General features: G+C 45.7%; 1 protein-coding gene and 1 pseudogene across 6 annotated transcripts; one reads left to right on the top strand and one right to left on the bottom strand.

The window, feature by feature from the left end:
* Positions 1–39437: 39437 nt before the first annotated feature.
* NKAIN1 (sodium/potassium transporting ATPase interacting 1) lies at positions 39438–119583 on the bottom strand. 6 transcript variants are annotated; one of them, XM_007534178.3, is made up of 7 exons: positions 119129–119583; positions 50324–50461; positions 45593–45673; positions 42722–42919; positions 42134–42194; positions 41536–41617; positions 39438–41401 (listed from the first exon to the last, which is right to left on the bottom strand). In XM_007534178.3, the coding sequence occupies exons 1-7, from the start codon at positions 119180–119182 to the stop codon at positions 41392–41394; spliced, it is 624 nt and encodes a 207-aa protein (XP_007534240.2). In that variant the 5' UTR covers positions 119183–119583; the 3' UTR covers positions 39438–41391. The 6 variants fall into 6 exon arrangements, with proteins under 6 accessions (XP_007534240.2, XP_060061709.1, XP_060061711.1 ...); XM_060205726.1 differs by having other exon boundaries at positions 42722–42964; XM_060205728.1 differs by lacking the exon at positions 50324–50461.
* Positions 119584–132304: 12721 nt separating this feature from the next.
* On the top strand, positions 132305–132892 carry LOC103123519 (large ribosomal subunit protein uL11-like; annotated as a pseudogene).
* Positions 132893–142491: the final 9599 nt, after the last annotated feature.

A 142491-nucleotide genomic window follows, 5' to 3' on the forward strand; every position in this document is an offset into this window, starting at 1 on the left:
TGTAAAACTTTGTGAGAACTATGGTGGTTATCTTTGGGAGGTTGGAGGGTAAGAATACAGAACTTTTGTGGTGGGTGTGATGTGGAACTATACATTGTAATCTTACAGTCTTGTAAAACACAATTAATCATACACAGAGAACTGATCAGATGCTAACAACACAAAACCTGAGAAGATGATAGACTCCTGTCTAGAAAACACCATCATACTCTCTGGCTGGGGCTCAGGGTTTATAACAGGTGATGGGTCAGTGGGGGAGAAGGGATCCAATTATTTTGTTGTCTGTTGAGCTAGAAGGAGTCTTATAATATGGAATAAATCACTGAAGCTTTATGGTCTATAAACTTTTCCTTTTAATGTATTTATTTATTTGATAGGACAGAAATTGAGAGGGAAGGGATAAAGAGAGAGAGAAAGAGAAACAGAAAGAGACACAGTACCCACTCATGAAGCTTTCTCCTTACAGATAGAGACTGATCGCTTGAACCCAGCTCTGGCTTATGGTGGTACCGGGGGACTGAATATTTGACCTTCAAGTCTCAGGCATAGAAGCCTACTTTTTTAAACCATCTCCTCAGCCTACTCAATCCCTTTTCTCAGACACTTGGGTGACTGATTCCTGATTGATATGTGGAGAGCAAGATGAAATCAGCAGTTTGCTTGCCTATAGTGTCACACAGGTGCAAGGCTCTGGGTACATTTATTATTTTTTTTACCACAGCACTGCTCAGTTGTGGTTTATAGTGGTGCTGGGGATTGAATCCGGCAGCTGGAAGCCTCAGGCATGAAAATCTTTTGACATAACCTTTATGCTATTTCCAAATAAACCCGTAATTTTTTAAAATAAAAATTTGTTATAAAGTACTAAACTGGGGCAGGCAGTGGTGCACCTAGTTAAGTGCACACATTACGGTGCACAAGGACCCAGGTTCAAGTCCCTGGTCCCCACCTGTAGAAGGAAAGCTTCATGAGTGGTGAAATGGGGCTGCAGGTGACTCTCTCCCTCTTTATCTCCCCAACTCCTCTCAATTTCTGTCTCTATCCAGTGATAAATAAATAATTTTTTAAAATTATTTTTTTAATATTTATTTTCTTTTGTTTTTGCCCTTGTTGTTTTATTATTGTTGTAGTTATTACTACTGTTGTTATTGATGTCAACCTTGTTGGATAGGACTGAAAGAAATGGAGAGAGGAGGGGAAGACAAGGGGAGAGAAAGATAGACACCTGCAGACCTACTTCACCACTTGTGAAGTGACTTCCTTGCAGGTGGGGAGTCGGGGGTTTGAACTGGGATCCTTATGCCAGTCATTGCGCTTTGTGACATGTGCGTTACTGCCCAACTCCCTTAAATAAAAATATTTTAAAAAATAATAAAGTACTGGAAGTCAAGCAGTAGCGCAGCAGGTTAAGTGCACGTGGCACAAAGCACAAAGCATATGGATCCCAGTTCAAGCTCTCAGCTCCCCACCTGCAGGGAGTCACTTCACAGGCAGTGAAGTAGGTCTGCAGGTTTTTTGTTTTTTTTATTTATTCCCTTTTGTTGCCTTTGTTGTTTTATTGTTGTAGTTATTGTTGTTGTTGTTGTTGTTGTTGGATAGGACAGAGAGAAATGGAGAGAGGAGGGGAAAACAGAGAAGGGAGAGAAAGATAGACACCTGCAGACCTGCTTCATCACTTATGAAGCAACTCCCCTGCAAGTGGGGAGCCAGGGCTCGAACCAGGATCCTTAACGCCGGTCCTTGTGCTTTGTGCCACCTGCGCTTAACCCGCTGTGTTACAGCCCGACTCCCTAGGTCTACAGGTTTTTATCTTTCTCTCCCTCTTTCTGTCTTCCCCTTCTCTTTCCATTTCTCTCTGTCCTACCCAACAATGACGACATCAATAACAACAACAATAATAGCTACAAAAATAAAAAAACAAGGGCAACAAAAAAGGGAATAAATAAATAAATAAATATTTTTAAAAGTATTAAACTATATGAGCCATCAGTAGACTCTAAACATTCCTTATTGTTAAATCACGACACAACCAAATTTCAGTAGAAAAAAATTAAAATAATACTAAGAGGGACTGCGTCGTGGCACACCTGACAGAGCGCGTACATTATGATGCAAAAGGACTCACTCCAAGTCTTTAGTCCCTACTTACAGGGGGGAAGCTTCAGGAGTGGTAAAGCAGTGCTGTAAGTCTGTAATTATTGCTCTTTCTTTCTTTCTTTCTTTCTTTTTTTATCAGAGCACTACTCAGTTACTGGTTTATGGTGGTGCAGGGAATTGAACCTGGAATTTTGGAGCCTCAGGCATGAAAGTCTCTTTGCAAAATCATTACGCTATCTACTCCTGCACCAGGCATCTCTCTCTCTCTCTCTTTCTTTCTCCTTTTCTACCTGCCTCTTCTCTATCGAGTTCTCTCTGTCTTTATCAAAAAGAAAGACAAGAAAAAGAAAAAAAAAGAGAGAGAGAGAAGAAAATAGGAAAATAATGATCACCAGAAGCTGTGGACACTTCATGCAGACACCAAGTCCTAGCAACAGTTCTGGTGGAAATAAAAGAAAAGAAAAAAGAAAAACCACAATAAGTAAGTGATATGTGGCCTGGCCTGGAGATAGTCCACAGGCAGAGTACATACCTTACCATGCATGAGGCCCCAGGTTTGAATCCCAGCACCACTGGGGAAACTCCATAATAGTGGAGTAGTGATGAGATGTCTCTCTCTCTTTATCTCTCTCTCTTTAAATAAAAAAAAAAGAAGAAGAAAATATTGAGCTGGGAAGTTATTCACTGTTAGTGTTCAAGCATAAGACCCTAAGTTCATTCCCTGGAGCTGCATAAAGAAAAAATGAAATGAGCTCCAGAGGCTGACTGAGAGTAGTGCTAGATGCACTAGGGTAAATAGCAATGAGGCAACACGTGAACAAGTAAAAGCTGAGTCTTCCAGAACAGAAGAAAGATAGGAGTCTTTAGATCAAAAGTGCCCAAGTACTGAGCAGCTTCAGTAAAAATAAGTCATCAAACACATCAGAATGATAGTAGGGTGACTTCTGAAAGGACTGGCATCAGCGTGTGCTCAAAGCAGATTTTAGACTTAGCTACACTGCATACATTTTTTATAAGGGGACTGGGATCTGGATGTTTCAGATGCATTGAGTAACTAATTTTAAAAGAATCTTATCAGAGATTTACACACTGAACTGCTAACTGAGAAACCCAACAGTCAGAAGCAGGGAAGAGGTCTTCAGTGAGAAGCCACTTGAGTCACCCCAAAGGGTATCTGCTCTTGGAGATGCCAATGGGTGGGGGAGGACATAGAGCCACAGAAAAGTGCACTGTGAAAACTCCTTAACTGGGTCAGGCCAAGCACACATGGTATAATGTGCGAGGACCTGGGTTCAAGTTCCCAGCCTCCACTTGCAGGGGGAAGCTTCCTAGGTGGTGAAACAGTGCTGCAGATGTCTCTCTTTCTCTTCTCTTTCACTCCCCTCTCGATTTCTGTCTCTATCCAAAAAAAAAAAAAAAAATACACAAATAAAAATATAAAAAGGAGTTGAGAGGTAGCGCAGCGGGTTAAGCACAGGTGGCACAAAGCACTGGGATAGGAATAAGGATCTCAGTTCCAGCCCCCAGATCCCCACCTGCAGAGGATTCGCTTCACAAATGAAGCAGGTCTGCAGATGTCTGTCTTTCTCTCCCCCTCTCTGTCTTCCCCTCCTCTCTCCATTTCTCTCTGTCCTATCCAACAACGATGACATCAATAACAATAATAACTACAACAATAAAAAACAACAAGAACAACAAAAGGGAATAAATAAATAAATATTATATATATATATATATATATATATATATATATATGATGTAAGGAAGAATGGAATAAAGAAAGAAAAGTGAAGAGGAAGAGAAAGAAATAAAACTACCCAACACAGGGCTAAGAGACAGCACAGGGGCTAGGGCATATGCCTTTGTATGTCTTGCTATGCTGTTGACTGAGATTAGAAATCAAGCACTACATGGGAGGTGCCTTGGCACTGGGGGAAATTTGGTAGTGTTCTCTCTCTCTCTCTCTCCATCTGAATAAAAAAGTTAGCATAGGAGTGGTAAATTCATACATACGCCCTGGACACCTGACTCTGTTAAAAAACAAAACAAGCAGGAGTCGGGCGGTAGTGTAGCAGGTTAAGCGCACGTGGTGCAAAGCGCAAGGACCAGAGTTAAGGACCCCGGTTTGAGCCACCTCTTCCCACCTACAGGGGAGTCGCTTCACAGGCAGTGAAGCAGGTCTGCAGGTGTCTATCTTTATCTCCCTATCTCTGTCTTTCTCTCCTCTCTCCATTTCTCTCTGTCCTATCCAACAACGAATGACATCAACAACAACAATAATAACTACAACAAGGCTACAATAACAAGGGCAACAAAAAGGGGAAAAACGGTCTCCAGGAGCAGTGGATTCATGGTACAGGCATTGAACCCCAGCAGTAACCCTGGAGGCAAAAAAAAAAAAAAAAAGCACAACATCTAAAATCAACGGAGTTGGACTTGGATGTTGGCACACTGGATTGGGCAGCCACATTAAAATGCAAAAGGACCTGGCTTCAAGCCCCTAGTCCCCACCTGCAGAGGGGAAGTGTGAAGCAGTACAGCAGTAGAGCAGGTACCTTTCTTCCTTCTCTGTTCCTCTCTATCTTTCTATTTCTGCCAGTAAAAGAAAGAAAAGTGGGGAGGGGGCCCCATAAATAAGTGGAAACATTAACTGTTAGCAATAACAGTTCTTTTCATGGTAGACATGATAATGACAGGTGTTTAACAAGTAGCAGCTGATCTCAGTCTCACCACACCACTCCAGGGCACATGAAGCATCCCCTGTGCAAGTCCTCTTTTTTTTTTAATTTATTTTATTTTACATTTATTTATTTTCCCTTTTGTTGTCTTTGTTTTTATTTTTATTGTAGTTATTGTTGTTGTGGATGATGGCATCATTGTTAGATAGGACAGAGAGAAATGGAGAGAGGAGAGGAAGACAGAGAGGGGGAGAGAAAGACAGACACCTGCAGACCTGTTTGTGAATCGACTCCCCTGCAGGTGGGGAGCTGAGGGCTCTAATTGGGATCCTTACTGGGTCCTTGTGCTTCATGCCATGTGCACTTAATCTGCTGTGCTATCGCCCGACTCCCTGTGCAAGTGCTCTTAAGTGGTGGCCATGGGCTCCAACCTCAAAGCTGAGGGTTCCAACCTGGTTCTCACACATAGCAGTCAGTCCAAGGTGGTGAAGCTCCAGTAAAGACAAAGAAAATTTCATGGGAACAATAAATAAGTAAAGTGTGTGCAGTTTGCAATATTTATCTAGAAATGGACAATGACCTTTTAAATTACTTTTTTAAACCAGGTTTTCTTCAGAAAGAAACCACTTGGAAGTCTACTCAATGTCTTGAAGAAAAAAGGTGGAGCTCTTTGGTTGGGATAGGAATGAGATAGTCTACATATGGCATGGTTTTATTTCTGTCTTCATTAAACTCTAGACTAAGGTTTCATTTGATGTCTCTGGTAGTTAACAGCAATAATATAGTTTTACTAAGCCAGATTTTCTGTGAGTCCCTGAGAATTCACATATGGACACTTAACTGCCTCCCTTTAGAGAACCCCTGTCCTTTCATGCCTGAGGTAACAAAGGTCCTGGGTTCTATCCCCAGTGCCACCAGAAGGCTGAGCTGAGCAATGCTATGATGAAAGTATCAATAGTAGTAAATAAACACACACACACACACACCAGAGAGCCCCTGATCCAATGTGTATATAGGGGGTCAGGGTCAGGAGATGGCCACCAGGTAAGGGCACACACATAGTCATGTGGGAATGCCTAGATTTGAGTCCCTGGACACCACATAAGAGCACTTGCATGGAGAAAGTTTCATGTGCACTGGTGTGGTACTGTGATATCTCTAAAGAAAAGGAGAGGGGCTGGGCAGTAGCTCAGCGGGTTAAGTGCACATGCCGCAAAGTACAAAGACCAGCATACAGATCCCAGTTCGAGTCCCTAGCTCCCCACCTGCAGGGGGTCACTTTGCAGTTGGTGAAGTGTCAGGAAATTCTGAGGATGTGGTAGGGCCTGGCAGGGTTTGACCTGAGGAGTGCGTCTATCCTGTCAGTCTCTCTACCAAGAGGTTAAGCAAGGAGGGACAGGAGTCACCCCAAAGGTTTGCCCCATTTATCAGACTCCCTGCCTCACAAAGCACCCCGCATTCCTGATACTATGGCCACTAGATAAAAAGAAAGGAGGAGATGTCGGAAAATTGTGAGGAGGCTCACAAAGCACCCTGCATTTTTTCTGCCTCCAGGAGCCTGGCATTCCTTAAAACATTAAGCCAGCTCCCCCTGCTCCACCCTGCATTCCTAATACTACGGCCTATCTACATAATCATTGTTTTGCCTGAAAGATCCCCACCCATTCATTCCTTTGATCTATCTTCTTTCTACCCTCAAGACCCTCCCTGCCTCCAGGATATTATTAATCCCACCAGTTAAAACCCTCAAAACAGTTGCTAAGGAAGTTCCTACCTTTCCAACCCCTTTTGCCTTTCTCCACCCCTTTCTAGCCATTTCCATTTCCAACTTTCCACTTCCGGGTCTGCCCTTTAAAAGCCTTGGCTCTCTGATCAATAAAGATTTGCATTGCCTCGCAGCCACATGTTTAGTTCCTGAGTCATCTCCCTCATGTCGCTGAGTGAGTAGCAGCCCAGGCTAGCTCGGGTAGAATTCTCTCCAACCCAGAGAGTACACGCCCCGGAAGAAGCACCCCCACACTAGCCCAGCAGTGAAGCAGGTCTGAAGGTGTCTGTCTTTCTCTTCCCCTCTCTGTCTTCCCCTCCCCTCTCCATTTCTTTCTGTCTTATCCAACAACAATGACATCAATAACAACAACAATAATAAATACAACAATACAACAAGGGCAACAAAAGGGAATAAAAACAAACAAACGAATGAATGAATGAATATAAAAAAGAAAAAGAGAGGGGGTTGGGCAGTGGCTCACTGGTTTAAGTGCACATAGTATGAAGTGCAAGAACCCAAGCAAGGATCCCGGTTTAAGCCCCCAGCTGCCCAACTGCAGAGGGGGTCACTTCACAAGCAGTGAAGCAGGTCTGCAGCTGTCTATCTTTCTATCCCTCCCTCTCTATCTATCTACCCTTCCCTCTCAATTTCTCTCTGTCCTATTGAAAAAAAAAGGCTGCCAGAAGCAGTGGATTCATGGGGCCAGCACCAAGCCCCATCAACTGGAGGTAAAAACAAAAAAAAAAAGTAAAGAAAAAGAAAAGGAGAGAGAGGCTCTTGGAAGTGGTAAAATTGTGTAGGCACTAAACCCCAACAATAACCCTAGTAGAGAAGACCCCCTCCCCCCAAAATAAGTGTAACAGACACGCATATAGAGAATGCTAAGGTTTCATGACACTGAAATGAGCAGGGGAAGAGGCAATAGTAGGGGAGTGTCTTTTTAGTTGCTCCAAATCCAAACTCCATTCCAACTACTTTAAACTACAGTCATGGGAGGGTTTGCCGTTTTATCAGAGTTGCATGTTCTGACTTCCTAGGGCATGGCAGGAGGCCCTGGGTCCAGAAGTCAACCAAGCCATTTCTCAGTCTGCAGCTGCTCTCTGGAGTCAGCCAGGCATGAAAGCCTTTTGCATAACTATTATGCTGTCTCCCCTGCCAAAGAGCAAGCTTTAAAGGTTAAGTCAGAGCATGCACTCTTCTGTTCTACACTTCCCATTCACAAGTTCCTGCAGACCTCCAACTTTAGCTCCTGCTCCCTCTCCTCTGCCCACCTTACTTCTGCCAGGTACTCTCCCCGTAAGGACCTCTGCTCTTACTGTTCTCTCTCCCAGGAGTGTTCTCCCTCCAGGAATCACATGACTTGCTTCATCTCTTCTTGAGATTGTTACCAATTATGATTTTAGTGAAGACTTCCCCAGACACCTCAACTAACATTTCTACTTTATTTTATTTTCTAAAATTTTTAAAAGATGTATTTAATTTATTAATGAAAGCAAGAGAGTAAGAAAACCAACACATCACTCTGGCACATGCAATGCCCGCGATGAAACTCAGGGCCTCATGCTTGAGAGTCCAGTGCTTAATCCACTGAACTACCTCTTAGGCCACTCTTCTTTTTTAAGATTTATGTATTGTCCCGATTCGAGCTCCCCAGCTCCCCACCTGCAGGAGAGTCGCTTCACAGGCGGTGAAGCAGGTCTGCAGGTGTCTTTCTCTCCCCCTCTCTGTCTTCCTCTCCTTTCTCCATTTCTCTCTGTCCTATCCAACAATGATGACATCAATAACAACAACAATAATAATTACAGCAATAAAAAAAACAACAAGGGCAACAAAAGGGAATAAATAAATATTTTTTTAAAAGATTTATGTATTGGGGCTGGGTGGTGGTTCTCTCAGTAGAGCATACATGTTACAGTGCAGATGGACCCAGGTTCAAGTCCCCCATCCCCACCTGCAAGGTAGGAAGCTGCACAGGTAGTGAAGTAAGGCTGCAGGTGTCTCCCTCTCATTCTCTCTCCCTCTCTCTCTTTCCCTACTTATCCCCTCCCATCACAATTTCTGTCTCTATCAAAAAATAAATACATATGTTTATAATAAAGACAGAGACCAGAGCACCACTTAATTCTGTCACAGTTGGGCCTGGGGCTCAAATCTATGCCAACACACACACACACACACACAAACACACACACACGTCCTGTGCTACACCCACTGAGTCACTTCCTGAACCATGAACTACCATTTCAACACTTCCCCTCTCCTGCTTTGCTACCTCCATTCTACTTCTTCATTTATTCTCTTTCCTCCTTGGTTCCTCTCACCATCTCACCATCTCCTTTTATATACATATCACTTTTAAAATATTTTATTTATCCTTTTTTTGATAAGATGGAGAGAAATTGAGAGAGAAGGGGGAGAGAAGGAGAGATACAGAAAGACACCTGCAGTACTTGCTTCACTGCTAGTGAAGCTTCCCCCCTGCAGTGGGGGCTTGCAAATGGCAACATGTGCACTTAACCCCATTAGACATCACCCAGCACCACTATTTTTTTCCTTACTTATCTTGTTTATTCTCTCTCCCCAGATAACATGTACCATCTTTTTGTTTTGATGACTCACTGATGTATCCCTCGAACACAAACTAGCGCTAGACACACTGTTGTTGCTCAATACATATTAACTAAAGGACAGTAAGTCTGTTTACCTCTTTTTTAATTTAATTTTTTATTTATAAAAAGGAAACTGACTAAACCATAGGATAAGAGGGGTACAACTTAACACAATTCCCACCACCAGAACTCTGTATCCCATTCCCTCCCTGATAACTTTACTATTTTTTAACCTTCTGGGAGTATGGGTCCAAGGGCATTATGGGATACAGAAGGTGGAAGGCCTGGCTTCTGTAATTGCTTCCCCACTGAACATGGGCGCTGACAGGTCGATCCATACTCCCAGCCTGTCTTTCTCTTTCCCTAGTGGGGAAGGGCTCTGGGGAAGCTGAGCTTCAGGACACATTGGTGGGGTTGTCTGTCCAGGGAAGTCTGATCGGTGTCATGCTAGCATCTGAAATCTGGTGGTTGACAAGAGAGTTAACATACAAAGCCAAACAAATTGTTGACCAATCATGGACCTAAAGGCTGGAATAGTGCAGATGAAGAGTTGGGGGGCCCTCCATTTTGCAGTTAGCTAATAGGCATGTTTTAGTTATATTCCAAAGGGCCTATGGCTATACTAATGTGGTGGGGGTTTTTTTGCCTAAACTTGAAAACTGATATGCCAGTGGATCCTACTTATTGTCTGGGGAGGTGGTGTCATGGCTGGCAGAAGGACCAGGAAGCTGGATCAGGGAAGAGGGTAGCTCCCAAATATGGGAAAGGTGTATAAATATTGTTGACTGTAAACCCCATTGATTTGATGTGATCTGGGGCCCATATTCAGCTTAGGAGCTTATGTGACCTCTGCATCCCTGTAGATCTGAGCTCACATTCTGTGGTCATAAGTAGGAACATTCCAAGCTGCCCCAATATCAGGACCCATCTTCCTCAGGTGTAGCATAGAGTATGTTGTCCAGCCTACCTTCGGAGGATGGAACATTCTCTACCATTGTTGATCCAAGTTGAGGGCAAGGTCCTATGGGGGCCCACAAAGGGGTCTATTGTGTTGTTCCTGCTAGGAATGACTGATAACAATGGAAATAGGAATTTATTCGAGGTCTAGGACTATCATGTCTGTTTGGGAATCTCAGGACTCCCTAACTAGGGGCCCAGCTCATGGGGTGGCCTGATAGTGACTAGATAGTAATCCTTTAAGTATGCCAGTCTCTTGCCATTATTCAGCTTTTGCAGTCCTTGCTTTGATAAGGTTAGCTTTGGAGTGAGTGAGAGAACTAGAATAGGAAGTAAGCGAGGAGAGTATCTAAGTCTAAGTAGACACTATTTCATTATGAACTTTATACTGACTCACTACAGACTACTGTGTATTTTTGCTTTCAGGTGTATATTTTGCCCTAATTTATGGATACATGTGAACATATGCTCTATCTTACGGGACCTGGTCTATATCTAGGTTTTGGGATTTTGTTAGGAAGTGAACCTCCTGGAATGGAATTTGAGAATACTATGAAAGGAAAGGTCTCTCCTGAGTAATGAGGGTGAAGGGTTGACATTCCATGCCTGATGTCTCTGGACACAGTCTGAAGTGAAGCATGCTGAGGTGGTACTCATTGCGTTGATTAGGTTGGGATCGGTGGATGCATTATCATTTGATATGAATTGAGAGAAGAATGCAGGAAAGTGACCCCATCCTAGAGGTTCCAGGACTGGGGAAAATATAGGCTCTATAGAGGAAGCAGGAGGTTCCTCCTGTCTTAGGGTTTAAGAAGACAATAGATAGTTATTGCTATAATCACATTATTTGGCAGTTGGGTTAACTTTGAAATATCCCTTTGTTAGGATTTGCTGTATCATACACAACATCACCATAATTTATGTCCTTTGACATTATTTGTATATAGCAGTGTCACCGGTTGCTTCTGTTCTCCCTGGTCTAAGCTTTTAAGAGAGTCAACATATCAAAGACAGCCTATGTATTTAAAAGACTCAGTCTGTGATATAAAAAGTTTTAGACATTCAATCAATTTTCCCTGTTGTTGTGCGTGGGCCGTGGAGATGAGAGAGAGGGGGTCCGGAGCAAAGAGGAAACACAAATCTTTATTTGCACTGGCACCTCAGAGTTGGGTGCTAGAGAAGCAGGTTGGGCCACGTGGAGGTAGCAAAAATGGCCGCCTCACGCAGTAACCTTTCCTGCATCTGAACACCGGAGTGAAGCGCTGGCAAGAGAGCGAGGTGCGGAAAACGAAGGGTTTTTATAGGAGTAGCTTTCGGGAGAATGGGAAGGGGGAGGAGTAACCATAGCACTCCAGGATAGGATGATAACTCTCGTGAGAATGGGAGGGGGGAGGAGTAACCAAAGCACTCCAAATATCTCGGGGATATAGACAATGTCCTGAGGGCATAACATGGTGGAACAGGCACTCCCAGAATGTCCCAACTCTCACGGGAACTAGTAGCCTGAGGGGAAAAACATGGCAGATGTGAATGCATCTGCACAACTTCCCAGCATTTCCCCTCTCATATTAATTAAATAGTGATTTATATGACTACAAATTGATAGGAGTGTACATAAACACCATTCCCACCACCAAAAGACTGTGTCCCTTCCCCCTCACCCTCCCTTCCCCTTCTCCTTCCCCACCCTGTGAAGCTGAACATCCACCCTCACCCTCAACCCAGGGTTTTTACTTTGGTACCCCACTCCAAGTCTGTTTACCTCTTTTCTCTCTGTAGTTCTTCCTTCCCTCCTTCCAATTCTCTCTCTCCCTCCCCCCCCCTCACACTTTTTGCCTCTAGAGTTATTGCTGGGGCTTGGTGCCTGCACTGCAAATCCACTGCTTCTGGAGGTCATTTTTCCCATTTTGTTGCCCTTACTATTATTGTTACCATTGCTGTTGTTGTTGGACAGGACAGAGAAATTGAGAGAGGAAGGGAAGACAGAGAGAAGGAGAGAAATATAGACACCTGCAGACCTGCTTCACCACTTGTGAAGTGACACCCCTGCAGGTGGGGAACCAGGAGCTCAAACCGAGATCCTCACGCAGGTCCTTGAGCTTTCCTGCCATGTGTGCCTAACCTGCTGTACAACTGCCCAGCCCCGTCTCTCTCTTCTTTAAACATTTTATTTATTTATTCATAAAGCAGGTAGGAGGAGAGAGAGGGAAAGTACCAGACACCACTCTGGTACATGTGCTGCTGGGGATTGAACTCAAGACCTCACATTTGAGATTCCAATGCTTTATGCACTGCACCACCTCCCAGACCACATCTCTTCCCACCTCTCCTTTTCTTTTGTTCATTGCCAGGGCTTCACCATTCTGGGATGATTTTTTTTCAGAGACAGAGAGAGAGAAAGGGAGAGGGAGAGGAAGAGGGAGAGAGAGTGGAAGAGAATCAGAGAGGGAGGTAGACAGAAAGAGTGGAGGCTGGGCTCAAACCTGGTCATATACATGCCAAAGTAGCACATTGTCTAAGTAAGCTATTTGCTGGTTTTCTCTCTCTCTCTCTCTGTTTCTTTCTTTTTTAATATTTATTTATTCCCTTTTGTTGCCATTGTTGTTTTATTGTTGTTGTTATTGATATCATCATTGTTGGACAGGAGAGAGAAATGGAGAGAGGAGGAGGGAAAGACAGAGGGGGGAGAGAAAGATAGATACTGCAGCCTGCTTCATTGCTTGTGAGGTGACCCCCTTGCAGGTGGGGAGCCAGGGGTTCAAGCCAGGATCCTTATGCCCGTCCTTGCGCTTTGTGCCTCCTGCGCTTAACCAGCTCTGTTACCGCCCGACTCCTGGTCCTTACTTTTAAACTAAGTATTTTATTAATGGCCTAATAGTGATTTACAAGATTATAAACTAATAGTGGTATAATTCCACACCATACCCACTACTGAAGTTCTGCCTCCCCTACCCACCCTCAATTCTCTCAAAATTTTAGAGACAGGTTTGCTACTTTTTTTTTTTCCGCCAGGGTTATTGCTGGGGCTTGGTGCCTGCACTACAAATCCACTACTCCTGGAGGCCATTTTTCCCATTTTGTGACCCTTGTTGTTGTTATTATTGTTGCCATTGCTGTTGTTGTTGGATAAAACAGAGAGAAATTGAGAGAGGAGGGGAAGAAAGAGAGGGGGAGAGAGAAAGACACCTGTAGACCTGCTTCATTGCCTGTGAAGCAAACCCCCCCCCCTTACAGGTGGGAAGCCCAGGGCTTGAACTGGGGTCCTTATACCAGTCCTTGTACTTCTCACAGTTTGCTACTTTTTTTTTCCAGAGCACTGCTCAGCTCTGGCTTCTGGTAGTGTGGGGGATTGAACCTGGGACCTCAGAGCCTGAGAGTTTGTTTTCATAACCATTATGCTGTCTCTCCCTCCCACTACTTTTTTTTTGCTAATTCATATGCCTCATGTATCTACATTCCAGTAGTTGTCATTTGCCTGTTTACTTACTTCACTAAGCATAATCACTTCCAGTTCCATCTATCATCTATTCCCTCCTCCTTTTTTTTTTTTTGTTTATAAATATGTTTCCTTGTTTGTTTTTGTTCAGAGTCACCAGGGTTGTCACTGTGACTTGGTGTTGATGCATGTCTCCACTACTTGTGGCAGTCATTTTCTTTCTTTTTTTTTTCTTTCTCCTCCTCTTTTTTTTTTTTTTTTTTTTTTTTTTTAGTACAGAGTGAAAGACATAGAGAGAAAAAGGTGGAGAGAGAAAGAGGGAGGCCAAACCACTGTTCCACTGCTCCTAAAGCTTCTCCCCTGCAGGTACTCCTATATGGTGGTGCAGGCCTTGAACCCAAGTCCTCTCACACGACAGTGTGAGTGTGTGCACTCTATTAGAGTGAACCACTTGCCAGTCTCCATGTGCTTTCCAGTCCCCAAGCTGGTCTGTGGTGCTGTGGTTAGTCCCCACCTCCCACATCTTCTTCACACACAGATGATGTGTCCATACTAATTATGGGGGCAGGGGTAGACAGCATAATGGTTATGCAAAGAAGCAAAAGACTCTCATGCCTGAGGCTTCCAAGTTCCAGTTCAACTCCCACTCCTGCACCACCACCACCATAAAACCAGAGCTGAGCAGCATTCAGAGGGAAAATAAAAATAAAAACAATAACTTCACCTTCCTTGACGAAACAGATTCAAGAGTGATCATGGGACCCAGTTGTCCAATAGAAAGCCAGAAGGCTTTATTAGAGGGTTTCTCAAAACTGTTTTTTCCTAAGAGAGAGGCAAAGAATGGGAAAAGCTCCCCTGGGTACTGTGATGACTGGGTGTGAGTGCTGGAACTGCAGTTCTAACTTTTTTTTTAAAAGCTTTTTAAAAGTTGGATAGAAGGGGATTGGGCGGTGGCGCAGCGGGTTAAGCGCATGTGGCGCAAAGCGCAGGGACCGGCGTAAGGATCCCGGTTCGAGCCCCCGGCTCCCCACCTGCAGGGGAGTCGCTTCACAGGCGGTGAAGCAGGTCTGCAGGTGTCTATCTTTCTCTTCCCTTCTCTGTCTTCCCCTCCTCTCTTCATTTCTCTCTGTCCTATCCAACAACGAATTGCGTCAACAAGGGCAATAATAATGACCACAACGAAGCTACAACAAGGGCAACAAAAGGGGGGAAAAAATGGCCTCCAGGAGCGGTGGATTCATGGTGCAGGCACCGAGCCCAGCAATAACCCTGGAGGAGGAAAAAAAAAAATTGGATAGAGACAGAAACTGAGAGAGGGAGGGAGAGAGAGAGAGAGAGAGAAGATGGCACATTGGACTCTCAAGCAGAAAGTCCTGAGTTCAATCCCTGGCAGCACATGTACCAAAATGTCTGGCTTTTTCTTTCTTTTTCTATCTTTCTCATAAATAAATAAAATTAAAGAGAGAGAGAGAGAGACCTACAGCCCTGCTTCACTACTAGTAAAGCTTTTCCCCCATGCAAGTGGGGACCAGGGGCTTGGACCCTGGTCCTTGCACACTGTATTAAAAAAGAAGAAAAGAAAACAGAAAGGAATACAAGAATGAAGTAGATGTTGATGCTGGCAAAAAGAGTACAGATTCTGCAGTGACTATCTGTTGTAATGGTGCAGATTTTTCTGAAGATTAATAAGTTTTAATAAATTGAAAAAATATTTATTTACAAAAGAGAACCAGAAGGGACTAGGTGGTAGCACACTGGGTCAAATACATAAAGTACGTAGCACAAGGACCCACGCAAAGATTCAAGTTCAAGCCCCTGCTCCCCACCTGCAGGGGTTTGCTTCACAGGCAGTGAAGCAGGTCTGTGTGAGTCTTCTTCACCTCCCTGTCTTCCCCCCCTCTCTCGATTTCTCACTGTCCTATCCAACAACAACAACAACAACAATGGCAACAATAACAACAAGGGCAACAACAAGGACAACAAAATGGGGAAAAAGGCCTCTAGGAGTAATGGATTCATAGTGTAGGCACCCAGCCCCAGTGATAACCCTGTCGGCTAATAATAATAATAATAAAAAGAAAGAAAGAACCAGGGCATCACCCTGACATATATTCACTGTCAACTCACTGTCTCATGTACACAAATCCAGCACTGTATCCCTTACACCGCCTCTTGGGCTAAGTCTTTTTTTTCCCCAAAAAATTCTTTAACATTAAAATGTGGGGCTGGATGGTGGTGCTTCCCAAGTGCAGGGATACATAACCATGTGCAAGGATGCAGGGTTGAAGGCTTCCCACCCTGCCTCCCCACCTGCAAGGGGAAACTTCAGGTACAGTCTGTCTTTCTTTCTCTCCTTCTGCATTTCCCCTCCACTCTCATTTTCTCTCTTTCCAAATAAAGCAGATAGAAAGTGGGGGGCGGGGGAAGGCCTCCTGGATTGGTGGGTTCATAATGCCTGCCCAAGGCCCAACAGTAAACCTTGTGACAATAAGAAAATCAAAATGTGGGGAGTCGGGCTGTAGCGCAGCGGGTTAAGCGCAGGTGGCGCAAAGCACAAGGACTGGCGTAAGGATCCCGATTCAAACCCCGGCTCCCCACCTGCAGGGGCGTCGCTTCACAGGCGGTGAAGCAGGTCTGCAGGTGTCTGTCTTTCTCTCCTCCTCTCTGTCTTCCCCTCCTCTCTCCATTTCTCTCTGTCCTATCCAACAACGACGGCAACAACAATAATAACTACAACAATAAGACAACAAGGGCAACAAAAGGGAATAAATAAATAAAATAAATATTTAAAAAAAAAAAAGAAAATCAAAATGTGAGGGCCAGGAAGACAACACAGTGATTGTTCATAAGACTTACATACCTGGTGTCCCAGAGGTCCCAGATTTAATCCCTAGGACCAACATAAACAAGAGCTCAGCAGTACTCTGACCTCACTTATCAAAATAAATCTTTTTTAAAAATTAAAATGTGAAGCAAACACAAGAAGGTCATGAATGGACCACTACAATGCGGTGAGCTAACAGCAGAAGACTATACTCCAAGAAGTGGTCCAAGAGGCGGCACATTTGGATGGGGCATTAGATTCTCAAGCAAGCATCAGGTCCCGAGTTAATCCTTAACAACACATGTCAGAGCAACACTCTGCTTCTCTCTTTTCTCCTCCCCCTCCTCTTTTTTGCTCATATAATTAGATATAATAAAAAAGAATTTTATTCATTTTATTGGTGGGGTTGTTTACAGCACAGTACAGTACAGTTGTTAATACATGAATACGATTTTTCATTTCCCTGTGACTTTTTATTTTTAATTATTTATAAATATTTTATTTATTTAGTCAGTAGAGACAGAGAGAAATTTAGAGGGGAGAGGAAGAGACAGAGAGACACCTGCAGGCCTGCTTCACCACTTGTGAAGCTTTCCTTCTGCTTTTCCTTCTGGGGACCAGGAGTCTGAACCTGGGTCCTTGCACACTGTAATGTGTGCACTCAAACAGGTGCACCACAATCTGCCTCCCCCCCCAGGACTGATTCTCTCTCTTCCCATTTTTTTCACTTGCCAGTGGTATTTCCTTTATAAAAATCCACCCTTGGGGGTCAGGCGGTAGCACAGTGGGTTAAGCACACATAGTGCAAAGCACAAGGACCAGCATAAGGATCCCAGTTCTAGGCCCAGCTCCCCACCTGCAGGGGAGTTGCTTCACAAGCGGTGAAGCAGGTCTGCAGGTGTCTCTCTTTCTCTCTCCCTCTCTGTCTTCCCCTCCTCTCTCCATTTCTCTCTGTCCTATCCAACAACAGCGACATCCACAACAACAACAACAAAAACCAACAAGGGCAACAAAAGGGAAAATAAATAATAATTAAAAAAATTTTTTAAATAAATAAATAAATAAAACCCACCCTTGTGGCTTGTTCCCTAGTGTCACTCATACCTAGCTTTTCCAGGTTGCCAGCCTCTCAATTTCCAGTAGGAAGAAAAGGCTTCTCTGGCCCAACAATTTGAACAAAAATCCATACTGGCTTTCATTGGCCAAAATTGCTCTCTGGGCACAACTCTGAACCAATCACTGTTGCCCAGTAGCCAACCTGCTCTGGTGAGTTAAAATGAGGCCCATGCTCACAAAAGAATGAGGGAATACAGGCAGCATCACAGAGAGGAAAATGAGGTGCTCTTACCAAAAAGGGTGAAGCAATGCTGGGCAACAAAAATAACAGAAGCCTATTTTGTGTTTATGCATTGCTTAACACATAAGAAAAGCTTGGGTTGGGGAGTCAATCTACACTGTGTCCGGAAATTGTTAAGCCAGTTCCCCCTGCTCCACCCTGCATTCCTGATACTATGGCCTATCTATGTAATCATTGTTTTGCCCCAGCACTGGAATCTTGCATGTGCCACCCACAACCTTGATCTGTTATGTCTTAATCAGATATATAACATTCACTAGAATGACTAACATGTGACCTAGGTAGTGGTGCAGTGGATAAAGTATTGGACTCTGAAGTTCTATCAGGTGCAACACTGCCTGTCCCCATAAATACGTTCCCTTTTTCAGAGCTGTATTTTATTTTAATGAGAGTGATACAAAGAGAAAGAGATGCCAGAGTACTGCTCAACTCTGGTTTATGGTGATACTGGGGACTGAACCTGGGACCACAGAGCTTCAGATATGAAGCAACTACCTATAGAAATGTGCCTCAAAAAGACTGAGCTTGGAGTCTCTAACATGACTTTGTGTGGGGTGGGGTGTATAACTAGGGACTGGAGAATAGGGCTGAACTCAACTCTAGTAGTTGGTATGTGAATCTGGATATAAGAGTCTCAGGGAGTCATCTTCATCCACTTCTTGATAGCTGTAGCCCTTGTTAAAACGGAGGGGTGTGTGTGTGTGTGTGTGTGTGTGTGTGTGTGTGTGTGTGTATGTGTGTGGGAGAGAGAGAGAGAGAGAAAGAGAGAGATTGATTCAGTGGCCTTCTGGTCCACCCCCACCTTCACCAAAATAAAGTGGCTTATGGCACAGTGGATGGACCTTGAAGATTGAAGTCCTGGAACTGATTTCTGGCATCATATTTGCCAAAACACTGCACTGATCCCCCCCCTCCTTCTTTTTTTAGTTTATTATCTTTATTTATTTATTGGATAGAGACAGTCAGAAATTAAGAGGGAAGGGGAAGGTAGAGAGGGAGAGAGACAGAGAGACACCTGCAACACTGCTCCATCACTCACAAAGCTTTCTCCCTGCGGGGACTGGGGGCTTGAACCTGGGTCCTTGAGTATTGCAACACGTGCGATTGATCAACCAGGTGCGTCACTGCCCAACTGCCCAATCCCTGACTGATTGTTTCTCATAAGTAAATCTAAAAAAAAAAAAAAACTGTCATCCCACCAAAAAGGGAGGCTTGAGCAGAATGCACTAATCTTCAAATTGTGCAATACAAAAATCTTTCCTTTGTGCAAAGACTGATGTGCAGTTTGGCTGACTATGATGTGGAGTTGTAATCTTTTGCTTTGCATCACTATGACCCAGCAATTCTGTTAAAAGACACAGCAACTTAAGTCCACAAAAACATTTAAACATTTGTGTGTGGGAAAGGTATGGAATTATACCCGTTATCTTATAATTTGTAAATCACTAATAAAAAAAGATTTGTGTAAGAATGCTCATAGTTTAAAAACAGTTCTGGGGGGGCAGGTGGTGGTGCATCTGGTTGAGTGCACATGTTACAATCTGCAAGGACCCAGGTTTGAGCCTCCAGGCCCCACCTGCAGGGGGAAAGCTTTGCAAGTGGTGAAACAGGGCTTCAGGTGTCTCTCTGTCTCTCTCCCTCTCTGTCTTCCCCTACCCCCTCGATTTCTGACTGTCTCTATCTAATGAATAAAGATCATAAAAAAAAATTTTTTTAAAAAACCAGCTCCAGGGCAGGGGAGATAGCATAATGATTATGCAAGGAGACTTCATGCCGGAGGCTCCAAAGCCCCAGGTTCAATCTCCCACACCACCACAAGCCAGAGCTGATCAGTGCTCCGGAAAAAAACAAAACTTCAAACTGAAAACAACTGAAATGCCTACCAACAGAAAAATGGATAACACTTGGTATGGTTACATAATGAAATACATCAAAATGAGGAAACTAGCACACACTTGGTACCAATGAACTTCAAGAGATTCTGCTGAATAAAAGAAAGCAAACTCTAATGGCTAGGGGTATAGCATAATGGTTATGCAAAGAAACTTTCATGCCTGAGGATCTCAAGTCTCAGGTTCAATCCCCCACACCACCATAAGCCAGAGCTGAGCAGTGCTCTGGTAAAAAAAAAATAAAAAAAAACCTCCAGAGAACATATACTATATGCTGTCATTTATATGAAGTTCTCAGTCAGGCAAAACTTAGATCTAGGGTGCATGGATGGCTCTCTTTCTCATAACTAAATCTAAAAAAAAGAAAAAGAAGAATCCCAACAAAACAGAAGTAAGCAAACTGTAAGACTTATGAGAACTTTAGTGGTTATCTTTGGGAGGGTGGGATACAGAACTTTGGTGGTGGGTGTGGTGTGAAACTAGATATTGTAATCTTACCATCTTATAACGAACTATTAGTAACAATTTTTTTTTAATTGTCATTCCCAAAAGAAAGGAGGCTTGAGCAAGAGGTTGCCCGCGGTAGGTGGGACTCCTGGGGAAGGGCACTTTCTGTGGGGTGCTTTTGATGAGGTGTGAGTTACAGAGGTATTTTCATCTGTCCAAACTCCTGGAAGGTTAAGTTCTGTAGGTCCTGTTTCATCGAATGTAAATCATACGTCCATTTCAAAGAAAAAGTGATACTTCCAGAATGTGCAAGTAACTCCTGGAGGATGTGGGTATGTCAGTGAGCGCAGAAAGAGAATAAGAACCTGTTGATGAGTACAGAATGTCAGTGCAAAACGGGATGGGGCCGGGGGTGGGCCCAGTACTCACCCAGGGAAACCTTCCAAAGCCAAGCTGCTATGGTTCACTTTTTATTATGTATTTAATTATTTTTTAAGGTTTCTTTTTTTAAATTTTATTTTATTTCATTTATGGTAATGAGAAAGAGTAGATACAGAGGAAAAGATACAGAGAGACAGAGAGACTGAGACAGAGACACACTGCTCAGTTCTGGCTTATGGTGGGGCTGGGGACTGAACCTGGGACCTCAGAGCCTCAGGCTTGAAAGGCTTTTGCATAACCATTATGCTGTCTCCCCAGCCCCTTTTAAGGTTTCTTTTAAAAAATATTTATTTATTTTCCCTTTTGTTGTCCTTGTTTTTTATTGTTGTTGTTGTTATTAATGTCATTGTTGTTAGATAGGACAGAGAAAAATGGAGACAAGAGGGGAAGACAGAGAGGGGGAGACAGACACCTGCAGACCTGCTTCACCGCCTGTGAAGCGACTCCCCTGCAGGTGGGGAGCCGGGGGCTATGTATTTAGTTTAATCTAGCCTCACAGTGACCCTTCAATGCCAGCGTCTTGCCCCCCTTTAATTAGTGAGAAACTGGGGTTCAGGCAAAAGGACTTGCTCGAGGTCAACGAAAAGGTGGCAGATACTAGCTTTTAGGGCTCCATATCGGGTGTCAGTTTCCCGAAATACTACGCTAGCTAGTAACCGCAGACTCCCCAGGTCTGGAGGGCTGGAGCAGAGGAATGTTGCCTGACACAAAAGAGGGCCTGGCCGGTAGCACCTGCCCAGCACCCACTCCCATCCCATCCCACCTCCGGCGCCAGCCTCCAGGCCTCGCGAGGGAGGGGTGCTGCGGGGGCACCCAGAGCAGCTCCCTGCGCTGAGTCAGTAGCTCCCCAGCCACGCCCGCTCAGCTGCCGAACAAAGGGAATCGGGAGTCGGGGCTCCCTGGGGCGAGGAGGAGCTCAATCCCCGGCGAGGGTCGCCCCTCTCCAGAGGCTGTGGGGCCTGAATCTGAGGAGTCCTGGTGGGGAGGTGGGTCTGGAGTCTGGGGAGTTGGGGGGGGAGGGAGGCCCATTAGGGATTGACTGGGCAGGCCACAGGTGGGGAGTAATGTGGGGTGGGAACTGGAATTCACGTCCTCCAGGGGGTGAGCTTGTGGGCGTGGGTAGAGCCCCAGTTGTGGAGGGGGACTCAGTCTGGGGAGAAGGCGGAGATTGGCGGGATCCTGCGTGTGGAGTGGGATCAGACCTCATCTGGAGGGAGAAAAGAGGGCCCGGGAGGAGCCCCCCTGTCCCTCAAGCCAGGAGAGCATCTCTGAGAGAGGAGTTAGGGGCAGCCAGCTGGGTCCGAATGGACCCTGTGCAGGTCCGGGCTGTAAGTGCCTGAGCAGAGAGGAGAGAGCCGGAGTAGGGGGCGCCCGCTGCGGGTTGGAGGCTCGACTACCCTGCCGCCGGCTCCGCAGCTCCGCCTACTGCTTGCTGCTCGCCTGGCCCGAAAGCCACAGTACCTGCAGATCCAGGCTGAGTCCGGAGCAAGTCCTTCCCTTGCTTGGGACTTCTTCTTTCTCTCTCTCTCTCTCTTTCTTAATTAAAATTTTTGTATTTATTTATTTAATAAAGACAGCCAGAAATTGAGAGGGAAGAGGGTGATAGGGAGAGACAGAGAGAAAAACACCTGCAGCACTACTTCACCACTTTCAAAACTTTCCTCATGGGCGTGGGGACCAGAGGCTCAAGCCCGGGTCCTTGTGCATTTTGTAACATGTGCGCTCAACCAGGTGCACCACCACCAAGCCTAGCGTTGCCTTGCCTCTGCCCCTCCCCCTTTTCCCCCACCCCACCCCACCTCTCTCCCTTCCCTTCCCTTTCTTTCTTTTTTAATTTTAGATAGAGACAGAAAAATTTTGGAATTTCTATTTTGGATAGAAACAGAGGGTAGGGGGACGGGAGAGAGAGAGACACTTGGAGAGCTGCTTCACCACTCGTGAAACTTCCCCACTAGAGGTGGAGAGCAGGGGCTCCCCCAGGTCCTCGCTTATGGTGACATAGGCTCTCTACCAGATGCACCACCACCCAGTCCCCAGGACTTATTTTTTCTTCTATGAAGTGACAGTGACCAGTTGGAGTGTCGTGGAAGAGAAAGGTTTCATTGTCAACTAGCATGTATTAACACTAGCTCCGAAGAACTGTCAGTAGTCGTGCTAATAGTTCACACACGCACATTTACCCTACACAACATTCATAACATAGGTAGTACCCCCTCCATTTTAAAGGTTAAAAAAAATAGGTTCAGAAGAGCTTATGTGACATAGCCATGTTAACCCAGGAGCTGGGTGGTGGTGAACCTGGTTGAGCACACATGTTACCATACTCAAGGACATGAGTGCAAGCCCTCATTCCCCACCTGCAGGGGGAAAGTTTCACAAGTGATAAAGCAGTGCTAAAAGTGTCTCTCTCTCTCCCTATCTTCCACTTCCCTCTCCATTTCTCTCTGTCTCTATCAAACAAACATTTTAAAAGGAGAAGGATCTAAACCTGTGGTCTGACTTAGCATCTCTATGCTCTTCTGCATTCATAAGATCGTGAATGGTCATAAGTAGACAAGTAATTACTGCCCATTTGTTCACTCACTCATTCATCCAAAGACAAGCAAGCTACCTTGCTGGCCTCCAATTTTATTTATTGATCACTTACTTTGTGCTAGACCACATGCTGGTTGTAAGGAATACAGTGATACAATGAAGGGGCAGGGAGGTGGCGCACCTGGTTAAATACATGCATTACCATGCACGAGGATCTGGGCTCAAGCCTCCAACTCCCACCTGCAAGGGGAAAGCTTCAGAAAGCTTCTCAAGTGGTGAAGCAGTACTACAGGTCTCTCCCCTTCTCTATGTCCCCCTCCCACTCAATTTTTAAAAATTTTATCATCTTTGTTATTTGATAGACAGCCAGAAATCAAGAGGAAGGGGGATATAGAGGAGAGACATCTGCAGCACTGCTTCACCACTTAAGAAGCTTTCTCCCTGCAGGTGGGGACTGGGGGCTTGAACCTAGGACCTTGTGCATTGTAAATTGTAATGTGCTCAAGTAGGTGCACCACCATTTGGCCCCCTCCCTCTCACTTTCTATCAAATAAAATAAAGTTTAAAAAAATGAGATCTGAGTGGAGGTGGTATTTAAAAAATTAGGAACTCACTAACTTAGTTTCATGTCTTTCCTAGTGACTCTGAGTGGACGGAACAACTGAGATCCTAGTTTGGCATTTAAATATTTAGAACTGAATAATAACGAGTGAAAGTCACAATCTCAGAAGTAGCCCGTGGCTTGGCAAAACTGCAGTCAGGGCTTGTCATTCGTGTCCTACACTGGAAACGAACTAACATTATTCTGAATCTCCTGTGTTAAGTGCTTTGCAGATATTTTCATGGGTTATCATAGTAAGTCTTTGAAATATTATATCATTTTGTAGGAAAGAAAAATAAGGTGGGGGGCCAGGAAGTGGTGCACCTGGTTGAGCACACATTATAGTGCGCAAGGACCCGGGTTCAGGCCCCTGGCCCCCACCTGCAGGGGGAAAGTTTTGCAAGTGGTGAAGCAGGGCTGCAGGTGTCTCTCTGTCTCTCTCCCTCTCTATCTCCCCCTTCCCTCTCTATTTCTGGCTGTCTCTATCCAATAATAAAGATTTTTTTAAAATGAGAGGCTGGGAGTCGGGCTGTAGCACAGCGGGTTAAGCGCAGGTGGCACAAAGCACAAGGACCGGCATAAGGATCCTGGTTTGAGCCCCGGCTCCCCACCTGCAGGGGAGTTGTTTCACAGGCGGTGAAGCAGGTCTGCAGGTGTCTATCTTTCTCTCCTCCTCTCTATCTTCCCCTCCTCTCTCCATTTCTCTCTGTCCTATCCAACAATGACAACAACAATAATAACTACAACAATAAAACAACAAGGGCAAGAAAGAAGAAGAAAAAGAAAAAAGGAGGAGGAGGAGGAAGCTCAAGTTGAGTTTTACCCAAAGTTATCTTCATTCTCTGAAGAGATGCCTTTACTTAATTTCTTCTGTCTAGAGCAATGGCAGCCAGAAGCGATGCTCCCCTCAGTGACGGCTTAAATCTCTGAAGAGTTTGTTGTCACAAGTGGAAGTGAGAAGAGCCCTGGGGTGCTGCAAACCCCCTGCAGAGCACAGGACACCCCCCATAGCAGGGAGTTATTGGGGTCCCAATGGGAATAGTGCTTAGATTGGAATCTGCGCTAGAAAACTCCATGCCTTCCCCTCTCCTAGAATACCGCCCTGAGGCCCCATGTGGATAAGATGTGCTTCTTTTGGTGCAGCCAGAAGGTACCATCTGTCCAGCCAACAGGGTGTTGATTGTGCTGCCTTGGAAATCCTTAGAATTAACAGTACTGACTTGATATTCAGGAAATGCCTATTGAGGGTTGGGGAGACAACATAATGGTTATGCAAAAGATTTTCTTTTTTTAAATATTTATCCCCTTTTGTTGCCCTTGGTGTTTTATTAATTATTATTGTTGTTATTGATGTTGTTGTTGTTGGATAGGACAGAGAGAAATGGAGAGAGGAGGGAAGACAGAATGGGAGAGAAAGATAGACACCTGCAGACCTGCTTCACCACTTGTGAAGCAACTCCCCTGCAAGTGGGGAGCTGGAGGCTCAAACCCGTATCCTTATGCCGGTCCTTGCACTTTGCGCCACCTGCACTTAACCCACTGCGCTACCACCTGACTCCCATGCAAAAGATTTTCATGCCTAAAGTCCAGGATCCCAGTTTCAATCCCTAGCAACACTATAAGCTCTGGTAAAAAAAAAAAAAAATCATCCAATCAATCAAAATCCAGGAGGTGGCACAGTGGAGAAGGCATTGAATTCTCAAGCATGAGGTCCCAAGTTCAGTCCCCAGAGCACATGTACCAAAGTGGTGTCTAGTTCTTTCTCTCTTTCCTCCTTTCTCATTAATAAGTAAGTAAAATATTTTTTAAAATTATCTTTATCTACTGAATAAAGGGAGCCAGAAGTCAACAGGGAAGTGGGAGATAGGGAGAGAGACAGATACCTGCAGCTCGGCTTCACCACACCCCCTGCAGGTGGGGACCAGGGCTTGAACCTGGGTCCTTTTGCATGCATGGTTACACATGCGCTCAGCCAGGTACACCACCGCCCGGCCCCTAAATAAAATCTAAAAAAAAAAAAAAAAAGCACTGGAAAAATGTATCTTGGCACTTTAATGCAGAGCAGACATGTGGAGGCAGGAAGAGGCCATTGGGTCTGATTATAGGAAGGCCCCCTCTAGCAGCAGGCTTCTCCATAAATATTTGTTAAGTGTCTATTATGTCCTAGGCACTACTGTCATTGGACAGGTCAGAGCCTCTCCCCCAGTCTTCAAGTTTTGAGCTTTTGATCTAAAAGATCAAAGGATAGAATAGAGGGAAGGAGACTGATAGACTAATCCTTCTAAGCACCTATTTGAGTTCTTAAAAATAATAGTATTATAGCAACAACTAGTCTCTGTAGTGGTTTTAAGATACAACAATAATCAGAGTCTTTGCAGTGGTTTGAAAGTATGTCTGCATTTGCTGGGATAGTATAGTGGTTATGCAAAAAGACTTTTCATGCCTGAGGCTCCAATGTTGAAAGTTTAATCCCCAGCGCCACACTGTAAGCCAGAGCTGAGCGGTGCCCTGGTAAAAAAAAAAGAGAGAGAGAGAGAGAAAGAAAGGAGGGGAGTATATCTGCAAACTCTTTAACAATCTTCCCCTCAAAAGTAGAGACTGCACATAGTGCAAAGCAAAAGAATCCCAATTACACACACCAAAAAAAAAAAGGGTGGGGGGGCCAGGTGGCGGTGCACACATGTTGCAATGGGCAAGGATGAGTTTGAGCCCCCGGTCTCCACCTGCATGGGGAAAGCTTTACTAGTGGGGAAGCAGTGTGGCAGGTGTCTATCTGAATCTCTCCCTCTCTATCACCCCCTTCCCTCTCAATTTCTGGCTGTCTATCCAATAAATAAAGACAATAAAATTAAAAAAAAAAAAAAGAATCCCAGTTCAAGCCCCCAGCTTCCCACCTGCAGGGGGTTGCTTCGCAGTGAAGCAGGTCTGCAGGTGTCTTTCTCTCCCCCTCTGTCTCCCCCTCCTCTTCAATTTCTCTCTGTCCTATCCAACAACAGCAGTAGCAGCAACAATAACAGCAACAATGGAAAAAAGATGGCCGCCAGAAGCAGTAGATTTGTAGTGCAGGCACAGAGCCCCAGCAATAACCCGGGAGGCAAAAAAAAAAGTAAAGACCGGGGGTTGGGAGAGCACCTTGTAAAGCCCACACTTTGCCATGCACAAGGAACTAGATTTGAGTCCCTCATCACCACAGGGACCTAAAGGGAAAGCTTTGTGAGCAGTGAAGCAGAGCTGTGGTGTCTTTCCTCCTACTGTCTGGGAGTGGACTCTGTGACTCACTTCACTTCTTTTTCTTTTCTTTTTTTAAACATTTTTTATTATTTTCCCTTTTGTTGCCCTCGGTGTTTTATTGTTGATGTCATCATTGTTAGATAAGACAGAGAGAAATGGAGAGAGGAGAAGACAGAGAGGGGGAGAGAGAGACACCTGCAGACCTGCTACACGGTCTGTGAAGCGACTTCCCTGTAGGTGGGGAGCCGGGGGCTCTAAACGGGATCCTTATGCTGGTCCTTGCGTTTCTCGCCATGTGCACTTAACCCGCTGCGCTACCGTCTGACCCCCTTTTTAAAAATATTTTATTTATTCATGAAGATAGAAGAGAGAAAGAAAGAAACAGACATCACTCTGGTACATGTGCTGCTGGGGACTGAACTCTGGACCTCATGCTTAAGAATCCCATAGCTTATCCACTGCGGCACCTCCCGGACCACACTTCACTTTTCTTTCTTTTTTAAATTTAATCTCTTGTTACCCTTTTTTTGTTTTATTGTTGTAGTTGCTATTGTTATTGATGTCATTGTTGTATAGGACAGAGAGAAATGGAAATTGACGAGGGGAAGACAGAGAGGGGGAGAGAAAGACACCTGCAGACCTGCTTCACCGCTTGTGAGACAACTCCCCTGCAGGAGGGGAGCCAGGGGCTCGAACACGGGTCCTTGCGTTTTGTGCCACGTGCGCTTAACCCGCTGTGCTACAACTGGACTCCCTTTTTTTTTTTTTTTTTGTCTCCAGGGTTATCACTGGGGCTTGGTGCTTGCATTATGAATCCCCTGCTCATGGAGGTTATTTTTTTCCCTTTTGTTCCCCGTTACTTATTATTGTTCTTGTTGTCATTGCAGTCGTCGTTGTTGGACAGGACAGAGAGAAATGGAGAGAGGAAGGGAAGACAGAGGGGGAGAGAAAGATAGACACCTGCAGACCTCCCCCCTGCAAGTGGGGAGCCGGGGGCTCGAACCAGGATCCTTACACCAGTCCGTGTGCTTTGCACCATGTGTGTTTAAGCCACTGCGCTACCGCCTACCCCCCACTTTTTTTTTTAAAATTTATGAGGAACATACACACACAGAGAACCACAGCATCCAGCCCTTTGTAATCACTATGGCACATGCAATGCTGGTGATGGAACCTGGCATCTCACGCCAGAGTCCAACACTTTATCTACTGCACTACCTGCCATTCTTGACTCACTTCTAAGCTACAGAATTTGTGTGACTTCTGAAAGTAGGTCTTCCTCTTCTCTCATTACTTGCTCTGAGACTTGGCTAACCTTAGGGTGAGCCCATGCAAGCACAGGGCCACATAGAAAGGGACTGAGCCCTCTCACCAATATCCTTGCATTCAAGCTCTCTTGGGGGGTATCCTCTGAATCTTCACAGGCCTTCAGCCTTGACCTAGGTTCTAACTGCAAGTCACCAGAGACCTTGATCAGCACTACCCAGCTAAGCCATTCTCCAGTTTCTGACTGAAGTTTTACAGAAACCATGTAAAACAATGCTTGCCATTTTAAGCTGGTAGGTTGTGGGGTAATTATTATTCTCCTCCTAAGATATTTTTTATTTATGAGAGAGACAGGACCAGAGCATCACTCTGGCACATGCAATGCCAGGCAGTGAACTCTGGACTTCATACTTGCCCACTGCTATAGCCACTGTACTACTTCCCAAGCCAAGATCTTGATGTTCTTAATTTGAAAGTCCATTGAAATCCTGCCATTTCTTGCTTCCTTCACTACTGTCACTCTGATCTGACTGAGCCACTGGCATCACACCTAGTTCTTTTTGTTTTTTTGTCTCCAGGGTTATTGCTGGGGCTCGGTGCCTGCACTATGAACCCACAGCTCCTGGAGGCCATTTTCCCTGTTTTGTTGCCTTTGTTGTTGCCATTGCTACTGTTGGATAGAACAGAGAGAAATTGAGGTAGGAGGGGAAGACTGAGAGGGGAGGGAAAGATACCTGCAGACCTGCTTCACCACAGGTGAAACAACCCCCTGCAGGTGGGGAGCTGGGGCTCAAACTGGGATCCTTATGCCGGTCCTTGCGCTTCGCATCACGCGTGCTTCACTTGCTACACTACCAACAGGCCCCTTCCCTTCCATTCTTAATGAGTGAACTGCTCAGCTGTGGCTTCTTGTGGTGCTGGGGATCTAACCTGGGACCTCAGAGCCTCAGGCATGGAAGTCATTTGCATAACCATCTCTCTCTCTCCTTAATATATATATTTATTATTGGATAGACAGAGAGAAATTGAGGGGGGGAGACAGAGAATGAAAGAGACAGAGAGACATCTGTAGCTCTGCTTCACCACTTGTGAAGCTTTCCACCTGCAAGTGGGGACCAAGGGCTTGAACTTGGGTCCTATGTGCACTTAATCAGATGCACCACCACCTGGCCTTCCATAACCATTATCTCTCTGGCCCTTATCTACTTCATCTTGATGCCATTAGCCTCCCTAACTCAGCCCTTTACTTTCTTCTTTTTAAAATTTATTTAATTTTTACTAGAGCACTGCTCAGCCCTGGCTGATGATGGTGCAGGGGATTGAATCTGGGAACTTGGAGCTCAGACATGAATCTCTTCGCATAGCCACTATGCTATCTACCCCGACCCCAGCCTTCATTTTCTACAATGTATTTTCACATAGCACCCAAAGGGACTTTCCCCAGTTCTGTGCTCCAGTATTTCAGTACTTTCCCATCTCAGATGAATAGCTGGAGACCTTAAGATCTCTTCAAAGCTTATGATGTGGATAGTACACTGCTTTGCCATGTGTTCAACCCAAGTTTGAGCCTAGCTGCTCTTGACTGCATTGAAGGGAACCTCGATATAGTGCTACCACTCTGCCTCGGTCTCTAGCTTAAAACACAAACAAACAAAACCCTGAAATTGTAGCCTATATGCTCTTCTTTTGCTCCACAACACAGTTAATATGGCATTACTTTACTTATGCAAATTTCCTTTCAGTAGATTTCCTTTAGAACTGGGAGTTGTCTGTTTTATTCACTGCCATAATCCTGATTCTCGGCATACAAAAGGAACTTTAATTAGTACTCAGAGGACTTCAGATGCTTGAGTGTCTGTGAATTAAAACCTGATCTCAGCAGAGTCCAGAATTTTTTTTTTCATCAGTGTTGGGGTCTTGAACATGCACTTTTTCAGTTATGATCCAACTTTTTTCATGGTTTTTAAATTTAAATATATATCTCAAAATGCCTTAGTTTTATTCTTTTTTTAAAATATCTCCTTTGCCAGGTATTTATTTATTTATTTATAAGAGGGTGGTAGGAGGAGGAGTGAGGAGAGCATCACTCCATCACTCTGGCACATGGGATGCCAGGGTTGAACTTGAGAGTCCAACACTTTTTTAAAAAATATTTATTTCCTTTAGTTGCCCTTGTTGTTGTAGTTATTATTGTTGTTGTTGTTATCGATGTCATTGTTGTTGGATAGGACAGAGATAAATGGAGAGAAGAGGGGAAGACAAAGAGGGGGAGAGAAGATAGACACCTGCAGACCTGCTTCACCACTTGAAGCGACTCCCTTGCAGGTGGGGAGCCGGGGTCTTGAACCAGGATCCTTATGCTGGTCCTTGCGATTTGCACCACCTGCGCTTAACCCACTGCGCTACTGCCCGACTCCCTGAGAGTCCAGCACTTTATTAACTGAACCACCACCTGGGTCCAGTATATTTGTTTGTTTATGAGAGAGAAGAGAGAACCAGAACATAACTATGGTTATGTGTGGTGCTGAGGCTCAAACTCAGGACTTCATGCTTGTTAACGCAGTATTTTAGCCACTGAGCTACCTTCCAGGTTGTGTCCTTCCTTCTTTTTCACCAGAGCACTGCTCTGCTCCGGTTTATGGTGGTGCAGAGGATTGAACCTGGGACTTTGGAGTCTCAGGTATAAGAGTCTCTTTGTATGACCATTATGCTATCTACCCCCTTGTTGTCCTTCCCTCCCTTCTTTCTTCTCTTTCTCTCCTGTTGGGTAGTATGCCAGCTCCCCCTGGCTTCTGCTTAACCAAGCACCAGTATGCCTCTATAGGGATTGGGTTTGATCCCATTCAAAGCGGTCTATTTACATAAATCACTTTTACATTTACATAAAGCACCACACTCCCTCCAGGGCATTAGTGGTAGAATTCTTGCCTGCTCCACCCCCTCTCCTTGTCACACCCTGATCCTCTCCTTATCATACCCTGATTTTCACCAGTCACTTTTCTCTCCACCCTCTCTATGTCACATCCTGTTTCCACCCTACTTGGCAAGTATATATAAAGACAGCATTGTGAGTTTTAGGGTACTTTAGTTAAGCTTAGCTTGATATAGATTGCGCTGCGTCCTCCATGAATAAAGAGATACTGCCTACAGCTCAACCATGAGTCCCTGGTCATCTGTTACCTGCCCGTGAAGCCAGCCCGGCGAAAACAACACTCTCCCTTTCTTTCTCAGGAAAGAGAACCAGAGTACCATTCTGACACATATGCCAATGACTGAACTCTGGACTTCCTGCTTCCAAGTCCAATGCTTCATCCATTGCACACCATCAAAGCCACCTTTTATCATATATATATATATATATATATATATATTCTCTTCCTTTAAGAGAGACACCACAGCACTGGAGTTTTCCCTGGTGTCTTGGCACTATGTGGTGTTGAGGGTAGAGCCTGGGCCTCACACATGGCATGGCACAGACCTCACTAGATAAGTTATCTCTAGGCCTCTCACAAATCTGTATTTTACAAAGGCATCCCAAATACATTTGAAGTTGAGAGACCCTATGTCAGAATGTCAGCAGCACAGAAGCCTATGAATATCATATGAAGTCCAGCCCTCTCATTTCACTCAGGATATCACTGAGAAGAGGAGATGCCGTGGGTGGGAGGTTGGGATGAGAGAACAAGAAACAGAACTGAAGTATCAGGACACCCAGCACATAGTCCTCCAAGCTGCCAGAGTCTATTAAGGCTGATTTGGGGGCATACTGTTGGGGAATCACTTTCACTGGAACCAGGCTCAGGGCAGGGAGACAGCGTGCCTACACGGAGTACCCTCACCTTGCCCAAGTGATGAAGCTGAGGGAAAAGTAACTCAAGCTGGTCTCCAATTCCTAAGGAACCCTGCTGCTGCCCAAACTAACCTAGCAATGAAGTTATGTCACTGCTTCATTTTAAGAATTGACCACAACCTTTGAACTGACTATTCCATTGAGGGAAAAACTGCTGCAGCCCAAGAGGTGGTACAATGGCCAAGCACCCAAACTGCAAGCTTGAGGTTCCTGAAACTGATACTTGTCTGTGCCAGAGTGATGGTCTGGCTCTTTCTGTCTCACTAACACATGAATGAATAAATCTTAAAAAAAAATAATAATAAATAGTGCAGGAAGCCACCCCCTCAGGGACCTTGGTTTTGAGGAACAGGCTACTCCATCTTGTGTAAAATCTCCATTAACCATAAGCCTGCCTGACAGTACACAGGCAAGACCACCCCTCACCCACCTCCTAGATATGCTTACTTAACCTCTGCAGCTGCATTCCTTCCTGGGATAGCTCCACAATTAGCAGGACAGGTATGACCATAGATGGCAAGGAAAGAGCATTCCAAGGTTAGGTAACCATAGCAACCCCGTTTACTGGAGACCCTCCCCAACCTTAGCCATCCTTAAATACATGTGAAAAATTTTCAATAAACGAGACTTGATCAGACTCCTGTCTTTTCTCCATTTCTTGCGTCTCTTGTCCTACCCCATTCCCACTCCCCCTCCTAGGGTCTCCGTTTGACGACCCCTCGGGCCGGGCAAAATAGGGATTCGGGCAGTGGCACAGTGGGTTAAGCGCACGTGGCACAAAGCGTAAGGACCCGCATAAGGATCCCGGTTCAAGCCCCCAGCTCTCCATCTGCAGAGGAGTCGCTTCACAAGTGAAGCAGGTCTACAGGTGTCTATCTTTCTCTCCCCCCTCTGTCTTCCCCTCCTCTCTCCATTTCTGTCTGTCCTATCCAACAACAACACCATAAATAACCACAACAATGTTAAACAACAAGGGCAACAAAATGGGAAATAAATAAAATAAGTAAATAAAGAGGGGAGTCAGGAGGTAGTGCAGCAAGGTAAATGCAGGTGGTGCAAAGTGCAAGAACCGGTGTAAGGTTCAATCCCGGTTCGAGCCCCTGGCTCCCCACCTGCAGGGGAGTTGCTTCACAGGTCTGCAGGTGTCTTTCTCTCCCTTTCTCTGTCTTCCCCTCCTCTCTCCATTTCTCTCTGTCCTATCCAACAATGACGACATCAATAATAACAACAACAATAAAAAAACAAGGGCAACAAAAGGGAATAAATAAATATTAAAAAAAAAAAAAAAAGAAACTGCAAGGTCCAATTCCAGTGCCCCAGAGAAAACACCAATGTGTATAAAGCCAAGGAGATCAGTCTGCTTGTTAAAAAGTACCTTGGGGAACTCATATTTGATGAATTCTATTCTATTCTACTCCATGGCTTCAAAAATCACCTTGGACATGTTTGTGACTCAGCAGTTATTGCAAGATGGCCTGTCCTAAAATAGTGAAAATGTGCAGAGGTCACTGGGAGATGGCCCTAGGGTGGCAGGTCTTCCTGGGAAGACTAGCTTGTCTGGTTGCAGACACATGAATCTGAAGCAAGGTGTACCTGACTCCTCAGTTCATGATGGCCATTGTTCAACTGCTCTAACCCTCCCAGGCTCACACACAGAGCTTATGGTTACACACACATCTCTAAGAACACACACATCATGTACTGATACAGGAAAGTAAGAAATCTTAGGTGTTTTCCAGGCAACAAATGCTTCCTACCCTCCTCCTTTAACTCACCCTTTGGGTCTTTCTAGTTCTTTCTAAAGGCCAACTCTAATTGAGTGGCTTCAGCTCAAAAATCTTTTCAGTACTTCCCACTGCCACCACATCCCACTGAAGTGCCCAGATATAACATTCAGGGCTGCTGAGTATAGAATAAAGTTCAGGGGAGTCAGGTGGTAGCGCAGTGGGTTAGGCGCACATGGCACCAAGCGCAAGGACCGGCACAAGCTGGTTTGAGCCCCCAGCTCCCCACCTGCAGGGAGTCAACTTCACAAGCAGTAAACAAGTCTACAGGTGTCTATCTTTCTCTCCCCCTCTGTCTTCCCCATTGTCTATCTTTCTCTCCCCCTCTGTCTTCCCCTTTGTCTTCCTATTTTATTTTAATAAAATAAGGGCAACAAAAGGGAATAAATAAATATTTTAAAATATCTTAAAGAGAGAGAGAGGGAGAAAGAAAGAAAGAAGAGACTTATAATCTTGCCTCACCACTCATGAAGCTTTCCCCAGTAGGTGAGGACAGGGATCTTGAACTCAGGTCCCTGTGCATGGTAACATACACTCAACTAAGTATGCCACTGCCTGGCCTCAGAAAAAAGTAAATATTTAAAGAGAGAAATCGTAACACTAAAGCTTCCTCCAATTTGCTGGATGGTGCCTGAGCCTGGGTTGTACACATGGCAAAGCAGGTGAGCTATTTCGCCAGTCCATCCCTGTTTCTGTCACATAATTCTGAATTGTCATGATCTTCCTCCAGTAATGTAAGTGGGGGTGTCACCTCTTTTTTCAGAAGTTGAATGAAATTAGGATTTTTTTTTTTTAAGATTTTTTTTTTTTTTTTTTTTTACCAGAGCACTGTTCAGCTCTGACTTATGGTGGTGCAGGGGATTGAACCTGGGACTCTGGAGCCTCAGGCATGAGAGTCTGTTTGCATAACCATTATGCTATCTATCCTCCGCCCAATATTTTATTTATTAATGAGACTGATAGGTGGAGAGAGAATGAACCAGACATCACTCTGGTGCTGCTAGGAATTGAACTCAGGACTCCATGCTTGAGAGTACAGTGCTTTATCCACTGCACCATCTCCCAGACCATGAAATTGGGATTTTAATGTTATTTGGTGCCCTGAATTTTATTTATTTTTAAAATATTTTTAATATATTTATTTATTTTCCCTTTTGTTACCCTTGTTGTTTTTTATTGTTGTTGTAGTTACTGTTGTTGTTGTTGACGTCATCATTAGATAGGACAGAGAGAAATGGAGAGAGGAGGGGAAGACAGAGAGGGGGAGAGAAAGATAGACACCTGCAGACCTGCTTCACCGCCTGTGAAGCGACTCCCCTGCAGGTGGGAAGCTGGGGGCTCGAACTGGGATCTTTACGTCAGACCTTGCACTTTGTGCCACCTGCGCTTAAGCCGCTGTGCTACCGCCCGACTCCCTAAGATTTTATTATTAATGAGGAAGGCAGGAGGAGAGACAGAAAGAACTAGACGTCACTCTGGTACGTGTGCTTCTGGGAATTCAACTTGGGACATCATGCTTAAGAGTTCAATGCTTTATCCATTGCGCCACCTCCCAGACCTCCTTTCTCCTCTGTCTGTCTTCCCCTCCCCTCTCAGTTTCCCTCTGTGCTATCACTGAAGAAAAAAAAAAAAAAAGGCAAAAAATGATGATGGGGAGCAATGGATTTCTAGTGCAGGCACTAAGCCCCAGCAACAACCCTGATGACAATTTAAAAAAATTTTAAAAAAATATTTATTTATTTTCCCTTTTCTTGCCCTTGTTGTTTTTATTGTTGTAGTTATTATTATTGTTATTGATGTCATTGTAGTTGGATGGGACAGAGAGAAATGGAGAGAGGAGGGGAAGACAGAGAGGGGAAGAGAAAGATAGACACCTGCAGACCTGCTTCACTGCTTGTGAAATGATTCCCTTGCAGGTGGAGAGCCAGGGGATCGAAACCAGGATCCTGATGCCAGTCCTTGTGCTTAGTGCCACATGTGCTTAACCCACTGCGCTACCACCCGACTCCCCAACAATTTTTTTTTTAAATATATTATTAAATAGCCAGGGCTGAGTAGTACTCTGGCCAACAAATAGGCAAAGCTCCATTTGCACTTGGTCTCCTAAGTATGAAGCAGGTACTGCTTTGTTGTCTTGGCAATTTGCAGGAGTACTGGTCAGGTATTGAGACTGCTTAGTGCCAGGGACTCCATCTGGTGCCCAAGTACTGGTTTCTAAATGCCATGCTCCCTAGAGACACAGCTGGTTACAAGCCTGGGACAGAGAAGGTACAAGATAAGCCTGAAATATCCCGTAGTGCCAGAAAATATGCAAGTATTTAAAGGGGAGGGGAGCAAGAGACAAGATATCCCTGTAGAGTATGTGTCTTTTGTTCAGGGCCATGGGTTCAAGCCCCTGAACTACATGAGAATACTGGGAATAGAAGGAGGGAAGACGCTCCATGGATAGAGATGTGGTGCTTGGTATCTCTTCTCTCCTTCCTTCTCTCTCTCTTTTAATTTTTTTATTATATTTATTTATTGGATAGAGACAGCCAGAAATCAAGAGGGTAAAGGGGTGATAGAGTGCACATCAGGTAAAGGGAGAGAGGGTGCACATCAGGTTAAGCGCACTTGGCACAAAGCACAAGGACCAGTTAAGGATGGCAGTTTAGAGCCCCCGGCTCCCCACCTGCAGGGGGGGTCACTTCACAAGCGGTGAAGCAGATCTGTAGGTGTCTGTCTTTCTCACCCCCTCTCTATCTTCCTCTCCTCTCTTGATTCCTCTCTGTCCTATCCAACAACAACATCAGTAACAATAATAATAAACACAATGATTAAAAAAGGGCAACCAAAGGGAAAATATATAGAGAGACCTGCAACACGGCTTCATCACTTGTAAAACATTCCTCCTGCAGGTGTGGAGCAGGGGCTTGAACCTGGGTCCTTGCACATTGTAACATGTGTGTTTAACCAGGTGCACCACCACCCAACATCCCCCCTCTTACCTTTTTTTCTTTTTTAAAAAAAAATAGATTAGAGTCGGGTGGTAGCGCAGTGGGTTAAGCGCACATGGTGCAAAGCGCAAGGACCGGGTATAAGGATCCCGGTTCAAGCCCCCAGCCAGCTCCCCACATGCAGGTGGGTCACTTCACAGGCTGTGGAGCAGGTCTACAGGTGTCTATTTTTCCTCTCCTCCTGTCTTCCCCTCCTCTCTCCATTTCTCTCTGTCCTATCCAACGACGACGACGACATCAACAACAACAGCTACAACAACAATAAAAACAAGGGCAACAAAAAGGAAATAAATAAATAAATAAATATTAAAAAAATAGATCAGACAGTGAAAGGGAGGGAAAGAGAGAGGGAGAGAGAGGCGGGGGTAGATAGCATAGTGGTTATACAAAGAAACTCTCATGCCTGAGGCTCCAACGTCCCAGGTTCAATCCCCTGGACCACCATAAGACAGAATTGAGTAGTGCTCTGGTAAAAAAAAAAAAAAAAAAAAAAAGACGGGCGGGGGAGACAGACATCTGCTGCGCTTACTTCACTACTTGTAAAGCTTCCCCCCTGCAGGTGGGGACCTGGGGCTTAAACCTGGTTCCTTGCACATGGTAATGTGTGCACTTAACCAGGTGCACTGCCACCTGGCCCCACTTCCTTCTTTCTTTAAAATAAAAAATGAGGGTTGGAAAAACAGCTCATCTGGATAAAGAGCAGTTTTGCGTTGTGTACAACCCAAGTTCAAGCCTGGCCCCTACCACATTCTGCAGTCTCTCCCTTTCTCGCTCCCTCTTTGACTCTATCTCTATCTCAAAAAAAGTATCTGAGAGCTGTGAAGCTACAATGATATCAGAAAAAAGATGGTCAAAAAATTTTAATCACAAAAATTGTATTTATTTATTCATCTATTTATTTATGAGAGAAAGCCAGAGTAATAATGGTGGGGACCAGACTCAGAACCTCATGTCTGAAAGTTCATGCTTTATCTACTGGGACATCTCCTGGACGGCACTCTTTCCTTTTATCTGAAAAAGTAAGTCTGGAGTAGTACAGTCGCATGGCTATGACATGAACAAAAAAAGAAAGATAAGAGGGGGCTGGGTGGTAGCACACCCAATTAAGTGCACGTTACCATGCACATGGACCTGGGTTCAAACCCCCACCTCCCACCTGCAGGAAGCAGATATTCAGGTGTCTCTTTCTTTCCTTCTCTCTCTGTCTGCCCCTCCTCTCTCAATTTCTGCCTTATCCAACTAAAAAAAAAAAAAAAGGAAAAAAATGGCTGCTGGGAGTGGTGGATTGGTACTGCCAGCACTGAGCCCCAGGGATAACCCTAGTAGCAGGAAAAGGAAGGAAGAAAAGAGAAGAGGAGAGAGAAAGAATAAAGCAGGGGGTTAAGCACACATGGTGCAAAGCGCAAGGACTGGCGTAAGGATCCCAGTTCGAGCCCCCAGCTTCCCACCTGTAGGGGAGTCACTTCACAGGTGGTGAAGCAGGTCTGCAGGTGTCTTTCTCTCCCTGTCTTCCCTTCCTCTCTCCATTTCTGTCCTATCCAACAACGACAACAATAGTAACTACACTACAACAATAAAAACAACAAGAGGGAGTCGGGCTGTAGTGCAGTGGGCTAAGCGCAGGTGGCGCAAAGCACAAGGACTGGCATAAGGATCCCGGTTCGAACCCCGGCTCCCCACCTGCAGGGGAGTTGCTTCACAGGCGGTGAAGCAGGTCTGCAGGTGTCTATCTTTCTCCTCTCTGTCTTCCCCTCCCTCTCTCCATTTCTCTCTGTCCTATCCAATAACAACAACAATAATAACTACAACAATAAAAAAAAACAAGGGCAACAAAAGGGAATAAATAAATAAAATAAATATTAAAAAAAAAAAAAAAAAAAACAAGGAAGGAGTGGGGGGGGGGTGGTGCAGCAGGTTAAGCGCACGTGGCACAAAGCGCAGGGACCAGCTTAAGGATCCTGGTTCAAGCTCCCGGCTCCCCACCTGCAGGGGAGTCGCTTCACAGGCGGTGAAGCAGGTCTGCAGGTGTCTGTCTTTCTCTCCCCCTCTCTGTCTTCCCCTCCCCTCCTCTCTCCGTTTCTCTCTGTCCTATCCAACAATGAAGACAGACAATAACAATAAAACAACAAGGGCAACAAAAAGGGAATAAATATAAATATTTTTAAAAAAGACAAACAACAAGGGCAACAAAAGGGAACAAATAAATATTTTTTAAAAAAAGAATGAAGCAGGGAATGAATGGACTATACTGTCAGTTGTGGAGAAAGAAAAAAGTTATGTAATTTTAAAAGGCATCAACTATCTTTTGTAACATGTGAAAAAACAACTTTCTTTTGATACATGATAAATTTGATATAGCACAGGTGAAAAATTGGTAACCTAGACCTTTCTCAACTCCACTTATACCATGCAAGTATCTGTTACCTACTTACATAAATAAATAAAGTTGCCAGGTTTGGGACTGCACTGACTCAATCCCACCTCTGTGTTTTATGGGTGGGGAGAGAGGGAGAGTCAATGCTGCATGGCCAGTCAGAGAACAAGTCAGCCCCCCCCCCAGAATGTTTGATAAGGACAATGGTATTGACTCCCTGCCATGCTCACCCCCATGCATGCACCTCCCTTAAAAACAAATATCGTTTGCTCACAGGGCAGGAAAACAGGAAGATAGAGAAGAAAACAACATCTTTAATCAACCCACCTGCACAGAAACCAGGGGAACACTCCCTGCCTTGTCAGGTCCCTGCAAGAAGAGAAGCTGGTCCCCTTGCAAACACCATCTTATAAAAACAAAAGGCTTCAAAGCACCAGTGGCTAAACCCGTTGAGTAAAAAGGTGGTTGGGGGAAGTAGACATGAAGAGATGACAGCCAACTGGGGATGGGAGGAGAGGGCTGGAGGTGAGAATTGGCCCAATTGCAGGGTAGCAGTCTGAAGGGCACCATCTCTCTCTGGAGCTGTCCCTACTGGGATGACCCCCTGGAACCTCAGTGCCTACTGTGACAGGAAGAACTTGGGGGGGGGGGTGGCTTCTTGGAACAGCTCTAGAGATAAGCTAGTACAGTGGAGTCCTGGCTCGCATGTCTTGGCCTCAGAGAGTAGTGAATGCTAGATGGGAGTGTGTGAAGCAAAAGATGCAAACCCTCTGTGCTCCCCTTTAGCCCCTCAGTGCTTCCTTCTGTCCTTCCTAACTCAAGGCCACCACTATTCCACAAACAGGAAGCTGAGGCCTGACCATCCTGTCCTTCAACATACCAGACAGAGCACAGAGTACAGGGTCTTTAAGGAGTCTGCAGAAGGAGAGGAGGCGGGAAGAAAGGGCTTTCTTCTCATCTTGCTCTCAGGGAAGGGTGCTGGTCCTGTCTAACCCCATCATGAATCTATGCTCCCATCCTGCCTTTTCAGAGCTCCTCCTGGGCTTGCTAGAGGTTGTCTGTGGACACTGGAGAGAGAGGTCATAAATGCTGGTGGTCTGGAACACTGGTGACTGGGCAGCACTAACCAGCCCTCTTCTACACTGGAATTATAGATCTTCCAATGGATGGGTGGAGTCCTCAGGGGTTGGTGAGGTGCTGGGGGGGGGGGCAGGGTGGAAGGGGGCACTGGTACAGGAAGGAGACTCAGCCTCCAGGGCCTGGGAGGCAGTGGAATGATTGAGTTGTAGCCTCCCTTTTATTGGGAAGAGCTTGACAAGTTTGCCAAGAGTGGGTAGAAGATGAGTCTAGGAAGGCTTCTCTGTGGATCCAGTTGGACTCAGGGCTCTGGGCTCCGTCCATCTGGTTCCCAACAAGAGATTGGACATATTGCTTTAAGAGAGATATTGGCAAGGGGTGGGGATGATCTGTGAGTGTGGTGAAGATGGATTATAAAGTGTCCAAACTGGATGGCAACTTGGAAACACTGGGTTTTGAGAGTCTGAACTACAGAAAATCCACTGGTTCTAGGTCTGCATGCCCTCAAAGCCTGGATGTGTGACCTCCAGCAAATCACTGTAACATCTCTGGGCCTCAGTTTCCAGGGCTGCAAAAAAGGAGAATAACCCCAGCCCAGCACAGGGAATGGCAAGACTAGAAAGAATTTCATCTGCTAAGGGGTTGTTTTAATTATTGGAGATAGGGAAACTGAGGCCCAGAGAAGTCAAGAACCTTGCCAGATGTCACACAGATAGCCAGTGACAGAGCTGCGATTAGAACCCTGGACTCCTGTTCCTAGTTCAACTTGTCTTCCCCTAGGACTGGTGAGGATATTGTGAGATGGGGCGAGGGTCTGCCCTGAAGTTTCTCTCTGGACAGGGGGCAGAGTGCTGGGTGAAGGTGAAAGGGAGGCTGGAGAAGACAGAGAAGCCCCAGCTCAAGTCAAGGCTAAAATTTAAAAATAATAATAAAATAAAATAAAAACCCGAGATCCCCCTCCCCCGCCCCACCCTGCCCCACCCCTGAAGTCTGGGCTGCAAATGGACAGTCCAAATCCGCAGCAGGCCCACAGCTGGCCACTGTAGGCTGCAGCTGTTTGGTCCACGAGCCACAAGGGGACGCTCCTGCTCCTCTTGGTCTGATTCCTGCAGCCAGCTGTCCTGTCAGTTCAGCCTCTAGCAAGCGGTGCTAGGGTGGGCTGGTGCGAAAGTTACCCAGACCTGCAGGAAACAGTGGCAGATTAGGGAAGTGTACCCCTAAGTACAGGGGCAGAGAGATCTGGTGGCCCTGCCCCTTCCCTCCTTCCACCACTGCCAGAATCCTTCCCCCAACCCTGCTCAGAGGCGTGACCCACGTGTACAGAGGCTGCAGCTGTAGATGCGAAGTCTTCTGGGGCGCCTGGTATCCGTAGGAGTCGAAGCCACCGATGAAGTCAACTGCAGAAAGGGAAGTGATGCATGGTTAGGGGCAGGGCCATGTGGGGAAAGTTCTGGGAAGCTGGGTCCTAGAAAGGAAGAATCTGAAAGGCAGACCCCAGTTTTGGACCTCAGGAGTAGGAGATTTTCTGGGGGAACATGTCTCTGGGGGTCAGTAATGGACCAAGTTCCTAAGAGCTAGAGAACTTGGGAGGGGTGCGTGAGGATGAACGCAGATAGCTGGACATGTGTCACTGAGGGAACAAGACCTCTGTGACAAGAGACTGGGAATGTGACCGTGAGATGCAGGCAGTGAGTGAGGAGGCAGTCGGAGGGGCAGGCTCTAAAGGGTGATGCCGGTATGGGCACCTGTGTTTCAGTCTAGACAGCTGGATTATGTAGGTCCCATCCACTCACCCCTTCTGCCTCTCTTCTCCTCCTCCCCCTCCCTCCTGTCCCTGCCCCCTGTCCAGGTGCTGAAGGTTCCAGGTGGAGCACAGACAGACCTCCCCAAATCCCTAAGGGCTCTGCACTCACAGCTGTCCTCCTCCTCCAGGAAGACTTTGCTCACGTAGCAGGCGAACACGAAGCCGAATAGCTGGAGGAAGGAATGGGAGTCAGGATGGGAAAGAGGAAGGGGACACTCTTCTCCCATCCCATCTGCCCTGTCCACCCCACCCCAGCTAGAGAGACCGGGTGTACTGTGATGAAGGCAAATTCCCCACAACAACGAGCTAAATACTATTTTATTTATTTACTTATTTATTTACTTTTTGCCCTTGTTTTTTATTGTTGTTATAGTTGTTGTTGTTATTGATGTCGTTATTGGATAAGACAGAGAGAAATGGAGAGAGGAGGGGAAGACAGAGAGGGGAGAGAAAGACAGACACCTGCAGACCTGCTTCACCGCCTGTGAAGCAACTCCCCTGCAGGTGGGGAGCCGGGGGCTCGAACTGGGATCCTCACCCTGGTCCTTGAGCTTTGCGCCACATGCGCTTAACCCATTGCGCTACCGCTCAACGACATCAATAACAACAACAACCAGGATCTTTGCATGGGATCCTTGAGCTTCGTACTATGAGGTCGTTCCTTTTAAGAAACAGGTGGAAGTACAGGGAGACTCACAGCTAGGAAGATCTGCAGGGCACTGCTGAGCGCTTCAATGTAAGGATAGTCGAGCAGGCAGCCAGTGACAGAGATGACGTGATGGTCCTCCAGGGCCAGGCGGGAGTTGAGGACAGGAGTCACCAGGCAGCCCGGTCCATTCTCCATCCACCAGGAACGGTGCAGGGATGTGTTGAAGGTCATGATGAAGTCCCGGTCCTGGGGGCAGGGGGGCCTGGGATACTGAGCTGGGGGGAGGAGTTCCTCCCCAGGCCCCAGGAGACTTTATGTAAGGCCTACTTCACAACAGGCTGGTGTGATTTGTGAAGGGTATGGAGAGTCTAACTGCAAGTCTATACTTGGCCAGTAGGTGGTGCTTGGTGACCATGGAGGTTTTACTCTTCCATCAAGGATGGAAGGGAGAATGGAGACCAAGATTAATTTCCAGACCCACTTTGTGCCCTGTTTGGCTGATCCACTGCTCTCTGTGTGTGAGATCTTGGGGAAAACTTCTCTTTAATCTTTAGTCTCCCCATCTGAAACAAAGAAGGGGCTGGTCTTGATCAGAAGTTCTTAGGCACAGTGTGCACCTATATGTTCATCAGTCTATCTGCTCATGTGGTCAGTCAACAAGGACTCACAGAGTACTGACCAGGTGCCCAGCTCTGAGAAATGTGGGCTCCCGTTTCATCTCCTCAGTAAGCATATGAAGTTGGAGCTTTTTTTTTTTTTAACCAGAGCACTAATCAGCTCTGGTTTATGGTGATATAGGGGATTGAACCTGGAACTTTGGAGCCTCAGGCTTAACAGTCTGTTTGCATCACCTTTATGCTATCTACCCCTGCCCGAGAGCTGTTGTTTTCCACACTTATGGGGGAAGGAAACCGAAGCTCAGAGGTAAAGCCACTTGCCCAGGAAATGTTGCAGCTGGAGTTAAAATTAAGCAGGCTTGGGGCAGGGGTAGATAGCATAATGGTTATGCAGAGAGACTCTCAAGCCTGAGCCTCCAGAGTCCCAGGTTCAGTCTCCCCACCACCATAAACCAGAGCTGAGCAGTGCTCTGGCTTGAAAAAAAAAAAAAAAAAACTATGAATGAGGATGCTTAATGATTAATTTTTTGTTTCCCCACCTACTTCAGGTGTGTCCTCAGGGGCAGGGGTAGATAGCTTAATGGTTAAGCAAAGAGACCCAAGCCTGAGGCTCCCAAGTTCCAGCTTCCATGGCCCTCCCCCATCATCATAAACCAGAATTTAGCAGTGTTTTCTCTCTCAAAGCTTAAGATTATGCACTACAATTGCACAAGGATCTGGGTTTGAATCCCTGGCCCCCACCTGCAGGGGGGAAAGCTTTGCAAGTGGTGAAGCAGTACCTCAGGTGTCTCTCTGTCTCTCTCCCTCTCTAGCACCTCCTTCCCTCTCTATTTCTGGCTGTCTCTATGCAATAAATAAAATTTAAAAAGTGTAAAATTTCTGGAAAAAAAAATAAGCAAGTTTGGACTACAAAGTCAATGCTCTCAAGTCATGGACTTGGTTCCTTTACGTCTAACGATAAAAATTGTGACCTCAGGTGGGGGAAATAGCATAAAAGTTATGCAAAAGACTTTCTTTTGTATATTATTATTTTATTTTTATTTTATTATTACTTTTAATCAGAGAACTGTTCAGTTCTGACTTATGGTGGTGCTGAGGACTGAACCTGAGATCTCAGCGTCTCAGGTATAAAAGTCTTTTTGCGTGGCCTCGGTCTTGTCTGGGCCACCAGGTTTCAGATGCTACCATGATGCCAACTGGACTTCCCTGGGCAGATGACCTCACCAATGTCCTGGAGCCCCGCTTCCTCAGAGCCCTGCCCCACTAGGGAAAGAGAGAGACAGGCTAGGAGTATAGATGGACCTATGAACGCCCATGTTCAGTGGGAAAGCAATTACAGAAGCCAGATCTTCCACCTTCTGCACCCCATAATAACCCTGGGTCCACACTCCCATGGGGTTAAAGAATAGGAAAGCTATCAGAGGAGGAAATGGGATAAGGAGTTCTGGTGGTGGGAATTGTACCCCTCTAATCCTATGGTTCTGTCAGTGTTTCCATTTTAGAAATATATATTAAAATAAATAATTTTTTTAAAAAAGTCTTTTTTGCATAACCATTATGCTACCTCCTCAACCTGCAAAAGACTGGAAGCAATAAAAATTAATAATAAGCAACAAGGGCAACAAAAGGGGGAAAAAATAGCCTCCAGGAGCATTGGATTCATAGTGCAGGCACCGAGCCCCAACAATAATCCTGGAGGGAAAAAAATTAATAATAATAATTCTCCATGTTACCTGGTTCACTCAGTTACCCTTAAATAACTAGTCATTCTCTTAAAGAAAAACAAACAGGGTAGGGGTAGACAGCATAATGGTTATGTAAAGAGACTCTCCTGCCTGAGGATCCAAAGTCCCACACCACCATAAGCCAGAATTGAGCAGTGCTCTGGAAACACACACACACACACACACACCAAAAAAAAAAAAAAAAAAAAAAAAAACCACGGTGTCAAATATCCATGGTGTAAGCAGTACAAATCCCAAGATGTCTTCATGTCCCTTCTTCTAAACACCAATAGGCCTGACAGTAGTTCTCTACCATAACTTACTGCTGGCTTCCACTGAGCTTGTGGCCCACTGGTACCTGCCCATCTGCAAACATACACAGCCCTCCAGTCTCATCCTTTCCATCAAAAGATCAGGTCATCAATGAAAGTGTGGGGGTGAGGACAGGGAGCTAATGACGTGGGTGTGTTGAGTCAAAGTTCTTCACAAGCTACATCCCAGCCCCAGTTCACATGAGTAGCTTGAGGAATGGGAAAGATGGGGCTCTGCCCCCTGGCACTGCCAGGCCTGAGGCTTACCTGGGACAGTTGTCCAACCTCCAGGTAGAAGCAGATGATGAAGGCGTTCCAGCCAACCCAGAGCACCAGCCAGGCTGCGTACTGCGGAAAGCAGAAGTGGGGTAGAGTGGGCACACTGGTTACCGACATGGGGCATGTCGATAGAAACGAAGCTCAGGGAGTGAGGAACCCTTTTCAGGGGAGGAATTTTAACAGTGCACTCAAGAGAATACTTTTAAAGTTATAAGTCATTTTCACATCTACCCAGTCCTTACGAAAGCCCTGCAGAGAAGACATTGTATTTTTTTTTTCCCCAAAAAGTAACCCATTGGAGGCCTAGAGAGGAGGCTGAAGATGCCCAAAATCACACAGCTAAGGAAGAGATAGGGCTGGCATACAAACCCTGGGACAGCTAATTCTAGCCTCTCTGTAGAGAACAGCCCCCAGACAGGAACCTACCCTTGGCAAAGAGCTAGGGACTACATCACACCTGTACCCCAGGTCTATGCCTACAATTCTGCTACGGGGCTGGGCAATGCTTACTTACAATGAGTGATGCCAGGGACCTTTCTTTTTTTAAAAAAAAATTTTTATTTTATATTTATTTATTTTCCCTTTTGTTGCCCTTGTTTTTTATTGTTGTTGATGTCGTCGTTGTTAGATAGGACAGAGAGAAATGGAGAGAGATGGGGAAGACAGAGAGGGGGAGAGAAAGATAGACACCTGCAGACCTGCTTCACTGCCTGTGAAGCGACTCCCCTGCAGGTGGGGAACCAGGGGCTCACCGGGATCCTTATGCCGGTCCTTGTGCTTTGCGCCACATGCGCTTAACCTGCTGCGCTACCGACCGACTCCCACCAGGGACCTTTCTAAGAGCTAAAGTTAGACGGGAACTCACAGGGGAGAGCTTTGAGAGGGCTTCTGGAAGAACCTAGACATGGGGCGTGGGAGGCACAGAAGTGCAAGGAGGTTCAGGTGGCAGTGTGACATGTGTCATGCATGGTGTTGTCGTAGCCCTTCAGCTTTTCCATAGTCTGCCTACTGAAATGCCATTCCCCTCAAGAAAGGTGTATCAATTGCTCACTGTGGGAGAGCAGGGAGCAAGGTGGGTCTACCTGAAAGCAGGAGTTTTGGGGCTGAGAAATGGCATGATGGTATAGTGGCAAAGTGCCTGTCTTGTAAAGGCCCTGCCTGGGACTGGGATCTGAGTCCCAGCATCACATAAGAAAAGCAAAGCAAAAGGGTGAGCATGGCTGATGGAGTGCTATGAGTGTCCTCTCCTTGCTTCTTAAAAAATGCATAAAGGGGGGAGTCAGGCGGTAGCACAGCGGGTTAAGCGCACGTGGCGCAAAGTGCAAGGACTGGCATAAAGATCCCGGTTCGAGCCCCTGGTTCCCCACCTGTAGGGGAGTCACTTCACAGGTGGTGAAGTAGGACTGCAGGTGTCTATCTTTCTCTACCCCCCTCTATCTTCCCCTCCTCTCTCCATTTCTCTCTGTCCTATCCAACAACGATGACATGAACAACAATAATAGCTACAACAACAATAAAAACAAGGGCAACAAAAAGGAAATAAATAAATAAATATTTTTTAAAATGCATAAAGGGGCTGGGTGATGACATACCCGGTTGAGTACACACATTAATTATCATGCACTAGGACCCAGGCTTAAGTTCCTAATCCCCACTTGCAAGGGGGAAGCTTCACAAGAGGTGAAGAAGTGTTGCAGGTCTCTACTTTTCTCCCCCTTTCAATTCCTTTCTTTCCTAATATTTTTAGAGTGAGGAAGACAGCATAATGGTTCTGCAAACAGACTCTCATGCCTGAGGCTCCCAAGGTCCCAGGTTCAATTCCCCCACACCACCATAAGCCAGAGCTGAGCAGTGCTCTGGTAAAAAAAAAAAAAAAAAAAAAAAAAAATCAAGAATTATTTTAAAAATATATAATAGTATTAGGCTGAGGAGGAGGTTTAGACTTCTGGGGAGCACAAGCATGAGATCCTGAGTTTGATATCTGGCACTGCATAGAAGCAAACCAAAACTAGCCCAGGAGTTTAACAGAAAGCACCAATAATTAGCATTTGGAAAGAAAGGTCAGAGGGAGCTGAGACTTGTGAGACTGAGGCAGAGAAAGTTCTGATATAGTTGAAGCACACTAGTAACCTCAAGTCAAATGCCTGAGTTTTCACTTTACTTTTCTCTTGAGTGGTGTTGTCTCATAAATGCAAAGCATGTGATTTACCACAAAGGTACATGCTAGGCCCTAAATCACATTTGTTCCTATTTTGTTTTTTTTAAGTTATTTAATTAATTTTTTCAAATTTTTTATATTTATTTATTTTCCCTTTTGTTGCCCTTGGTTTTTTTTTTTATTGTTGTAGTTGTTATTGTTGTTATTGATGTCGTCATTGTTAGATAGGACAGAGAGAAATGGAGAGAGGAGGGGAAGACAGAGAGGGGGAGAGAAAGACAGACACCTGCAGACCTGCTTCACCACCTGTGAAACGACCCCCTGTAGATGGGAAGCCGGTGGGCTTGAACTGGGATCCTTTCGCTGCCAGTCCTTGCGCTTTGCACCACCTGCGCTTAACCTGCTGCGTTACCGCCTGACCCCCAAGTTATTTTTATATAGTTTATTTATGTATTGGGTAGAGACAGAGAGAAATCAGGAGGAAAGGGGAAGATGGAGAGAAAGAGAAAGACTTGGAGACTTGCAACACTGCTTTACTCCTTGTGAAGTTTTCTCCCTTCAGGTGGGGACAGATGTCTTGAACTTGGGTCCTTGCACATGGTAACACACGCACTCAACCAAGTGTGCCACCCCCAGTCCCCAAGTTTTTTTTTTTTTTAAACAGATGCACTGAGTCAGTCATGGAATAGCAACTACCCAGCACTGCACATGCCAGAGGGATGCTATGGTTCTTCCTCTCTGTGCCTACTCCTACCTCCATAAATAAATAAATCAATCTTAAGGAGGAGGAGGAGAAGGAGCAAGAGTAGAAAATGCACTTTAGACTGGAGAGATGTCAGAGCAGGTAGATCACAGGACTTACATGTGTAAGTCTTTGGATTCATATTCCAGATTGGAGTGGAGGGGGTAAGGGAGATAGCATAATGGTTATGTAAAGAGACTTTCAAGCCTGAGGCTCCAAGGTCCCAGGTCAATACCCCACACCACCATAAGCCAGAGCTAAACAGTGCTCTGACAGAAAAAAAAAAAAAAGACTGGAGTAAAAACAAGAGCAAAAAAAAAAAAAAAAAAAGACTGGAGTGGAGTTATTATGGCTTGCTTCTCTCATTTATTTTATTTATTTTACTGAGAGATAGGCAGAGTGTGTGTGTCTGTGTGTGTGCGTGTGCGAGAGAGAGAGAGAGAGAGAGAGAGACTAGAACACTGCTCAGCTCTAAGTTATTGTGGTGGTGGGAATTGAATCTGGGACCTCAGAGCTTTAGGCATGAGAGTCTTTTGCATAACTGCTGTGCTATCTCCCCAACCCTGCTTCTCTCACTTAAAAAAGAAAGAAAGAGGGGATGCAGCACAGCGGGTTAAGCGCACATGGCATGAAACTCGAGGACCAGCTTAAGGATCCCGGTTCGAGCCCCCAGCTCCCCACCTGCAGGGGAGTCGCTTCACAGGCAGTGAAGCAGGTCGGCAGATGTCTATCTTTCTCTCCCCTTCTCTGTCTCTCCCTCCTTTCTCCATTTCTCTCTGTCCTATCCAGCAACAACAACATCAATAACAACAACAGCAACAATAATAAACACAACAATGATAAAAATAACAAGGGCAACAAAAAAGGAAAACAAATAAATAAATAAAATATAATAGAAAGAAAGAAAGGAAGGAAGGAAGGAAGGAAGGAAGGAAGAAAGCAAGCAAGCAAGCAAGCAAGCAGGCAGGCAGGCAGGCAGAGAGAAACTAAGGAGAAATGGAGTGGATGATATAGTTTGCAATGAGCCAGTCAAACAGCTCACTCAGTGCACTGCTTGGGGCTGGGTGGTGGACCACCTGGTTAAGTGCATACATTACAGTGTGCAAGGACCAGAGGGAAAGCTTCCAAGTGGTGAAGCAGGGCTGTAGATCTCTCTCTCTCTCTCTCTCCCCCTATCTCTCCTCCCCTTTTAATTTCTCTGTTTCTTATTTTAATTTTATTTTTTAAAAATATTTTTAATATCTTTATTTGTTGGATAGAGACAGCCAGAAATCAAGAGGGGAGGGAGAGACAGAGACACCTACAGCCCTGCTTCACCACTCATAAAGCTTTCCCCTTGCAGGTGGGGACCGGGGACTTGAACCTGGGTCCTTGAGCATTGTAACATGTATGCTCAACCAGGTGCACCACCACCCAGCCCCAATTTCTCTGTTTCTATCCAATAATAAATAAATAAAAATTTTAAAAGAAGAATTAAAGAGAGAGAGAGAATGAAAGGGAGAGAGAGAGTAGAAGAAGGAAGGATAGAAGAAAGGAAGGAACTCAGCAACATGCTTGGCATATGGCAGTAGGCACTTACTAAATAGCGCATCTTGCTAGTATTTCATTTTTCCTAGTAAATTCTTTAGGAAAAACGCTAACCTTCTCTCTGTTGAGCAAAGAAGTTGGGATCTGGGCATCCACACCACTGGCCAGGCTGAAGCCAAAACAGATCAGATGTCTGGGGTCCTGGGGTGAAATGCAGTTCTGACTAAGGGAGCAGGGTAGGATGGGTAGGGGATGAGAAGAGGGGTTGAGGAAGGGGTAGAGTGAGTCATACCAGAATAAGGTACCGGGAGCGGTACTGCACAGTGCCAAAGATTCCCAGGATTACAGCCATGATGTGCAGGAAGTTGGCCAGAATTGGAGCCCATTGGTAGCCCAGGAAGTCAAAGATCTGGCGTTGCAATGCAGCCACCTGTGGAAAAGAGCAGACTGAGGTCGCAGGTCGCAGCACTCCCCACTAGGACAAGGTTTATTTATTTATTTATTTATTAGTTTAATCTTTTACCAGAGCACTCTTCAGCTCTGGCTTATGGTGGTGCAGGAAAGTGAACCTGGGACCTCGGAGTCTCAAGCATGAAAGTCTTTTTGCATGACCATTATGCTGTCTTCCCCATCTTTCTTAACCCTGTGGAACAGGCAGCTCTGGTCATTGTAGTGATGAGGCCCCAACAGCACAGGATGGTGTCCAAGCCTCTGAGCCATCAGAGTCCTCTAGCAGCACAGCATGGGAAGGAGCTGAGCCCTGATCATCATGAGCTAAGGGAAGATGGGCCCCAAGGTCTCCCCCTAGCATTTAGACCTCCCTGTGGGGCACTCAGCTATCAGAGGCAAGATTCAGACTACTCCCCCCAATCCCCTTAGCTCTGGCCCCAACCTGAGCCAGAGTGCCGGAGGGTTCAGTTCAGGAAAGCCTGTGGGCTTGAGTTGCCTCTTCCAAGGCTCCTTCTCTGGAGTGTGTGTTGGCCCGCAGGCTGCAGAGAAAGGGATTTTTCCCCCAAACCCTTTCTTTGAAAGTTGTAGTAGATGGCAAAATCAGCATCTAAATTATTGTGCTAGGTAGGGTTCTCCTCAGCTAACTCAGTGCTGGGTCATGTGACTTGTGCTGGTCAATTCGACATCAGGAAGCAGGACCTCAAGTAAAGGGTTTGGAGAATGCCAATGTACTGACTGACGCTCACGGCTCACCACTGGGAACACAGAGAATGCCCTGCAAAGGGACCAGCTGACCTGCTAGAGGACAAGAGTCCTCTAGCAGGAGGAAAGCTGAAGCCCTGCCACTGTCATACTCGTTAGGAAGTGCATTCTAGATCATCCAGATACATGCGCGCCAACTAGCAGCTGGCTGCAGACACTTGGCCCAGACCAGAACAGTCTCCCAGCAGACCCACAGAGCTGTGAGCCAGATACAATGGTGCTTTGAAGCCACTAGGTTTTGGAGTGATTTCTTACCCAGCAAGAGCTAACTGAGGTCTGGGGGATGGCTCAAAGTATTAGAGCACAGGACTTACACATTTGATGACCTGGAGGTCCCAAGTTAAATGCCCTTCACCACCAATATTAGAGTCGAGTGTTTCTCTGGTATTCCTCATAAAAATAAATAAGTTTTCTTTACAGTCATTATTTATTTGTTGTTTATTAATTTACTTATGAGAGAGGAAAGTGAGTTAGAGCATTACTCTGGCAAATGTCATGACAGGGCTCCAACCCAGGACCTTATGCTTGCAAGTCCAGTGCTCTTACCACTGTACTACTTCCAGGGCTGTAAAGTAGATAAATTGCATAAAAGAAAAAAGAGAAGAGGGGGTTGGGCGGTGGCGCAGTGGGTTAAGCGCATGTGGCGCAAAGCGCAGGGACCGGCGTAGGGATCCCGGTTGGAGCCCCCGGCTCCCCACCTGCAGGGGAGTCGCTTCACAGGCGGTGAAGCAGGTCTGCAGGTGTCTATCTTTCTCTCCCCTTCTCTGTCTTCCCCTCCTCTCTCCATTTCTCTCTGTCCTATCCAACAACGAATTGCGTCAACAATGGCAATAATAATAACCACAACGAAGCTACAACAAGGGGAACAAAAGGGGGGAAAATGGCCTCCAGGAGTGGTGGATTCATGGTGCAGGCACCGAGCCCAGCAATAACCCTGGAGGAGGAAAAAAAAAAAAAAAAAAAAGGGAGAGAGAAGAGGGAGTCGGGCGGTAGCGCAGTGGGTTAAGCACATGTGGCACGAAGCGCAGGGACCGGCGTAAGGATCCCGGTTTGAGCCCCCGGCTCCCCACCTGCAGGGGAGTCGCTTCACAGGTGGTGAAGCAGGTCTGCGGGTGTCTCTCTTTGTCTCCCCCTCTGCCTTCCCCTCCTCTTTCCATTTCTCTCTGTCCTAACGACAACAACAATAACTGCTACAACAATAAAAAAAACAAGGGCAACAAAAGGGAAAATAAAATAAATTTTAAAAAATTTAAAAAAGAGAGAGAGAGAAGAAGAAAAAAAGGGTGGTGGTGGTGGCAGCTGGCTAAGTGCATAGTACCATGAGCAAGGACTTGGGTTCAAGGTCCCGCTCCCCACCTTGCAAAGGGGACACTTCAAGTGCTGCAGATGTCTCTTTATCTCTCCTCTCAAATTCTCTGTCTTATCATATAAAGAGGGGAGGAAAAAAGGAAAAATGGCCATCAACAGGCCATTTTTCACCAATAGGCCGAAAACACTGTTTTACAGGCACCAAGTCCCAGAGATAACCCTAGTAGCAATTAAAAATATTAATTTCAACAAGGGCAACAAAAGGGAATAAATAAATAAATAATACTTTTTAAAAATTCCAATGTCAATTAGGATATTTAAAAATATTAATTTTGGGGTGGGAGAGAGAGCATAATTTATAGTTATGTAAAGAGACTCTCATGCCTGAGGCTTAATAAATTTTTTTAAATTTATCTTTATTTACTTATTGGATAGAGACAGCCAGAAATTGAGAGGGTAGGGGATACAGAGAGGGAGAGAGACAGAAACACATGCAACACTGCTTCACTACTTGCAGAGCTTTCCCCCTGCAGGTGGGGACCAGGGGCTTGAACCTGGGTCCTTGCTCACAGTAACATGTGTGCTCAAGCAGGTGCATCACCATCTGGCCCCCTACTTGAGGTTTGAAGTCCCAGGTTCAATCCCCTGCACCAGCATAAGCCAGAGCTGAGTAGTGCTCTGGTAAAATAAATAAATAAATAGGGAGCTGGGCGGTAGTGCACCAGGTTAAGTGCAGGTGGCGCAAAGCACAAGGACCAACGTAATGATCCCCGTTTGAGCCCCCAGCTCCCCACCTGCAGGGGAGTTGCTTCACAAGTGGTGAAGCAGGTCTGCAGGTGTCTATCTTTCTCTCCCCCTCTGTCTTCCCCTCCTCTCTCCATTTCACTCTGTCCTATCCAACAATGACGACATCAATAATAACAACAACAATAATAACAACAATAAAATAACAAGGGCAACAAAAGGGAATAAATAAATATTAAAAAAAAACTTAAAGAACACAGATTGGTATTGAGTGTCTGATTCTGGTGACAGAATCCATCTCCTTGTTCTGTAATATGTGTGCTTTACCAGGTAGTATGCCACCGCCTGGCCATATCCTTGTCTTTTAAACCATCTAATTTCTGCACTAGGGGTTTGCATTTATGACCCAGGTCTAAGCAAACAATCAGCACTTATGGTAGCGTGCTCAGGAATGAGTACTCACTCACCCTATGCCCTGCTCTTGAGAGTCACCCTGGCTGTGTGACGACAGAACAATTGGGACATGACATGCTCTCTGTCTGCCAAATGGATGTAGTGTCAGCTGGGGGCTATTGCTGGCGCTCTTCCCCACCTTGTGGGGACAGCGTGTCAAAGGAAGAAGGCCTAGCTAAGGGACAGACAGGGAGGAAAGCAAGGTGAACAAGCAAAGGGAGCATGTTGATGACAATGTTTTAGGGTCAAGCATCTGGCCATATTTGAAAGGAATTCTCTAAGGCCAGGGTGATGCTCTGGTTCTCTCTCTCAATAAATAAACCTCCAGAGGATCACTTGCACCCAAGAATCCTGTGCAATATGGAAGGGGACAGAGTCTGGCTGGGGTGGGAGAGAGAAAGTTCTGATAAAGTGGGGAGCTCCCTGAAGTCTTTCTCCTGGCAGGGAAATGGAGGCGATAGAGCGGATGCTGCCACACAGATGGCAAAGCTTGGGCTAAGTCCCAGAGAGCCGCAGTCCCAGCCCTGGCACCCACCCACCTGGCTCCGGCCTGCCTCTTATTAGCAACTTTCTTCCCAGGGACCTGCAGATTGGAAAGAGGTTTCCAAGTTCTTCACTCACAGGATACTTTCTGCCTTGGCAGCAAGGCAATGCTGAGATCATTATCTCCTTTTGAAGGAAGAGAGTACAAGGCTCACAGAGGGGCAGTGACTTGCCCAAGGTCACACAACAGGTTGGTGGCAGAACCAGGCAGCCGTTCTGCCTTTTGTTGTCTGCTGTCCCAGCCTGGCACCAACACATCATATTCCACAGCTGCACCAACTGGGAGGTAAGAGGTGAGGGTTCTGAGAATCTGCCACTGATTCCAGGGAGACCTTGGGCAGCCTCCTTCCCCTATGGCCTCTGGCTCTGATTACATACATAGAAGTCACGGGGTGAGGGAGATAGCAATAATGGTTAGGCAAAGAGAATCTTGTGTCTGAGCCTCCAAAGCCCCAGGTTCAATCTCCGTATCACCGTAAATCAGAGCTGAGCAGTGCTCTGGGGAAAAAGAAAAAAAATAATAAAAAAATAAAAATATCAATGTCCCAGGTTCAATCCCCTGCACCACCATAAGCCAAAACTGAACAGTGTACTGGTATAAATAAATAAATATAAATTTTTTTTAAAAATTGCAAGTGATGAAGCTGTGTTGCAGGTGTTGCAGGTCTCTCCCTATCACCCCCTTCCTTCTCAATTTCTGGCTGTCTCTATCCAATAAATAAAATAAAGATAATAAAATTTAAAAAATAATAAAAAAGTCATTGAACTTTTAAAGAACCCTTCTGATTTTTTTAAAAGATATTTTTAATTTTTATTTTTTTAATGAGAGAGAGGCCAGAGCATTGCTCAGCTCTGGTTTATGGTGGGACTGGAGACTGGACCTGTTATTGGCAACTTTCTGACTGAACCTGACTGACTGAACCTCTAAGCAGAGGCTTAGGCATTAAAATCTTTTGCAGGGAGTCGGGCAGTAGCACAGCAGGCTAGGCGCACATGGTGCAAAGCGCAAGGACCAGTTTAAAGATCCCAGTTCAAGACCCCGATTCCCCACCTGTAGGGGGGTCTCTTCACAAGCGGTGAAGCAAGTCTGCAGGTGTCTATCTTTCTCTCCCCCCTCTGTCTTCCCTTCCTCTCTCAATTTCTCTCTGTCCTGCACAACAATGACAGCAATAACAATAATAACAATCACAACAATGATAAAACAACAAGGGCAACAAAAGGGAACAAATAGCCTCCAGGAGCAGTGGATTCTTTTTTTTTAATTATTTATTATTTTTTAAATTATTTATTTTCCCTTTTGTTGCCCTTGTTGTTTAACATTGTTGTGGTTATTGATGTCGTTGTTATTGGATCGGACAGAGAGAAATGGAGAGAGGAGAAGAAGACAGAGAGGGGGATAGAAAGATAGACACCTGCAGACCTGCTTCAGCGCCTGTGAAGCGACTTCCCTGCAGGTGGGGAGCCGGGGGCTCGAACCAGGATCCTTAAGCTTTGCGCCACGTGCGCTTAACCCACTGCGCCACCGCCCAACTCCCGAGCAGTGGATTCTTGGTGCAGGCACCGAACCCCACCGATAACCCTAGAGGCAATAAATAAATAAATAAATAAATAAAAGCTTTTGCAGAACCATTATGCTGTCTCCCCAGCCCCAGAACCCTTCTGATTTTGACTCCAGTGGCTGCCAACCTTGGGGGAGAAACTCCCCAGACTGCTCCCCCTGCACAAAACTCCTACTTTAAAGTCCCATTCTTTCCACCCTGACTGCCAGGCCTCCAGGTGGCTTTGGGTCTGATCTGATGTTCTTGACACAGCAGGCACCTGGCGGTCACAATCAAAGGGCACACAAGGTTGTGACAGCTGCCCAGATGTAGCGCGTAGCTGTGGAGTAACCTTGCCTGGATATGCCCACCTTAAGCATGACATCAGCTCCACCCTCACCCTGGTTCCTGCTCAAAACTCTACTGTGTTCTCAAGGATCTCACTGATAGAGTGAGCAGCATGGAACAGTTATCCCCCCCCCCCCAAAGAAGTTCTGGAGTCACTAAAACTTGGGTTCAAGTCGCAGCTCTGCTGTGTGACCCTAAGGCCAGGCTCCTTCCCTCCTCTTCACTTGTTCCCTCAGTTATAAATAGGGAAGCTAATTCCTCCAGAGAGGTTGTAGAAAGGATATGGAGGCACTGTATAAACTAATAACCTAATCAATGGTGTTTAATTAGTAGAAGGCTTCAGTCAAAGGTCTGCTAGGATCTGGGTTACCCTTTTATTTCAGGCCAGTACCTGCCTCCAAGCAGCTTTAACAGTTACAGCTCTGGGAGCTGGGCGGTAGCTCAGCGGGCTAAGCATACATGGTGCGAAGCGTAAGGACTGGCGTAAAGATCACGGTTTGAGGCCCCGGCTCCCCACCTGCAGGGAGGTGCTTCACAGATGGTGAAGCAGGTCTGCAGGTGTCTATCTTTCTCTCCCCCTCTCTGCCTTCCCCTCCTCTTTCCATTTCTCTCTGTCCTATCCAACAACAACAGCAATAACAGCATCAATAATAACAATGACGATAACAAGGACAATAAAGGGGGGGGGAAACCATGTAAATAAACATAAATACAATGATAGAAATAAAATAAAATAAAATAAAACAGTTACAGCTCTATTTTCATTAATACTTCTTTGTCTTCAAGTCCTCCTTGGTTTTCAAAGTGAAGTGCAGCAAAAGCCCCTCTTTTTCTAGAAAGACTTCCCTGACTGGCCCAAAGGGATCTCTCATATCCATGAACACGGAGGACTGGCTGTGCCTGGTCCTCCCATCCAATGCTCCAGCCTCCCATCCAGCACCCACTCATTCATTCATCTCCACTCCATCCATGTCCTTTCACCCGTCTGGCATCTGCCATGTCCTTATCCATCCAGGGCGCAGGATGTACTTATTCACAGGTTTAACTTGTATCAGGCCCTCAGTTTGCACTGAGGTACAAAGTGAATAGGTGGTTGTTCCCTGCCCCCTTAGGAAGTCAGAGTGCAGAGGAGAAGAGAAATGGGACATTGGGCAGCTACAAGTAGCCAGAGCCCAAGGGAGCCATTGTTCCCTACAGTGGCTGCCCCATCTTGGCACAAACACCTCATATGGATAGATTTAAGGATTGTATTTATTAAGAGAGACCAGAGTTCTGTTTGCTCCAGCAAATGCAGTGCAGGGGATTGAATGTGGGGACTCATGCAATCTAGTCCTGTGCTCTACTTACTGAGTTACCTACCCTGCTACCAACTGGATTGATTTAAAAAATACTCTACCTTTAAGAATTTAGATTCTAGCAGGTACTGGCACATCTGGTTGAGCAAACCCATTACCATGTGCAAGGACCCAAGTTCTTTTTTATTTCATTTATTTTATTTATTTATTTTTTGCCTCCAGAATTATCACTGGGGCTTGGTGCCTGCAATACAAATCCACTGCTTTTTCCCCCATTTTGTTACCCTTGTTGTTGTTATTGTGGTTACTGCTGTTGTTGTTGGATAGGACAGAGAGAAACTGAGAGAAGAAGGGAAGACAGAAAGGGGGAGAGAAAGATAGACACCTGCAGACCTGCTTCACCACCTGTGAAGCGACCCCCCCCCTGCAGAAGCCGGGGGCTTGAACCAGGATCCTTATGACTTGTGCTTCACACCATGTGCGCTCAACTAGCTGCGCTACCGCCCAACTCCTAGGACCCAAGTTCTAACCCCCAGCCCCCACCTGCAGGGGAAAGCTTCACAAGTGGTGAAGCAGTGCTGTGGGTGTCTCTTGCTCTCACCCTCTCTATGTCCATCCAATAAATGAATAAGTAAGTAAATTATATTTTAAAATATAGATTCTGTGTTTGGTATATAATTTCAATTCTAAATCTTATGGGGGGAATATACCAGGAATCAAACTTGGCCCTCATATATGCAAAATATGCATTTTACCACAAATTTACATCGCTGGCCCTTAAAAAAGATTTTTTTATTACAATTCTAAATCAATGGGACTACAGAGATATCATAATGGTTATGCAAAAAGACTTTCATTCCTAAGGTATCAAAACTCACAAATCCAATCCCCTAGACCACCAAATGCTAGAACTGAGCAGAGCTCTGGTAAAAGTTAATTAGTTAACTAATTAATTCCAAGTCAATGAAAAATAAATAAAAACAGAATACCTTGCAACCTGGGAAGTTATGCTGTGCAAAGTGTGTTGGACTCTCAGGCACGAGGTCTTAATTTTAATTCCCAGCATTACATACGCCTGAGTGATCCTCTGGTTCTCTTTGCCCCCTCATAAATAAATAACATACAAATATTTTATTTTTATTTTTTTAATATTTATTTTATTTATTCCCTTTTGTTGCCCTTGTTGTTTTATTGTTGTAGTTATTATTGTTGTTGTCATTGTTGGATAGGACAGAGAGAAATGGAGAGAGGAGGGGAAGACAGAGAGGAGGAGAGAAAGATAGACACCTACAGACCTGCTTCACCGCCTGTGAAGCGACTCCCCTGCAGGTGGGGAGCCAGGGTTCGAACCAGGATCCTTATGCCGGTCCTTGTGCTTTGCGCCACCTGCGCTTAACCCGCTGCGCTACAGCCCGACTCCCACAAATATTTTTTAAAACTAGAATACCAAGTCAAATACCCCAGCACTTCTGCAGCAGTGATGTGCAGCTAATTAAGAAATAAAGAAAAATTATGCTTTTGTTCACTAATCCTTTCTTAAATAAAAAATTAAAAAAAAAAAAGAAATAAAGAAAAAAAGGGGGGGAAATCAGATCAGTTTGATCCAGTGCAAAAATAATCATCTGTACGCTGCAGTGAGTATAAATCATGACTGGCCTTGGAGTGTCTTTTTTCACTTTGATAGTAGGAACTGTGTGGAGACAACAACCTACTCTTTTGCAAAATTTCAAGTCCACATGCACAGGGGGGGGGCAAGGAGAACTTTGGGGATATTTTTATCTGCTCAGACTATAAGACAGAAGCTAGGTTCTTGAGTATCCAACCCTCCAATGTGCAGAAGCTCCTGTGGGTGAGTGGTATAGCCTCCTGCCTGGTCTCCTGATGTGGCTGCTCTGGGGCTGGGCAGTAGCATAGCGGGTTAAGCGCACATGGCGCAAAGCTCAAGGACTGTCATTAAGGATCCCTATTTGAGCCCCCGGCTCCCCACCTGCAGGGGGTTGCTTCACAAGCGGTGAGGCAGGTCTGCAGGTGTCTATCTTTCTCTCCCCCGGCTTCTCTTCCCCTCTTGATTTCTCTGTCCTATCCAACAACAATGACATCAATAACAATAACAACTACAACGATAAGCAACAAAAGGGGGGAAAATAGCCTCCAGGAGCAGCGGATTCATAGTGCAGGCACCAAGTCCCAGCAATAACAGTGGAGGCAAAAAATAAAATAAAGTAAAATAAATTAAAAAAGTGGCTGCTCACTGCTCCTGTAGAAGGCTTTTTCTTTTTTAATTTTTTAAAATGATCTTTATTCACTTATTGGATAGACAGCCTTAGAAGGGTGGAGGGGGTGACAGAGAGAGAGAGAGAGAGAGAGAGAGAGAGAGAGAGATAGACACCTGCAACACTGTTTCACCACTCACAAAGCTTTCCCCCTGCAGGTAGGGACGGGAGGCTTGAACCCAGGTCCTCGCACATTGTAACATGTGCTCAACCAGGTGCACCGCCACCCAGCCCGAGAGCTTTTTCTAAGATATAGATTTTGGGGCTGACAGATAGCTCACCCTTGTAGAGTGCATGCTCTACTGAATGTGAGGCCCTGGGTTCAAGCCTTAGCACCACAAGGGATTACCATAGACAGCACTGGGGGGAACTTTCTGAATGGTGGAGCAGTGCAGTTGGTATCTCCCTTCCCTTCTCTGACCTACCTTAGCTTCTCTTCTCACCAGAGCACTGTTCAACTGTAGTTACAGTGGTGTAGTTACAGTGGATTGAACCTGAGACCTTGTATCTTAGGCATGAAAGTCTTTTGCATAGCTATTCTGCTGTCTCCCTGGCCTTTCTTGCTCTCTCTTTTAAAAATATTTTTATTTATTTATTATTGGATAGATACAGACAGAAATTGAGATGGGAGGGGGAGATAGAGAGGGAGAGAGACAGAAAAAAAATCTACAGTCTTGCTTCACTGATTGTGAAGCTTTCCTCCTGCAGGTGGGGGACCAGGCACCACCTGGTTACTTTACTTTCTCTTTTTATTTTGTGTGTGTGTGTGTGTGTGTGTGTGTGTGTGTGTGTGTGTGTGTGTGTGTGTGTGTGTGTGTGTGTCTTTCTATCAAAAACAGAGACCAGAAAACTGGGTTGGAGAAGCTGCTCAATATGTACAAGACCCTGGGTTCACAACCCCCAATTACATGAAAATAAGTTAAACATGAATGTGGTTGAGTCACTGTTATTAGCACAAGCCAGAGAGCTTGGGCTTATGCCCATGGGACCCCAAACAAGTGAGCTAAGTCCCCTGCTCACACTGCTGTCTCACTGCCACCAGAAGGGCAAGTTCCACACTCCTGTCCAGCATGGTTTCCTACCTACATCTCTGCAAGGCTTTTAGTTCCCTTGTCCAGCCTCCCCCACACCAGCTCCTTCTCTGAAGGGCCTCCCACCCCTTACAAGTAGAACCCAAGAATGCTACTCCTTCCATAGTTCCTTCCTTCCTACCTCTCTCCTTTTCTCCCTCCTACCCCTGTAATTAAAAGCGGGTTACAAAGGCAGGGGTAGATAGCATAATGGTTATGCCAACAAACTCTCATGCCTGAGGCTCCCAAGTCCCAGGTTCAATTCCCTACCCCACCATAAGCCAGAGCTGAGCAGTGCTCTGCTAAAAGAAGAAATAGTGGGTTTTAAGACTGTAAGATCACAGGTCTACAATCTTCCTGAGTGAATCTATCTCTTTTCTCACCCCAGGGTCCTTAGGCCCAAAGGTGGAGCTGGCATCCTCTGTGGTATCTACAGTGTTGTAGAGCCCTGTGCCCGATGCTCAGACTCTGGATATACCACCCTCTTCTGCAGCTGGCCCCAACATCCATCAGCCTTTGGGGCTTCACTGTTCCTAGCAAACTTTTTAGAGATACTGGGGATGGTGTGGGGGGCTGGGGAAACAGCATAGTGGTTCTGCAAAGAGATTCTTCTGCCTGAGGTTCTGAGGTCCCAGGTTCAATCCCTAGCACCACCATAAGTCATAGCTGAACAGTGCTCTTTAATCTCTCTCTTTCCCTCTCTCTGTATCTTTCTGTATCTCTCATTAAAGTAAAATAAATAGATACATATTTTTAAAATCCTTTAAAAATCATGAGAGAGGCAGATTCTACAGCACTGAAGCTTCCCCCAGTGAAGTGACATGACGAAGCAGACACCCTCCCTAGTGAACTATCTTACCATCCCTTATTTTCTTTGAAAATGAGTTTTATCCTTGCATGATCGTAGTCAGCTTTGGCATCTGGGAGCCACCTCCCTAGTACCTAGGCTCTCAGTCTCTCAGACTCCTCTCCCTCCATCCCTCCTCATTCCCAGCCTCCAACTGGATGCTACCACCCATGATCTGTAACTGCTCTGCTTTTAAAGTGACCATAATGACAGCCCCACTTGGATCACTCAGCTTGTAAAGCTTTCCGACAGCCTTCTGGGTGAGCATCTAACGAGTCTGGTCTGCAGCCCCAGTGGCCCCCTAGATCTTTACATCACAGTGGCCCATTACAACCCCACAACCTGTCAGTTTGACACATTCCTCCTCAGACTTTTTGTCAGTTCTGCCGGGAAAAGTCCATCACCTGGAACACCTAATTCAGTTTTCTCAGAGTCTGCAGAGCAGCCATAGGGCTCTGGAGAAAGTTACCCTTTAGGGTAGATGGGGGTCCACCTAGACCCAGGTTTCAAGGAACTGCCAGTGCTGCCCTGCAACCTGACCAGGCACCTCTGGGGTGCTGGCTCTCCCATGACATTTAAGATTTCACAGCCCTCAGCCATTCGAGGATGATGACACCCATTCCCCCACCACTGCTAAGGAGCACTTGGTCTCCCTCTGCTCCTCTTAATATACTTGAAACACTTAGCCTGCTTCCACCCAATATCACCAGACCACTCATGGTCCCTTCTCCCTGTAAACCCAACCTCTCCTTCTGCCTGGATTCTGAATATGCTCAAGACTCTTCCATGAAGGAAAGCGAGAGCAGCTTAGAAGGTGGTACAGTGGCTAGCGCTCTGGACTTAAAAACACAGGATCCTCAGTTCAAATGTGCCAGAGTCATGCTCCGATTTCCTCTATCTTTAATACATATATTTTTAATGTTTTTAAACTTTTCTCAAACCTTTTTAAATTTTTAATGATAGAGGTACAGAGACAAAAAAACAAAAACAAACAAACAAACAAAAAACACAGAGCACTGCTCAGCTCTGGCTTCTGTTGGTGCTGGGGATTGAATGTGGGACCTCTGAGCCTTTGGCATGAAAGTCTTTTGCATAACCATTAGACTGTCTCCCCAGCCGTGTACATCTTTTAAATAGGTAAGGCAAAAGACAGCTGAGGGCATGGATTAGTGGACAGACCACACTCTTTGTAAACCTGAGGCCATGGGTTCAACGCCTGACACCACATATGGCTGGGGCATAACTCTGTTTCATTAAACAGATCGCACTCTGTCATTTCACGAACATCTCATAAAAACTGCAGCAAAGGTGGGCGCGAGGAATAACATTGCAAGACTGGCCAGCTCCTCATGGGGCGCGAGCACTTCCACACTACGATCATCATCTCTGGCATTATGCTATTCCACTGCAGAATACTGTGCCCCAGTATGGTTCCGTAGCCCCCATGTCCACTTGGTCGATTCCAAATTATATTCCTCCATGAGGATAATTTCTGGAACCATCCGTTCCACCCCGGTTCCATGGCTGCCAGTTCTTAGCAACATCGCCCCGCCAGATATTCGTCGGGATGCGGCATCATCTAAGTTCATTTCCCACGTCTACGCTAGACCGGACCTGCCAATATACGCGGATATCTTCGCCCACCCTGTCCAACGCTTGACGTCTCGTCACCCAATCTGGTCTCCTACGCCTACACTGAACTTCTCTGTACCAGACTCTTGGAAACAGAGTTGGCAGTCAGCTGAGGTAAAGAACAAACACCTCATCACAGACCCCTGCAAGCGTCAACCCGGCTTTGACCTAGCACGTTATGACTGGGCCCTCCTCAATCGCTATCGAACAGGCCATGGCCGGTGCGCCGCTATGTTCCATCGCCGGGGAGCCAGAGATGACTCGAACTGCCCCTGCGGCTCCAGACAGACTATGACCCACATAGTCAACTACTGGCCCCTCCCCAGATTCAAAGGAGGTCTCGAAACTTTACATCAGGCTCAACCTGACGCTGTTGACTGGCTACGGAAGAAGGGCAAACGCTAGAAGAAGAATTAAACAAATAAGAAGGAGCAGGGCAGAAGAGACAGCATAATGGTTATATAAAAGACTTTCATGCCTGAGGCTATGAAGTCCCACGTTCAATCCCTGGCACCACCAAAAGCCAGAGCTGAGCAGTGCTCTGGTTTTAATAAAAGAACACTTCAAACTCTCTAGCTGGAGTCTTATCTATCTCTAGGCTTTCATATCTCAAATTGTTTCTGAGTTTCTATGCCCTCTCTGCCCTTGCTCCTCTTCCCATTACAATTTAGCTTTCTGCTCAGCCACTGAAATTGTTTCTTGCTGGGTCACCAGCAATTTCCACATCGCTAGACCCAGCAAAGTGTTTCTGTTTCTATTTCCATTTATTTATATATTTACTTATTGGATAGAGACAGAGATATTGAGAGGGAAGGAGGAGACAGGGAGAGGAGAGACCCCTGCGGCACTGCTTTACTGCTCCTGAGTCTTTACCTCTGCAGGTGGGGACAAGTGGCTTGAACCTGGGTCCTTGTGCATGGTGACATGTGTGCTCTAGCAGGTGCACATCACCCAGCCCCAGTGTTTCTGTTTTCTGTCTCCCTTATCTCACCTGACCTCAACTACCCTCCATCCTGGTGACACTACTCTTCTCTGGCTTTTGCCTCACGACCCTTTCTGAAGGTAGGACAGCCCTCTCTTTAGGAACAGAATCTGGATCTGAATACAACTACCACTAGTTTTTTTTTTTTAAAGATTTTATTTATTTATTTATTCCCTTTTGTTGCCCTTGTTGTTTTATTGTTGTCGTTGTTGGATAGGACAGAGAGAAATGGAGGGTGGAGGGGAAGACAGGGGGGAGAGAAAGACAGACACCTGCAGACCTGCTTCACCGCCTGTGAAGAGACTCCCCTGCAGGTGGGGAGCTGGGGGCTCGAACCGGGATCTTTATGCCGGTCCTTGCGCTTTGCGCCACTTGCGCTTAACCCGCTGCGCTACCGCCTGACTCCCTACCACTAGTTTGTTTTTTTATTTTATTTTATTTATTTATTCCCTTTTGTTGCCCTTGTTTTTTTATTGTTGTAATTATTATTGTCGTCGTTGTTGGATAGGACAGAGAGAAACAGAGAGAGGAGGGGAAGACAGAGAGGGGGAGAGAAAGATAGACACCTGCAGACCTGCTTCACCGCCTGTGAAGCGACTCCCCTGCAGGTGGGGAGCCGGGGTTCGAACCGGGATCCTTATGCCGGTCCTTGTGCTTTGCGCCACCTGCGCTTAACCCGCTGTGCTACAGCCCGACTCCCCCCACTAGTTTTTTATACACCTTTACGCAAGTCTTTTAATCAACTAGTGCCTCAGTTTTCTAATCAACGAAATGGGTATGACCTATAATCGTTCCTTCATATGGCCATAGGGAGTCAGTATTACTTAAAATTAAATTCCAAGGTGATCCAGGGGGTGGCATAGTGGTTAAAAGCACTGAACTTAGAAGCATGAGGTACAGAGTTTGATCCCTGACACTGCATATGCCAGTGAGTTCTTATTTTCTCTCATTTATAAAAAAAACAAAGACAAACAAAAAATGTACTGCTCCTGAAGCCTGTTCTCTATAATGCAAGTATTCCTCTTCCCAGGATAGTAAACAAGTTTATTTAGACTGTGAATCTCACCATACTTCCTTCACAGATAGAAAAGTTGCTATGTACCATGGTAAAACAAATCTTAAATCCCGGTTGGAAACCACCCCCCCCCCCCCCGGGCTTCGATTCACAGGCAGTAGTCTATCTTTCTCTCTACCTGTCTTCCCCTCCTCTCTGGATTGCTCTCTGTCTGATCTAACAACAACAGCAATCATGACGACAACAACAACAAAATGGAGAAAATGGCTTCCAGGAGCAGTAGATTCGTAGTGCAGGCACTGAGCCCCAACGATAACACTGGAGGCAAAAATAAAATAAAAATAAATCCTGGGGCTAGAGAGATAGCTTACCATCTAGGATGTGTGCTTTGCCATGTATACAGCCTGAGTTTGAGCGCTGGCACCACCTGGGAGGTGCTATGGCACCAGAGGGAGCTCAATGCTATGGTGTTCTCTGTCTTCCTATCTGAATGACAAATAGGCCTAGAGTGGTGAAACTGCATAGTTTTCATAAAATCTATCAAATTCCATTGCAGACCTCCCACCTTAATTCTCCCCCCCACCCCGCCCCAATAGCATTTGCCACTAACATACTACCCCCCCCCCCTTACTACACGACTCTCTAACTAGAAGGCAAACTCCACAATGGCAGGAATGTTTGCCACTAAATTTGCAGCAATGAGCCTGGCACAGTGCAGGTGCTAAAAGCTGGACTCTTCCCACCCTTCCACCCCCCCACCAGTCTTCCTGGTCACTCCCCAGATTCTGAGTTAGCTCATCCGCTTTGTAGTCATGTCCGTGATTTTACTATAATCATTATAACCATTTTTTTTTTTTTTTAACCAGAGCATTGCTCAGCTCAGGCTTATAGTGGTGCAAGAAATTGATCCTGGGACCTGGGAGCCTCAAGCCTGAAAGTCTTTTGCATAACCATTATGCTGTCTTCCCCACTGACACCTTTTTTTTCTCCAGATTTATTTATTTACTTATGAGAGAGGAGAAGGAAAGAGAAGCAGAGTATCACATGCAATGTCAGGAACTGAACTCAGGGCTCCACGCTTAAGGCTTAAGACTCCAACGCCTTATTCACTGAACCAAATTTTCTGGTGCACCAGGTCCCAAGGTATGAAAACACTATATTCCCAGTCTTTTTCATGCTCCACCTGACCCAACAGACACATGTCCATGAAGCTTTGCTTCAGTAAGTAACTGTCATGTTTCAGCCTCCAGTCCCTTTACCACAACTACCCTCTGAACAGCTTATATGAACTTCACACACCCAAACCTGCTTCATTGCCAGTGTTTCAGGGCCCACATGTGAGCTCGAAGGCTAAACTCCAGGGGCTTCTTTGCCCCAGTGCCTAGCCTATGATTACATCTGGGCTCTCTGATCTGATTCTTTCCCATCTGGCTACTTTTCTCACTCCACATTCCTCTTTCACCTGGCCAACTGCTAGAGCCCCTCGCCACCCTCCACCTATGTCGTCTAACCCGAGCCTCCCTTCCTAGAGTCAAACCTCCAGGAGGCTCCCCTGCTGCCCCTCCCCCCTGTCCTCAACTCCCCACCCCCAGCCCCTGATTATTTATTTATCGGGTAGCTGCCAGCTGAGAGGGATGCCGTTGCCATGGGAACCTTCAGCCCCAAGTCAGGGCTGCCTCTGTTCTCAGTAGCATGCTCTTGTCTGTCTAGACTCCAACCCCAGGAGCCCAACACCAGGTGGGAGTGGGGGCGGGAGGGGCTAGGGATGAATAATGCAGATGGACCCACCCCAGACCCAGGAAGCTGGCTGGGGGAGAGCATAGAGAAGGGGGTTGGGTTTGAGGCCACAGAACCCATCAGACGCCTCTTGTGCCAGAGCCTTCGCCAGTCAATTCTGCAAGTTGATGACTTCCTTGGCCAGAATTTCATCCCTGTCGCCATAGGACTTAGATACAGATATCAGGCTGCCTGGGGAGTCTGAAGGGAGAGGGCCTTGAGGTTTCTGGAGAATGGTTTGTTCCATACTGGTCCTCTTCCTTTCACTGACTTTACTGAGAAGACCTCCCCATGTGGGGGTCAGGTAGACTCAAGTCCCACACTTGGGACATTTCCTGGCTCACTCACTGCCAAATTTTCCCTCTCTCTGAGACCATGTCCTCATCGGGAAAGGTTCCTGTGATTTCACACAGCATATGTTAAGCTTGCAGCCCAGTGCCTGGCACACGGCTGGTATTCAGTATATGGTGAAAGCCTTCCTGCTTCATCTCCACACTCAAGCTTCTCTTCTCCCAGTGGATTTTGAGGCAGCTGACAAAATTAAACTCGACTCAGCTCCTCATCCGTGAAATGAGGGAGTGGAACTGAAGCCACTGGCTGGCCGGAAGAGCCGCAAGGACCCCTGGAGACCCACTGGGCCAACCCCTTCATTAGAGAGGACAGCAGAGTGGGGGGGTGACTGGTCCAAGGGAAGAGTCTCCCCACTCTTCCTGAGTCCTGCTACCATGTCCAGGGTCCATCTGGGGTCCATACCATTTGAGCATAAGTGGAAATAAACACCTCATAAAAGAAGTATAATCATGGAGACCAGGCAGTCTTTGGCAGGGAAGATGGGCTTAGTAAGGACTCAGCTTACTGGACAAATATCCCTTGAGCACCTACTATGAGCCAGACCTTGGGTTAGGTGTAGCTCCAGCCTCAGAGCTCAAGACAGAAGCAGATACTGTGGTCCTCTGGGGGTTAAGGTAGGGGTTTCTCTGGAGTCTCCTGTTGTATGTAGTGACCTGTGAGGACTCCTTCCTTTCCCTGACCCCATGCATGCACACACATTTCTTTTCTTTCTTCCTTTTTTAAAAAATTATCTTTATTGGCTAGAGACAGCCAGAAATTGAGAGGAAAGGGGTAGAGAGGGAGACAGACAGAAAGATACCTGAAACCCTGCTTCACCTCTCATGAAGCTTTCCTTCTGCAAGTGGGGGCCGGGGACTTAAACCCAGGTCCTTGTGCATTGTAACATGTGCATTCAACTAGGTGTGCCACCACCTGGCCCCACATTTCTATTTTCCAGGGCTCCAGCAGCCTTCTGTCTCCACCTGAAAACTGGAAAGCGGCCAAAGCTATTGCTGTTAAGTGACAAAAGCAAGCTGCAGAACAACATGATCCCCTTTGTGTAAAAAAAGAAAAGCTAAAATAATAATAATAATTATTACCCACCCACCCTGAAATGTGTGATTGTACATGCAGAAGAGCCCGAGAAACACAAAAACAAATAAGTGTGAGAAACTCTCTAGAGAGTGGAAATGCTTCCAGGGAGACTTTCACTTTCCAATATATACACTTACGCAGTCACGACTTTTTTAAAAAATAAGTTATAAAAAAAAGTCTTTGAGTGGTCCGGGAGGTGGTGCAGTGGTAAAGCTTAGGACTCTCAAGCATGAAGTCCCGAGTTTGATCCCCGGCAGCACATATGCCAGAGTGATGTCTGGTTCTTTCTCTCTCCTCCTATCTTTCTCATAAATAAAAGAAAATCTTTAAAAAAAAAAGTCTTTGGACCAGTGGGGTGGGTACCTGCCTTACCATGCACACAGTCCAGGTTCAAACACTGGCTGAACACAGGGGCGTGTGCCACAGCCTCCTGTAAGCTTCAGTGCTCTGTTTTCTGAACAAACTGCCCTGGTAAAATCATGCATTCACAAGACCTTGGCAATGCCAACAAAACAGTGTCTTAAAATATTGATTCAGGGCGGGGAAGACAGCATAATGGTTATGCAAACAGACTCTCATGCCTGAGGCTCCTAAATCCCAGGTTCAATCCCCTGCACCACCATAAACCAGAGCTGAACAGTGCTCTGGTGTTTCTGTGTGTGTGTGTGTGTATGTGTCTGCATCTCTCTCAAAATAAATAAATTAATTAAATTAAAACACACACATACACACACGCACACACACACACACACAGATTCATGTGGCCCAGGAGGTGGCACACTGGGGAAAGTATTTATCTTATATGAATGAGGTCCTGAGTTCGATCCCTGGCAGTGCATGTGGCAGAATCATGCTCTGAGAACCAGCTCTCTCTCCTCCTCTCATACATAAATAAGTTAATTGCAGCCTGGGAGGTGGCTCTGTGGATAAAGCAATGAACTCTCAGGCATGAGGCCCCAGATTCAATCCCAAGCATTGCATGTGCCAGAATGATGCTCTGATTTTCTCTTTCTCCTCTCTCCTCCCCCTCCTTTTTAAAGAAGATTTTATTTATTTATGTGGTCTGGGAGGTGGTTCAGTGGATAAAGCGTTGGTCTCTCTCAGGCATGAGGTCCTGAGTTCAGTCCCCAGCAGCACATGTGCCAGAGTGACGGATGTCTGCTTCTTTCTCTCTCTCCTATCCCTCTCATTGACAAATAAATAAAATATAAAAAAAGATTTTATTTATTTATTAGTGAGAAAGATAGGAAGAGAGAGAGAAAATAAAAAATAGACATCACTCTGGTATATGTGCTGGCAGGGACTGAACTTGGGACCTCATGCTTAAGAGTCCAGTGCTTTATCCAGTGAGCCACCTCCTAGAACACACACACACACAAAAAAAATTAGGGGCCAGTCAGTGGCACACCTGGTTAAGCACACACACTGTAGTGCACAAGAACCCAGGTTCAAGCCCCTGGTCCCCATCTGCAGGGGGAAGGCTTCATGAGTGGTAAAGCAGGGCTGCAGATGTCTCTCTGTCTCTCTCCCTCTCCACCACCCCTCCCCTCTCAATTTCTGTCTGTCTCTATCCAACAGTAAATTAATAAAAATTATAAAAAATATTTATTTTGAATAGAAACAGAAATCAAAAGGGAAGGGGAGATAGAGAAGAGAGACAGAGAGACACCTGCAGACCTGCTGCACCACTTATGAAGCTTTCCCCCTATAGATGAGGACCAGGGGCTTGAACCTGTCTTTGTGCACTGTAATGTATGCACTTAACCAGTTGCACCACTGCCTGCCCCCCAATTCTCTCTTTATAAAATAAATAAATACTTTTTTAATGCTGATTTATCACTTAATCTTGCCAAAGAGCACAGAGAGGCTCAGAGGGTCTGAGTGCCTGCTTTGATGCAAATACGCTGTGAGACCCTGAGTAAATCTTCTCTGGGTGTCACTGTTCTTATTTGTACAGTGGGAGCCTAGGTAGCCCCAAACAGCCACTAGAGTAGGTATTGCTGCAGCCTGTCCATCTGTAGGGGGACTACTAGCCTTTGGCCTCTGTGAAGAGCCTAATAGCACTTAACCCAAAAGCCGGTTCTATCAGGCCCTGCCAAGCCTTTCCATGAGTTCTGCCTGGGTCCCCACAATCGTGATTCTTCCTGTCTCACTACACCCAGACCTAGCACACCTCCCCCTTCAGGATCTGCTAGCCCAGGGTACCCTCTCTCCAAGGCCCTTCTGTGACTGACTAGATATGAAGCCATCCCTTTAGAGAGGAGGCTCAGAACTGTCACTCATACACTCACTCAGACAGGAAGAGGCCAAACTGAGATCTGAGTCCTGTCTCTACACCCACCACTTCTCCTACCCAGCAGACATCTCTCCAAAGACTGTCAGGAGCAGGGAGGGGATAGAGTGGAGGTGGGGGTAGAAGCTTTGGTTTACAGACCTCTCATGAGTCACTCAGAGCAGCCTCCCATTGGCAGAGACGGAACAGTTAACATTTATTAATCTCCGATGAGTGCCAGACATTGCTCTGAGCACCTCACATCTGTTCACTCATTCATTCTGCAAATATTTCTTGAGTGCCTTTTGTGTGCTCAGTGCTGAGAACTCAGTGGTGAACAGAGAAAGTTTAACTCCTGTCCCCATGGGATGGCACTCAGGGCAGACACCAGGAGCATTTGCCCCGCCATGAGAAAAGGAGCAGGAGCTGGACCATTCTTTGCCATGAGAAAAAAAAAAAAACTGACCTCTCCCAACAGACCTCCAAACTGTAGACTAATTTACTGAGTACCTGTAATACATTATCTCTCATACTCATTCCAATATCTTTTTAAAAATATTATCTATTCATTAATAAAAGAGAGAAGAAAAAGAGGAGAGGAGGGTGGTCCAGGAGGTGGTCCAGTGAATAAAACATTAAACTCTCAAGCATGAGGTCCCAAGTTCAATTCCTGGCACTATATTTACCAGAGTGATGTCCTATTCTTTCTCTCTCTCCTCCTACCTTTCAAATAAATAAATAAGAAAGAGGAGGAGGAGGAGGAGGAGGGAAAATCAGAGTATCACTCTGGCACATGCAATGCCAAGGATCAAGCCAAAAACCTCATGCTTGAAAGTTCAGCGCTTTACCCACTGAGCCACCTCCCAGGCCACATAAGCACACTGTTATCTTTTTTTCCCCTTTCTCCAGAGCACTGCTCAGCTCAGGTTTATTGTGGTGTTGGGGAATAAACCTGGAAGCTTCAGTGCCTCAGGCATGAAAGGTTTTTTGCATAATCATGATGCTATCTCCGCAGCCCTCATATCAATACTCTAATCCCACTGCTACCAATGCAAGAGGAAATTGAGGCCCAGAGAAGTACAGAAGCTTGCCCTGGGGCACTTGGAGGAGTCAAGGCTCCAGTCAGCCTCTGGGGAGATAAGCCATCCCTTACCACATGATTTCTAGAGACTAAGTCAGCCAGCCCTCTCATTATCCCCTGGCATTTGGGGATCACACCCCTTAAAGCCCTGCCTGAGGGTGCCTTCTGCTCTACAGAGGTAAGCCCCCCCCTCCTTCCACACACTGGATTTGTTTTTCAAAGCCACACCCAGGCTAACATCAATCTGTCCTCACACCCTCCTGCTGTAGCCCAACCCTCTACTTTAGCTGGGCCTGGGGCAGCCAGAGAGCAGCTGGTCACTACCATCTTCATAATTAGCCCTCAGAGATCCAGCATAGAGCTGCTGGGAAGCCTGGGTCTGTCTCAGTGGGCTGTTCTGGCTTGCATTTGGTCCTGTCTGGAGGCTGGGGCTGGGGGTTGGCCTCTGTCTCTGAGGCAACTCCAAACCCTCATCCCAGTAACTGTTAACCCATCCCAGCTGGGGGCCTCCTCGGCAAATCTATCCCACTACTCCTAAGAGTTGGCAGGTCCATGAGAACAAGGATCCTGCTTGTGCTCCAATTAGCATACATCTACATTAATCTACATAAACCCTAGCCCAAGCAGCCCGGGGTGACAACAAGGTCATTCTAAAATCAAAGGGTCTCTTCACAGAGTGGGCCCTGTCTCCTCACACACCATCTGCTCCAAACCCCCAGGCGCTCAGTGGGAGGTGGTGTGGCAGTGCAGAGAAAGGCCTTTAGGTCTATAACTCTTGTGATGCTGCGGTCTTTGTAGAATGGAGACTAGGGGACTGAGAGGTCTTCTACATTCACTCCCAAGCTTACAGCTTGCCCTCACACCCTCCAACAATAACCAACCCCCCAAATCTCCTCTCCTAGAGCTCCTAGCTTTCTGCCCAAGGGGCCTGCCTGTGGGTCCAGAAAAGCCAGCAGGAGGCCCTTGGATCTGGGCTACTAGGCCTTCCAACCCTGATTCCCGAGTTCTGGCAGGAAGTGGGTTATCAAATGGGAGAAATGGGAGACTGCAGCTACAGCCTTTCATCCACACCACATCCTCTGGACTTTGCCCCTTGCAGGTGCACAGTCACTTGGCAGAAAGCATCTGGCATCCGGACCACCCACATTAGGACACCTTTTAGAAAGTAAAGAGAGGGAGCAGGGCAGAAGATACACTCTAGATTCAAACTGTTTGGGTTTGTCTTTCATATGAGCCTCAGTCTTCTCCATCTGGTGGTCACACTTCTGTAGTTCTGAGAATTAAATGAAATGATGTAGGTGTCCGACCGACCGAGTAAGCAGTCTACAAATGTTAACTATTATGACTAAAATATGGCGTGATTGTTATGCCATTATCTGTGTGGTAAGCACAAAATCTGACACCAGAAGAGCCAAGGCAGGGCTCAGAGAAGAGGGGATATTTAAGTCTGGCCTTAAACTGACAAGTAGGGAGACCCTGAGCACAAGCTAGATGCCCTTCAGAAAGGCGCATGATGAGTCCTGACACCTCCACATACGGGGCACAGCACAGTCATTACACTAGGGCACACAGAGGGGGCCACGTTCATTACTTACTGTTGGGAAAAAGCAAGCTGCAGAGTGGCTTGAGTAGGATTCCAGCTCCCTATGCACACATGCACACACACAAGACTCACCAAACTCTGAAGAATGGAATGGGGGGGGGGGGTTGAGAGTCCCTCACAGATGTCTCTTAGGTTTTTTACATTGGGGAGTAAAACTTTTACTAAAATAAATAAATAGTGGTCTGGGAGGTGGCTCAGTGGATAAAGCACTGTACTCTCAAGCATGCGGTCCTGAGTTCAATCCCCGGCAGCACATGTACCAGAGTGATGTCTGGTTCCTTTTCTCTCTCCTCCTGTCTTTCTCATTAATAAAATAAGTAAAATCTTTTAAAAAATAAATAAATAACAACAGATGTCTGGAAAGATAGCTGACTGGGCAGATTACCTGCACTGCCATGAGAGCTGCGTAGGCTCAAGTCCTGGTAGCACCTGGGATATTAGGGCACCAGAGCGCTGGTGCTGTGGTATCTCTCTCTCTCCTTGTCTCTTTGAATGGAGACACCTGATATGGAGGGAGACATGCAGCAGGGTCCCAGAGTAAAGGGACATGGAAAGGGGACGCTATAGGTAACACATTCTTGCTAGCAAGGATGGGCTACAGGTGGGTGAGCAGATCCACGCGGAGGCTTCCTTGGCACCCTGGAAGGTGAATCAAACCTGTGTAAGGCCCTAGATCTTTTAACTAATAAATAAACCAAAAAACAACAGAATTATTATTTTTTCTTTACCAGAGCACTTCTCAGCTCTGCCTCATTGTGGATCTGGGGCTTGAACCTGGGACCTTTGGTGCTTCAGGCATAAAAGGCTTTTTGCAAAGCCACTATGATATCTATCTCCTCAGCCCTAGAATGAAAATCTAATGAAGGATAAGTGAGCATGGGGGTGGGGGGAATGCCTAATAGTGTGGGAACCAATCGCTCCAGTTTGTCTGGTACTGTGTGAATTTCCTTGGGGTGTAGCACTTTGAAAGACTGAAACCCACAAATCCTGGACAAACTCAGAGAAGTTGGCTACACCTGATGTGGAGGGGTAGAGGGAGACATGCAGCAGGGTCCCAGAGTAAAAGGACATGGAAAGGGGACGCTACAGGTAACACATTCTTGCTAGCAAGGATGGGCTGCAGGAGGTGAGCAGGTGGATGCTGAGGCTTCCTTGGCAGGCTGAGGACAGGGCCCAGAACCCCTCTCCATGCCAGCTGTTCCACTCTCCTGGGAACCCTCTTACTGGCAGTGTCTACCCTATCTCTGTCCAAACTGTTCTGGGCTTCCCCAGTCCCATCCTCCAGATGCACACACCCCTAGTAGACCCTGGAGCTGGCAACAAAGGCTCGGGGAAAGGATTTCCTCCAAAGAGGAACACTTTTGACAGGGACAGAGGGGAAGGAGGCAAACTCTCCCAAGAGATGGTAGCTACAGGAAAATGGACATTCAGATAAATAAAAAGGTGATTAATCAGATTCCTCCATTAACTACGATGAATAACCCCATATAATTAAGCCTAAACTCATGGCAGAAAACTCCTTAATGGAGCAGGCACTTAGGGAGAATTAATTAGGGAGACATTGAGAATTTCAAGACTGGTTCTAAGAATGAGGAGGAGGGGCAGAGAGAGAAGGGAACAGGAAGGCTAGAAGGTTGACTGAAACAGTCCAGATAACAGCTGTCCAGCAGCAAGCAGACTAAGGCCAGAACTCAGTCATTCTCATCAAAGGCTCTGGAACTGACAGACCTGGGATGGAGTCTCAGTTCTGGGATCTGGGACGGTCAGTTTCTGAAGCCTCAGTTTCCTTATCTGTGAAATGGAACCACTACAATCAATACCTACCTCCTAGATTTGTATGGGGATTACATGAAGTAAAAAAGAGTAAAAGACTTTGTGTAGAGTAAATTGCCAATAAATTATCACTAATTGGGAAGGTTGCTTTCCCTCTCAGGATCTTGATTTCTCACTGGCAAAAGGAGACAATTTCCCTGTCTTCTCTACAAGGAAATTGGGAGATCAAATAAGATCACAACTATGAAAGAAATACCATAATGCATTACTTAAACTATGCAGTGCAGGTTGGGATATACTCAGTGGCAGAGTATGCACTTTTTTTTTTTTTAAGATTTTATTTATTTATTAATGAGAAGTGATAGGAGAAAGAGCCAGACATCACTCTGGTACATGTGCTGCTGGGGATTGAATTTGGGACCTCATGCTTGAGAGTCCAAAACCTTATCCACTGCACCACCTCCCAGACCACAAGTATGTACTTTTCATGTATGAGTTTCTTGGTTTGACTCTCAGCAACAAATAAGAAAACAAATAGTAAAGTGCTGCAGGAGGTGACTCAATGGCTAAAGCATTGGACTTGCAAGCATAAGGTCCCAAGTTAAATTCCCAGCACCATATATGCCAGAGTGGTGTTCTGGTTCACTCTGTCTCTCCCTCTCTTTTCTTTCTTTTTTTTTCTTTCCTTTTCTCTTTCTTTCTTTCTCTCTTTCTTTTTTTTTTCTTCTCCTTTCCTCTCCTCTCCTTTCTTTCTTTTTCCAGAGCACTGTTCAGCTCTGGTTTATGGTGGTGCGGGGGACTGAACCTGGGAATTTTGTTCCTCAGTCATGAGAGTCTCTTTATATAACTATTATGCTATCTACCCCTGCTCTCTCTCCCTTTCTCTCGCTAAATAATTTTAAAAAAATTTATATTTATTTATTTCTTTTCCCTTTTGTTGCTCTTGTTTTTTATTGTTGTTATAGTTCTTTTTGTTTTTGTTACTGATGTTGTCGTTGTTGGATAAGACAAGAGAGAAATGGAGAGAGGAGGGGAAGACAGAGAGGGGGAGAGAAAGATAGACACCTGCAGACCTGCTTCACCACTTGTGAAGTGATGCCCCTGCAAGTGGGGAGCTGGGGGCTTGAACCAGGATTTTTTTTTTTTTTTGCCTCCAGGGTCATTGCTGGGCCTCAGTGCCTGCACCATGAATCCACTGCTCCTGGAGGACATTTTTTCCCTTTTGTTACCCTGTTTGTTTTTTGTATGGTTGTTGTGGTTATTATTATTGTTGCTATTGATGTCATTGTTGTTGAATAGGACAGAGAGAAATGGAGAGAGGAGGGGAAGATAGAGAGGGGGAGAGAAATACAGACACCTGCAGACCTGCTTCACCACTTGTGAAGTGACACCCCTGCAGGTGGGGAGCCCGGGGCTTGAACCGGGATCCTTAACGCCAGTCCTTGTGCTTTGCACCACATGTGCTTAACCCGCTGTGCTACCACCCGACTCCATAAAAAAATTTTTTTAAGACTTTTTTTTTCTTCTTTATCAGAGCACTACTCAGTTATGGCATATGGTGGTGCCAGGGACTGAACCTAGGACTTTGGAGCCTCAGGCTTGAGAGTCTCTTTGCATAAACATTATTCTATCTACCATCCACCCCAATAAATAAATCTTTAAAAAATAATAATACCCGGGAGTCGGGCTGTAGCGCAGCGGGTTAAGCGCAGGTGGCGCGAAGCACAAGGACCGGCATAAGGATCCCGGTTCGAACCCCGGCTCCCCACCTGCAGGGGAGTCGCTTCACAGGCGGTGAAGCAGGTCTGCAGGTGTCTATCTTTCTCTCCTCCTCTCTGTCTTCCCCTTCTCTCTCCATTTCTCTCTGTCCTATCCAACAACGACAACAACAATAATAACTACAACAATAAAACAACAAGGGCAACAAAAAGGGAATAAATAAATAAAATAAATATTAAAATAATAATAATAATAATAATAATAATAATACCCTTCTGCACCCTATAAGGAATTTTGGTCCATAATCTAAGAGGGATAAAGAATAAGGAAGCAGGGTCTGGGTGGTGGTGCACTGTGTTAAGCACACATAGTACAAGCACAAGAAACCTTGAAAGGACCCCAGGTTCAAGCCCCCAGCTCCCCACAAGTGATGGAGTAGGTCTGCAGGAGTCTATCTTTCTCTCTCCTTCTCTATCTTCCCCTCCTCGCTCAATTTCTCTCTGTCCTACCCAATTTAAAAAAAATTGAAAAAATTGCCTCCAGGAGCAATGGATTCATAATGTTGGTGATAACCCTGGAGGAAAAAAAAAGAACAGGGGAGCTAGGGGGAGGGTTCAAATCCTAGAAAATGATGGCAGTGGAGGATCTAGAGGGGGGTGAATTGTTAATGTGGAAAACTGAGAAATGTTACACATGTAAAACTACTGTATTTTACTATTGATTGTAAACCATTAATCCCCCCCAATAAAGAAAGGAAGGAAAAAGAATAGGGAAGCTTCCAATGGAGGGGATGGAACACAAAACTCTCTCTGGTGACGGGAACCGTATGGAATTGTACCCTGTTATCTTACAATCTTGTTAATAATTATTTAATCACTAATAATAATAATAAAGACTAGGAGGTGGTACAGTGGCTAGAGTGCTGGACTTATATAAGCATGAGGTCCCAAGTTTGATCCTGAGCACTGCATGTGCCGGAGTGATGCTCCGGTTTCTCCCTCTCTCCCTCCCTCTGTTCCATTAATGAATAACTTTTTAAAAATTATTTGATAGAGACAGCCAGAAATTGAGAGGGGAGAGACAGGGAGACATACAGAGAGACACCTGCAGCCCTGCTTCACCATTTACAAAGCTTTCCCCCTGCAGGTGGGGATTCGAGCCTGGGTCCTTGCGCACTGTAACATGTGCGCTCAACCAGGTGTACCACCACTTAGCCCCGAATAACTTTTTTTTTTTTTGTCATCACTGGAGCTTCACTACTCCCTGCCCTCCCTGCCCTCCCTGCCCCCCAGATAGGATGACAGAGACTGAGAAAAAGAGGCATAGGGGCCGGGCACCAGCTCACCCAGTTAATCGCACATAGCAGGAAGTACAAGGAACTGAACAAGGATCCAGGATCGAGCCCCTGCTCCTCACCTGCAAGGGGTCCACTTTACAAGTGGTGAAGCAGGTCTGCAGGTGTCTATCTTTCTCTCTCCCTCTTTAGCTCCCCTTCCCTTTCAATTTCTCTCTGTCCTAGATAGTGCTAGTACCAAGCCCCAGTTATAACCCTGGAGGAAGAAAGAGAGAGAAAGAGAAGCAAAAAGACTCCAGTGGGGGGCTCAAACCAAGTCAGTAATAAATATAAATGAAGTATTGTGCCTACTTTTGTCACCATTAGGATAATTATTATGTTTAATTTTATATCAAGGTCAGTTTCTTGCTATTTGTTCTCTGAGAAGCTGTGCAATGCAATGATTACAAGTGTGGTCTGAATAGCAGACTGGATTTGAATTCATCATATACTAACTAACTGTCTGATCTTCACAAGTCACTTAACTTCTCTGTGCTTTATTTTATTTTATTTTATTTTATTTTATTTTATTTTATTTTATTTTATTTTTTTAACCAGAGCACTGCTCAGTTCTGGCATATAGTGGTAAGGGGGATTGAACCTGGGATTTTGGAGCCTCAGGCATGAGAGTCTCTTTGCATAACCACTGTGCTATCTGTTCCCACCCCGTTTAACTTTTCTAGCTGTAAAATAGGGAATAAAAGTGACCTGGGCAATAGATTTTTTTAAAAGATTTTATTTATTTATTAATGAGAAAGATAGGAGGAGAGAGAAAAAAACCAGACATCACTCTGGCACATGTGCTGCCAGGAATCGAACTCAGGACCTCATGCTCGAGAGTCCAAAGCCTTATCACTGCGCCACCTCTAGACCACGCAATAGATTATTTTTAAGTATGAAGTCCCAAATTCAATCCCTGGTATCCTCTATTCCAGAGAGATGCTCTGGCTCTATCTTCTATCATTAATAAATAAATCAAGTTTTAACAAAATGTAGGTATAAATAAATAAAGTAGGTAACGGGTGGGGGGGTAGATAGCATAAGGGTTATGTAAAGAAACTCATGCCTGGAAGTTGGGCAGTAGCGCAGTGGGTTAAGCACATGTGGTGCCAAGCGCAAGGACCAGCATAAGTATCCCGGTTTAAGCCCCGGGACTCCTTCGCAGGCGGTGAAGCCGATCTGCAGGTGTCTATTTTTCTCTCCCCCTCTCTGCTTTCCCCTCCTCTCTCCATTTCTCTCTGTCCTATCCAACAACAATAATAATAACTACAACAACAATAAAAAACAAGGGCAACAAAAGGGAATAAATAAATAATTAAAAAAAAAAAAAAAGAAACTCATGCCTGAGGCTCCAAAGTGTCAGGTTCGATCACCTGCACCACCATAAGTCAGAGCTGAGCAGTGCTCTGGTAAATAATAATAATAATTTTAAAAAATAAAATAAGGGGCCAGGTGGTGGCACACCAGGTTGAGCGCACACGTTACAGTGCACAAGGACCCAGGTTCGAGCCCCCAGTCCCCACCTGCAGGAGGAATGCTTTGCAAATGGTGAAGCAGTGTTGTAGGTGTCTCTCTGTCTCTTTCTCTCTTTATCACCACCTTCCTTCTCGATTTCTGGCTGTCTCTATCCAGTAAATGAAGGGAGAGAGACACCTGCAGACAAATGTTTAAAAAAATGTAGGTAAAGGTAGTGGTAGTTCTTGTGGGGTTGTCATTAGATACAAATAAGAGTGTCTGTTCAGGAGGCCAGGCGGTAGCGCAGTGGATTAAGTGCACATGGCGTGAAGCTCAAGTACCAGTGTAAGGATCCTGGTTCAAGCCCTTGACTCCCCACCTGCAGGGGGTCACTTCCAGAGTGGTGAAGCAGGTCCGCAGGTGTCTTTCTCTCCCCCTCTGTCTTCCCCTCTTCTCTCCATTTCTCTCTGTCCTATCCTACAACAACAGCAATGACAACAATAATAATGACAACAAGGGTAACCATAAGGGCTACAAAATGGGAAAAATGGTTTCCAGGAGCAGTGGATTCGTAGTGCAGGCACTAAGCCCCAGCAATAACCCTGGAGGAAAAGTTAATTAATTAAAAAAAAATTTAAAACGTCTATGTTCAAAACACTGTGTAGCCTGTGGCCATGGATGAAGCCACGTTAGCTATGGTGACTCTGGATCTGGATGCCCAGAATCGCCCACAAGCAAAGTTTCATGTTCATCTTATTTGCTCTTCTCAACTTTTGTCATCTATTCTTCTCCAAATGTGGCAAACCAGGTCCAGGAGTGATGTACCAGACCCCAAGTCACACAGTAGGTTCATGGTGGAGACAGGATTCAAATATAGACCTGTAGTGGCCTTGAAGACATGCACTGGGCAGAGCACCAGACTTATAAGCATGAAGTCCCACGGTCAATCAATCCCCAGCGTGACATAAGCCAGACGGATGCTCTGGTTTTCTGTTCCCCTTGTTGATTGTTTGTTTGTCGGCCAGGTTTATGGCTAGTGCCAGCACTACGAATCCACCACTCTGCTGGACACTTTTTCCTTGCTCCCCCTTTCTATTATTCTTGATAGGACAGAGAGAAATTGAGAGGCAAAGGGAGAAAGAAAGGGAGGGGGAGGGGCCAGGTGGTGGTGCACCTGGTTAAGCACACACACACTGCAGTGTGCAAAGACGTAGGTTTAAGTCCCTGGTCCCCACATACAGGAGGAAAGCTTCACAATGGTGAAGTGGAGCTGCGCGTGTCTCTCTGTCTCTCTCCTTCCCCTCCTCCTCCCAATTTCTCTCTTTCTCTGTCCAATACTATAAATAAAAATATTTTTAAAAATGGGACCGGGTGGTAGCACGCCTGGTTGAGCACACATGTTACAATGTGCAAGGACTAGGGTTCAAGCCCCCAGACCCCACCCGCAGGGGAAAGCATCATAAGTGGTGAAGCAGTGCTGTAGGTGTCTCTCTGTCTCCCCTTTCCTCTCAATTTTTGTCTGTCTCTATGTAACAAATAAAAATAATAAAATATTTTGATAAAAAACAAGGGGGTCAGGAGGTGGCACACCTGGTTAAGAGCACACATTACAGTGGACCCAGGTTCAAGATCCTGGTCCCCACCTGCAGGGGGAAAGCTTCAGGAGTGGTGGAGCAGGGCTACAGGTGTCTGTCTCTCTCCCTCTCTATCTCCCCCTCCCTTCTCAATTTCTCTGTCTCTATCCAATAATAAATAAATGTTTTTTTTAAAAAAGATAAAAAACAAAAGAGAGACAGAGAGGGAGAGAGAAAGACAAACACTTGCAGATCTGCTTCACTGCTTATGAAACATCCCTCCTGTGGGTGGTGAGTGGGGGTTCAAACCCGAGTCCTTGCACATGGCAATATGTGCACTTCACTGGGTATGCCACCACTTGGCCCCTCCCGTTGTTAATAAATTAAGAAATCAATCTTTAAGGAAAGATCAATACATATTTGTGAGCTCCAAAGCCTGCCCAGTGCCATCCCAGGTTTCCTCATAGTGTTCCCAGTCCATGAATGGCTCTGGGTCCGCCATCACCATTGTAGCCTGACCTCCTCATTTCTGTGACACACCCCTCCCAGTGGACACTCTACTGATAATGCAGAACTGGGTTTTATTCAAGCAACTTTTACTAGCCCTGTGCCCCCCACAACAAGTCCCTAAAGTCCCCTAAACCTCACTTTCTTCATCTACAAAAAGAAGGGGAAAAAAAAAACACGGGGTGAAGGGGGAGCTGAGTGGTGGTGCATCTGGTTGAATACACATTTCGAGGACCCTGGTTCAAGATCCTGGTCTCCACTTGTAGAAAGGAAGTTTCATGAGTGGTGAAGCAGTACTGCAGTGCTTGCTCACTCTCTTTCCCCCTTTTGATTTCTCTCTATCAAATTAACAGATAAAATGTTTAAAGTTAAATTTTAATGTTATTATTTATTCATTTATTGAATAGAGACAGAGAGAAAGAGAAATCAAGAAGGGAGACATAGAGAGGAGGAAAGAGACACCACAGCACTGCTTCACTGCTCCTGTGGGGGCCCGGGGCTTGAACCTAGGTCCTTGTGCATTGTAACATGTGCGCTCAACCTAGTGCACCACCACCCAGTCCCTAATAAAATATTTTTAAAAAGAAAAAAAAATCTACCTTTTGCACTTGGCACTGGAGGATAGAAAGCATGGCACCTGGCCTAGGAGTGCCAATGAATGCTATTCTCCCCCCTGAATCCAATCCTTCTGTCCCTTAGCCCATTCCACCCCTCAGCTTCCAACCCAATGCCACGGCCCCACTCTGGACCTAGCTCTGTCTCAGTGAAGGCTATTTCATTCCTGCCTTCCTTTGATGAAGGTCTCTTTCATTCTTTCTGGAAGTCTTTTATCCTTGCTAAGCAGACAAAACAGAATGAGTCCTTCCTGCAGCTGTCCTGCTGCTTCCTCAAGCAGGCCAGACTGCTTACCTTCATGGCACCCTGCACAGATCCTTGCAGATGATATACCCTTGTAAATAATAAGTCTTACAGAAGCCACAAAAACACAGAGCTACTAAATTAGCTGAGCAATGTTCTATGACTCGAAGCGAACAGGAGATAGCTCAGTAGTAGAGCACAGGACCTGTATGCATGATGAGGTCCCACGTTCAATCCCCAGTGTGGCATATGCCAGAGTGGACGGGTGCTCTGACCTACCCCTCTCACTGCTTTTTAAAATGATCTTTATTTATTATTTGCTACAGACAGTCAGAAATTGAGAGGAAGGGGGAGATAGTGGAGAAAGGCAGAGAGGCACCTACAGACTTGCTTCACCACTTGTGAAGCTTTCCCCCTGTAGGTAGGGACTGGGGGCTTGAACCCAGGTCCTTGAGCATTGTAACATGTGCGCTCAACCAGGTGCACCATCACCCGCCCCCCCCTTGTTTTGAAAAGTTTTTTTGCCTGCTTTGCCACGTGTGTGACCCAGGTTTGAGCCACTGGTGTAACACACAGGAATACTGCAATACTCGGGAAGGCTGTGGTACTATGGTGTCTCCCCATATTCCTCTCTTTCTGTCTGAAAAGGATGGCCCAGAAAGATGACATTGTACATGCAAAAGGTCCTGGAGACAAAGAAGAGTTAAAAAAAAAAAAAAGCAACACTTATAAATGTACAATGGTCCAGGAGGTGGCACAGTGGATAAAGCATTAGACTCTCAAGCATGAGATCCTGAGTTTGATTCCTGGCAGCACATGTACCAGAGTGATGTCTGGTTCTTTCTCCTCCTACCTTTCTAGTAAATAAATAAATAATCTTTAGGAATAAAATAAAGGTACAGTACACTTACTGACATGAAAGGTCTGTGTAAAGCACTCTGTCTCCCCTACCTAGGTCCTTTCCCATTATCATGCACCATGACCCCAAGACTCCCTCCAGCCCCTCCAATCCCCAAATAAATAAATCCTTAAAATAAATAAAGGATGGGGAGGGGGTAGATACCATAATGGTTATGCAAACAGTCTCTCAAACCTGAGGCTCTGTCAAGTCCCAGGTTCAATTCCCCTGTACCACCGTAAGCCACAGCTGAGCAGTGCTCTGGTAATAAATAAATAAATAATGCAGAGGTCCTATGGTAGGGGCTGCATGGCAAGTAGAAGGACCCAGAAAAGACCTTTGCGGGGAGAATGAAGGGAAGGGAGCACCAGAGGCAAGGCTGGAATGGCTGTGTGTCCTGTGGCCCAAGTCCTCTGAGGCAGGGAGAAGCTATTGGGGCTGAGGAGGAGGCACCAAGCCCTCTCAGTGCCCCATTAGGTCAGGTGTCTTACCTGAGGCATCACAGATACCTACTGTGGGGGTCAAGTACCTCCAGTCAACCAGCATCTGCAAGGAGTTAGGAATTCATTTCTGGCTGGGCCACTTTTCATATGACCTGCTGGAGCGAGGGGGAAAAAAATCCAATTCCCTGGCTTATTTAGTGGCAGGCACCTCAAGTACTGATGCTCCCAGGATGGAAATACTGATGAAAACCAGCCTCACTGCTATGGCAACAGCAGCCACTTCTGACTTCGCAGCCTAAGGGCCAGGTGGGGGGAACTCTGCCTAGCAACAGTGGAGGGCACCAGAAGCCCCTCCCCTGGTGGGGTAGCAGGACCCCCTTAGCGTGATTTCACAGCCCTGGCTCCCATCCCAGCCCCCTGCTTCTGCTTCTAGTGGAGACCCACAAAGCCACCAACATCTGGACAGCTCCTCACAGCTCAGAGAGGCTCAGGCTGGCACCCAGCTGTGTGGGGCTAAGGGCATCTAGGCTTTGGAGAGGTAGGGACAGGGAGCTGCCGGCCTGGTACCCTTCCCTCTGCACTTCTCCTGCTCTCCCCTGTGGTAAGGTCTGTGCAGGTCTCTTTCTTAGACTCATCTGTGGCACAAAGGAATAAATAAATAGAAGGGCTATACACCTTTTCATGTCTTGGTAATGTACCAGCTTTAGAGATCTTCTGACCCAAGAGAAGACTGTGAGAGGGACTATTTTGGGTCTGTGAAAGTGAGGACATAAAGAAAGGACTGGACAACAGGTCTTGCACAAGGTCCAATCCTGGTTTGCTGAAGGGGCACCCCTGTGATGACTGAACTGAAGTGTTTCCCTTCAAAATACTTGTCTTTTATGGCCTGGGAGGTGGCACAGTGGATAAAGTATTGGACTTACAAGCATCAGGTCCTGAATTCAATCCCTGGCATTGCATGTGCCACAGCAGTGTTCTGGTGTTATATCTGTTTATCCATCCCTGAATGAATATATATATAACAAAATGTCCATCTTGGAACTTGAATATTTTGTGTGCACTTACTCGGACTGGAGTCTCAGAGTGAGGGAAGGGCAGAGCTCAGGCAAACCCAGCTGGATCTGACCCCACAAGTCAGAGCTCTTAACATTCTCACAAACCCCAGAAGATTTTTCTCCTCCTCGCCTTCTCACCTCCCCACCTCCTGGCCCCCAGGCTGGCTGGGAAGATTAAAAGGGAGGGCAGAGGAGCTCCAGAGAGAGCTGAGCAGCCTCCTGCAATCATTTCCTGGCTCTGGGCCAGAAGGCTGCTGGGTTACCTGTTGGAGGAAGAGGTGTGCTATCTAGTGCCTGCGTGGGAAACACGTGACGGCAGAGCCCCTTCCTAAGGCCTGGGCTTCACAGGAGGAAAAGCCAGGAAGGCATGGCTCTTCCGTGTCTACCAAGTGCATATGCTGGCAGAGCACTTTACAGGTGGCATTTCGCTTTACTCCCAAAGTGACACTAAGAGATAATAATAGCTAGCACTTATATCCCAAGCCTTTCCTCAATGTTTAGCCTGTTTCGATGCATTTAACCCTCACAGATACATTCCAAGCAGAGATTCAGAACCCCTTTGCTCTCCACATCAGAAAATGGAAACATAGGGGGCTGGGTGGTAGCGCAGCGGGTTAAGCGCACATGGCGCAAAGCAGAAGGGCTGGCTTAAGGATTCCGGTTCGAGCCCCCAGCTCCCCACCTGCAGGGGGATTGCTTCATAAGCGGTGAAGCAGGTCTGCAGGTGTCTATCTTTCTCTCCCTCTCTCTGTCTTCCCCTCCTCTCTTGATTTCTCTCTTTCCTACCCAACAACAACAGCTATAACAACTACAACAAGGGCAACAAAACGGGGGGGGGGAAATGGCCTCCAGAAGCAATGGATTCATAGTGCAGGCACCAAGCCCCAGCAATAACCCTGAGACAACAGAGAAAGAAACAAAAAGAATAGAAAAAAAAAAAGAAAAGGGAAGAAAAAAAAAGAAGAAAGAAAAAATGGAAACACAGAGACAACTTACCCAGAGTCACATGGCTGATAAAGATTTGATACCCAGAGCCATCTACAAATTTAATGCTATCCCCATCAAGATCCCAAGCACATTTTTGAGGAGAATAGAACAAATGCTACAAATGTTTATCTGGAACCAGAAAAGACCTAGAATTGCCAAAACAGTCTTGAGAAAAAAGAACAGAACCGGAGGCATCACACTGCCAGATCTCAAACTATATTATAGAGCCATTGTCATCAAAACTGCTTGGTACTGGAACATGAACAGACACACTGACCAGTGGAATAGAATTGAGAGCCCAGAAATGAGGCCCCACACCTATGGACATCTAATCTTTGACAAAGGGGCCCAGACTATTATATGGGGGAAGCAGAATCTCTTCAACAAATGGTGTTGGAAACAATGGGTTGAAACAAGCAGAAGAATGAAACTGAATCACTGTATTTCACCAAATACAAAAGCAAATTCCAAGTGGATCAAGGACTTGGATGTTAGACCAGAAACTATCAGATACTTAGAGGAAAATATTGGAAGAACTTTTTTCCGCATAAATTTTAAAGACATTTTCAATGAAATGAATCCAATTACAAGGAAGACTAAGGCAAGTATAAACCTATGGGGCTACATCAAATTAAAAAGCTTCTTCACAGCAAAAGAAACCACTACCCAAATCAAGAGACCCCTCACAGAATGGGAGAAGATCTTTACATGCCATACATCAGATAAGAGTTTAATAACCAACATATATAAAGAGCTTACCAGACTCAACAACAAGACAACAAATAACCCCATCCAAAAATGGGGGGAGGAATTGGACAGAATATTTACCACAGAAGAGATCCAAAAGGCCGAGAAACACATGAAAAAATGCTCCAAGTCTCTGATTGTCAGAGAAATGCAAATCAAGACAACAATGAGATATCACTTCACTCCTGTGAGAATGTCATACATCAGAAAAGGTAACAGCAGCAAATGCTGGAAAGGGTGTGGGGTCAAAGGAACCCTCCTGCACTGCTGGTGGGAATGTCAATTGGTCCAACCTCTGTGGAGAACAGTCTGGAGAACTCTCAGAAGGCTAGAAATGGACCTACCCTATGACCCTGCAATTCCCCTCCTGGGGATATATCCTAAGGAACCCAACACATCCATCCAAAAAGATCTGTGTACACATATGTTCTTGGCAGCACAATTTGTAATAGCCAAAACCTGGAAGCAACCCAGGTGTCCAACAACAGATGAGTGGCTGAGCAAGTTGTGGTCTATATACACAATGGAATACTACTCAGCTGTAAAAAAATGGTGACTTCACCGTTTTCAGCCGATCTTGGATGGACCTTGAAAAAATCATGTTGAGTGAAATAAGTCAGAAACTGAAGGATGAATATGGGATGATCTCACTCTCAGGCCGAAGTTGAAAAACAAGATTAGAAAAGAAAACACAAGTCGAACCTGAAATGGAATTGGAGTATTACACCAAAGTAAAAGACTCTGGGGTGGGTGGGTGGGTGGGTGGGGAGAATACAGGTCCATGAAAAATGATGAATGAAATAGTGGGGGTTGTATTGTTAAATGGGAATCTGGGGAATGTTATGCATGTAAAAAAAAAGAAGTAGAAACGCAAAGCAGAAATTGACTGAGTTTGGAGTATGGCACCAAAGTAAGAAAGCAGAAGTGCACTAGAGTTTGCAGTAAGTACCTCCCTAATACTTCCTCTCCACTTTTCCAAGCTTTGGGTCCATGATTGCTCAACAATTTGTTTGGCTTTGTATGTTAACTCTCTTTTCAGTCACCAGGTTCCAGGTATCATCAGGATGCCGGCCAGACTTCCCTGGATTGAAGACCCCACCAATATGTCCTGGAGCTCAGCTTCCCCAGAGACCCATCCTACTAGGGAAAGAGAGAGGCAGACTGGGAGTATGGACCGACCAGTCAACGCCCATGTTCAGTGGGGAAGCAATTACAGAAGCCAGACCTTCTACCTTCTGCAACCCACAATGACCCTGGGTCCATGCTCCCAGAGGGATAGAGAATGGGAAAGCTATCGGGGGAGGGGGTGGGATATGGAGATTGGGCGGTGGGAATTGTGTGGAGTTGTACCCCTCCTACTCTATGGTTTTGTTAATTAATCCTTTCTTAAATAATAAAAAAAAAAAAACTAGAAGAAAAAAAAAAGATTTGAACCAGATCCTCTGACCTGAGTTCATAAGTAACAGACTTTTGGAGGAGATATCAGGAGATGATGTCCCCTTTCTCCAGAAGAGGAGGGTGCATCCCTTCTCTGAGGTCACCAGGTGCCAGAATGGGGTTCAAGACCCCTCTCTGGGAAATGTATAGTGCTGTGACTGGCTTAGACACTGGAATGATGACATCTTTGTTCCTGCTCCCCACCAATTCCTGCCTGGAAGTACCAAGACCCAGCAGCAGATCTAATTGGGTTCTGTTGTTTCCAGCAGCCTAGATTGGAGCAGAAGATCTCACAGCACTTTTTAAAAAAAATTCATTTCTTATTTATTTTCCCTTTTTGTTGCCCTTGTTTTTCATTGTTGTTGTAGTTATTATTGTTGTTATTGATGTCATCGTTGTTAGATAGGACATAGAGAAATGGAGAGAGGAAGGGAAGACAGAGAGGGGAGAGAAAGACACCTGCAGACCTGCTTCACCGCCTGTGAAGTGACTCCCCTGTAGGTGGGGAGCCAGAGGCTCAAACCAGGATCCTCATGCGGGTCTTTGTGCTTCTCACCATGTGCGCTTAACCCGATGCGCTACCACCTGACTCCCGCTCACAGCACTTTCATCTGCTTGGGGGGGCCAAGGTATAAGAAGGAGAAGAAAGTGGTCCAGGAGATGGCACAGTGGATAAAGCTCTGTGCTCTCAAGCATGAGGTCCTGAGTTTGATTACTGGCAGCACATATACCAGAGTGATGTCTGTTTTTCTCTTTTTCCTCCCTTATAAATAAATAAATAAATAAATAAATATAAATGGAGTCGGGTGGTAGCGCAGCCGCTTAAGCACAAGTGGCACAAAGCACAAGTACTGGCATAAGGATCCCAGTTCGAGCTCCCGGCTCCGCACCTGCAGGGAAGTCGCTTCACAAGTGGTGAAGCAAGTCTGCAGGTGTCTATCTTTCTCTCCCCCCTCTACCTTCCCCTCCTCTCTCCACTTCTCTCTGTCCTATCCAAAAACAATGACATCAATAACAACAACAATAATAACTACAACAATAAAACAACAAGGGCAACAAATGTGAATGAATAAATAAATAAACATTAAAAAAAAAAACATTAAAAAAAAAGGCAGGGGTTGATAGCATCATGGTTATGCCTGAGGCTCCAAAGTCCCAGGTTCAATCCTCCATGCCACCGTAAGCCAGAGCTGAGCAGTGCTCTGGTAAAATAAATAAATAATAATTTAAAAAAAAATTAAAGGAAAGAGAAGTAAAAAGGCTTTTTTGAGGAAAGAAAAACAAAGAGAGAATTAGAACATCACACAGGTACCTTTGATGTTGGAAGATCTCATGGTGGCGAGTTCAATGATATATCCACTACACCACCTTCCAGACCGCAGGTCAGGGTGCTTTTGTGTGTAATCCAACACCCACCCAAGATCTTTCCCAGAAATGGTGTCAGCCTGCTTCCAAGAAGAGCCCAAGAAGAGCTGTTGGGTTTGTATACTCATCTGCACAAAGGACTGAAGGGATGTTTTCTGCTTGCCTGGGGACTCTCCACTCAGCAGTCATGACTCTGCCTTATAAACACGCCCTCCTCCAAGAACCTGACCCTGGGTCCCTTGAGGAATAACCACAGTAGCTACTGAGTCCCAAGGATGGGCAGAGGGTCAGCTGCTGATCTGAGAGCTTTTCTTCGACTCTCACTGAGTTTGCTTAGTAGCCCTAAGATGTAGGGACAACTCTTTATTTTACAGATTAAAAAAAAAACAGGTTCAGCAGCTGAGGGAATAGCTTAACTGGCAGGAAACTGAACTTGCATAGCCAAGGTTTCCAGATCAATCCCTGGTACCGCATGCACCAGAGTCATGCTCTATGCTGTCTGTCTCACTCTCTTTCTCTCTGTCTCATGTAAAAAACTCTATCATATTAATACATAAGTGGTCCGGGAGAGGTGGCGCAGTGGATAAAGCATTGGACTTTCAAGCATATTAATGGATAAATCTTTACAAAATAAAAAAAGAGGACAGAGCTGAGGAGATAGCATAATAGCTATGCAAAAACATTTTTGTGCCTGAGGCCTTGAGGTCCCAGGTTCAATCCCCAGCACCATCACAAACCAGAACTTAGTAGTGATCTGGTAAAACTCACACACACACACACACACACACACACACACACACACTGTAGTGGGTGAAGTACTGAAACCTCAAGTATGAGGTTCTGAGTTTGATACCTTACAAATGGGGATATGCCAGATTGATACTCTGGTTCTTGTGTTTTGTTTTCCATATATATATATATATATATAATATTTCTTCCTTTTTTTTTTTTTTTTTTCCCTTTTTCTTTTTCTTTTTTCACCAGAGCACTGCTCAGTTCTGGTTTATGGTGGTGCCTGGGGTTTTAGAGCCTCGGGCATGACAGTCTTTTTGCATAATTACTGTTATCTTGCCTCACTCACTCCTTTTCTATTATAATTACAGAATTACATGTCGACAGGGGTTTGAATCCACACCATTCCCACCACCAGAGTTCTGAATCTTCACTGTCCCCTACAATCCACCGCAGTTCGCCTAAAGTTGTGGACATGGGCCAACCATCTTCTCTACAACTCTCTGTCCACATTTATACATAGTTGCCCCTTTAAAAAAATTTTTTTTTACTTATTTATTTTCCCTTTTGTTGCTCTTGTTGTTTAACATTGTTGTGGTTATTATTGTTGTTACTGATGTCGTTGTTGTTGGATAAGGCAGAAAGGAGGGAAGACAGAGAGAGGGGGAGAGAAAGACACCTGCAGACCTGCTTCACCACCTGTGAAGCGACTCCCCAGCAGGTGGGGAGCCGGAGGCTCGAAGTTGCCCCTTCTTTTTCCGATTCAATCCTCTCTTTACCTCAAAGCCACTCATAACATCGTAGCCACCTCCATATGTCCCTTTCCTTTCTTTCTCTCTCTCTGGGGGCTGATGGAGCTGGAGTGCAGAGTCCCCTTATCTTCATCCTATCACTTCACCCCCACTGGGAGTATGAATCAAGGTTGTTTGTGGGGAGCAGCTCACTCACTCTTTATTTCTAATAAATAAATCTGTTAAAAAATGAGGAAGGGGAGTCGGGCTGTAGCGCAGCAGGTTAAGCGCAGGTGGCGCAAAGCACAAGGACCGGCATAAAGATCCCGGTTCAAACTCCGGCTCCCCACCTGCAGGGGAGTAGCTTCACAGGCGGGGAAGCAGGTCTGCAGGTGTCTATCTTTCTCTCCTCCTCTCTGTCTTCCCCTCCTCTTTCCATTTCTCTCTGTCCTATCCAACAACGATGACAACAACAATAATAACTACAACAATAAAACAACAAGGGCAACAAAAGGGAATAAGTAAAATAAATATTAAAAATAAATGAGGAAGATGAGTGCAAGGATCTGGGTTTGAGCCCTCCCTCCCCACCTGCAGAAGGGACTCTTCACAAGTGGTGAAGCAGGTGTGCTGGTGTCTATCTTTCTCTCCTCCTCGTATCTCCCCCTCTCCTCTTAGTTTCTCTCTGTCTTATCAAAATAGAAAAAAAGAAAGACAGGAAGGAAGAAAGAGAAAGAACGAAGGAAGAAAGATAGATAGATAGGGCAGGCCACCTGGAACAGTGGATTCATAGTGCTGGCACTGAGCCCAAGCAGTAACCCTGATGGCAATTAAAAAAAAAAAAGAGTGAGGAGTCCCGGCAGCACAGCAGGTTAAGCGCATGTGGCGCAAAGTGCAAGGACTGACTTAAGGATCCCGGTTTGAGCCCTGGCTCCCGACCTGCCCGGGAGTCGCTTCACAGGTGGTGAAGCAGGTCTGCAGGTGTCTTTCTCTCCCCCTCTGGCTTCCCCTCCTCTCTCCATTTCTTCTGTCCTATCCAACAATGACGACAACAATAAAACAACAAGGGCAACAAAAGGGAATAAATAAATAAATATTTTTTAAAAATTGAATAAAAAAAAGAGAGGGAGGGAGTCAGGAGGTAGCGCATCGGGTTAAGCGCAGGTGGCGCAAAGCGCAAGAACCGGCGTAAGGATCCTGGTTTGACTCCCCAGCTCCCCACCTGCAGGGGAGTCGCTTCACAGGCGGTAACAGGTCTGCAGGTGTCTATCTTTCTCTTCCCCTCTCTGTCTTCCCCTCCTCTCTCCATTTCTCTCTGTCCTATTCAACAACGACAACATCAATAACCACAGCAATAAAAATACAAGGGCAACAATAAGCAAATAAATAAATAAATATTTTAAAAACCGTGAAAAAGAAAAAATAATAACCATTAAAGAGAGAGAGAGGGGGGGGGGAAGAGGGCCCAGGTAGTTGTGCACCTGTTAGAGTGCACACATTACAATGTGTAAAGACCCCAGTCCCCACCTACAGAGGGGAAGATTCATGAATCATGAAGCAGTACTGTAGGTGTCTCTCTCCCTCTTCCTTCTCAATCACTGTCTGTCTCTATTCAAAATAAACAGGGAGTCGGGCTGTATGTGGCACAGTGGGTTAAGTGCATGTGGTGGCAAAGCACAAGGATCAGCATAAGGATCCCAGTTCAAGCCCCGGCTCCTCACCTGCAGGGGAGTCACTTCACACACGGTGAAGCAGGTCTGCAGGTGTCTTATTTTTCTCTCCCCCCTCTCCATTTCTCTCTGTCCTATCCAACAATGACGACAACAATAATAACTACAACAATAAAACAACAAGGGCAACAAAAGGGAATAAATAAATAAATAAATATTTAAAAAACAAATAAATAACACAATTTAGTATAACTTTTTTTTTTTTTTTTTTTTTTTTAGTGAGAGAGAAAAAGAGAATAGGCTCCGAGAGGCAGAGCACCTGCCTGAGCTCACTGTCCCTGGGACTAGCAAAAGCAGGATGTCTCACTATCACTGGGCACCCAGTGCAGCCAGGAGCGTGATACCCAATGCAAATGTCAAGTATCCAGCCACAGCAGACCTTCATAAACTGCTCCCCCCAAAAACACATATATTCTTTCCCACCAGACCTGGAATACCGACCAGCCCTGCCTGTCACAGCCGACAGCCAGAGTGTGATTCCCAGACTGGACTGCCGACAGCCTCTCACTTCAGTTGAAGATCCCTGTGTCTCTGGTGGCCTTTCTAGGAAATGACAGCTCCTGGCTGCTTGAGGACAGCAGCGTGCTCATGGGGCTGCTGACCAGCAAGGCAGGCTGGTACACCTGACATCACCCAAAGAAAATCAGGCACTTAGAGGAGCCCCTCGGTACACCCCATCCTGAGACCAGATCCACTTCTTCCAAATATTTGGGGGGCTTCCGGGAACAAGACAAGAGTAGCAACAGAGCGCCTTTAGTCTAAATATTTAAGTTGCAAACCAAGCTCACCAACTCTTAAATAAAATATGTTCTATCTTCTTACCTAGACATAACGGTCTGAGAAGGCCAGGCTGTGAATTTAAATCTGAGTCCTTGGAATTGTGTGCTGGGTGAGAGACAGCACACAATTCTGCCCCAGACAGCACATCTCAGACACAGATCTGGATGCTCCAGGCAGTCCCTACCAGGCAGTGTTTATCTGTTCCTTGGACCCAGGGGCACACATAACTACAGACTGTTCTATGGTGAAGCCCTGGCAGGTCCTGAAAGTAACCTTGAGCTGACTGGACAGGGTGTATGATGGACAGCCAGCTAAGTCCCTTGAGATTCTCAAAGGAGGGTCAAAGGTCACACAGGTGCCTGGGTTCTACAGGCGGCTGGCCTGGGGGAGTGAAGTGAGCTTGGGATTCAGCATCAGGAAATTTGGACAAACTCCCACTCTGCCACGTGCCTGCTGTGACTGTGACCCAGTGAATTCCTCTCTTGGGTCCTATTTGCTCATCTGTAAAGCAGGGACGACAGTTTCTGCCGGGTAGGGCCGTAATAAGCAATAATGCAGTAAGATCTGTGAAAAGCTTTGTGCCAAGCTTACCACAAAGATGGCTGTACCATCTCCATATGTAACCACCCGGCTTTCCCACCAGGTTCCTGTCCAGCCAGACCCCAACATGACAAAAGAGAGCATCTAAACCCATGCAGGCAGGAACTCTGGCTCCCACGCTATTGAATCCCTAGCACCTAGCTCAGAGTCAGTCAGCACCAATGGTTATTTTTTCTGGCCACAGAAGCTCAGGAACCTTGTGGTTGATTATTCAGCCCGACTTGCCATCTGCTCATGGGGCTCAAGTCAAGCATTACACATTTACTGAGAACCTTTGCAGGGATGGACCCAGACCCAGACCCAGTCCCAGGATCTGGGGGTCAGACAGCTTTCCAAGCTCACAAGCCTAAGGGGTGAGACTCACTGTGGGAAGATGAACAAGTTATAGTAGTATGCTGCCCACATCAATGGGGGGGAGGGGTGTAATGGCCACAAGTCAAGGAAGATGTCCACGCTGTGTGGCAGAAATGCAGGAATTCAGAGCTGCTCTGAAGAGGAATGGATGGGCCAACCTGGCTTTGAGGAGACAAAGCAGGGAAAGGACTTTCCAAGACAGAAATAGCAAATGCAAAGGTATGGAGGTATGCTGACATACTTAGCAATGTGGCCTGAGCTGACTGACCAGAAATGGTGGCTAGAGTTGGCAGGTCAGCTCAGGCAGCCCAGTGGCCCACTGGCCAAAGCAGTGAATCTCAATCTCAATGTACAGTCCCTGGACTAGCAGCAGCATCTTGAGACATTTAGAAATACCAGTAATTAACAGGCCCCACCTCACACCTACTAAATCAGGCACTCTTAGGATGGATGAGGTCTAGAAATTTGAGATGGGGGGGGAGGAGGAAGAGGGAGAGGGAGAGAGAGAAAGGCCAGAGTACACTCCACCATTTTATGCAGTGCTGGTAATCCAACCTGAGTTTCAAATGTGTACGACATGCCACTAAGCTACATCCCCCAAAACTTGAATTTTTCATTATTGTTTCTTTACAAGTTATTTAAATTTTTTAAAATCTTACTTATTATTTCCCCTAGAGCACTGCTTGGTTCTGGCTTATGGCTGTGCTAGGAACTGAACCTAGAACCTCCATTGCCTCAGGCTGTTGTACTACTGACCATGATATCTTCCTTTTATTTATTTATTTTTGCCTCCACGGTTATTGTTGGGGCTCAGTGCCTGCACTATGAATCCACTGCTCCTGGAGGCTATTTTCTCCCTTTTGTTGCCCTTGTTGTTTATTGCTGTTGTTACTGCTGTTGTTCTTGTTGGAAAGGACAGAGAAACTGAGCTAGGAGGGGAAAAACAAAAAAAGGGGAGAGAAAGACAGATAGATACCTGCAGAGCTGCTTCATTGGTCAGGCTAGAACCGGGATCCTTACGCCAGCCCTTGTGCTTTGCATCATGTGCACTTATCCCGTTGCACCACTGCCCAGCCTCCCCCCCTTATTTATTTTTTTTACAAACATTTAATTTTATTTATAAGAGTACAAAGTAAGAGAAGAGAGAACGAGAGCATCACTCTAGCACATGCAATGCTGGGAATCAAACTTGTAAACTCATGCTTTAGAGTTTAGTTTTCTATCCACTGCACCACCTCCCTGCATTATAATTAATTAATTATACCAGGGAGTCAGGCGGTAGTGCAGTGGGTTAAGCACACATGGCGCAAAGCACAAGGACCGGTGTAAGGATCCCGGTTCGAGCCCCCGGCTCCCCACCTGCAGGGGAGTCGCTTCACAGACGGTGAAGCAGGTCTGCAGGTGTCTTTCTCTCCATCTCTTTCTTCCCCTCCTCTTTCCATTTATCTCTGTCTTATCTAACAATGACAATATCAATAATAACAACAATAACTACAACAACAATAAAAAACAAGGGCAACAAAAGGGAAAATAAATAAATAAAATAAAATTTTTAAAATTAATTATACCAGAGTATTGTTACCAGGGATTGAACCTTAGAGCTCATTCATATAAGTCTATTGTATAAACTGTTGTGCTATTCCTTCCCCCACTCTTTTATTATACTTTTTCAAGTTTATTTTTGTTATCTATTTTAATATTTTTTTAATTTTTTTAAATATTTATTTATTTTCCCTTTTGTTGCCCTTGTTGGTTTTCATTGTTGTTGTAGCTATTCTTGTTATTGATGTCATCGTTGTTGGATAGGACAGAGAGAAATGGAGAGAGGAGAGGAAGATAGGGAAGGGGAGAGAAAGACAGATACCTGCAGACCTGTTTTACCACCTGTGAAGCAACTCCCCTGCAGGTGGGGAGTCGGGGGCTTGAACCAGGATCCTAAGGCCAGTTGTTGCATTTTGCACCACATGAGCTTAACCCACCTCCCAGAAAATTTTTTTTTTTTCTCCAGAGCACTACTCAGCTCTGGTCTGTAGTGGTGTGGTGAACTGAACCTGGGACTTTGGAGGCTCTGGCAAAAAAGTCTTTTTTGTGTAACCATTATGCTATCTCTCCACCTGTATTAGAAATTTGTATCCTTGTGTTGGACTCTCAAGCATGACATTGAATGTGCTAAAGTGTTGTTCCGGTATTCTCCTCTTCCTCTTTCTTTCTCACTGATAAATACTTTAAAAAAAATCAAATTGCATTCCATTTTCTTTGGTCATCTCCAGGGCTTCAGCACTCCAGGGCTTTCACACAGAAAGTGAGTGAGTGAGACCACAGCACTGAAGTTTCCTTTAATGCAGTGGGGTCCCGGTTACAGCCTGGGTCGCTCACATGGCAACCAGGAGTCTCCTGAATGACCCCAGTGCACACTGATGCTGAGATCACCACCCTGGCTTACTGCTGAAGGCGATGTAGAGCCCTGGGCAGCTGCAGGCAGAGGGGAGGCAGGATCAGAGCTGCTCTGCTGTCACTGGGCCAGTCTGGCAAGGGGCTGATAAAGGGCCCCCGCTGAAAAGTGGCCCCACACGGACCCTCATCACCATCTGGCCAGACCTGCCATGTGCAGAATAATTCCTCCCCACATGTAAGAGGGAAGGGGCCTGGGGGAAGTCAAGAGACCCCTGCTGGGTGCAGGGCCTGTTGCCAGAGTGACCACCTGTCACTGAAGAGGGCAGACTTCTAGAGGGTCAGCCAAGAGGGCGGGGTAGCTACCTCTCCTCAGGGATTCAGAAGGGAAAAAGGCAGTCTGGCTGTCCATAGGTACCCCCCTCCCCCCGCTTTCAGGGGTAGGCAGCACCAAAGACCTCCAAGCCCCAGGATCCTCTTATGAGCACCTCACCTCCGGCCCACCATCCCTCCTCTGTCCATCTGGATCCCAGGTGGCAGCTTCCTCCCCTTCCCAACACACAGCCAAACCCTCCCTCCTTGTCACAGACTGAGGGCTGGGGGGCTATCTCCTTGGTTACAGCCTGGGCTTCTGTATCCATGGTGACTTTCCTTCCCTCCAGAGGCCTGAGACCCTCATCTGCCAGGCTTCACTTTCCCTACCAAGGCCAGCACTGGGCATGATGGTCCACCCAGGGCTGTTGACCCAGATCCAGCGTAGACCACTCCTCCCCCTCTTCTCTGAGAGCAAGGTGAGAAAAGGAGGAATTAAAGGATCCAACATATTACCTCCAGCCAGCAAGCAGGTGGAGAGGGCGTACCCAACAGCTTTTAAAGGCCTGGCAAAGAAGCTCAGAACAACTCAGATCCAATGTGAAGCACTGAAGAGAGCAAACCTGGAAGGGTTCAAAGAGTGAGGAAGATGATGGGGTCCAAAATACCTGGTCTTGAGGGCCCAGTAAGTAGGACACTGAACTTGGAAGCACAAAGTCCTGAATTCAATCCCTGGCATCCCATGGACCACTGTCATGCTCTGGTTCTCTATTCTCTCTCTCTCTCTCATTAATAAAATTCTGATTTAAAAAACAAAAACAAACAAACAAAAAAACCTGGGTTTGAATCCTGCATCAACACTGTGTTGTCGTGGGCAGGCTTTGCTACTTCTCAGCCTCAGTTTCCCACCTGCTTGTGAGAGACAACATTAGTCTCTAACCTGTTGGAGTTCCTGTAAGATTAAGCGAGGGTAGAACAGGAGGTGGAGCAGTGGGTAAAGTGTTGGTCTCTCAAGCATGAGGTCCTGAGTTCAATCCCTGGCATCACATGAGCCAAAGCAATGATCTGCTTCTCTCTCTCAAAGTAAATAAAATATTTTAATAAGTATGTCTTTTTTTTTTTTTTTGCCTCCAGGGTTATCGCTGGGACTCCATGCCGGCACTATGAATCAACTGCTACTGGAGGCTATTTTTTTCCCTTTTGTTGCCCTTGTTGTTTATCATTGTTATTATTGTTGTCATTGCTGTCGTTGTTGGATAGGTCAGAGAGAAATTGAGAGAGATGGGGAGGACAGAGAGAAGGAGAGAAAGATAAACATCTGCAGACCTGCTGACCTGCTTCACCACATGTGAAGCATTCCCCCCCCCCCCCCCCCCGCAGGTGAGGAGCCAGGGGCTGGAACTGAGATCCTTGCGCCAGCTCTGCGCCATGTGTGCTTAACCACTGCACTGTTGCCCGGTCCCCAGTTCTGGCTTATCATGGTGCTGGGAACTGAACATGAACCTATGGTATATCAGGAATGAAGGTCTTTTTGTGGAGCTGGGCAGTGGAGGTGCGTCCGGTTGGGCACACATTACCATGAGCAAGGAACCAAGCTCAAGCCCCCGTCCCACCTGCTGGAGAGAAACTTCCTAAGTGGTGAAGCAGTGTTACAGTTGTCTCTCCTCTCTATCTCTATCCAAAAAATAAATAAATCTTTATTTTTTAAAGAAAGTCTTTTTGCATAACCGTTATGTCATCTTCCCACCCAAAGTAAAAAAAGAAAAAGATTAAGTAAGGGGGGCCGGGCGGTAGCGTAGTGGTTAAGCGCAAGTGGCGCTAAGCACAGGGACTGGCGGGATCCCTGTTCCAGCCCCCAGCTCCCCACCGGCTCCCTACCGGGTGGAGGGGGGGAGGGGGTAGTTTCACAAGTGGTGAAGCAGGTCTGCAGGTGTCTTATCTTTCTCTCCCCCTCTCTGTCTTCCCCTCCTCTCTCCATTTCTCTCTGTCCTATCCAACAACGACTGCAATAATAACAACAACAATAAAACAACAAGGGCAACAAAAGGGAATTAAAACAAACAAACAAAAAAAAGCCTCCAGGAGCAGTGGATTAGTTCAAGCTCCAGCAATAACCCTGTAGGCAAAAAAAAAAAAAAAAAAGAGGACAGGTAGTGGGGCACCTGGTTAAGCGCACACATTACAGTGTGCAAAGACCCAGGTTCAAGCCCCTGGTCCACACCTGCAGGGGGAACGCTTCACAAATGGTGAAGCAGAGCTGCAGGTGTCTCTCTGTCTCTTTCCCTCATTTTCTCCCCCTCCCCTCTCAATTTCTCTCTGTCTCTAGTCAACAATAAATAAATAAAAATATATTTTAAAAAATTAAGTTAGGGGGTACACTGTATGTGAGAAGCCTAGTGTCTTCTATCCTATCTTGTGTCTTATCTTGCATTCTGCAGGTAGGCCAGATGAATACCCACCTGTACCTGGGTGACCTCTCTCTGCTGGGGGACCACTTGGTAAGGAAGAGCAGTGGCTCTAGCTCAGAAAAAAAATAGGCTGCGGGGACTGTTATTATGACCATTAATCGTCTGCCAGTGAATGCAGTGCTGCCCGGTCCAAGGCTTCCTTCAGGTAATCCACATTTCCTACTGTCATCGCAGGCTTCATCCCCCACCACCTGACACTTGTACGTTTTCTAGAAAGCAGGAGCCATGTTGTGCTTCTTCTGTTTCCTCAGTGCCTGGCTCAGGCAAGGAGCACACAAGAAGGGAAAGGACAAGGAAATCATCTCCCCTGACTTAGTATGCAAGGCCACAAACCCTCCTCCAAGCCTTATCAGGTGTCTGAATGCCTCTAGGGATGAGGTCCTTATTCCCCAGCAGAAGGCCCAGTGCACAGAACTCCAGAGAGGCCTGAGTCCCTGGGGTGAGTGAGAGCTGAATGGACAGCTGCAGGAGTTGTGACTATGGGGAACTCCCCCGGCCACCCCCTAGCAGCTCTTCTTCCCCTCCCACTGATAGCTGATAATAGGAGTGGTTCTAATTATGCTCTAATTGCTTTCTTCCAGGCAGTTTCTCTGGAGCCAAGGAGTTCAGAGTTCATGAATAAATGAAGAAGGAGGAAGCGGGAAGGGATGTTTATTGATCCACAAATCTCTACATGCAGTGACTGCCCTGCAAATGCTTGGGCATGCAGCTGTGTGCAGTTTTGAATACATACACGAGTACACATACACCACTGCCCGGAGACCTCTCTCTCCAAAGGACTGGTGGGGGTGAGTAAAAGAAAAGTAACAAGGGATGGGGAGACAGCATAATGTTTATGCAAAAGACTCTCATGCCTCAGACTCTTGAGGTCCTAGGTTCAATCCCCGCCACCACCATAAACTAGAGCTGAGCAGTGCTCTGTTAAAAAAAGAGAAAAAGGGAGTCGGGTGGTAGCGCAACGGGTTAAGCGCACATGGCTCAAAGTGCAAGGACCGGTGTGAGGATCCCGGTTCAAGCCTCTGGCTCCCCACCTGCAGGGGAATCGCTATACAGGAGGTGAAGCAGGACTGCAGGTGTCTATCTTTCTTTCCTCCTCTGTCTTCCCCTCCTCTCTCCATTTCTCTCTGTCCTATCCTACAATGACAACATCAATAACAACAACAACAATAACTACAACAATAAGAAACAATAAGGGCAACAAAATGGAATAAGTAAATAATAATAATAAAAGAAAGAAAAAATACATACATATATAAATCTTAGCTTCCTAGACTATACAGTGTTGGGGGTGTGTGAAGGTGATGTTTGATAGCTTCAGCTCAGAAAACCCAGACTTTAGGATGTTCATGGGAGAGATCACCAGCTAGATAAACCTTGGGCTGTGCCAGGCAGACACTGCCACCCTCACATAGTCCTTTCCGGAAGCCTCGTTCCCTAAAAAAGAACTGACCACATGTCCAGGAGCCCCAAGAAAGTGCAAAGGAAAACCCACATCCCGGTGCTGGTGGGACACCAGGTAGAGAAAAGCAGACACTCTGGGTTCTCACAGTTCCTCAGCCACTCACCAGCTGTAAGGCTCTGAGTTAAGTTCATAAGCTGCTGCTTCTCCTCCTTTCCCTCCACACTCCCAGTCCCTAGCCCCAGACAGGGCTTCATCCCTGCAAGAGTTCACTGCTCCCAGGCTTTTTTTTTTTTTTTTGCCTCCAGCCACTGGGGCTCAGTGCTGGCAGTCCAAATGGTCCTGGGGGCCATTTTTTTCTATTTATTTTCATTTTATTCAATAGGACACAGAGAGAAATTGAGAGAGGAGGAAGAAACAGAGAGGGAGAAAGATAGATACCTGTAGACCTGCTTCACCACTCATGAAGCATCCTCATTCACCACTTGTGAAGCATCCTCATTCACTGCAGGTGCGGTGGGGAAGGGTTCGAACCTGGGTCCTTACTCTTAGTGCTATGTGTGCCTAACCGGTGCACCACCACTCACCGCCTCCCAGTCCCCCTTCCAGGCAATTGTTTACTCAGATAGAGAGACAACATAGTCATGGAGCACCCCCAGTGCCATGGCATTCACATATGCTGCCAGGGCTTGGATGGGGGCTACATGCAAAGCAAGGCATGCACCCTACTCTAGTGCTCTCACCCCATCTACTGAATGGGAATGACAGGCTGTGTTATGAAGGTTCATCCAGGGTATGCAAGGGCCTTAGCTCAGTAGTTGGCCCATAGTGAGCATTTGATACAGGGCCACTATTATTGCTGATTCCATCAACAACCCTGTAAGGTGCCTTCACTAATAGAAGAAAAACAAGTAAGAGAGGGCAAGCAACTCATCCCAAATTTTGCATTAAGATTTGAGCCCAGGCCCATCAGACTCTGAAGGCTTGGGGTTCCAGTCTGGCTTTCCCCTCTGTCTGACCCATCTGGTCCCCAGGGGTTGGTACATAACAGGTGCCCATAATTATGTAATGAATTACAGAGAAATGAGAAAAACAAGCATAAAAACAGGCCCTCCTTCCAGTGATGATGGTGGGGAGCAGGGGAGCTGATGGAGGAAGCACTGGAGCAAAATTTACTTCAAGGTCAGGGCTCCAGACTCCCCGTCTCCTCAGGCTGGGGGTCAGAGAGCATGCAGGGGATTCTTGGCAAATACTTTTTAAATTTTTTATTTATTCATACTCTGACACCATCTACCTAGACAATACCTTTAGCCCACCTGCATATTAGCTGCTGGACTCAAGCAAGAATTAGTAAAATCATGGGCCTTTTGGAATATACCTAAAATAGACATATATATATATGTAATTGTCACCAGAGTTATTGCTAGGGTTCAGTACCTGCATCATGAAAAATCCACCATTCCTAGTGGTTATTTTTTCCCTTTTCTTTTTTAAAATTTTTAAAAATTATTTTTATTTACTTATTGGATACAGACAGCCAGAAATCAAGTGGGAAGGAGGGGGTAGAGAGGAAGAGAGACCTGCAGCATTGTTTCAACACTAGCAAAGCTTCCCCCCTACAGGTGAGGAATGGGGGCTCGAACCTGAATCCTTGCACAGTGTAATAAGTGTGCTCAGCCAGGTGCACCACCACCTGGCCCCCTATTTATTTTTTTTATTTGATAGGACAGAAATTGGGGGGGTGGATAGAGAGGGAGAGAGAAAGACACACCTGCAGCACTGCCTCACTATTTGTGAAGCTTCTCCTGCAGGTGGGCACTAGGGACTTGAACCTAAGTCCAAGTCCATGGGGTACATGTGTTCTACTGGATGCACCACTACCTGCCTCCCCAGTTTTTGTTTAAAGGATACATTTATTTAATGAGAGAGAGAGAGAACTAGAGCATTCTCCCAGCACATGAAATGCCAGGGATAGAACCTGGAACTTCTCACTCATGTCAGTCCAGCACTTTACCACCAAGCCACTGGATGTGCTCATGGAAAGGGATTTTGTTTTTTACTCTAAGATTTCCCTTAAGAAGTCGACATTAAGGGGTGGGGGGGGGCATAGCATAATGGTTGTGCAAAGAGACTTTCATGCCTGAGGCTCTCAAGTCCTAGGTTCAATCCCCTACACCGCCATAAGCCAGAGCTGAGCAGTGCTCTGGTAAAAAAAGAAGTCGACATTAGGAAGCCTAGCTTTTAGCATCAGCCAGAACCGGCTCTGCCACTGTGTTGCTATGTGACTTTGGAGGGTGATTAACTCTCTAAGCCTCAGAGTCCTCATCTTACAAATGGCAGTGACAGCAGGCCACCTCAGCTGCTGCAGAGGGCACGTGGGAGACCACATGCTGGGGGTTAAAGAGTGGAGGTCTGGTGGTCTGGGAGGTGGCAAAGTGGCTAAAGCATTGGACTTTATTTATTTATTTATTGGATAGAGACAGCCAGGAATCGAGAGGGAAGGGGGAACTAGTGAGGGGGAACGACAGAGAGACACCCGCAGCACTGCTTCACCACTTGCAAATCTTTCCCCCTGCAGGTGGGGACTGGGAGTTCAAACCTGGGTCCTTGTGCATTGTAACATGTGCACTCAACCAGGTGCACCACCACCCGGCCCCAAGCATTGGACTTTCAAGCATGAGGTCCCAAGTTCAATCCCTGGCAGCACATGTACCAGGGTGATGTCTGATGTCTGGTGTTCTCTCTCTCCCCATCTTTCTCATCAATAAATAAATAAAATCTGTGAAGAAAAAAAAAAAGTAGAAGTCTGACCAGGGAACAGCATAGTGGTGTACACTGCAGAGCCTCATGCCTGAGCCTCCAAGGCACCAAGTTTAATCCCTGGCACAACTAGAAGCCAGAGCTCTGCAACACTCTGATCAACAAAAAGAGTGGAGATCTGGAGTTGAACTTCCTGGGTTTGTATCCCAGCTTTGCCACTGCCTGACGGAACTGCTCGTGGTGGCAGCTCTGGCTCTGTAAACACCACACGGGACTGTAATGCCGGCGACTACAGGTGAAGTCATCACAACAGAAGAGTGCTCTTTCAGTCTCCCTTTCTCTTTCTATTCTTAATATATTTATTTGATAGAGACAGCCAGAAACCAAGAGGGAAGGAGGTGAGAGGGAGAGAGATAGAGAGACACCTGCAGACTTGCTTCACCACTCATAAAGCTTTCCCCCTGCAGGTGGGGATCGGAGGCTTGAACCTGGGTCCTTGTGCACCACCACCAGGGCCCTTCAGCCTTTATCTATTAGAGTATACCACATACAGGTTCCCTGCAGCACACTTTACAGATGGGGAAACAGCCCCAGAGAAGGGCAAAGACTCATCCAAGGTCACAGAGCTAGTTCACAGCAGGGCCAGACAGATGTGAGAATGCAGGGCAGACCCCAGCTCGAATGCATAACCACAGGACCTGTCACAGCACCTGGGCCATCCTGCTCAAGATCTGAGGACTCTAGGGTACTGTGACTCTCTTCCCTGGTTTCCTCTGGTGGCTCCAAGGCTGCTTGACCCAGTGGGTATCCAACGGCAGGACTGGCTGTCCCACCTTCCTGACCTATCTGGCTGACCTCTCCACTCCAGAACTGACTGCAGAGACCTCAGAAACAATCCAAGGGCCCAGAACTGAGCAGTTTGTCAGCCATGCATGGTGGTGGCAGGCTCGTTTCCATGGCAACAGTGCAGTGTGAAGGCATCCTGGCATCATTAGGGAGCTCGCTGAGTAGTATAAACAGAGGCTGCAGTAGATTACACGCCTATTATAAGCAGTCTCGGGCTCTGAGCACTGGTAATTATGCCTAATTGTGCATTTAATTGTGTAATTGAAAACCCACATCTCTGGTTCAGAATGGGGCTGCAGAACCTACTTCCCCCCAATAAAAGAGACTTAGAAGTCATCTCTACCCTTAAAACCTCAGGGCTACCTTCCTCTTTCAGGGCAAGGGGGTTGATGAAGTGGGCACTACAGATTTCCATTTTCCCCACTTCCTGTGGCAGGTGCTCAGCCAGATTGGAATTTGTGACTGGGGGTGCAGGTGTGGGGGAGAGGGAGAGGTGGGATCATGATTAAGAAAAAAGGACATGGTAAGTACACAAAAACTGTTCTGAGTTTTCACTATTCATGACAGACTCCTTTGTGCTTTTGGTATAGTTTTCTCAAAACCTAGGACCAGCATCTGATGGTCTGATGGCACTGGGGTCATCATTTGAGCCATCTTTTAAAAAATTTTTTATATTTATTTATTTTCCCTTTTGTTGCCCATGTTTTTTATTGTTGTTATTTATGTCATTGTTAGATAGGACAGAGAGAAATGGAGAGAGGAGGAGAAGACAGAGAGGGGGAGAGAAAGGTAGAGAGACCTGCAGACCTGCTTCACCGCCTGTGAAGCGACTCCCAGCAGGTGGGGAGCCGGGGGCTCGAACCAGGATCCATACTCCGGTCCTTGCGCTTTTGTGCCACCTGCACTTAACCCGCTGCGCTACCACCAGACTCCCAACTCGAGCCATCTTATACACATGAACTTACATACTTAAACATATGAACACTTAATTTCTGCCAAGGACGGGGGACTCAGCACCTGACTGTCAGTCAGTGACCGCTGCAGAGCTCCTGCAGACAGTTTGGAAACCACTGGAGTACAACTCTCCCAGTCTTCCCTCCCCCTTATCTCAGACTGGAGACAATGAGGCAGAGAGAGGTAAGGCCTGCTCAGTGTGTCAGCAGTGTGTCACAGGACCCTGGGATTCTGACTTGCAGCTTAGAGTGTATTTTGAAACACTGTTTGAATGCTTCAGAAGACATCTGCTGAGAGTGAGTGGGAAGGGTTAACTGGCGGAAATTCTTACTCTCTTATCCAACAGTATTTAGCCTTTCTGGAGTTCAGGAAGTTCCTTGGTGGTGGGGTATGGTTAGTGATGGGTCAAAATCTTCTTACTCTGATCCTCTTCGGCCTGAGACTTGATTATATAATCAAATAAACCATGTGAGCATTTGGGATGGGAGCAGTATGCTTACTCATACAATGAGACAGAGAAGAAGGAAGAGATTTTCTGCATCTTTGACAGGTAGGACATCCAAGTGTAAAGTCATGGGAAGGGCCCTGGAGGCAAGAGTTTCCTCCTCTTCCCAGAGCCCCACCAGTCCCTGTAGCCTGCAAGGCTGGTCAATGTGGCAGCAGCTCTGTCTCCACCTGAGAAGAGACGACTCAGGGCTGGGTGGTGGGAGGGTTCTTTGAGATGGTAAGTCCAGCCTTTACAGAGAAAAAACAAACCTCTGATTCCCACTGAGTGAACACCGGGCTCGATGCCCAGAGCTCTGCTTGCACTATCTCAGGTCACTATAGTCCCACAAGGAGGAGGCTATTAGTATTCCCAATTCACAGAAGAGAAGATCAAGGGAGGGCAAGGCCAAGGCCATCGAGATTTAGCAAAGCTTCTGCTCTAACTTGGGCCTTTTGCTGGGTGCAAAGGGACCATATCCTACTTCTTTCCTCCTCTGTATTCTGACTTACAGAACCTGCTGTCTCATTTCCAGGGCATTCAAGAGTGTGAAGCTTTTGTGAGTTCCAACTCTGCATATCTTATCACTCAGGAGCTTCCCCACACCTCTCTGTGACAGATCATTAGTATCCTGAATTTAGAGAAGTACAGGTGGGAGCTCAGAGAAGTGAAGCATCTTGTCCAAGGTCACTCAGCCTCAAAAAGGCAGATAGGGAACTAGAACCCGTCCAACCCTAAAGCCCCAGCTCTTGCCAGTCGACTTCCTTGCCTCTGGCTCCTCCAGCTGCTCTGAGAGGCTGGGGCAGGAGGCCAGAGTAACCCATTAAAATAGCAGCACTAGCAACCACAGCAGCGGCTCTTCTTGGACCTTGGTGTTTCCTGGCAGAAGTGTGTGTCTCAGGAAGGCTTGTTTTGCTTGCTTTGCTCTCAGCCTCATAATGACCATCCCTCCCCCTCTCTAGGTCAAGGGGAGAGGAGGCCAAGGGAAGTAGAATAAAGCCAGTTCCACTTTCTTTCTTTCTTTCTTTTTTAATATTTATTTATTCCCTTTTGTTGCCCTTGTTGTTTTATTGTTGTAGTTATTATTGTTGTTGTCGTTGTTGGATAGGACAGAGAGAAATGGAGAGAGGAGGGGAAGACAGAGAGGAGGAGAGAAAGATAGACACCTGCAGACCTGCTTCACCGCCTGTGAAGCGACTCCCCTGCAGGTGGGGAGCCGGGGTTCGAACCGGGATCCTTATACCAGTCCTTGTGCTTTGCGCCACCTGCGCTTAACCCGCTGCGCGACAGCCCGACTCCCCCAGTTCCACTTTCTGCCTCCACTCCCAACATGTGGCCTCAAACTTTTTTTAAAATGTTAATTTATTTATTCTGTTTTGTTGCCCTTTTTTTTAAAAAAGATTTTATTTATTTATTAATGAGAAAGATAGGAGGAGAGAAAGAACCAGACATCACTCTGGCACATGTGCTGCCGGGGATCGAACTCAGGACCTTATGCTTGAGAGTCCAAAGCTCTATCACTGCACCACCTCCCGGACTATATGCCCTTGTTGTTTTACTGTAGTTATTATTGTTGTCACTGATGTCATTGTTGTTAGATAGGACAGAGAGAAATGGAGAGAGGAGGGGAAGAGAAAGATAGACACCTACAGACCTGCTTCACCGCTTGTGCAGTGACTCTGCTGCAGGTGAGGAGCCGGGGGCTTGAACTGGGATCCTTATGCTAGTCCTTGCGCTTTGCGCCTCAAACTAACTTTTAAAAATATGATTTCTGGGGGCCAGGTGGTGGCGCACCTGGTTGAATGCATGTGTTACAATGCACAAGGACCCAGGTTGAAGCCCCTGGTCCCCACCTGCAAGGGGAAAGCTTCACAAGTGGTGAAGCAATGCTGCAGGTATCTCTCTGCCTCTCTCCCTATCACCCCCTTCCCTCTCGATTTCTGGCTGTCTCTATCAAATAAATAAAGATTACCAAAAAAAAAAAAATTAAAAATATATATATACGATTTCTGGTTGCAACCTACTCTCCCAACATCCACTTCTTGAAACTAGAAAAAAGAAGAGAATTTAACCATTACTACTGACCACTTCTGCTTGTCTGGATTTGATCGTTTTTCTCAAATCCTCTCCTCCCCCTTGATCTTGCATCTGAGATCTTGCCTGTGTCTTCAGTTTCCTTGGTAACTAGCTGCTTCATTCTGAGCCTCAGTCTGTCCATCAGTCAATGGGCAAGTGTACACAGTTATCTCATAGAATTGTTATGAGGGCCGATAACCTACAATACAAGTTAATTTCTCTCCAGGGTAACTTTTTCTCTCAAACCTTCATGAGGACTCCCTTCAGCCCAACAAAAGGCCTTGGCAGATGGGTAGAAATGGGGGTCACAGCAGGAGAACAAGAAGCTCGAAAGAACTGGCAACTGGTACCCCTCATGGCTGCAAAGAGATCTCAATTTCTCCCTATACTTCCGCATCCAGAATTCCCACACTCTGCCATGGTAGGGATGAAGTGTGGGACTGAGAAGATGTGAAACCCTGGGTGTGGGTTTGCACCCCCACGCTGCATCTACTATTTATGTGGTCATGGCTAAACCAGACAGTAACAAACAAGGCAGAAAAAGTGCATACTATGGTGCCTGGCTCATAGAAGATCACCAGACGAGGGGCTGGGTGGCAGCGCACCTGGTTGAGCGCACACAACACAATGTACAAGGACCTGGGTTCAAGACCCCGGCAGAGGAAAAGCTTTGCAAGTGGTGAAGCAGTGTTGCAGGTGTCTTTCTGTCTCTCTCCCCTTCCCTCTTGATTTCTGGGTGTCTCTATCCAATAAATAAATAAAGATAATTAAAAAAAAAAGAAGAAGAAGATACCAGACAGGGGCCGGGCAGTAGCACAGTGGGTTAAGCACACATGACACTGAGTGCAAGGATCGGTGTAAGGATACCGGTTCCAGCCCCCAGATCCCCACCTGCAGGGGAGTTGCTTCACAAGCAGTGAAACAGGTCTACAGGTGTCTTTTTCTTCCCCTGTCTCCCCCTCCTCTCTCGATTTCTCGCTATCCTATCCAACAACAATGACACCGATAACAATAACAACAACGATAAACACCAAGGGCAACAAAAGGGAAAAAATAGCCTCTGGGAGCAGTGAATTCAGCAGGCACCCAGCAGCCCCAGCAATAACTCTGGAGGCAAAACAAATAAGTAAATAATAAAATAAATAAACTTTAGGGAAAAAAAGATACTAGATTAAAGATTATTGCTGTTATTATTTTCCCCTGAAGCACACATTTCCCATGTAAAGAAACTAACGGGGGTCGGACAGTAGTGCAGCAGGTTAAGCACACGTGGCGCAAAGCACAAGGACTGGCGTTAAGGATCCCGGTTCGAGCCCCTGGCTCCCCACCTGCAGGGGAGTCGCTTTACAAGCAGTGAAGCAGGTCTGCAGGTGTCTATCTTTCTCTCCCCCTCTCTGTCTTCCCCTCCTCTCTCCATTTCTCTCTGTCCTATCCAACAATGATGACATCAATAACAACAACTACTATAACAACAATAAAAAGACAACAAGGGCAACAAAAGGGAAATAAATAAAATTAAAAAAAAAAAAAGAAACTAAGGCTTGGGCAGGAGTAGATAGCATAATGGTTATGTAAAGAGACTCTCATGCCTGAGGCTCCAAAGTCCCAGATTCAATCCCCTGCACCACCATAAGCCAGAGCTGAGCAGTGCTCTAGTAAAAAAAAAAAAAAAAAAAAAAAAAAGAACAGAACTGGAGGCATCACACTCCCAGATCTCAAATTGTATTATATGGCCATTGTCATCAAAACTGCTTGGTACTGGAACATGAATAGACACACTGACCAGTGGAATAGGACTGAGAGCCCAGAAGTGAGCCCCCACACCTATGGACATCTAATCTTTGACAAAGGGGCTCAGACTATTAAATGGGGAAAGCAGAGTCTCTTCAACAAATGGTGTTGGAAACAATGGGTTGAAACATGCAGAAGAATGAAACTGAACCACTGTATTTCATCAAATACAAAAGTAAATTCCAAGTGGATCAAGGACTTGGATGTTAGACCACAAACTATCAGATACTTAGAGGAAAATATTGGCAGAACTCTTTTCCGCATAAATTTTAAAGACATCTTCAATGAAACGAATCCAATTACAAAGAAGACTAAGGCAAGTATAAACCTATGGGACTACATCAAATTAAAAAGCTTCTTCACAGCAAAAGAAACCACTACCCAAACCAAGAGACCCCTCACAGAATGGGAGAAGATCTTTACATGCCATACATCAGACAAGAGTTTAATAACCAACATATATAAAGAGCTTGCCAGACTCAACAAGACAACAAATAACCCCATCCAAAAATGGGGGGAGGAATTGGACAGAATATTTACCACAGAAGAGATCCAAAAGGCCAAGAAACACATGAAAAAATGCTCCAAGTCTCTGATTGTCAGAGAATGCAAATAATGACAACAGTGAGATACCACTTCACTCCTGTGAGAATGTCATACATCAGAAAAGGTAACAGCAACAAATGCTGGAGAGGGTGTAGGGTCAAAGGAACCCTTTCTACACTGCTGGTGGGAATACAAATTGGTCCAACCTCTGTGGAGAACAATCTGGAGAACTCTCAGAAGGCTAGAAATGGACCTACCCTATGATCCTGCAATTCCTCTCCTGGGGATATATCCTAAAGAACCCAACATATCCATCCAAAAAGATCTGTGTACACATATGTTCTTGGCAGCACAATTTGTAATAGCCAAAACCTGGAAGCAACCCAGGTGTCTAACAACAGATGAGTGGCTGAGCAAGTTGTAGTATATATACATAATGGAATACTACTCAGCTGTAAAAAATGGTGACTTCACCGTTTTCAACACCTCATCACAGACCCCTGCAAGCGTCAACCCAGCTTTGACCTAGCACGTTATGATTGGGCCCTCCTCAATCGCTATCGAACAGGCCGTGGCCGGTGTGCCGCTATGTTCCATCGCTGGGGAGCCAGAGACGACCCGAACTGCCCCTGCGGCCACAGACAGACTATATGACCCACATAGTCAACGACTGCCACCTCTCCAGATTCAAAGGAGGTCTCGAAACTTTACAACAGGCTCAACCTGACGCTGTCGACTGGCTACGGAAGAAGGGCAAACGCTAGAAGAAGAAGCCAATCTTGGATGGACCTTGAAAAAATCATGTAGAGTGAAATAAGTCAGAAACAGAAGGATGAATATGGGATGATCTCACTCTCAGGCAGAAGTTGAAAAACAAGATCAGAAAAGAAAACACAAGTAGAACCTGAAATGGAATTGGCGTATTGCACCAAAGTAAGACTCTGGGGTGGGTGGGTTGGGGGAATACAGGTCCAAGAAGGATTCAGAGGACCTAGTGGGGGTTGTATTGTTATATGGGAAATTGGTGGATGTTATGCATGTACAAACTATTGTACTTACTGTTGAATGTAAAACATTAATTCCCCCCAAAAAAAAAACAAAAAAAAAAACAGGCAGTAGCGCATTACGTTAGGCGCACATGGCACAAAGCGTAAGGACCGGCATAAGGATCCCAGTTAGAGCCCCCAGCTCCTCACTTGCAGGGGAGTCGCTTCACAGGTGGTGAAGCAGGTCTGCAGGTCTGTCTTTCTCTCCCCCTCTCTGACTTCCCCTCCTCTCTCCATTTCTCTCTGTCCTCTCCAATGACAATATCAATAACAACAACAATAATAACTACAACAATAAAACAAGGGCGACAAAAGGGAATAAATAAACGAAAAAAACTTAAAAAAAAAAAAAAAGAAAGAGAGAAACTAAGGCTTGAAGTTCATGGTAATGGCTCTAGTCACTGACATCTAAAATCCAGACAGGGTGGAGGAAATAGCATCATATTATTCAAAGATAATGAAGTTATACTAAGAGGTTCTCATGCCTGAGACTCTAAAGTCTCAGGTTCAATTCTCATACCACCATAGGCCAGAGCTGAGCAGTGCTCTGGAAATAAATAAAATCTAGGCAGAGATGGGGAGTGAAGAACCTGTCCAAGCCTCAAGGCAAGTGGTGGAATGCTTCTCTGAGATGTGTACCACCTCACAGAACATCTGGAACAGCCACTGCACAGGAGCTGTTGTTCTAATTAGTCTATAAGAGAAAGATAGAGACTTCATGAAAGGCACAAAGCAAACACTCAACCAGATGTGCCACCACCCAGCCCCTGTTTATTTATTTCTATCCTATCAAATGACAAAGAAAGAAAATTCAATTAAAAAAAAAAGTATGGGGCAGGGGTAGATAGTATGATGGTGATACAAAGAGACTCTCATGCCTGAGACTCCAAAGTCCCAGGTCAGTCCCCTGCTCCACCATCAGCCAAAGCTGAGCAGTGCTCTGGTAAAAAAAGAAAAAAGAAAACAGAAAAGTGGGGCCAGGGGGTGGCACACCTGGTTGAGTGTACAAGTTACAATGTGCAAGGATCCAAGTTTGAGCCCCGGTCCTTACCTGAGGGGGAAAGCTTTGCAAGTGGTGAAGCAGTGCTGCAGGTGTCTGTCTCGCTCCCTCTCTATCACCTCTTTCCCTCTCAATTTCTGGCTGTCTCTATCCACTAAATAAAGGTAAAAAAAAACTTTTTTAAAAGTGTGGTCTAGGCAGGCTGGGAGTATGGATTGACCTGTCAATGCCCATGTTCAGCAGGGAAGCAATTACAGAAGCCAGACCTTCCACCTTCTGGATCCCACAATGACCTTGGGTCCATACTCCCAGAGGGATAAAGAATAGGAAAGCTATCAGGGGAGGGGATGAGATATGGAGATCTGGTGGTGGGAATTGAGTGGAGTTGTACCCCTCTTATCCTATGGTTTTGTCAGTGCTTCTTTTTTATAAATTAAAAATTAAAAAAAGGAAAAATAAATAAATAATAAACATCAAAAAAAAAAGTGTGGTCTAGGAGGTGGTGCAGGGGATAAGGTACTGGATTTTCAAGCTTGAGGACCTGAGTTTGACTTCCAGCAACCTATCAACCTATGTACTAGAGTGATGTCTCTGGTTCGTTCTCTCTCTCTCTCTCCTCTTCTATCCCTCTCATTAATAAATTTAATAATAATAATAAAAGAAAGAAAGGAAGGAATGGGAAAAAAAATAGCTGCCTGAAGTGGTGGCGTCATCATCAGAGCCCCAGTGACAACCTTGGTGAAGGTAAAAAAAATCACCCACCCATTCTGGCAAAGTAACAGAATCACCCAGCTGCCCTTCTGAAAGTCACTTGGCTGCTCCAACCTTGTTCTGCCCATCTCGTAATTGTCTGCAAGGTTGCTTAGCCTCAGTCTGTTCATCTGCAAAAGGGAGTTGGTCACCCCAGCTCCCACCCAGATCAAGGGTAGTACAACAGAAAAAAACGGGCCAGCAGCCTAGACATCATGGTCTTGACTCTGAAGCCTGGCCTAAGGAACTGAGGCCCTGGAGCCAGAGTTGAGGCAGCTCACCACCAGAGGCGTGAGCTGGCAGATGCAATTGCTTCTGAGCACAGGCCCGTCAGGGCTGGCATCTCCCAGCCGGCCCGTCTTCACCATCACTATTGCTAATAACGACATCAATCAGGTTGACCATGTTTCACACCATTACTCGCAGCACAGCAGGAAGCTACATATTTCCCCCCTCACCCACCATCTTCCAGAAAACAAAGCGTGATCCAGCAAGGAAGAGCATAGAAACAATGCTTTTTTGAGTACTTACTATGTGCAAAGCCTCTGGCTAAGTGTGTGTGTGTGTGTGTGTGTGTGTGTGTGTGTGTGTGTGTGTGTGTGTGCACACATGCGTGCGTGCGCACATGAGTGTTTTCCAACTGGGTGAGGGAGGAAGAACTCCCTTTGGCAAAGCAAGAAAATGGGGCTCTGGACAGTGAATGCACGTGTCCCAGGTCACACAGAGTGAGCACAAGAATGACCATGGCCAAGGAGGTGGGATATTGAGTATTCACTGACTCATTACCAGGCCCTATGCACGACCCTATTGAAATATTATCATTTTCACATTAAAGCTAAATGGAGAACGTGGTTCTCTGTTCAAGTAGTGGGATGTCCCCCTATGCACTGTCACTAACTAGCTTAGTGAACTGGGACAAATCTCATTATCTCTTTGAGCCTCAATTTCCTCATCTGAGAAGAGGGATAATAAAAACATCTCTCCTGTGGTGTGAAAGAATACTAGGAAGAAGGACAAAACAGTAAAAGAGGTTGTTGTTGTTTTTTTAAACATTTATTGATCATTTTAACATGAACTAGGCACTTTGCCAAGCACTTTACATATGTAAGCTCATTTGGTTAAATGAGGTAATGCAAATAAAGTGCTTAGCAAAGGACTCCAGAAATGGGAGTGATAATGATGATGAAGAAATTGATGATGGTTCCCTTGAGCAAATCTCCCCTGTTCATCCTCTTAGAGTGGCCTGCAAGGTTTCAGGAAGGAGGTGGGGCAGGGTTTGGACAGGGAAAGACAAACAAACAAACAAAAAATTAAAGTGAATAGCACTTATGATATAAAAATGATACAGCATGTAGAAACTGGGAGAGCAAGCAGCATAAAATGTTTTACAGAATGAAAATTAACCGCACCAAAACCTCCAGAACAGCTCAGCTACCACCCCAGGGTCCCAAGTGGGCATAACTGACAGGATCCTAGAGACACAGATCAAAGGTTCTCCTCATTATATAGAAGGAAAAACCAAGTTGCACACTGGGGAAAGTCTTACACAAATACACAGAGTATTAGTGGTAGTGTTGAACTTAAATTCAGGCCTCCTGCCTCTCAGCTCAGTGTCCAGATCCTACAGTTTCCCCACACAGGATGAATGTAGGGAGAGGCACCTGGTTAGGTTGAGGCCACAATTCCAGAAAAGCATCATAAAATATACCCACATACCTCATTAAAAACAAAAGGAGGGGAGTTGGGCAGTATCACAGCGGGTTAAGCGCACATGGTGCGAATGCAAGGGCCCAGCTTAAGGATCCTGGTTCGAGCCTCCGGCTCCCCACCTGCAGGGGAGTCGCTTCACAAGCAGTAAAGCAGGTCTGCAGGTGTCTTGTCTTTCTCTCCCCTTGTCTTCCCCTCCTATCTTCATTTCTCTCTGTCCTATCCAACAACAATGACATCAACAACAATAATAACTACAATAATAAGGGCAACAAAAGGGAATAAACAATAAATAAATAAAACTACAAAAAAAAAAAAAGAAAGAAAGAAAATCTATAGTTGCAGCCCAGCTAGTGGCACTGCAAGTTGTGTGGGACTTAAAAGCATGAGGTCCTGAGTTCAAACCTCTTTGCTACTACATATGCCAGAGTGATGCTCTGGCATATCTCTCTCTCAGAAAATAAATAAAATTAAAAATTGTAAAAAGAAAAAATAAGTAGGGGCCAGGTGTGGTGTACCAGGTTAAGCATACATAGTATAAAGTGCAAGGACTTGCTCGAGGATCCCAGTTCAAGCCCCCAGCTCCCCACCTGCAGGGGGTTGCTTCACAAATGGTGGAGCAGGACTGCGGGTGTCTATCTTTCTCTCCCCCTCTCTGTATTCCCCTCCCTTGTCAACTTCTCTCTGTCCTATCAAAAGAAAAAGAAAAAAAAATGGTCTCCAGGAGTAGCGGATTCATAGAGCTGGCACTGAGCCCTAGCAATAACCCCATAAGCAAAAAAAAAAACAAAAACTATAATTTATAAAGTACACACCCTGCCTAGTTATCACAGCAACCCTAGGAATTATTGAGAGCTGTTTACTACCTTTTAAAAATATATTTGTTTATTCATTAATGCAGGGAGAGAGAGAACCAGAGGATCAATCACTCTGGCACATAAAATGCTGAGGATTAAGCTCAGGACCTCATGCTAAGGATCCAACATTTATTCACTGCACCACATTTATGGGCTGCTGGGAACTTATTTATCTATTTATTTTACCAGAGCACTGTTCAATTCTGACTTATGGTGGTGTTTGGGATTGAACTTGGAATCTTTGGTGCCTCAGGCATGAAAGGCTTTTTTGCATAACCATTACGTTGTCTCCCCAGTCCAGGGAACTAGATCACACAAACAAGTGACAGATCTAGGACTCAAACCCAGGTCTGTCCTGTCAAACTCCAGAACTTCTGTGTATCTACACTGTTCCAGGCAGGACCAGCAGGAATAGTACAGTCCCCACCTGCTTCTCGCTCCTTTCAAGATACCCTTATACCCTATTTCCTCACTCAAAGCAGACCTATCCTAACTACAGAAGTCTATTTAGGCCTGGATTAAAAAAAAAAATTTATTTATTCCCTTTTGTTGCCCTTGTTTTATTACTGATGTCGTTGTTGTTGGATAGGACAGAGAGTAATGGAGAGAGGAGGGGAAGACAAAGAGGGGGAAAGAAAGACAGACACCTGCAGACCTGCTTCACCGCTTGTGAAGCGACATCCCTGCAGGTGGGGAGCCAGGGGCTCGAACTGGAATCTTTATGCAGGTCCTTGCGCTTTGCTCTGCACCGCCTGCGCTTAATCTGCTGCGCTACTGCCCAACTCCCAGCCTGAATTGTTTTAATGAAATGATTCAACCTCATATGAATAAGAAAAATGGCACACAGTTCCTCTTCCGAAGTTTTCAAGTGAGAAATATTTAGCAGCCTCTTCCCATTGGACGAAAAACTGAGGCTCCATTCTCCCTGGAATGAAGTCAGGCTTGTAAATTCCTACATCCAGGAACACTTCACTGAGGCTGCCAGGCAGCAGGGGCTCCTGGGGACTAGTGACAGCTGAAGGAACCCACTCTATAGTCAGCATAGCCTAGACAGACAAAAAGAGCAACAGGACCAAGAGACTGTTCAAGTCCCTTTGAGGACACTGTCCCCAAAATATCTTCCCCCCCATCTTCCAAGTTACCCCCAGCCACTAAGCCAGGATGGAGGAGAATCAGAATCTCAAGCAGGTTTTGTCTAATCCCAGCACCCTGAATGTTGGGGAAATCTCCTAAGTGAAAATGGAGTCAGGTGAGTGGAAAGCCAGGAGAATACCTCTCTCACCTTCATCTCTCCATAGAGAAGCAAGTAAGTGCCTTCCAAAGGACTTGACATAACAGGACCAGGGTTACTCATCTCATAAACAAAAGAGCAGAGGATGCTGGCCAGCAGCCTGGATTTAATGCCTGGTTCCTAACTGTAAAACTTCAGATAGGTTGCTTGACTGGATCACTGTGGAAAAGCAGAACATAGCACCTACTAGGTGCTCCCCAGCACTAACCATTGTGATCATACTGTTAACATGCTTGGGGTGTTGGGCTTGGCATAGAGAGAAGAAAACTTACCTTTATCTTTTGCACCATCTGTTGACTCATTCATTTTTGTATTGTATGTAACTATTGCTTGTCTAATTTTAAAAAAAAATCCTAGTTTAAGGTTTAAAAATTAACAAAGAAACAAAATTTGGAAAGTCTCAGCATTTCTTGGAATTTAATGTTCCTCAAAGTAGATAAAGTGTTCTTACTCTGAACCAGAAGTTGCCAAACAACTGATTCATTCATCTATTTTACAAATAAATTTTTTCTTTTTTTTATTGGGGAATTAATGTTTTACATTCCACAGTAAGTACAATAGTTTGTACATTATTTTACAAATATTAATGGAGTGCCAGGCACTGTTCCAGCTGCTAGGGATTTAGGAAGGAACAAAACAGATCATCTCTGCCCTTCTGGAGTTTCCAGTCTACCTGATCTTAATTAATTTCTTCTGCAACCCTCAAGGATGAACACTGTGCAGAGGCAGATCAGGACTGTCCACTGAAAGGAAGTCACCTGCCCTGCTGCGGGGTCAGTCTTCAGGATTTAGGTTGTTTCTATCATGGCCAAAAGGACAGGCCTGGGAACAGCAAATTTAGCATCACAGACACCTGCTGGGGCAGAGGCTTGGATTCCCCCAAATCACACTCAGACCTGAGTTGTGCCCATAGATATCCCCAAATACCTTTACCTGGATGGAGTACAACTTCCAGCTCTTGGGCTCAGCTCTGGGGGAGGCAGGAGGTGCTGGCCTCCCCTTTAACCACCCTCCCTAATTCACCTGCCAGGGCCTGCCTTCAAGGAGAGAGTTGGTCCCTTTTAGCTCCCAAATTAACTCCACTGATCACTCTGAAATAAGAACCTGCACTCCCTAAAGGCGTAGTGTCCTCTTCAGGGTACCCAAGTCCTCCACCCCATTAAGTCAACCCAGCCCAGGCAGAGAGGCTAGTCTGCTGTTAAGCAGCCCTGATATACTGTGGTGGAATTGATGGTTGATGGCATGGTCATGACCACAGTAGCTAGAACCAAAGTAGAGAGGGTGGCCCAAGACCTGGTAGTTCCTCCACACCCTCGCCAGAGAGGCAGCTCTCCTGCCAGGCCTGCCCAGCCTGGAGAGTAAAGGGAGGCAGAAACAGCACAAAGGAAGCGCGAACGGTCCCAGGAGTCTAAGATCCTAACACACACACAAGAGAAAGGAACGTGAACCAAAAATGGTCAGAAATCTGGAGTCAAACCAAGGAGAAACCCAGAGACAGACACACCAGAGCAGAGACTTTGTGCGAAACACCCACGCGGGCGGGGTCGGAGGGAGACCTAAGGGGAACAACTGGAGGAAAAACGCACGGGTGGGATTCCTGGATCCTGAGACCCGCTCGGACACACCCCCGACCCACTGTCCCACAACGCGCCCCCTCCAACAGGGGGCCACTCGCCCCGTGCGGGTCAGACGCGTAGACCACACGCGCGGCGCGGCCGGGGGACTTGCGCGCAGGACCAACTCGGGGATCCAGGAGGGGAGCGCCCCGCACAGGGGCGAGAAGTGCACACAAAGAGACAGCCCGGCCAGCAGGAGCAGGCTCCGCCCGTGCGCTCCGACACTCCGGTGCCCGGCAGCCGGCAGACAAGCACCCCGCCCCGCCGCGCCCCACCCTCCCCGGCCACCCCGGGCGCGCGGCGCTCACCAGCTGCAGGCAGCAGAAGGCGACCAGAGTGCAGCGCCCGCTGCACTTGCCCATGGCTCCGGGCCGCGCGGGCGTCCCCTGCTCGCTCTATCACCGGCGCCGCTTCCTCTTCGCCGCGCGCGCGGGATCCGCGTCCTCCCGGCTGGGCGCCCCCGGGCGGCCGGGCGAGGCGCCTAGGGCCGGGCCGGGGAGCGCGGCGTCCTCGCGGATGGGGCTGGTCGTCCGCGCCTCGAGCCCATGGTCCGCCCGCCCGCGCGCTGGCTGCGCCGCGCCTCCTTTGTCTGGCCGGCCGGCCGCCAGGCGCGCCTCCTGCCCCGGGGCGGCTGCGGGGAGCTAGGAGCGCGGCCACCGAGTGCAGCGCGGCGCGGCGCACAGCAGCACTGCCCAGCTGGGGCAGCCGCCCGGGCGCTCGGCGGCCGCGGCTCCCTGGCCCCACCACGTGGCTCGCCGCCGCCGCCACCCGAGAGCTGGGAGGGGAGGGAGCGAGAGTGGGTGGGGCGGAGCAGCCGGCGGAGAGGAGGGGAGGGGAGGGAGGGAAGGGGAGGGCGGGCGCGGAGAGTGGGGAGAGGCCGGGAGTGAAGTGGCAAGAGTGCTGGCTGGGTCAAACGCAAGGACTTGATTGCTTGGTCGCTGTGTGACCTTGAGTAGATTCCGTCAACTCTCTGGGCCTCCGTTTTGCTACTGAAGTGGAAATACTAATGTGGGCTTCGGTAGTGCCGCTAGGTGAATAAAGCCCTTAGCCCAGTGCTGGGTTTCTGCGGGTGTCTAGCCAGTCTCCCAGAGAGCCCCCCAGGGTCCCAACCCTGGCCCTGCATTTCCAAATCTGCTCCTCTATCCCGGCCCTTTCCTGAGTCCCTGACCACATTTTCTTCCTTTTCCTTCTAAGAACACTTATTGAAGCCCAACTGCATACACCCTGGAGGCCATGGGACCCAGAGATAAAACTGCAGCGCAGTTCCAGAACCTCTAGAGCTCCACAGGCCAGGTGTCACAGGTGAATCTGCGGCAGCCTAGAGAGAGGTCTGGCCAGAAAGCAAGCCTCTCATTCTTCAATCTTTCCGATCCTTTCTGATTTATCATTCTGTTCCTTCCATTTAACCTTTGTGAAAGCTAATGTCCATTTTTAAACATATTTTTTAAATATTTATTTTGGGCCGAAGGAATGGCTCACAGGACAGAGTTACTGCATCGCCTTTCTCCTGGCCCAGGTTTGAGTCCTGGCACCATAAGGGGCTGGGTTGTGGGGTTCTTGGTGCTGTAGTTTCTCTCCTTTTCTCCCTCTACCTCCTCCACCCACCCCTTACTCTATCTGAAAGAAATAGCAGCTCAGGAGTAGTGAAACTGCATGCACTAGGGGCATGACTAAAAGGAGAAGGAAAAAAAAGAATCAGAGGAAGAGACAGAGGAAGGAAGAGGAGGAGGGAAAGGAAGAGAAGAAATATTTATTTTCATGGCAGCGAGACATTGGGGCTAGAAGACAGCAGAATATACAAAAAGACTTTCAGGCCTAAGGCATCAAAGGTTCCAGGTTCAGTCCTGAAAGCCACCATATGCCAGAACTAAGCAGTGCACAATTAAGAGAGAGGGGAGGGGGAGAAAAGACACAGGCAACTGGAAAAGTGGCACATCTAGTATGGAATTGAGCTTGCATATCTGAGGTTGCTGGTTCAACCCCCATTGCCACATGTACCAAAGTCTACTCTAGCTTCTTTCTCTTCCTCTATCACATGTGAAACTCTCTTTGCTATGTAATTAATAAAATAAGTCTTATGGGAGTCGTCGGTAGCACAGCAGGTTAAATGCAGGTGGCACGAACAAGGACCAGCGTAAGAATCCCAGTTAGAGCCCCTGGCTCTCCACCTGCCAGGGAGTCACTTCACAAGCGGTGAAGCAGGTCTGCAGGTGTCTATCTCTCTCTCCCTGTCTCTGTCTTCCCCTCCTCTTTCGATTTCTCTCTGTCCTATCTAACAACAACAACATCAATTACAACAACAATAATAACTACAACAATAATAAAAAACAAGGGCAACAAAAGGGAAAATAAATAATAAATTTTAAAAATGAGTCTTATACAGAAGAAAGAGGAAGAGGAGGAAAGAAAGAAAGACACAGAGAGGAAGGGAGAGTAAAGCACTGCTCAGTGCCAGAGATTGACCTGGAACCTCAAATCCCCGGGGTCTTAGGCATGAAAGTCTGGTGTGCTACTTTCTTTCTTTCTTTTTTAAATCTCTATGGCCCCTTTTTATTTAAAATTTTTTTAAATTTATTTTCCCTTTTTTGTTGCCCTGTTTTTTTTTTTTTATTGTTGTTATTGATGTCGTCATTGTTAGATAGAACAGAGAGAAATGGAAAGAGGAAGGAAAGACAGAGAGGAGGAGGAGAGAGAAAGACACCTGCAGACCTGCTTCACCGCCTGTGAAGCAACTCCCCTGCAGGTGGGGAGCCAGGCCGAACCAGGATCCTAGTGGGGTTTGAATTGTTATGTGGAAGACTGAGAAATGATACACATGTAGAAACTATTGTATTTTTACTGTTAACTATAACCATTAATTTCCCAATAAAGAAATTAAAAAGGAATCAAGACTGTAGAACTTTTTTACTGAGAAAATTTGCACAAAGATTTTCAGAGTTGAAACATGATTAACTAAAGCTGAGGAGGGACCAGAACAAAGATCCCAGTCCCTCCAGGTCTGATGGAGCATTGTTCAGGAGTGAACATGTGGCTTTGGGCATCAGGCAGGCAAAGCTGACCCAAAAACAAAAAACAAAACCAAAAAAAAAACAAACACAAAGCATCACTCTGCAAAGCATCACTCTGGTACGTGTGATGATAGGGGCTGAACTGGGAACCTTGGGTATGAAAGTATGATACTCTACCAGATGAGCTATTTCTCCAGCCACTCCCTGGCCTTTGAAAGCTAATATTTATGATTATGTATCATAAATATTATGTAAATGCCAGGCTCTCCACTGGGAATAAGAGGATGAACTAGATAGTCTCTGCACTCATAGAGACCATTGAAGAACTGTCATTAAAATAAGAAGACATACAAACAGGGACTGGGAAATAGCTCACTTAGTAGAGCATACACACCAAAGTACAAGGCCCTAAGTCCAAGCTGAAATACCAGATTGAGCACCATGGACAGCACTCAAGATCTCTCTCTCTCTCTCTCACACACACACACACACACACACACACACACACACACACAACTTGCAAGGAAGAGGTCCCAAGTTTGATCCCTGGCACCAAATATGCCAAAATGATGCTTTGGTTCTCTCTCTCTCTCTGTGTCTTTCCCTTTGTCTTTATTAAACAAATAAAATTAAAATCAATACAAATAAATGTAGAATCATGCATTCTTTTGAGTGCTTTGAGGGATTATAGTGAGTGAAAGAGCAAATGAGGGGTCTGTAGTGGTGGAGATTAGGGAAAGCAAGTGGTAGAGGGTAGGGGTACACTTGGTAGAGCACATACCCCTCAAAAACCAATTCTCATGCCTAAGGCTCTTGAGATCCAAGGTTCAGTCCCAGGCACCAGCACAAGCCAAAGCTGAGCAATGCTCTGGTGGGAAAATAAATAAATAATATAAAACTAAGAGAAACATGTATAATTATCTTCTGGGACTGAATACATAATTTGTGGGACCCAGATCAAAATGTGGGATGCAGGGTTGGGGTAGATAGCATAATGGTTATGCAAAGAGATTTTTGTGCCTAAGGTTCTGAAGTCCCAGGCTCAATCCCCTGCACTACCATAAGCCAGAGCTGAGCAGTACTCTGGTGGAAAAAAAAAATGTGGGATGCAGTGCAAATGGAAATTCAAACCTCCTTGTTAAAAGAGTAAGAATTTTTTTTTTTAATGTTTTAATTATCTTTACTTATTGGATAGAGACAGCCAGAAATTGAGAGGGAAGGAGGTGATAGAGAGGGAAAGAGAGGGCAGGGGTAGCTAGCATAATGGCTATACAAACAGACTCTCATGCCTGAGGCTCTGTCAAGTCCCAGGGTAGGGGGGGAACCTTGGAAAGAGAGGGAAAGAGACAGAGAGAGACACCTGCAGCACTGTTTCATCACTAGCAAAGCTTTCCCCCTGCAGGTGGGGACCGGGGGTTACAACCTAGGGCCTTGCGCATTGTAACATATGTGCTCAACCAGGTGCACCATCACCCAGCCCCTAAGAATAAGAATTTCAATATGAAAATACAACAGAATATTAAACTGAGCACTGGGGTAGGGGGGCACCTGCCTGTACTATAGAGGTTGTGTGTCCATGGAGCCAGCCCTATCTTAATAATCTTCTAGTGGCTCAGGAGCTGGCAAAATGCACAAGATGTTGTACTTAAAAGCATGAGGTCCTTGGTTCACTTCTTAGTATCATATGTACTATATTGATACTCTGGTTCTCTCTCTTCCCTCCCTTCCTCTCTCTCTCTCTCTCTCTCTAATGAATAAATATTTACAAAATAATAAATAGTGGTCCGGGAGGTGGCACAGTGGATAAAGTATTGGACTCTCAAGCATGAGGTCCTGAGTTCAATTCCCAGCAGCACATGTACCAGAGTGATATCTGGTTCTTTCTCTCTCCTCCTATCTTTCTCATCAATAAATAAATAAAATATTAAAAAAAAATAATAAATAAAATAGCTTCCTCACTAGCCTCCTTCTTCCATTCATTCCTCAGCATGCCAGTTGGTGCTTTAAAAAACAAACAGGATATTCCTAGAGTGGAAGCTACTTGTGCTGAGGTTTTTACTTGAAATGATAAGCTGAGATTAACAGTGAGAACTTTTCTCAGTCATGCTTGGCAAGTAACAGCTGTATCCAACCAGGTTTCATGACTAGACAGGCTTCCAGGAGTCTGTGAAGTCTCTACAATAATAGGCAAAGCTTTGTAAGAACAGATGTGCCTTCTCATGGGCAGAAGGTCTGCAGTTTTCATCAGATTCCCTGAAGAGTATATTTTGCACAAAAGACTCAACCCTGAAACCATTCTTTCTTTTTTGTGAAGCCCAGCCCTCCTGCAAATATGATTTCACTACTCTCAACTGCTTTTTTATTCACTTAGAGAGAGAGGGAGAGAAACCACAGCACCAGAGCTTACACTTGTGCCATATAGTTCCTTTTGTGTGATGCTGGTGCTCAAACATGGGCCATGTGTATGACAAGTGAGCTCTCTCTGACCCCAGGTATAGCAATGTTTTTTAGATTTAATCATAAATGATGGAAAGAGAGAGGATCAGATCATTGCTCTGACACATGAGATTCTGGGGTTTGAACTCAAGACCTCGTGCTTGTCTTCTTGTTATTTACTTTACTATGTCATCACTGGGGCTTCAGTGCTATGGGCTGACTGTTTCAAATAAGCAAAGAGAAACAGAGACAGAGAGAGGGAGAAACACCACCACAGCAAAGCTTCCTCCAGTTTAGTCAGTGCCATGCTAAAACCAGGGTCATATGCCCTGGGCCACACTCAAACCTGTGTCATGTGCGTGGCAAAGCAGGCACACTAACCTGGCAAGCTATCTTGCATGCCCAGGATCTCATAGTTTCTGTGCCACCTCCCTGATTCCCAGCTCTGACAGCTTTTAAAAAATTATTTATTTGGGGGGCCAGGCAGCAGCGCAGTGGGTTAAGCACACATGGCACAAAATGCACAGATTGGTTTAAGGAACCTAGTTCGAGCCCCTGGCTCCCCACCTGCAGGGAGGTTGTTTCACAGGCGGTGAAACAGGTCTGCAGGTGTCTATCTTTCTCTCCACCTCTCTGACTTCCCCTTCTTCATTTCTCTCTGTCTTATCTAGCAACAACAACAATAATAACAACAATGATAAAGAACAAGGGCAACAAAAGGGGAACAATAGCCTCCAGGAGCAGTGGATTCATAGTGCAGATACCAAGCCCCAGCAATAACACTGGAGGCAAAAAAAAATTAGAAAAAATGATTTATTTTACTTTTTAAATATGAGAGATACGAGTTTTATATAAGAAAGAGAAGTCAGAACATCAATCCAGTACTCTCACTCCCACCTGTACGACACATAGGAGCATTGAGGTGCAAAAAAAAAGTTTCAGTACTGTGATATCTCTTTCTCTGCCTCTCTCTTGCTATCTGGAAAAGTCAGCTCAAGGCAGGGGAGATAGCATAATGGTTATATAAAAGATTGATGTGGGGAGGGGATAGAAAGCATAATGGTTAGGCAAAGAGACTCATGCCTGAGGCTCTGAAGTCCCAGGTTCAATGCCTCCATACCACCAAAGCCAGAACTGAGCAGTACTCTAGTAAAAAAAAATAAAAGTTGGCTTAGTCAGAGTGGTGAAGCTGAAGCTCAGGTAATACAAATAAACAAACATGGTCCAGGATGTGGCACAGTGGTTAAGTGTTGTATGCTTAACATTGGGTTCTAGTTCTCCCCTGCCAAGAGAATTGGATCAGTCCTGCTAATTTCGCGGGCCCGCTTGGCCCCACCCCAAGGAACCCCGAGAGAGGGTTCCTGAGTTCCAGAGTTGAAGAGTTTCAGAGTTCGAGAGTTGAAGAGTGACAGAGTTGAGAGGGTTCCTGAGTTCCAGAGTAAGAGAGAGTGCTTGCGCCGCCGCAAAGAGACAGCAGAGTTCTGTTTGGTGATTAGTTTGGTTTAGTTTATGAATCGTTGTTCCTAAATAAAGAAATACAGCTTCCCTGCCCAGCCGTTGTCTCCGCGTCTCTGTTACCCGCCCGTGAAGCTAGTCCGGCCAGCTAGAGCCTCCGAATTTTAACAACAGATAAGGCATTTGATTTTTTTTTTTTTTTGGCCTCCAGGATTATTGATGGAGTTTGGTGCCTGCACTATGAATCCACTGTTCCTGGAGGCCGTTTTTCCCATTTTTGTTGCCCTTGTTATTGTTGGATAGGACAGAGAGAAATCGAGAGAGGAGGGGAAGACAGAGAAGAAGAGAGAAGGATAGACATCTGCAGACCTGTTTCACCGCTTTTGAAGTGATCTACCTGCAGGTGGGGAACTGGGGGCTTGAACCAGAATCCTTAGTCTAGTCCCTGTGCTCAGTGTCATGTGCACTTAACTCATTGCACTACCACCCAGCTCCCAGATGTTTGATCTTTTCTTTCTTTTTTTTTTTAATCTTTATTTATAGGATAGAGACAACCAGAAATTGAGAGGGAAGGGGTGACAGAGAGGGAGAGAGCAAAGAGACACCTGAAACCCTGCTTCACCACTTGTGAAGCTTTTCTTCTGCAGGTGGGGACCAGGGATTTGAACCCAGATCCTTGAACATTGTAACATTTGTGCTGTGCCACCACCCAGCCCAGGTGTTTGATTTTTAAAAAAAATATTTTTATTTATTTATTATTGAATAGATACACAGAGAAATTGAGAGGGGAAGGGGAGATAGAAAGGGAGAGAGACAGATAGACATCTGCTTCACCATTTGTGAAAGTTTCCCCCTGCAGGTGTGGACCAGGGGCTTGAACCTGGATCTGTGTGTACTGTAATGTGAGCACTTAACCAGGTGTGCCATTACCTGGCCCCAGGTGTTTGATTCCTTTTTTCTTAAAGAAAAGAACCTACTTTATATTAAAACAAATCTTTGTTTATTGGATAGAGACAGCCAGAAATTGAGAGGGGAGAGAGAGATGGAAAGGAGGAGAGACAGAGAGAGACACTGCAGCCCTGCTTCACCAGTTGTGAAGTTTTCCCTCTGCAGGTGGGGACCAGGGGTTTGAACCTGGGTCCTTGTGCACTGTAATGTGTGCACTTAACCAGGTGTGCCACTGTCTGGCCCCAGGTGTTTGATTCTTTTTTAAAAAAATATTTATTATTCCCTTTTGTTGCCCTTGTTTTTTATTGTTGTAGTTATTATTGTTGTTATTGATGTTGTTTTTGGAGAGGACAGAGAGAAATGGAGAAAGGAGGGTAAGAGAGAGGGGGAGAGAAAGACACCTGCAGACCTGCTTCACCACTGGGAAGCAACTCCTCTGCAGGTGGGTGTTGTTTTCGACGGGCTGGCTTCACAGGCGGATAACAGACGACCAGGGACTCATGGTTGAGCTGTACGCAGTATCTCTTTATTCATGCAGGACGCAGTGCAATCTATACCAAACTAAGCTAAACTAACACAACTACCAACTAACTAAAACGAACAATGTTGTCCTTACATACTTTCCAAGTAGGGTGTAAACAAGATGTGACATACAGAGGGTGGAGAGAAAAGTGACTGGTGAATATCAGGGTGTGACAAGGAGAGGGGGCGGAGCAGGCAAGAATTCTACCACTGAACCACCAATGCCCTGGAGGGAGGGTGGTGCTTGTTAACAGTGGTTATGTAAATAGAATGCAGTGGTTATGTAAATAGAATAGTTTTAAGCAGGGGGGATTAAACCAAATAAAACAGAAGAGGTTTTTAGAAGTAGAATTAGAAGCATACCAACAGGTGGGGAGCCGGGAGCTCGAACCAGGATCCTTACACCAGTCCTTTGCTTTGTGCCACCTGTGCTTAACCCATTGTGCTACTGTCCCACTCCCCAGGTGTTCTCATAAATAAATAAATAAATTAATTAATTAATTAATAACAAAGTAATTCACAGTTGGCACTTATTGATTGCTTACTCTGTGTCAGATATGTGACATGAATTATGCCATGTAGTCCTTATAATAACAGTGGGTTCTGGGACCTGAGAAGTGGCACCTCCTTATAAACATTAGACCTTGGGGTCCATCTTGAGCCTTATATGAGACCAACAAAGACCAACTGAATCCAAATCTATGGTTGGTGGAGGTGCTTTAGTCTCTGTCCATGTCTTTTCCTCTCTCACACTTTCTGTCATAAAAGAAAGCAAATAAAAACTGTAAAAGGCAGTAGCCTTGAAATTCCCTTTTTATGCAGTTGTTTGTTAAGTGCTTTTAGTATGAGTTGCTTGTAGTATGAGGTGGAAAATTCCTTGCCCCTTCCCCCTTGAATAAGCAGGACCTAATCAGTGAAGGCCACCCATTGTTCGAAGGACCCTGCCTGGGGACAAGCCTTATCAGGACCTCATCAGTGAAGGCCACCCATTGTTCGAAGGACCCTACATGGGGACAAGCCTTATCAGGACCTTTGAACAGACTTTGTGGTGTGCTGCCTACCGGATGGGTGGTCATAGCCGATGGCAGGAGGATGTGGCGACCCTGCCTGGTTGAATTCTATTGGTTGTGTGATCTTACTATATTTGAAACTAGCCCGCGCTTTGCTTTGAATGGATCATGCTTTTGCTAAGTTTGAAATGATTGGATCTTGTGTTTGCTATAGCCTGTTATTGGATGTAGGTTGATAAGGTGATGTGCTCCCCCTCCCTGAGTGTAGTCTGAATTCCTATAAATTGTGTGGTTTGAGCCCTGTTCGGGGTCGAGCTTGGTAGACTAACACCAGTCACCATCTCGGCCCGGATTGCAATTCGTCAATAAACATCTTTGCTTCCTTACAGTGGATGGTGGTTTGATTTATGCTCGCTAACAAAAACTGCCAGAAGAGGTAGCCTGATGGTAGAATATGTGTATAAAATGATGAGTTTTTGTTTTTTTGAGGGGGTCAGGTGTTAGCCCAGAGGGTTAAGCACACATGGCACAAAGCACAAGTACGGGCATAAGGATGCCGGTTCGAGCCCCCAGCTCCCCACCTGCAGGGGGTCGCTTCACAAGTGGTGAAGCAGGTCTGTAGGTGTCCATCTTTCTCTCCCCTCTCTGTCTTCCCCTCCTCTTTCCATTTCTCTCTGTCCTATCCAACAACAATGACATCAATAACAGCAAAAATAATAACTACAACAACAATAAAACAACCAGGGCAACAAAAGGGAAGAAAAAATAGCCTCCAGGAGCAGTGGATTCATGGTGCAAGGCACCAAGCCCTAGCAATATCCCTGGAGGCAAAAAAAAAAAAATGAGTTTGTGCTCCTGCACCATATACCACTAATAATAGTAACAGTGGGTTCCACTGAGAATCACATCAGCTTTTTCTAGGCCCTTAGTTGTATGTGGTCATGCCTATGACGACCTATTCAAAGTCACAACTAACTCACTCTAACTTCTGTACTGTGGGACCAGAAATGGCCTGTCTGACCTAAGCAGGAGTAGCTTCTGCCTCTTGATCAACCCCTTAGTACAAATCCTGCCTTGATGGATATGTACAAGCCAAACCATTTCTCAGTTCTATGACTTTTTTTTTTTTAAAAAAAGTATTGCTGTGGTCCTGGAGGTGGCACAATGGATAAACCTTTGGACCCTCTAGCATGAGGTCTTGAGTTCGATCCTGGCAGACATGTACCAGAGTGATGTCTGGTTCTTTCTCTCTCTCTTCCTATCTTTCTCATAACATAAATAAAATTGTTTTAAAAATTATTGTTTATTTAGGATAGAGACAGAGGGAAATTGAGAGGGAAGGGGGAGGTGGAAAGGGAGAGAGACATCTATAGCACAAGAATATATATATATATATATATATATATATATATAGAGAGAGAGAGAGAGAGAGAGAGAGAGAGACCTGCAGCACTGTCTTACTATTTGTGAAACTTCTCCCCTGCAGGTGGGGATCAGGGGCTTAAACCAAGGTCCTTGTTCATTGTAACATATTGGCTCAACTAAATGTGCCACTGCCTGGGTCCTCTCACTTCCATGCTTTGCACATGTTTCTATAATGTATTTCATCTCCAATTCTTTGCCTGGAGAACTCATATCCAAATGTCAACTCTCAGCTCAACTGTCACATCCTCCCTGGGCCTTCCTTAACAAACTCAGCAATCTGGGGGAGTTGCCCCTCCTTTGAACTCTGCTTGCTACCTTCATTACAGCTTTTTCTGGGATTACTGTACTTGTCTGATTCTTTTTCCTTCCTCCAATAGATTGTGAGTTCTATGAGGACAGTGGCTGTGTCATACTCTATCCCACAAGACTTGAATCACATCAGGAATAAATAAAAGGTATTGTGAATGAATAATCTTCCCGTCCTTGAGTCCCAGCATACCTTGAACCTGATTTACTACCTGTAGGCTCAAGGTTCTTAGGGGGAAGACAATTCAATTGTAGAAACAGATAGAAACATCTTTGGCACAAAGTTGGTGGGTGCTAAGAGCTGGGAATGATGTCAGAAGGGGCTCATGGTAGTCATTATGAAGGATGACTAACTGCTGGACTAGGGAGAAAGTGTGGGGGGAAAACAAAGCAGGGTTTAGAAAAAAAAATGATAGAGATGAATCAGAACATACCCACACACACTTCCTGAATAAGAATATAGAGTCATGGTCAGTTCAAGGGAGAGGTATTGTTGGAGCTGCTGAAGTGATATTTATGGGATGTTAGAAGTTCCTCCTTTGCCTTAAGCCAAGGGTATAATTATTTTTTATATATTTTTATATTTATCTAGTTTCTCTTTTGTTGCCCTTGTTTTTTTTATTGTTGTTGTAGTTATTTTTTATACTTATTTATTTTCCCTTTGTTGCCCTTGTCTTTTTTATTGTTGTTGTAGTTATTCTTATTGTTGTTAATGATGTCGTTGTTGTTGGGTAGGACAGAGAGAAATGGAGAGAGGAGGGGAAGACAGAGAGGGGGAGAGAAAGATAGACACCTGCAGATCTGCTTCACTACCTGTGAAGCGACTCCCCTGCAGGTGAGGAGCCAGGGGCTCGAACCGAGATCCTTATGCCAGTCCTTGCGCTTTGTGCCATGTGTGCTTAACCTGTTGCGCTACTGCCCGACCCCAGCCAAGGGCATATTATCTGAATGTCCCACCATGAAGACAGCATACTAGTTATACAAGACTTTCAGGAGTTGGGCGGTAGTACAGCGGGTTAAGCGCAGGTGGCGCAAAGCACAAGGACCGGCATAAGAATCCCAGTTGGAGCCCTGGCTCCCCACCTGCAGGGGTGTCGCTTCACAGGCGGTGAAGCAGGTCTGCAGGTGTCTATCTTTCTCTCTCTTTCTCTGCCTTCCCCTCCTCTCTCCATTTCTCTCTGTTCTATCCAACAACAATAACTACAATAAAACAGCAAGGGCAACAAAAGGGAATAAGTAAATAAATATAAAAAAAAAAAGACTTTTATACCAGAAATTCTGAGGTCCCAGATTCACGCCCCAGCATCACCATAAGCCAAAGCTGAGTAGTGTTCTACTCAATAAATAAATAAATAAAAACACTAAGGGCATATGAGAAAGTTCACACATAAGCTGCGCAATATGTTAAAATTATTAATTTCTCCTCTTCCAATTTAGAGGACTCCCCTCACTAGTTATAGTTTCTAGAGTGTTGTTTCCTTCTCTCACCCACGACCCTGAAGATTTATTTATTTTATTATTTTTGGAACGAGACTGGGAGGGGGGCCGGGTGGTGGCACAGCAGGGTAAGCGCACATGGCATGAAGCATAAGGACCAATGGAAATATCCCTGTTCGAGCCCCTGACTTCCCACCTCAAGAACCAGACATCACTCTGGTACATGTGCTGCCGGGGACTGTACTCAGGACCTCATGCTTGAGAGTCCAATGCTTTATCCATCACGCCAATTCCCGGACCACTGAAAGCAAAGGTCCCTGCGCTTTCTGCCATGTGCACTTAACCTGCTGCGCCAAAGCCCGGCTTCCAGGAACTGTACTTTATAAATCTTATAAGCCACTATTAAATTACTACTAAATGAATTAATAAACTTGAATAATGAGATCTACAGCAGCTTCCTGGTTCATGAGCCTGCCGAGAGGGTAGTATAGTTGTACTCCTGTACGTCTTCATATTGATTTATATCTGAGAGAGAGGGAGAGAATCAGAGCATCACTCTGGTACATGTGATGCTACGTAGGGTTCAAACTCAAGGCTCTAGACATTCAAATCTTGTGACATCAAGCCTATATAAGTGTTCTTTTAGTATTTATTAACTTGTACGTGTTTTTATTTTTAGTTAAAGAGGTACAGAGAGAGAGATCAAAGCACTGTTGGGCTCACACCCCCAATCCCAATATAACTGCTCTGAAGAAAAAGTAAGCAGGGCTGGGGAGACTGCATAATGGTTATGCAAATGACTTGTAAATCTGAGACTCCCAGGTCCCCAGTTCAATCCCCCACACCATCATAAACCAGAGCCTTCTGATAAAACAAAAACAAACAAAGGAAAAAGTCAGAAAAAGAACTTCCTGACCAGTGAGATAGCATAGTGACTATGAAAAAAAAAAGCTTCTGCTTTCGGTTTTCGGCTTGGAGGAGGCAGGCCAAGGTGCAACTTGCTTCGGTTGTCCGGAATCTGGATTCATCCGACACCAGCCACCTCCACCATGCTGCCAAAGTTCCAAAGTTCGACCTCAGCGAGATCAAAGTCATGTACCTGAGATGGGGGGGGGGGGGTTGGTGCCACTTGGGCCCTGGCCCCCAACATCAGGCCGCTTATTCTGTCTCCAGAAAAAGTTGGTGTTGACATTGCCAAGGCTACTGGTGATTGGAAGGGTTTGAGGATCACAGTCAAACTCACAATCCAGGACAGACAGGCCCCGATTGAGGTGGTGTCTTCTGCCTCAGCCCTCATCATTAAAGCCCTCAAGGAAACACCAAGAAACAGAAAGAAGCAGAAAAATATTAAGCACAGTGGAAACATTTTTGATGAAAACTATCAACATTGCCCGACAAGAACTCTGGAACCATCAAAGAAATCCTGGGGACTGCTCAATCTGTGGGTTACAATGTTGATGGCCACCATCCTTATGACATCATAGATGACATCAACAGTGGTGCTGTAGAATGTCCAGCTAGTTAAGAATTACAAAGGAAGATGCTTCAATAAAGGATTATTTGGAAAAAAAAAAAAGCTTCTGTGCCTAAGATGCTGAGATCCCAGGTTGAATCTTCGGACCACCCCATGAAATATTTAGAGGAAAACATTAGCAGAACTCTTTTTGATGTAAACTTTCAAAACATCTTCAAGGACTCAAGTCCAATCACAAAGAAATCAATCTCCAGCACCATCACAAGCCAGAACTGAGCAATGCTCTAGAAGGGCAGGAGGAAGGGAGGGGAGAGAGAAAGGGAGGGAGGTGACTTTTATGAATTTTGTGAATTCACATAATTTTTAACATTAAGTTGCATAAATTGAGTCAGATGTCATGAAAACTCCTGATAATAATTCCTCAGTCAAAGGTAGGGATGGTGGGAAACTTGCATGAAATGAAGTCTGTCATATAAGACTAAGCACTTAGGGAGTTGGGCGGTAGCATAGTGGGCTAAGCGCAGGTGGTGCAAAGCACAAGGACCGGTGTAAGGATCCCGGTTCAAGCCCCTGGCTCCCCACCTGCAGGGGAGTCGCTTCACAAGTGGTGAAGCAGTTCTGTCGGTGTCTGTCTTTCTCTTCCCCTCTTTGTCTTCCCCTCCTCTCTCCATTTCTCTCTGTCCTATCTAACAATGACAACAACAATAAAAAAGAGCAACAAAAGTGAATACATAATATATTTTTAAAAAAGACTAAGTACTTAAACTGTTGGTGTGAGTTGTTAATGTTTGAAAAGAATTGAACTGAACTGAATTGCTGGTATCAGACTCAGAAGACATTGGGGAGGGGAGGGCCTGTGAGTTGGTACCCAGCAGAGCACAGATGTTATAGTGCATAAGGAACTCGGTTCAAGCCCCCAGTCCAGCCCCCACCTGCAACGGGAAAGCTTCACAAGTAGTGAAACAGTGCTTCAGTTCTCTCTCTCTCCCCCTCCCTCCCTCCTTTCCTCCTTCCTTCTCTATCACCCCCTTCCCTCTCTCAGCCTCTCTCTCTTTGAAAAATTTTTTTATTATCTTTATTTATTAAAGGATAGAGACAGTCAGAAATTGAGAGGGTAGGGGGAAGTAGAGAGGGAGAGAGAAAGAGAGACACCTGCAGCCCTGCTTCACCACTTGCAAAGCTTTCCCCCTGCAGGTGGGGACCAGGGGCTCAAACCTGGGTCCTTGGGCACTGTAACATGTGCACTCAACCAGGTGCACCACATAGTGCCCCGCTTTTTTGTCTCCAGGATTATCACTGGGGCTTAATGGGACTCAATGCCTGCACTACAAATTCACTACTCCTAGAGGCTATTTTTCCCATTTTGTTGCCCTTGTTGTTATTGCTGTTGTTGTTGTTGGATAGGACAGAGAAATCTAGAGAAGGAGGGGAAGAGAAAGAGAGACACATGCAGACCTGCTTCGATGCTCTCTCTCCGCCTATCTTTTTCATGAATAAATAAATAACTTTAAAAAAGATTTGTCTTCCATGTTCAGCGGGGAAGCAATTACAGAAGCCAGACCTTCCACCTTTTGCAACCCACAACGACCCTGGGTCCATGCTCCCAGAGGGATAGAGAATGGGAAAGCTATCAGGGGAGGGGAGGGGATATGGAGATTGGGTGGTGGGAATTGTGTGGAGTTGTACCCCTCCTACCCTATGGTTTTGTTAATTTATCCTTTCTTAAATAAAAAATAAATAAATAAAAACAAAAAACAAACAAACAAAAAAGATTTGTCTTTGTTGATATGTCAAAAGAAAGAAACGAAACACCATTCTGGAACGTGCAATGCCAGGGATGGAAGTTAGGATCCTGGTTCGAGCCCCCAGCTCCCCACCTGCAGGGGGGTTTGCTTCACAGGTGGTGAAGCAGGTCTGCAGGTGTCTATCTTTCTCTCCTCCTCTCTGTCTCCCCCTTCTCTCTCAATTTGTCTCTGTCCTAGCCAACAACAACAACAGCAATAACAACAACAATAAAAAGCAACAAGGGCAACAAAAGGGAAAATTTTAAAAAGTAGTTCTACACGAAACCCAATATCAAAATTCAGTTTGGTAGTTTTTTTGTTTTGTTTTTGTAAGCTCATGTCTGTATTTCAATTCTCTAGATTTCATGTATGAGTGAAACTAGCAGCTGTTTTTCACCTACTTACTTCCTAAGCATAATCATGTCACATATCTAACTCAGAGTGAGCACTCAGTGCCAACCATGAATTGCTTTATTTATTTATTTATTTATTTATGAGACAGGACCAGAGCATAACTCTGGCATGTGCAGTGCTGGGTATTGATCTCAGAAACTCATGCTTAAGAATCAAACACCTGGGGAGTTGGACGGTAGCACAGTGGATTAAGCACAGGTGGCTCCTTGATATTTTTCTAAAACAGGTACACGAAAAGACAGAGAGCACAGGCTAAATGTGGTGTATCTTCCTGGCATGCCAATTTTGCTTGGTGCTCAGTCATTTAAAACATTTACTAATGTAAAATAAGCAGTTAGATTATGAAGCAACACATAAAACTACAAACGCTTTAAATAGTTTCCCTGGGACAAAAGGTAGGGTACTGTTGTAGATAAAGAGACACTAGAGACACAGAATACACACATGCATAAAACATGATTGATTCCACATTGAAAAAAACAAACAAACTATAAAAGACATTTTGAGGGGCTGGGTGGAGAGTGTGTCCTATCAGGTATAAAGTAAAGGAGAAAGTAAAGAAAAGACATTTTGAGTGGCTGAGGTGGTGCAGTGGATAAAGTGTTGAACACTCTAGAATAAGGTCCTAAGTTCCATCCCTGGCATTGCACATTCCAGAGTAGTGTTCTGTTTCTTTCTTTTGACATATCAATGAAGATAAATCTTTCTTAAGGCTATTTATTTATTCATGAGAAAGACAGGTGGAGAGAAAGAACCTGATTATCAGCCTGATATATGTGCTGCCGGGGATTGTACTCAGGACCTCATGCTTGAGAATCCAATGCTTTATCCACTGCACCAACTCCCCGACCACTGAAGATAAATCTTTTTTTAAAAATACATTTCTTCATAGAACTGCACTTTTATTTTTTTAATATTTATTCCCTTTTTGTTGCTCTTGTTTTATTGTTGTAGTTATTATTATTCATGTCATTGTTGTTGGATAGGACAGAGAGAAATGGAGAGAGGAAGGGAAGACAGAGAGGGAGAGAAAGATAGACACCTGCAGACATGCTTTACCGATTGTGAAGCGACTCCCCTGCAGGTGGGGAGCCAGGGGTTCGAACCAGGATCCTTACTTCGGTCCTTGCGCTTTGTGCCACGTGCGCTTAACCTGCTGTGCAACCACCCGACTCCCCGATAAATCTTTTAAAAAGAGCATTTTGATACTGAGGAAGGACATTTTAATATGATCATGTGGTGGTATTTTGCTAATTTTCTTAAGCGTGGTATTAAATTTATGGTTCTGAAGGAGAGTGTTCTTAGGAGATTTCTGAATTATTTAGAAATAACTGGGAGTAAATAATTATATCTATATATAGTATATATATTGTATATATATTAGATTCATTTATTTACTTATAAGATAGGGAAAGGAAGAGAACCAGAGCATCACTGTAGCACATGGATGCCGGGGGTCAAACTTGGGGCCCTATGTTTGAGAGTCCAATGCTTTTTCCACTGTGCCACCTCCTACGTCTACATCTTGCTTTCATTAGTTGTTGAAAGATATATATATATATATATATATATAGTGTGTGTGTGTGTGTGTGTGTGTGTGTGTGTGTGTGTGTGTGTGTAAAAGATTATTGAATTTAGGTTGGAAGAATATAGATGATCACTATATATATTTTTAAAATGTAATTAAATTTTGTTAGTTTATTTACTGCCTCCAGGGTTATCACAGGGCTCCATGCCTGCACTAGGAATTGCTGCTCCTGGAAGCCATTCACCCCCATTGTTGTTGCTATTATTGTTTTTGTTGAATAGGACAGAGAGAAACTGAGAGAGGAGGTGAAAACAGAGTGGGAGAGAGAGAGACTCCTGGAGACCTGCTTCACCACTTGTGAAGCGACTCCCACCCCCGAAGGTGGGGAGCCGGGGGGCTCAAACTGGGATCCTTGAGCTGGTCCTTATGCTTCACATTCTGTGCGCTTAACCTGGTGCACTACTGCCCAGCCCCCTCATTATATATCTTTTTAAAGATTTTAACTTTTTTTTCTTCTTTTTAAAAAATATATTTATTTATTAGACAAAGACAGAGAGAAATTAAGAGGGAAGGGGAAATAGAGAGGAAGAGAGACACTTCACCATTTGTGAAGCTTCCTCCCTGCAGGTGGGGACCAAGGGCTTGAACCTGGGTCATTACGCACTGTAATGTGTGCACTTAACCAGGAGTGCCACTGCCTGGCTCCTATGACTTTATTTATTTATTTATTTGCAGAAGATGATAAGGAGAGCAAGAGATAGTGTGTGTGTAGTCACTGTGCCAGATGCTTGGCACTCTCTGCTTTTCACTCCATCTGAAAAGAAAAAAAGAAAGATGGAAGGAAGGAAGGAAGGAAGGGAAAGTTAAAGTCCTTGGGTACAGTGGAATTATGCAGGCATGAAGCCTCAGTGAAGCAGATGGTTTTACTCATATGTGGAATACAGAGATTAGATACACATGAACTTGAAAACAAAACAACACAAGGAAAAAAAAGGCAAATACATACAAATATAGACAGATAGTTGTAGAAATAATAACCCATATCTGAGACCTAGGGAGAACTGCTGTAGCTTATAATGGAGGGAATGGGGATTCAGAACTCTGGTGATGGGAATGGTGTGGAGTTGTATCCCTGTTATCTTGTAATTTTGTAAGTCAATATTAAACCACTAATAAAAAAGGAAAAGAAAAAGAAAGCCAACCCGTATCTTCGACCTAGGGAGAACTACTGCAGTTTCCAATGGAGGGGATGAAGACACAGAATTCTGGTGGTGGAAACATTATGGAATTTTTTTTTAAACTTCATTTATTTTCCCTTTTGTTGCCCTTGTTGTTTTTCATTGTTGTTGTAGTTATTGTTGTTATTGATGTCATCGTTGTTAGGCAGAACAGAGAGAAATAAAGAGAAGAGGGGAAGACAGAGAGGGAAAGAGAAAGACACCTGCAGACCTGCTTCACCGCCTGTAAAGCGACTCCCTTGCAGGTAGGGAGCTGAGGACTCCAACCAGGATCCTTCGCCATCCTTGCACTTTGCACCATGTGTGCTTAACCCGCTGTGCTACCGCCTAACTCCCATGGAGTTTTTTTTTTATGCTTTTATTTTTCCTGTTGGATTTCTTTATTTTATTTTATTATGTAATTTTTAAAAATTTTTAAAATTTATTTTATTTATTCCCTTTTGTTGCCCTTGTTGTTTTATTGTTGTAGTTATTATTGTTGTTGTTGTTGGATAGGGCAGAGAGAAATGGAGAGCGGGAGGGGAAGACAGAGAGGAGGAGAGAAAGATAGACACCTGCAGACCTGCTTCACTGCCTGTGAAGCGACTCCCCTGAAGGTGGGGAGCCGGGGCTTGAACCGGGATCTTTATGCCGGTCTTTGTGCTTTGCGCCACCTACGCTTAGCCCGCTGTACTACAGCCCGACTCCCTTTATTTTATTTTTTACCAGAGCACTGTTCAGCTCTGGTTTATGGTGGTGTAGGGGATTGAACCTGGGATTTTGGAGCTTCAGGCATGAGAAGCATTATGTTATCTACCCTCCGCCCAGATTTATTTTTTTATTTAGTTTACCAGAGCACTGCTCAGTTCTGGCTTATGGTGGTGCAAGGGCTTCAACCTGGGACCTTGGAACCTCAGTCTTGAGAGTTTCTTTGCAGAACCATTATGCTATCTCAGCTACCCACGTTATGAAATTATGCCCCTAACATTTTATAATTTTGTAAATCAGTATTAAATCACTAAATAAAAAAGTTTAAAAAGTTAGAGAGACACTTGCAACACTGCTTCACTATTGTGAAACTCCCCTATGTGCAGGTGGGGAACCATGGCTTGAACCTGGATCTTTGGCATGGTAATGTGTATGTTCTATAGCAATTAAAAAACAAAAACTTGGGGGCTGGGCGGTAGCACAGCGGGTTAAGCATAAGTGGTGCAAAGCGCAAGGACTGGTGTAAGGATCCGGGTTTGAGACCCCGGCTCCCCACCTGCAGGGGAGTCACTTCACAGGCAGTTAAGCAGTTCTGCAGGTGTCTGTCTTTCTCTCCCCCTCTGTCTTCCCCTCCTCTCTCCATTTCTTTCTGTCCTATCTAACAACAACGATGACAACAATAATAACTACAACAATAAAACGACAAGGGCAACAAAAGGGGAAAAAATGACCTCCAGGAGTGGTGGATTCGTGGTGCAGGCACTAGAGCCCCATCAATAACCCTGGAGGCAAAAATAAATAAATAAATAACTTGAGAGTCCAGCAGTAGTGCAGCAGGTTAAGCACAGGTGGCACAAAGCACAAGGACCGGCATAAGGAACCCGGTTTGAGCCCTGGCTCCCCACCTGCAGGTGAATCGCTTCACTGGCAGTGAAGCAGGTCTGCAGGTGTCTATCTTTCTCTCCCCATCTCTGTCTTCCCCTGTTCTCTCCATCCTATCCAACAATGACATCAACAACAATAATAATAACCACAACAATAAAACAAGGGCAACAAAAGGGAATAAATAAATATTAAAAAAAGAAAAAATATTCTAAAAAATAAATAAAACTCACATGCCTTTTCTGGAGTTTAAACAAATTGGAGGTTTATTACATTGCAGTTATTTAGGTACAGCAACATAGGCAAAGGGGCAAAGATTGGTTAGTCATGATGGCGGTTAGCCATGAGTCTAAGCTAGTTACCAGCACTCGACTGCATGTGTTGAAGGTTCCAGGAGACGTGCATGGTGGGTACTAAGGAGGAGAGCAGGCAAGGGCCTCAAGAACAGAGAGCAGGAACAGAGAGCGAATTCTGTCAGACACTCACTTTAACTTTCTTTTTTTAAGAAATATTTTATTTATTTATTAGTGAGAGAGACAGGAGGAGAGAAAGAACCAGGCATCACTCTGGTACATGTGCTGCTGGGGTTCAAATTCAGGACCTCATGTTTTAGAGTCCAATGCTTTATCCACTGTGCCACCTCCTGGACCACTAATAATTTTCTTTTTTTTAAGATTTTTATTTATTTATTTCCCCCCTTTAAAAGATTTATTTATTTATTTAATTTACTTATTTTCCTTTTTGTTGTCCTTGTTGTTTAACATTATTGTGGTTATTGATGTTGTTGTTAGATAGGACTGAGAGAAATGGAGAGAGGAGGGGAAGCCAGAGAGGGGGAACGAAAGATAGACACCTGCAGACCTGCTTCACCGCTTGTGATGAAGCGACTCCCCCCTCCAGGTGGGGAGCCAGGGGCTCGAACCCGGATCCTTAAGCCAGTCCTTGTGCTTCGCACCATGTGTGCTTAACCCGCTGCGCTACCGCCCGGCTCCGTTTTCCCTTTTGTTGCCCTTGTTGTTTTTATTGTTGTTGTAGTTATTTTATTTATTTTTTAACTTTATTTATTTATTATTGATTAGAGACAGAGAGAAGTTGAGAGAGAAGGGGAGGTAGAGAGGAAGAGAGACAGACACCTGCTTCACTGTCTGTGAAGCGACTCCCCTGCAGGTGGGGAGCCGAGGGCTCCAACTGGTATCCTGATGGGTCCTTGCGCTTTGTGCCACAGGTGCACTTAACTCGCTGCGCTACCACGCGACTCCCCTATTGTTGTAGTTATTATTGTTGTTGTTATTGATGTCGTTGTTGTTAGGACAGAGAGACATGGAGAAAGGGGGGGAAAACAGAGAGGGAGAGAGAGACACCTGCAAACCTGCTTCATCGCTTGTGAAACGACTGCCCTGCAGGTGGGGAACCTGGGGCTCAAATCAGGATCCTTATGCCGGTCCTTGCGCTTTGTGCCACTTAGGCTTAACCTGCTGCGCTACCGCCCAACTCCCTTAAGATTTTTTTACGTATTAATGAGAAAGATAAAAGGAGAGAGAGAAAGAACCAGATATCACTCTGGTACATGTGCTGCAGGGGACTGAACTCAGAACCTCATGCTTGAGAGTCCAGTGTTTTATCCAGTGCCATCTTCTGGACCATACCACTAGTAACTTTCTATAATCCCACAATCCCTTGTGGACTTGTGTAAATCATAGTATGCTCATCAGCTGATGTCATCTGTATGCTAATTACGCTCTTGTTCCAACATTCTACCAGGTGTAACATTACTGGACGCCTGTCAGGTGATATAGATACTGCTGTTCTAGAAGCCACATTTTAATAGTCATTGCTCTAAAAGCCAGGTTCCTCATCAGGATAGCAGCATTCTGGAGCAATCCTGAGCACGTCTGGCCTTGACCCACTAGATAGGTATAGCAACTCCCATTTTTTAAATATTTTATTTTATTAATGAGAAAGATAGGAGGAGAGTGAAAGAGCCAGACATCACTCTGGTACTTGTGCTGCCAGGGATTAAACTTAGGACTTCGTGCTTGAGAGTCTAATTCCTTAACCACTGCACTACCTCCCGGACCACAGCAACTCCAATTTTATCAATAAAATATGTCCAATGTTGCCACAAGTCCCCTGCACCTCGCTCATTAAATATATATATGAATATATATATGAAGTTGATTTCATTTAACCCAGTCTTTACCAAACTTATTTTAATCTTTAATTTCTTTTTAAAATTTTTTTTATTTACCCTTTTGTTGCCCTTGTTTTTTATTGTTGTAGTTATTATTGTTGTTATTGATGTCATTGTTGTTAGGACAGAGAGAAAAGGAGAGAGGAGGGTAAGACAAAGGGGGAGAAAAAGATAGACGCCTGCAGACCTGCTTCACTGCCTGCGAAGCAACACCCCTGCAGGTGGGGAGCCGGGGCTCGAACCGGGATCATTATGCCGGCCCTTGCACATCACACTACGTGTGCTTAACCCGCTGTGTTACCACTGGACTTCCCTTGAATCTTTAATTTATATCTTCCTCTCTTTCTTCCTTTTTTTTTTTTTTTTTTAAGATTTTATTTATTTATGAGAAAGAACCAGACATCACTTTGGCACATGTGCTGCTGGGGATCGAACTAGGGACCTCATGCTTGAGAGTCCAAAGCTTTACCACTGCGCCACCTCCCGGACCACCCTTCCTTTCTTTTTCTCTCTCTTCCTTTCACTTTATTTCTTCCTTTCTCTTTTACTTTCCTTTTTCTTTCTTTCTCTCTCTCTTGTCCTCCCTCCCTCTCTTTCTTCCTTCCTTTCTTTATTGGATAGTCAGAAATTGAAAGGGGAGATAGACACCTGCAGCCCTGTTTCACCACTTGTGAAGCTTTTCTTCTGCAGGTGGGGACCAGGGGCTTGAACCAGGGTCCTTGAGCATTGTAATATGTGTGCTCAACCAGGTGTTCCACCACCCAGCCCCTAATTTTTTAAAAATTATTATTATTTTTTATAAGACAGAGGGAAATCGAGAGAGATTTGGAAGACAAAGATGGACACACGCAGACCTGTTTCACCGCTCGTGAAGCAACCTCCCTGCAGGTGGGGAGCCGGGGGCTCGAACCAGGATTTAAAAAAAA

Source organism: Erinaceus europaeus, chromosome 13, assembly GCF_950295315.1.
Source record: "Erinaceus europaeus chromosome 13, mEriEur2.1, whole genome shotgun sequence".
NCBI classification, from domain to species: Eukaryota; Metazoa; Chordata; class Mammalia; order Eulipotyphla; family Erinaceidae; genus Erinaceus; species Erinaceus europaeus.

Excerpts from the sequence above, each read along its gene's own strand:
- NKAIN1 (XM_060205726.1), bottom strand. The coding sequence starts at position 119,182 with ATGGGCAAGTGCAGCGGGCGCTGCACTCTGGTCGCCTTCTGCTGCCTG. Across the intron at positions 50,462-119,128 it reads CCTTCTGCTGCCTGCAGCTG|GTGGCTGCATTGCAACGCCA; the intron begins GTGAGCGCCGCG and ends TCTTTTCCACAG. Across the intron at positions 42,195-42,721 it reads CCCTGCAGATCTTCCTAGCT|CTATTCGGCTTCGTGTTCGC; the intron begins GTGAGTCTCCCT and ends TCCTTCCTCCAG.